Source organism: Saccopteryx leptura, chromosome 5, assembly GCF_036850995.1.
Source record: "Saccopteryx leptura isolate mSacLep1 chromosome 5, mSacLep1_pri_phased_curated, whole genome shotgun sequence".
NCBI lineage: Eukaryota > Metazoa > Chordata > Mammalia > Chiroptera > Emballonuridae > Saccopteryx > Saccopteryx leptura.
In genome coordinates this window covers 92,813,891-92,926,232 of record NC_089507.1, presented here as the reverse complement: position 1 = coordinate 92,926,232, position 112,342 = coordinate 92,813,891, and the positions used below count along the sequence as shown (strand labels likewise).

Below are 112,342 nucleotides of genomic sequence, written 5' to 3'. Positions count from 1 at the left end.
GTTTTGTGGTTAGGACAGCAGCTTCACTGTCAGTCGAACATTATAATTTCCTTTACCTCCTTCCCACAGGCCTCGGCATCACCACGTCTCTACCTTCAAGAGCTAATGACTATAGAAACGCTCCTCTGTGCAATTTATGAACACTGCCTGGCCTTGCAGGCAAAGAGGATACAATTCTGGTTACCTAAGAGAAATAAGCTAGTGTGGTTAAAAAGCTCTAAAAATGTTTTCTTTCCTTGAGTGTGATGAAAGGGTTTAGTTGAATAAAATCCTCTTGTATGACCTTGGTACCTAAAAATGTGAGCACCAGAATCCATCAAATCTGAGGTTGTGGAAGCAATGGGGGCACAACTAAATCCTTGATGAAATGGTTGTCTCAGAGTAAGACAGTCCTGTAATAACATTAACATAACATGCAATGTGTACAGATTTCTTTAACTTTGGTTTCAATCTATTTGTTGTTGTTTTGGGTTTTTTTTTTTTGTGAAGAGACAGAGTCAGAGAGAGGGACAGATAGGGACACACAGACAGGAAGGGAGAGAGATGAGAAGCCTCAATTCTTCATTGCGGCACCTTAGTTGTTCACTGCTTTCTCATATGTGCCTTGACTGGGGGGCTACAGCAGACTGAGTGACCCCTTGCTCAAGCCAGTGACCTTGGGCTCAAGCTGGCAAGTCTTACTCAAACCAGATGAGCCCGCGCTCAAGCTGGCGACCTCAGGGTCTTGAACCTGGGTCCTCCACATCCCAGTTTGATGCTCTATCCACTGCGCCAATGCCTGGTCAGGCTGGTTTCAATCTATTTGAAGACTTCTAACTTGGAACATTAATAGAAAGATCATATGCTGTTTTTTACATAACTAATCTATAAAGTTTTAACATAAATGACGTGCCATTTGGAGAAATACATTTTATATCTTAAAAAGGTCAGGGTGATAGCCTGACCTGTGGTGGCGCAGTGGATCAAGTATCGACCTAGAATGCTGAGGTTGCTGGTTCAAAACCCTGGGCTTGCCCGGTCAAGGCACATATGGGAGTTGATGCTTCCTGCTCTTCCCCCCTTCTCTCTTCTCTAAAATGAATAAACAAATAAAAATAATTTAAAAGTAAAAAAGGTCAGGGTATCCTGCTTGTTCTCACTGAGCTGTTGCTAAGTACTCAGAAGTCAGTTTGTCATAGAGTACAATGTGACGTACACATAGCTCCTTTGAAGAATAAGAATTAAACTTATTTTACTTTGTAAAGTAGGAAGAAATCAAAGGAAACTATCTTTACTAAGAATTTGTTTTTTCACGACACATTTTCGGAAGCCTTATAAACATTCTTTGATAATTGTCTAGCTTAGGGTTCAGCCAATTTTTTCTGTATAGCCAGAGTACCTATTTCCTCATGTGTAAGACACCCCTTAATTTTGGGGCTCGAGTTTGAAAAAGAAAATGTATTGCATAAAGTTATTGAACTCGCCTGACCTGTGGTGGCGCAGTGGATAAAGCGTCGACCTGGAAATGCTGAGGTCGCCGGTTCAAAACCCTGCACTTGTCTGGTCAAGGCACATATGGGAGTTGATGCTTCCTGCTCCTCCCCCCTTCTCTCTCTCTCTCTCTCTCTCTCTCTCTCATTCTCCTATCTAAAATGAATAAGTTAAAAAAATTTTTAAAAAGTTATTGAACTCAAGTTTTATTCATCATAAAATTCATACTCCTCGTCACTGTCAAAACTCTGATCCATTAGCTTGTCCTCATCTGTGTCTGATGACGAATCACTGTCTTCAACGAGTGCAAAAACAAGCGTAAAAAGCGGGAAATGCCAAGTAAAAAAATCTACAACCACTGTATAAGATGCACCCAGTTTTTAGACCTCAACTTTTTTGAAAAAGGGTGTGTCTTACACATGGGAAAATACGGTAGATATGTTAGGCTTGGCAGGCTACACACACCGTCTCTGTTGCAACTAATCAGCTCTGTTGCTATAGTGTGAAAACAGCCATAGTCGATACATAAGCAACCATGGTTGTGTTTCAATAAAACTACAAAAATAGGCACAGGTAATAGTTTGCTGGCTCCTGCTCTAGTTCACCCATTTTCTCAGATTTTCCTTTAGACTGTATGAATTCAGAGGCCATCCTTTCCAGGTTCTAGACTCTCCCCAGCACTATGCCTGAAAATGCCACAGGCCTTGTCCCTGTCCTTCTTGGGTACTTAGTACAGGCCAGGTAGTATTCTTGGCACTGGGACAGGTGCATCAGTAAACAAAGCAAACAATCCCTGTTCTCCTGGAACTTATTCAGGTGTGACATTTGTAGAATATCAGCCTTGGGTTTGGCATATTCAAGGTACTTGAATCTCACTGTATTCTCATTCAAGTCAATGGTACTGTAATTATTTTGATGAAAGATCGGGTTAATTACCAACTATCTCCAGCTAGTAAGTGGCAGAACCTGGCTGACCCCACAGCCCACATGCTTTCTATTTACTTTGATGTTTTCTATGTTAAATCCAGAATCCCACCTCCACTTTCTGACCCATCCTCCCAGTTCAACCTTGTTTTTCTTTTTTTCTTCTGTTCCAAGTGAGAGGAAGGGAGATAAAGAGACAGACTCCTGCATGCGCCCTGACCGGGATCCATCCGGGAACCTCCCGCTGGGCCAATGCTCTGCCATCTGGGGCCATGCTCACAACCAAGCTAACTCGTAGCTCCTGAGGCAGAGGCTCCTCAGAGCCGTCCTCGGCACCCAGGGCCAGTGCGCTCGAACCAATCAAGCCATGGCTGCAGTAGTGGAAAAGAGAGAGCAAGAAGAGGGAGAAGTGGAGAAGCAGATCGCCACCTCTCCTGTGTGCCTTGACCAGGAATCCAACCCAGGACATCCACACGCTGGGCCGATGCTCTACCACTAAGCTAACCAGCTAGGGCTCAACCTTGTTTCAAAAAATCAACTTCTTTTCATTGTACGTACTCAGTTCTGGTTGGAAATGTAGCCCACCAAAACATAGCCACGACCCGCTTCTGGACTGCTCCCACCACTTGTGATACTTTCCCTGACAGTGCAGCCCTCCTTCTTTCCAAAGTCCACCCAGAAGACAAGGCCCACCTTTTCCAACTGGTTTCTCTTCACTTGCATTACGTGATGGTGGTCTTGTCTCTTCCTAGGAATGGAGTTCCCTAAAGGCAGCGCATGATCGAAGGGCTTGCTGCAATATTGTGATTGTAAAATATCTGGTCTTCATTGTCACAGCTCTCAGAACCTTTGGAATTTCTTCAGTGTAGAAAAGGTGATAGTAAATCGCAAAATCTATGATAAAGGTATTTTGTTATGTTAATGAGATGACTTTGGACCCCACCCAAGTGTGGGGTTAGTTGCCAGAATCTTCATAAAAACCCAGAAGACCGACTAGTTGGCCTTCTTTTTTAATATATTTTTTTATTGATTGATTTTTAGATAAAGAAGAGGAAGAGAGTTGCTTCCCATATGTGCCTTGACCAGGCAAGCCCAGGGTTTCAAACCCATGACCTCATCATTCCAGGCCAACACTTTACCCACTGCGCCACCACAAGTGAAGCTAGTTGGCCTTTTGGGGGGAGAGCTTCCACATTGGAGAACCTGAAAGATTCCATGTACCACTGTCATCAGAAAGGGACCCGGCCCAGAGTAGATCTGCCTCAGGCCAGCCCGTAGTGTGTAGGTTCTTGACTACCTACAGGAAAGACTTTGACAGGGGGAACTCTAGAGTTAAAATTTTAGATTAATGGTGGCTTTGGTTATGGTCAGTGGGTTTAATGGTTAATGCAGGTAGAGGCTTTGTTCCAGGAGCTGGGGTGCCTGAGTGGGCCTGCATGACTTAAGGAGGTCTGCAAGTAGTCCACTTCTGTGCCCCAGGAAACTGCAAGCAAAACCTTTGTTCTCCAAGGACAGAAGCCTGTAGACTACGATTTAATTAACTTTGACTATGATCAAATTAACTCTCCCTTGAAATTCCAAAATTCCCTTACCTACCCTTTTCTTCCCCTTATAAAGAGGTTGGCTCCCTATAGGGGGTTGAGATGGCTTGGGAACATAACCCCCATCTCCTCAGATTGCTGGTTGAATCAATTGCCTATAAAAGATTCAATCCCTGTCTCTACTTATTTGGCTGAAATGGTGACTGGCAGCACAAACCTCAATATTTCCAGTTTCATTTCCACAACATGAGTCCAGGTGATTTTGAGAGTATGTTTATTAAAGGTGAGGACAGTGAAACTAAGGAAGGGCTTAGGGTAGAAGTAGGAACAGGAGAGCCTAGGCGTGCTCTGCTTTGGCTCCCTAGAAATGCTATAGAAAATAAGTGAGCCAAGGGAGAGCTGCTTGCTGTTAGCTCACTGAAAAGGCAGAGGAGACAGGGTCAGGGAGAAAAAAAAGATGTGGGCGTGTTCCAGAGCTCTGTCTTTGTCTTGAGGATTCTTATCTATTTTCTGAAGGTGGGGAATTTTAGGGACGGTCTTATTGCAGAATCTCAATAGAATATTCATCAGCTTTATGCTGATTTGCCAAAATGAAATTTATTTCCCTGCCTTCATCCATCCTTGGGTCTTGCTGGCACAAACGGCGATAATTGGACTTCTGTTTACCTATCTCCCTGAGTACCGTGATTTAAGCTGTTTACCCTCTCTGGTTGGGGAGAAGTGTAAACCATTTACACTTAAGGAAGATAGGATTTTGCGATTTACTATATAGCTATTAACTGCTTGGCAAATTAACTGTTTCCCTATTTCATTTGTCTTGGCTCACTAGCCTGTCTCACCACCATGCTGTCTCCCAATGTCCATGAGGCTAGATCTCCTTGGTTGGAACTTCAACCTATGTATCTCTTCATCTGGCTGTTGATTTAATATCCTTCTGAATAAATTGGCAAATTAGTGAGTAACCAAGTTTTCCTGAGGTCTGTGAGCTGCTCTAGCAAATCAGTCCAACTGGAGGAGGGGTTTGCCAGAACTTCTGACTCCTAGCTGGTTGGTCAGAAGCACAGGTTGCAACTGGCATCGGAAGTGGAGGGCAGTCCTGTGGGACTCGGCCCTTTTTCACTGTGGAGTCACATTCTATTAATATCTCCAGGTAGAGAGTCTCAGGATCGGTTGGGCCTGACCAGTGGGGGCACGTTGGAAGGGTCGACTGAGAATGCTGAGGTCACCAGTTCATAACCTTCTGTTCTCTGGCTCTGAGCACAGGCTTGTCAGCACAGGGTTGCTGGCTTGAGCACGGGATCATACCAAAGGTTGCTGACATGAAAAGCCCAAGGTCACTGGCTTGAGCAAGGGGACACTGGCACGGCCCCGGTCAAGGCATCAACAAGAAGCTTAATGTACAACTAACGTGAAAGCAATTACAAGTTGATGCTTCTCACCCTCTCTCGCCTTCCCTCTTTCTCAATAAGTAAGCAAATTAATTTTAAAAATTGAGTTGAATTCTCTGATACCCGCCTGGAGTTTGAGAATTGTTGATGTGGGGAAACGCAGTTACGCACGCGCACGCGCGCGCGCGCGCGCGCGCGCACACACACACACACACACACACACACACACACACATGAATTGGGCTTTGGGAATCCTTTGTAACCGGGAAAACACCAATGTTCATGCTGCCTGTCACCGTGAGACCAATACAATTCAGAGACAAGGGCTGAATTGAATATATGTCTTTAATCAGATTGCCAGCAAATCTGAGAAGGCAGAAGGCTTCAGACCCAAAATACGACTAAACATCTCTTTCTAAGCTGGGGCTTTTATAGTGATTTCAGGGTGGTTAGTAACAGTTAAAACCATAGACATAGTAATAATTAAAATCATAAACATATGTAATTAGCCAAGTAAGAATGGAGGCAGTGAACTTTCTCAGGATTGGCTTCAAACTTTGACATAATGTCCCTTATATTGTCTGGTCAGGGTGTTCCATCCCAGGATCTCTTGATTGCTATCAGGACATCTTGTCTACTCCTAGATCTCAGGAGTGATTACTCATGCCATCTTCTCTGCAAAACAGTTTCTTAGCCAATATCCTCAGAGAAAGGCAAAAGCAAATTATATAAGATACACGTCTTCTGTTAACTCTTTTCTTAGTCTAGTCCCTTTCATTTTCAGATCTCATAATACTTAACCTGGTGATATTCATTATAAAAACATATCAGTGCATACATATTCTTAGCTTAGTAATAGAACACTAATATATTGCTAATTCAGAATCTCCGTGTTTCAGAGATACTTATACAAACAGCAAGTGATCACTGTGTTGTTGTAGTTAAGGTATAGGAAGTCTGAATCTGATTTGATTCAAAGATATACCCCGAAAACATTGGGGGCCTTTTGTTGGTTTTATGCAAATCTCTGATATCAGGATGTCATCAATATCCTTGTCAAACACTCAAACAGTGAAATCCTGGATAATAAATACCATTAATTGTAAATTTACAAAGATTTATGACCTCCTATGTGTTGATGCTTAAATCATTAAGCTACATATATACACTTGGGCAAATTAACGTCTCTAAACCTGTTTCCTTATTACTAAATTTGGATTTAAAAAGAGCTACCTCATAGGACTATAGGGTTATAGATAACATATAGAAAGCACCTAGTACAGTATTTGACAACATATAATAAATAGAGTATGTATCACTATAAATATTAGTTAAGATAAAACATTTCAAATGATATTTCATAATTTTAGCTATATTTAATGATAAAGATCTTCCAACTACTATATATTTTAGAAAGAAATGAAAATACAGTATAGAATGGTTATTAGACTTATTGTTATCACTTCATAAGGTATATAAATATTGAATAACTATGCTATACACTAGAAAATAGTATAAGATTGTATGTCAACTCTAATAAAAGTAAATTTTTAAGCCCTGGCTGGATAGCTCAGTTGGTTAGCATCGTTCTGAAGCACAAAGGTTATTGGTTCGAGCCCTGATCAGGGCACATACAGGAAGAGATGTTCCTGTCTTTTTCCTGCTCCCTTCCTTCCCCTCTCTAAAATCAAGAAAATAGACATTTTACCCTGGCTGGATAGCTCGGTTGGTTAAGAGCATCTTCCCAAAGCACAGAGGTTGCCGGTTCGATATCTAATCAGGGCACATACAGGAATAGATCGCTGTTCCTGTCTTTGTCTCACTCTCCCTGCCTCTCTCACTAAAATCATTTAAAATAATAATAATAGGCCCTGGCCGGTTGGCTCAGTGGTAGAGCGTCGGCCTGGCGTGCAGAAGTCCCGGGTTTGATTCCCGGCCAGGGCACACAGGAGAAACACCCATCTGCTTCTCCACCCCTCCCTCTCTCCTTCCTCTCTGTCTCTCTCTTCCCCTCCTGCAGCCGAGGCTCCATTGAAGCAAAGATGGCCCGGGCGCTGGGGATGGCTCCTTGGCCTCTGCCCCAGGCGCTAAAGTGGCTCTGGTCGCGGCAGAGCGACGCCCCGGAGGGGCAGAGCATCGCCCCCTGGTGGGCAGAGCGTCGCCCCCTGGTGGGCGTGCCGGGTGGATCCCGGTCGGGCGCATGCGGGAGTCTGTCTGACTGTCTCTCCCCGTTTCTAGCTTCAGAAAAATACAAAAAAAAAAAGTCATTAAAATAATAAAAGAAACATTAAAAAAAATACATGACAAGATAATTCTAAATGAAGCCTAAGAATGAAAGTGAATGCCAAGCACAGTGACCATTTCCCCTCTGCACAGGCAATGGACACAGGGCAGGCTGACAAGGTTCTTAGCATAAGTGCCATGCTGCACAGCAGCCACTTGGATTTTGATGGATGCATCCAAGCTCCTTCCAGATTTAAACCTCAAAAAGTAGTGAAAATCCACAAACCAAAAAGAACTCCCAAGAATACCTGTGTTTTGCAAGCAGTTTTTTATTAACAAAAGATATTGAAATAGTCAAATTCAAATGAGCTATGGGATTCAAAAATTTCCAGTTTCTAAGACGCAAAATCAATACATAATGAAAAAATTCAATGACATTTAAAAATGTAAGATTAATTCTTTTCATCGAGTTCCTCTACTTGTGCTGGCAAATAGAGAGAGCGGCGTAACTGGTTCAAGGATTCCTTAGCCTGTCAAGGAGAAAAAAAAGTCCCTGATCAGAAAGCACAGGAAATGTATCAGCATGACTGATTGCAGGAGAGGAAATATCTCCTTAGGTCAATACATGCACTAAACTACTAGTGATAAATCCCTGCAATATTTCAATTCATCTGGCTTCTTTCTGAAAAGGTGGGTTTAAGGTTTCTAATATATCCATATAGTTCCTATTCTGTTTGTTTCCCCCTTCATAATGGCTTTTCCAGTTTGTATTAAAAACAAAAACAAAAAAATCCCACTCTGTGATCTGTCAGTTTTCCTATTTTTTTCAACTCTACTACCTTAAAAACATATATACTTCACAGAGAGCTACTTTAAGTCTTAAATGCCCAGTGCTATAAACCATTCCTTAGCATCCTTGGATTGGATCATTCAAATAGAAGAGTATCCACTATATTTTTTAAAGAAGCATTATTAGGCCCTGGCCAGTTGGCTCAGTTGGTAGAGCATTGGCCTGGTGTGTGGATGTCCTGGATTCAATTCCTGGTCAGGGCACACAGGAGAAGCACCCTTCTGCTTCTCCACCCCATCCCCTCTCATTTTTTTTCTGTCTCTCTCTCTTCCCCTCCTGCAGCCATGACTCAATTGGAGCAAGTTGACTCCGTTCGCTGAGGAGGGTTCCATGGCCTCTGCCTCAGGCACTAAGAAGAGCTCGGTTGCTGGGTTACAAAGCAGTGCCCCACATGGGCAGAGCATCACCCACTAGTGGGCTTGCTGGGTGGATCCCAGCCCCAGCACATGCAAGAGTCTGTCTCTGCCCCCTCTCCTCCCACTGAATTTAAAAAAAAAAAAAAAGCACTAGTATATTTCTTCTAAGTAGTGATTATATTAAGTAAATTAAAATTTTTAAGTCTCTTTAACTCCAATTTTTAGATTACAAATTTCATCTTAGTAATATCCTTTTAATTAAGGAATGGGTGGTTGAGAAGGTACCAGTATCAAAGGATATGATGATCACTGGCTATTAAGTGAATATACATTGAGTAATGGAAGATATTTTTACCAGAACTTTTTTTCTCATACAATTACTAAGAAAATTTAAAATCAAGTTATGTGTTGAGAAGTCACTATCTGAACAAGCTGATGAGCCCACTGGGAGGCCAGAGACAAACGCTGCCTGAGAAAGAGGCACCGGAGACAAACTTTTCACTCCAGACCCTGATTTCCCCACTTTCTGTGTATAACCAAGCAAGTGACATTAAATGCCTCCATTTTCTCATCTTACAGATGGAAAAGATTAGAGGAGGAATAATATATTGATTCTTCTATATTTAAGGAGAAGAAACTTGCAAATGCCTTTAGAGAGCTTGAAATTCTTCATCACTGCAGATCTTCCTATAATTCTTTATGTTCTTAAATAGGTTACAAATCTGCAAGTAAGCTGGTATTGGATTGTTTTCTTTAAAAACACATACTCACCTAGAGATAAATTTGTACTGAAAACTATTATTATACGATCTCAAAGTCATTTAAGACATTTTCACATACACATTTAAAGCTATTGCCGTGTCACTTGGGTGGTGAACACACAATACAGTGCACAGATAATGTGCTGTAGAACTGTGCACCCAAAACCTGTATATTTTGCTAACCAGTGTCACTCCAATAAATTCAATAAAAAGGAAATAAATAAAGTTATCATATAAAATACAGAAGATGATAAAACTGTAGGCCATGGAATTAGTATTAGACAAGTCAACTATTTCACTGAACCACCATACATGGACAATTTAACCTGTGAGGATAAGCCACCAACTGTATATCCTTAATACTAAGTTCTGGCTCCCAAACAAGACCAGCTATAAGATACTGTATTTGCAATAAAGTACCTTCGCAAGATCTTCTTTTAACTTGTTGTATTGCACCACATCAAAATGCTGTTGGTTTGATTTCTTATGAAAAAAGTGAAGAAATTGCCTACTCTTAATAGCTGAGTAAGTATAATCCTAAAAAAAAAGAGAGACGGAGAACATGAGAACATGTTTTAAATGAACATAATGGCTCCACTAAAAAGATACTTGCCTTAGCAACACCAAAGCAAAGGCAGATGAGTAAAATATTTGCAGTCGCTACCACAGCAAACATAAGGCAGCACAAGCAAAACATTTCATCTATTTTAAGATCAGCTGCTCTTTTCAAAAGCAAGCAAGCTGGGAAGAGAAATCACACATATGGGGATAGAAGGGAGAAAAAGGAAATGGAAATTTTTGGCAAAATAATCATGAGATAAAGCTAAAGGTACTGGGTGTTTTGCAATAGAAATTCAATTTTATTTATAAGTGAGGGAACAAAGAACATAAATTTGATATGTTTATTTTAATGGAAGAATTTGTGAGTTGTAATATTTATTTCTCTATAAAAGTTACATCCAGTGTCTCTGAGTTATGTATAAATCTCCATCCTCATGAAAACCCACAATAATATTTATTAGCTTATAAAAACCCAGATAGCAGTAATTCAGTAAATAAAAAGGCTTTACTGCTCATTACTTGACCTGGATAAGGAATTATTTGCAGAAGATGTTCTAACTTACTATTTTCCTAACAAATTACTCACCTGTCGAGTGACTATAAAGTATGCAAAAAAGACCATGGAATTTGCAAATGTGATGAAGTATGTAACTGGTTCCATGATATCCCAGGAGTACACCCACCAAGTGAGCCACGCCAACGCCCCGCCCTGCATGGACAGCAGTGCTAATCCAGTCCACAGGAGTCCACTGCTCTTGGCTTCTGAGCGAGCTTCAATTCTAGCTTTCATCTGAGAAAAAAAAGACTGTTAGTTCAGTTTACAAAAAATAAAGGAACAAAAACAATGCACATCCACATTACGTTAAATGGTCTGATTTATGAAAAAGCACAGTTATAAAACATATACATTAATGAGTGATCACCTATTTCCAAATCAGTTCATTAATAAATCATTTTTTAAATTATAAAGGAAGTATCTGCTCATGAAAAACAATTTTAATAGAATAGACCACCGCAATGCAGCAAATATTGCAATAAAGCGAGTCTCATGAACATTTTTGGTCATCCAGTGCATATAGAAGTTACGTTTACAACATACTGTAGTCTATTAAGTGTGCAATAGCATTATGTCACAAAAAAGCAACATACACACCTTAATTTAAAAATACTTTGTTGCTAAAAACACTAACCACCATCTGAGCCTTCAGCAAATCGTTATCTTTTTGCTGATAGGAGAGGGTCTTACCTTCAATTTGTAAAACATACAATATTTATGAAGCACAATGAAATGAAGAGAAATAAAATGAGGGATGCCTGTATACTGTTAGCAAAAAATGGTGAGAATAGTGCGGAACAGCCTAGGTCCTTTTCTGAAAAAGGGAAACATTAGTAATAGATCTGTACATAAAATCTGATATGGCTCACGGGTGTGGGGATATGGTCTGGAAGGACAGGGTGAGAAAAACTTTCCATTGGTCCACTTTGGTTTTTTTTTTTTTTTTAATCTTAATGTAAGTAAATATACCACCAATTTTTTAAGGAAAAAATAACCCTAACCCTAACCCTGGCCCTGGCCGGGTAGCTCAGTTGGTTAGAGTGTGATCCCGATACGTCAAGGTTCAGGGTTCAATCCCCAGTCAGGGCACTACAAGAATCAATCAATGAATACATAAATAAATAAAAACTAATCGATGTTTTTCTCCATTCCTCTCTCTAAAATCAACAAATTAAAAAAAATTTGTGACCCTGGAGCTCAGTGGGTAGAGCATCATCTCTGTGCACCGAGGTCCCAGGAACCACCCCTGGCGGGGCACACAGGAGAGACCACCAGTGAGTGCACAACTAAGGGGAACAAGGAGTTGATGCTTCTCCCCCCAACACCATCACTTTCTTCTTTCTGTATCACTCTCAAATCAATGAAAAAATTAAATAATTTTTTTAAGAAAAAAGAAAATGTAGGTACATAACCCAACAAATAATATAAAAATCCCTTTCTCTGTTATTCCCTAAATATCCTAAGAGTTTACTCATTATTAAAAGTTTGTTTTATCTCCAGAAACTTTCTATTCATATACAAAGTTACGCATACATCTACCCATATTTAAAAACCACAGGTTTAAAAAAAATGCAGTTTTTCTCCCCTCAAAACAGACTCACTCTACCACCTCCTCCCCTCCAAAATTCTTTTTTCTCTGCCACCGATTAACCTCAGATGTTAGGGAAGCCATCGCTAACTTTCCAGCTGCAATTCTGTTACGCAGAGCTGGGGCCGTGGGCCTAGTCTCTAAAACAGAAACTGTGGTAATAGAGCAGCTAATGCATCCCAGCTCAATTATACTCATTTACAGAGGTATCACGGCCCATCTGTGGAGAGGAAGCAGAGCACAGAGTTTAAGATGTTAGCTCTAGAACCAGACCACTAGAGTTCAAGCTCTGGCTCTACCACATACTAGCTATGTCTTTTGCTGTCACGGTTTCCCTATATGAAGAATGAGAAAGATAATAGTACCAAACTCATGTCTCACTGTGAGAATAAAGGAGAAAGTGAGTATACGTAAAGCATTCAGAAAAATGCTCACAGGGACAGCACTCAATAAAATCTGGGTATTATGTTCAGATTCAACTGTGATGCTTCCTAACCTCTTCGAGTGGCTGCAGCTGTCCCTTCAAGTTGTCAATTTTCTCCAGTAAGTGGTGCTCTCTCTTTTTCTGAAATTCTTCTAAATGCAAGGCTGTAAACAGTCTGTGAACCAAAGACTTCATGTTTTCCATCTCAGTGGTGTGCTCATTACTCAGTTTTTCTGAAAAAAAAGGACACAAGGGAAACACAAGGTAGTCACCACATTTTTTCCTCCAGAGTCTAAGTCCGAGGAACCAAACCTGCTTTCCCGTGGCTGACCCTGTTAGCCCTCCCTACCCTAGGAGACATTCGGTATAGGCCTTTCTTCTAGTCTCAGGTAATCCATTACTCCTCATATAAAGTTAATCTGGAATGATAAATTACCAAACAGTAGGTTTAAAAGTATTATGTTTTTGTTTTTCCCTTTTCTTTGTAACATGACTTCGGCTATTTCTTTAAGGAAGACAAAGAAGAATATCCCCCTACCAGAACCCAGGTGAATACCTCACCTTAGTTTATGGGTTCATAACATATAACAATACTTGAGTTCAACCCAAGATCCTTCCCTCCCTCACCCTCCAAACATCTATCCAAAAATTATTTTAGGATCCACAGAGGAGGGAAGCTGGTGTACAAACATGTAAACAAAAGTGTAATACACATTTGAAAAACAATTCAAGTGTAAGTTCTTCACCACAAGGTAGAGAACTGAAAGGAGGTTCAGGATGTCAAGAAACGGAGTCACCATTTCTGAGTCTTTAACATAATTTTGTTGTTGTTGTTGTTTTGTGTGTGTGACAGAGACAGAGAGAGGGGGGCAGATAGGGATAGACAGACAGGAAGGGAGAGAGATGAGAAGCACCAGTTCTTCATTGTGGCACCTTAGTTGTTCATTGATTGCTTTCTCATATGTGCCTTGACCGGGGGGCTAGAGCAGAGCGAGTGATCCCTTGTTCAAGCCAGCGACCTTTGCTCTCAAGCCAGAGACCATGGGGTCATATCTATGATCCCATGCTCAAGCCAGCAACCCCACGCTCAAGCTGGTGAGCCCACACTCAAGCCAGATGAGCCTGCGCTCAAGCCAGCGACCTTGGAGTTTTGAACCTGGGTCCTCTGGGTCCCAGTCCAATGTTCCATCTACTGCACCATATGGATTTCTCTCATCCATTCACCTCCATAGGTCTATGAATTCACATAAAACTGGGCTGTCTTGATACCTTTTCGAGGGTTGTCACTGTTCCCCACGCACGGGAGAGAACTTGAGAGAAGGGGGCAAGGTGAGAGGAAGGGAGGATGGGCCCTTCCCGCCTAGCAGCAGCAAGCAGCTGCCGACAGAAAGATTCATGGTCCTGGAGTATTATTAGCTCAGTGATTTTCAAAGTTTTGCCCGTAGTCCTGAAGTTTTTTCTTTTCCATGTCCATCCACTTCTTCAAGACTTTGTTGTGGTCTTTAATCCCTTCCACATTCCAAGTTAAAGCAGTCTCAAAGAGGTGAAAACCAGAAGTTCCCTTCTAGGCTTTTGAGATTTGTAGAACAGTCAAAGTCTTTTTGTTTTCATGAACTATATATTGGTATTTAAAGGGTCTCCATACAGAAGAAAGGTACGGATGGGGCACAATTTTTCTAAAGCTGTGGAGTGTATCAGTGATAAAGCCAGACCCTAGTTAAAATGGTAAAGAAAGAGTTCAGTCAGTAACTATTGCCAATAGGGAAAGGGATCCACCGTGCATTGAACTCAACTTTTGTCCGAAGGTGGCTGGGCATTGTAAGGGAGAGAGGGGAACAGCAGGGGCTTAAGCAGAGGCAGAGAAGTGGAAACTTGCAAATAGTGAGAATAGGGGTTTGTTAATGAGACTGGGCCATTTGGGTTTATTAACTGGCCAGTTCTGGAAGAGAATCAAACAAAAAGCAATGGTGCAAGTCAGAGCCAGGGGCCCACCAGGCTGAAAGTGAAGGCGAGAGTTACTTCCTTGAATGTCTGCATTTCTGCCTCTTAGGTTCCTAAGGAGACAGCTGTGGGTGGTAGAAGATTTACACTCCACAGGAGTAGAGAAAGGGTTTATAATTGCAAGCTTTCTAAAGTAACTAACTGCTCTGAAAGGGGGTTCAGACCTCTCTGAGCATCACCAGGTTTTAAATGAACAAATAGTGAATTCCCCCCGCAGTGTTGAGCTTTCTCAGGAAAGCATCTTAAGAAGGCTGGAGCCATCATTTTAGGGAAATGGCCCTGAGCTGTTAGAAACTATGCTGCTGTTTATTCAAGTCTTTTAGTGAGTATGGGTGTATGCAGTGGTGGGATTCAAGTAATTTAACAACCGGTTCTCTGCCCTAATAACCGTTTTAAATATAAAAAAACAAACAAACGATATACTGAAAGGTAGTTTATTATTTAATACTTAAATAAGAACAATAAAAGAGGCACACAAAACTAGATTATAAGAAAGAGTTAAAAAAAAAACTTTTTTGTGACAGAGAGAGATAGAGGGACAGATAAGGACAGACAGACAGGAAGGGAGAGAGATGAGAAGCATCAATTCTTCATTGTGGCACCTTAGTTGTTCATTGATTGCTTTCTCATGTGTGCCTTGACCATGAGGCTACAGCAGAGTGAGTGACCCCTTGCTCAAGCCAGCGACCTCGGGCTCAATTTGGTGAGCCTTGCTCAAACCAGATGAGCCCGCACTCAAGCCAGGGATCTCAGGGTCTCAAACCTGGGTCCTCCATGTCCCAGTCCAACACTCTATCCACTGCGCCACCGCCTGGTCAGGCAGAATTTTTAAATATTAATGAAAAAATATTAAATAATACCTGACAAAAACAATAAAACTGTTATTTAAAATATTTCCAAATATCTTTTGGCTTGTCACCCCCTTATTGTTTGGCACTTTTTCTCTTTACATTATATGTTTGTATACTGAAGTAACAAACAAGAGGGAATTGAAATGTAGTATTTCATCAACAGTATAATGAGTTTTATAAAATGAATAAATAAACATTAAAGCATAATGCTGTCAGGTTGTTTTCACAGATGGACGGAATAAACATTACTATAGGTGCTTAGAATACACTGTTACAGAGATGAATGTTAAAAAAGGGTAAGAAATGTAAGTTTGTAATTTTCAAATTGGGTGGCTGCCCAGGCGCCCATCTTAGAGAGAACCCTGATTGCAAGTGCCATTTTAACAACTGTTTCACCAAACTCAACAAAAAATTAGGTATTGGTTCTGCTAAATGGAGCGAACTGGCTGAATCCCGTGTGTGTGTGTGTGTGTGTGTGTGTGTGTGTGTGTGTGTGTGTGTGTGTAAAAATCAGTGTGCTGCCTGGCTGGTGGTGGCACAGTGAATAGAGTGTCCACCTGGGATGCTGAGGTCCCAGGTTCAGAACTCTGAGGTCGCCAGCTTGCGCATAGGATCATAGACATAACTTGATGGTCACTGGCTTCAGCCCAGAGGTCACTGGCTTGAGCAAGGGGTCACTGGCTCTGCTGGAGCCCCCCAGTCAAGGCACATATGAGAAGCAACTGATGAACAACAAAAGTGCCACAACCAGAAGTTGATGTTTCTCCTCTCTCTCCCTTCCTAGCTCTCTCTCTCGAAAAAAAATCAATTGTGCTGAAAGTTCACAGTTTTTATAGGCCAAGGTGAGGCCTAGTAAAGAAAAAGGCTCAGACAGCCTGACTAAATTTTGGTCAAGGAGATAGTCAAGTGACACAAAATGTTTATCTAAGTTCAGAGACAAGTACCTTTGGTTATAGTCTTTCAGAAATGTGGGCATTGCAGAATTTATATGTTGAATTACCAATTTAAACATTTGTCTCTGATATCTCCTAACAAAACCAAAAATGAGAGAGAATTATTTTATTTTCAGAAGCTGTTTATGCCTTTTACATGTGTTTTTAACGTAGAGTTCATTTTCATATCCTAAATTTTCAAATCCAAATTTGACAATGCTTTAGAAAAAGAAATAGATTATAAATATAAATACATTTTTTAAAATTGCAAATTCACCATTTTATAAATTTCATTTTCCATTACCCCAATACAATGCTTCTGCCATTTTCTCATGCCTACTATGCCCCTACTAATTTAATATACATTGTGAGGCGAGGCTGGACAAGTCTGAGTCAGTGTTTAGTGAAGCACCTCATAACCCTGAGACCTGGCTCACTGTGAGACCTGGGTTCACTGAGCCTCATGTCTGCAGGGTAGGCCAAACTCCTATCCAGATATACATAAAGCCTCACACTAAAGATTTACCTGCTTCAGTTTCTATTACCCAATATATCATTTCCAGCTTTCAAAAAAAAGTTACAAGGCAAGGTAAAAGGCAAGAAAAATAGACTGAAGAAACAAAGCAAGAATCAGAACCAGAATCCAATATGGCAGAGATTTTGGAATTGTCAGACCAGGAAATTAAGACAAATGTGACTGTGGTAAAAGGCTGTGATGAAAAAAGTGGACACCATGTAAGAACAGATGAGTAATTTAAACAGAAATGTGGAAATGCTAATCAAAAATAAAACAACTGCCAGAAACCAAAAGCACCATAACAGAAATTAGGAATGCCTTAGATGGGCTCAACAGTAAACTAGACAATGGAGAGGAAATTGCGAGCTTAAGGATGTCTATAAAAACTTCCCAAACAGAAAGGCAATGAAAAGAAAAATGAAGAAGAAGGAACAGAATATACAAGAAGTGTGATACAATTACAAAATGTAATTATAACATGCATATCAGAAATACCAGATGGAGAACAGAGAAAGGAACAGAAAACCAACAATATGAAATAACTATTATTAACATGAGGACCCTACTTAAAAAAGTAGGCAACATGCAAGAACAGATGAGTTATATAAACAGAGGGATGGAAATTCTAAGAATCCAATAAAATACTAGAAATCAAAAAATCTATCAGAAATGAAGAATGCCCCTGATGGTCTCATTAGTAGACAGGACATGGCCAAGGAAAGAATTTCTAAGCTTAGGGATGTCAATAGAAATTTCCCAAACTGAAGAACAAGAGGGGGTAAAAACACTGAACAAAACAGGGCAGGATATCAAAGAACTCTGGTATACTACAAAAGGTGTAACACACCTGAAATAGGACTACAAGAAGAAGGAAGGAGGGAAGAAAGGGAAGAAAAGGAGGAAGGATGGGTAGAGGGAGGGAGGAAGAAAGGAGGTATCTGAAGCAATAATGACTGAGAATTTCCCCAGATTAACGTCAGACACCAAACCATAAATAGATTCAGGAAGTTCAGAAAATATAAAAATTATAAATGGCCCCAGCCTCCTAAACCATATGTATTCAAACTGAAGAAAATCAAAGATAAAGAAAGTATCTTGAAAGAAAGCAAAGGAAAAAACAGCCTACCTACAGGAGAACAAACATAAAAGTTACGTCTGCAGAGGGAAAGGGGTGTGGGGGGAAGGTACAAAAGGGTACGTGTGGATAAAAAAAATAAATAATAAAAGCAGAAAAATGATACATCTGACTCCTTCTAAGAGTGGTAGAATGTCAGCCCGACATATGGAAGTCCTGGGTTCGATTCCTGGCCAGGGCACACAGGAGAAGCACCCATCTCCTTCTCCACTCTTCCTCCTCTCCTTTCTCTCTTTCTTCCCCTCCTGCAGCCAAAGCTCCATTGGAGCAAAGTTGGCCCGGGCGCTGAGGACGGCTCCATGCCCTCCACCTCAGACACTAGAATGGCTCCAGTTGCAGTGGAGCAATGGCCCAAATGGGCAGAGCATCGCCCCCTGGTGGGCATCCCAGGTGGATTCTGGTCAGATGCAGGCAGGAGTCTGGCTGCCGTCCCCTGCTTCTCACTTCAGAAAAATAAAAAAAAAAATCAAATAAAAATAAACAACAAAAACAAAAACCCTTAGTGAGGTGAAGTAAGAAAATAATAAAGATTAGAACAGAAATTAGTGAAACAGAGTCTTAAGATCAATGAAAACAAGAGCTGGTTTTTTGAAAAATAATCATGGTTGATAAACCTTAAATCTTAACCAAAATCATCAAAAGAGAGAGAGAGAGAAAGACCCAAATAAATAAAATCAGAAATAAAAAGTGACAACTGACACTACAAGGAAATATAAGAAAATACTATGAACAATAAATAATATGCCAACAGATTGAACAACCTATAAGAAATGAATCAATTCCTAGAAACATATAATCTTCTGAAAAGAACAATAACTACTAAGAAAATCAAGTCAGTAATAAAAAAAAAAACCTCCCAACAAACAGAAGTCCTGCACTAGATGGCTTCACAGGTTAATTTTTCCAAATATTCAAAGAAGAATTAATGTCTTTCTTCTCAAAATATTCCAAAAAATTCAAGAGAAGGGAAGGCTCTCCAGCTCATTTTGTGAGGGAGACCATTATTCCAATTCCAATTCCAAAATCAGACAAAGATATTACAAAAAACAAAATTATAGATAGGTCAACATCTCTGATGAACTTAAATCCAAAAATCCTCCACAAAATACAGGCAAACCAAATTTAGCAATATATTAAAATGATCATATGCCATGATCACTGGGATTTATTCCAGGGATGCAAGGTTGGTACAATATATGCAAATCAAATAACATGATACACCACATAAACAAAATGAAGTATAAAAATTACATGATCATATTTGACAAAATCCAGCATCCATTTATGATTTTTAAAAAAACACCTCTCAACAAAGTGGGAACAGAAAGAACATACCTCAACATGATAAAGGCCATATATGACAAACCCACAATTAACATCATACTCAACAGTGAAATGCTAAAAACATTTTCCTTTGGATTAGGAACAAGATGAGGATGTCCACTGTCACCACTTTTATTCAACATAGTATTGAAAGTCTTACCCAAAATGTCCTGGCTGGGTAGCTCAGTTGGTTAGAGCATCATCTTGACCTGCCAGCACTATAAATTTGAACCCTGGTCAGGGCACATGTAAGACACAACCAGTGAATGCATAAATAAGTGAAGCAACAAATCGGAATTTCTCACACACCCCCTAAAATCTATTTTTAAAAAACATCCTAGCTACAGCAATCAGACAAAAAATAAACAAATAAACTAAAAAATAAAAGGCATCCAAATTGGAAGTAAAACTGCCACTATGTGCAGATGACATGATACAGTATATAGAGAACCCTAGAGATCACTCTCTCTCTCTCTCTCACACACACACACACACACACACACAACTATCTGAAGTGATAAAAGAATTCAAAAAAAGTAACAGGATACAGAATTAATATTCAGAAATCAGTTGCATTTTTATAAATCAATGATAAGCAATCATAAAGAGAAATTACAAAAACAACTCCAATCATAATTGAATCAAAATAAAATAAAATAACTAGAAATAAAATCAACCAAGGAGGTCAAAGACTTGTATTTGGAAAATTGTAAAACACTAAAGAAAGAAGTTCAAGAAGATATATAAACAAATGAAACCATATACCATGCTCACAGATGGAAAGAATATCATTAAAATGTCCACATTGCCCAAAGCAATCCATAGCTTCAGTGCAATTCACTTCAAAATATCAATGACATTCTTCAAGAAATACAACAAATAATCCTAAAATTTATATGGAACCACAAAAGACTCCAAATAGCCCAAACAATTTTGAGAAAGAAGATCAAAGTTGGAAGTATCACGATACATGATATCACACTCTACTACAAGCCTATAGTAATCAAAACAGCACGGTACTGGCATAAAAACAGACCCACAGATCATTGGGACAGAATACAGAGTCCAGAAATAATCCACATTACGTTGCCAGTTATACCCAATAGAGTAAAGTCTTTTTAATAAATAGCACTGGAAAAACGGGACAAACACATACAAAAAAAATGAATCTGGATTAACTTTCTTTCACTATATATAAGAATAAACTCAAAATGAAGACTTAAAGTAAGATCTGACACCATAAAACTCCAAGAAGAAAACATAGGCAGTAAACTCCTTGACACTGCTCTTAGTAATAGTTTTTTTCATATATCTCCGTGCACAAGAAAAACAATAGGAAAAAAAATAAACCAATTTCACTACATCAAAAAAGTTTTTTTTACAGTGAAGAAAACCATCAGTAAAATAAAAAGACAACCTATTGAGTAGAAGAAGTTATATGTTAATGATAAAAGTGATAAAAAATTAATATCCAAAATTTACAAGGAACTCATCCTTAGCACAAAAAATAAACTATCCGATTTAAAAATGGTCAGAAGACTTGAAGAGACATTTATCCAACGAGGCATACAGATGGCCAATAGATATATCAAAAAATGCTCAATGTCACTAATAACACTGGGAAGCAAAATTTTTGTTGCATCCACAAAAACACTTGTTCTTACCTAATTCGAGTGTGTTGATCTCAAAATTGACATTAGTTTTTCTCTGTAAACTACAGTTTTTTTGCAATTCAAGATTTTAGGTTTTCATCTTATTGTAAAATTTTCAACATTTAGTTTAACATAATGAAGTAGAATGTCTTCTTGGACATCATTTTTGTGAAAATATAATTATTTCTATAATGCAGTAAATACACTAATACACTAAAAGATGTGGTTGCATCAGAATTTGTCTACAATTTTGAAATAAAACATATTAAAACACTTATTTTAATCATAAAATTTACACAAAACTTATTTAAATTTGCATTTGTAGCTCTTGTGTTTGTGTACTTGTTGAGGACAATCTTGTTTGATGCTCCAGCAGGAGTCTGCTCATCACTAATAGCTCCAAGATTTTCGGGAAACTTATCAAGGTGACTGTTCAGGAAGTGAATCTTAACACTCATGTTATATCCAATGTCGTGGAAAGCCAACAGCATCCTTTGAACCAGAAGTTAATAGTTTTCTGCTTTGCCAGGGAAGTTCTTTGTAATTGCCACAAAAGACTGCCATGCTGCCTTCTCCTCCTTATTCATCTTCCTGGCAAATTCTTCGTTACCTATGAGGGTTCGAATTTGAGGTCCATCGAATACACCTGCTTTTATCTTCTCAAAAGACAAGGCAGGAAAAGCAGAAATAATATGTTGAAAGCATTCACTTTCTCTGTTCAAAGCCTGAGCAAACTGCTTCATTTAGCCAAGTTGGATGTGAAGTGGGGGGAAAATGATGCTGTCTCGATTTACAGGTTCATTCACAATATTTTGCATCCCTACTTCCAGAGCTTCATGTTTCGGCTACTCCTTCTGTGCCCAGTGTTTCTCCTGAGCTCGGCTGTCCCACAAACACAGAAAGCAAGGATACTTCGTGAAACTTCTCTGTTGTCCTAGCAGGAAATTTACCATTTTAAGATCCACACAAATAATCCAGTTATGCTCCTCATACTTCAGAAAGTCGAGGACAGTTTTTATGTCATTCTTAGTCATTCAATTCGGGTTGGCTAAACTGCTGAGGGGTTAATGACTGCTTGGCATCAGAAGAAGACCCTTCAGATTCTACAACCATTTCCTCATGCACCTTATCAAAATACACTTGATCACCATGTTCACTTTCTTCATTCTTAGAAGAAATAAAATCATTGAAAACTGGAACTGGGAGTGTCTCAGAGTGTGGGATAGGTCGTATTGCTGAAGGAATATTAGGATATGCGATCCTATGCTGTTTTTTCTTGCCGATGCCTTTTGTATGGATTAGACAGAAATAACGGTCACTGCTGTGGTCCTTAGGTTCACGCCAAACCATGGGAATACCAAGAGGCATTCCTTTGCGTTTTCCTTTTGTCCTGTCATGAAGCATTTCCTCACAATTATGACACACAATATGAGGAGCCCAATTCCTGTCTTGATTGCCAAGGGGAACTTGAAAATAGGCAATATATGCATGTGTCACAAATAATGAAATATTGCACCTTTGACGTTGAAGTGTGTAACAGCCTCATATATAACAGAAGGTGTCAGGACTATTCTTAAATTTACACCTACTCGAAGAAGCCATGATTCAATCTTAAAACAAAATAAGAGGGTATTTTTATCAGATGATAATTTTTTACATTTAAAAACAATTACAATTATGTAAAAGTGATGTTTGTAAAACATTAATTGCCTTGTGCTTATGTTCAATCCAAGAGTTGTTGCCCTTTAACTCCAATTTAAAAACCAATGCATGCCATTAACTGTAACAAAAAGAAATTTAAATTGCATAAGAACTAGAGCATGCACCAAAAAAACAGATTTCAGATTTGGAATCAGCAATGCAGAAATATATAGAAACAGTTCTAAAACCTCATGCAACAGGAAATGAAAATAAATTTGTTCCCCAGTGTAAACAGAGAGATGCAAATTAAAACCACAATGAGATATCACCTCACACCTGTCAGAATGGCTATCATCAATAAACGAACATAGAATAAGTGTTGGTGAAAATGTGGAGAAAGGGAACCCTCATGCACTGATGGCAAGATTGCAAATTGGTGTAGCCACTATGGAAAACAATATGAAAGTTCCTTAAAAAGTTAAAAATAGAATTACCTTATGACCCACCAATTATATTTCTGGGCATTTACCTGAAGAAATTCAAAGAGTTATTTGAATAAGTCATTAAAGCCTTATTTACAATATTCAGGATATGGAAGCAACCGAAGTGTCCACTGATAGACTAATGAATAAGGAAGATGTGGTATATATACACAATGGAATATTACTCGGCCATAAAAAAATGGCATCTTGCCATTTGCTACAACATGGATGGACCTAGAAGGTATCATTATACTAAAGGAAATAAGTCAGATAAAGACAATTACCATATGATTCATTTATATGTGAAATCTAAAAAACAAAATAAAGAAAACAGAAACAAACTCATAGACACAAGGAACATTTTGATTGTTGCCAGATGGGAGAGGGATTGGGAGATGGTTAAAAAGGGGAAGGGATTAAGATGTAAAAATTGCCACTTAGAAAATATCATGGCAATGTAAAGAACAGTACAGAAAATACCGATAATAATATTGCCTAATGTCAGATGAGTAGTACTAGACTTATGGGGTTGATTGCTTCTTAAGTTATATAATGTCTAAACACTATGTTGTATACCAGAAACTAATACAATATTGAATATCAACTGTATTTGAAAAACAGAAATAGTATGTTTACTGATAAAAGGAAAAAATAAAATTGTTTTTGTTTGCAAATGATTATCTACGCAGAAAATCTTAGCCCTGACTGGGTAGCTCAGTTGGTTAGAGCATTGTCCCAGTACACCAAGGCTGCAGTTTGATCCCCAGTCAGGGCACATACAAGAAACAACAAATGAATGTATAAATAAGTGGAACAACAAATCAATGTTTCTCTCTCCCTCCCTTCTTCTTTCTCTCTGTAAAATCAACATATAAAAAAAGTTTTTCCTGAGCTGTGGTGGTGCAGTGGATAAAGAGTCTGCCTGGGCCCTGGCCAATTGGCTCAGTGGTAGAGCGTTGGCCTGGCGTGCGGAAGTCCTGGGTTCAATTCCCGGCCAGGGCACACAGGAGAGGCGCCCATCTGCTTCTCCACCCCTCCCCCTCTCCTTCCTCTCTGTCTCTCTCTTCCCCACCCGCAGCCGAGGCTCCATTGGAGCAAAAGATGGCCTGGGTGCTGGGGATGGTTCCTTGGCCTCTGCCCCAGGCGCTAGGGTGGCTCTGGTCGCGACAGAGCGACGCCCTGGATGGGCAGAGCATTGCCCCCTGGTGGGCATGCTGGGTAGATCCCGGTCGGGTGCATGCGGGAGTCTGTCTGACTGCCTCCCCGTTTCCAGCTTCAGAAAAATACAAAAAAAAAAAAAGAGTCTGCCTGGAATGCTGAGGTCACCAGTTCAAAACCATGGGACTGCCCATCCAAGGCACATATGAGAAGCAACTACTATGAGTTGATGCTTTCTGTTCCTCTCCCCTTCCCCTTCTCTCTCTCTCTCTCTCTCTCTCTCTCTTTCTCTTCCTCTCTGTGTTTCTCAAAGCAATAAAAATAAAATCTTTTTTTAAAAAAGTTTCAAAAACACACACAAAAAATCTTAAAAAAAAAAAAAAAAGAAAAGAAAATCTAAAAGAATCAACAACAAAGAGAAACCTTCCTGGAACTGATAAGCAATTATAACAAGGTTGCAGGATACAAGCTTAATATATAAAAGTCAATCAGTTTATTATATATCAGCAATGAGCAAGCGGAATTGAAATTAAAAACACATTACCATTTACATTTTCACCTAAAAATTGAAAACACTGAGGTATAAATCTAACAAAATATGTACCAGAACTGTATAAGGAAAACTACAAAAATCTGATAAAAGATATTAAAGAACTAAAAAATGAAGAGGTATTTCATTTTCATGGAAAGACTCAATATTGTCAAGAAATCAGGTTTTTTTAAAGGAATCAGTTTTTCCCAAATTTATCTATAGATTGAACACAATCCCAATCAATATCCTAGCAACTTATTTTGTATGTGTCAACAAACTTATTGTAAAGTTTACATAAACAGTCAAAAGACCTAGTATAGCCAACTCAGTCAAGTCGGAAGATTGACACTACACAATTTTAAGGCTGACCAGAGTTACAGTAGTCAAGACAATGTGGTATTGTTGAATAAAAAATAGACAAATATATCAAAGGAAAGAATAGAGAACCCAGAAATAGGCCTACATAAATATAATCAACTAATCTTTGACAAAGGAGCAAAAGCAATATGGAACAAAAACAGTCTTTTTTTTATTTTTATTTTTGTGAAAGAGACAGAAAGACATAGAGAAAGGGACACATAGGGTCAGAAAGACAGGAAGGGAGAGAAATGAGAAGCATCGATTCTTTGTTGTGGCACCTTAGTTGTTCATTGATTGCTTTTTCATATGTGCCTTGACCAGGAGGCTCCAGCAGAGCAAGTGACCCCTTGCTCAAGCCAGTGACCTTGTGCTCAAGCTGGTGAGCCTTGCTCAAACCAGATGAGGCCACACTCAAGCCGGCGACCTCAGGTTTTTTGTTTTTGTTTTTTTTTTGTTTGTTTATTTGGGTTTTTTTTTGTATTTTTCTGAAGCTGGAAACAGGGAGAGACAGACAGACTCCCGCATGTGCCCGACCGGGATCCACCTGGCACGCCCGCCAGGGGGCGACGCTGACAGACAGACTCCCGCATGTGCCCGACCGGAATCCACCTGGCACGCCCACCAGGGGGCGACGCTCTGCCTACCAGGGGGTGATGCTCTGCCCCTCCGGGGCGTCGCTCTGTTGCGACCAGAGCCACTCTAGCGCCTGGGGCAGAGGCCAAGGAGCCATCCCCAGCGCCCGGGCAATCTTTGCTCCAATGGAGCCTCGCTGCGGGAGGGGAAGAGAGAGACAGAGAGGAAGGAGAGGGGGAGAGGTGGAGAAGCAGATGGGCGCTTCTCCTGTGTGCCCCGGCCAGGAATCGAACCCGGGACTTCTGCACGCCAGGCTGATGCTCTACCACTGAGCCAACCAGCCAGGGCCAACCTCAGGTTTCTGAACCTGGGTCCTCTGTGTCCCAGCCTGACGCTCTATCCACTGCGCCATCACCTGGGCAGGCCAAAACAGTCTTTTCAACAAATGATGTTGGAAGAATTGTACCTCCACATGCAAAAAAATAAATCTAGACTCAGACCTTACACACTTCACAAAAATTAATTCAAAATAAATCATAGCCTTAAATGTAAAATATAAAACTATAAAACTCCTAGAAGAGGCCCTGGCTGGTTGGCTCAGTGGTGGAGCATCGGCCTGGCGTGCGGGAGTCCCGGGTTTGATTCCCGGCCAGGGCACACAGGAGAAGCGCCCATCTGCTTCTCCACCCCTCCCCCTCTCCTCCCTCTCTGTCTCTCTCTTCCCCTCCCGCAGCAGAGGCTCCATTGGAGCAAAGTTGGCCTGGGCTGGCCCAGGCGCTGAGGATGGCTCTGTGGCCTCTGCCTTGGGCGCTGGGGTGGCTCTGGTTGCAGCGGGGCAACGCCCCGGATGGGCAGGGCATCACCCCCTGGTGGGCGTGCCGGGTGGATCCCGGTTGGGCACATCCAGGAGTCTGTCTGACTGCCTCCCCATTTCTGGCTTAAAAGCAAGAAATAAAAAAAAATAAAAATAAAAAAAAACCCCTCCTAGAACAGTGGTTCTCAACTTTTCTAATGCCATGACCCCGCAATATAGTTCCTCATGTTGCGGTGACCCCAAACCAAAAAATAATTTTGGTGGCTACTTCATAACTGTAATTTTGCTACAGTTATGATTCGGAATGTAAATACCTGATATGCATTATGTATTTTCCAATGGCTTTAGGCGACCCCGCTGGGGACGCAACCCACAGGTTGAGAACTGCTGTCCTAGAAGATAACATAGGAGAAGACCTAGATGACTTTTTAGATATAACAGCAAAGGCACAAGCCACTAAAATAATAATTGAAAAGCTAGACTTCGTTACAATTAAAAACCTGTGCTCTGAAAGACAATGTGAAGAGAAGGAGAAGACAAGCCACACATTGCGAGAACATATTTACAAAAGAGAGATCTGATAATGAATTGTTATCCAAACTACACATAGAACTCTTAAACCAACAACAAGATAATGGACAACCTATTTAAAAAATGGGCCGAGGACTTGAACAGACACCTCATCATAGATACACAGATGGCAAGTAAGTGACATGATGTGAAATCATGTCAATAGGCAACTGCAAATTAAAGCAACAATGAAATAGGACTGCACTACTTATTAGAATGGCCAACATCCAAAATACTGGCCACACTAAATGCTGATGAAAATGTGGAGCAACATAATTCTCATTTGCTGTTTAGGGGAATGTAAAATGGTACAGTCATTTCAGAAGACAGTGTTTCAGTTTCTCCCAAAATTAAACAGTCTTACCATATGCATATGATGCAGCAATCATGCGCCTTGGTATTTACCCAAATGAACGAAAAACTTATGCCCACACAAAAACCTACACACAGATGCTATTGCCAGTATATTCATAATTGTCAAAACTTGGAAACATCCAAGATGTCCTTCAGTAGGTGAATGGATAAACAAACTGATACATTCAGACAATGGACTATTATTTATTATTATTCAACACTAAATAGACATAAACTTTCAAACCATGAAAATACACAGAGAAAACTTATGCATAGTACCATTTAGGAAGGCCAATCTAAAAAGGCTACATATTGTATGGTTCCAACTGAATAACATTCTGAAAAGGGCAAAACTATGGAGACAGTAAAAAGATAAATGGTTGCCATGGGTTAGGGGGGAGGAAGGGATGAATAGGCAGAGCACAGGGGAGTGTTTGGGCAGTGAAACTACTCTGTATGGTACTACAATAGTGGATATATGTCATTACACATTTGTCAAAATCCATTAAATGTACAACCTCAAAAGTGAGCCCTATTATCAACTATGCCAGGGGTCAGGAACCTTTTTGGCTGAGAGAGCCATGAATGCCACATATTTTAAAATGTAATTCCGTGAGAGCCATACAGCTACCCATGTATGTTACGCAGTTTCCAGTAAAAATTTGGTGTTGTCCCGGAGGACAGCTGTGACAGGATCCAGCCACCCGCAACCATGAACATAAGCGGTAGGAAATGAATGGATTGTAATACATGGGAATGTTTTATATTTTTAACGCTATTATTTTTTTTATTAAAGATTTGTCTGCGAGGTAGCTGCAGCCAACAAAAGAGCCACATCTGGCTCGCGAGCCATAGGTTCCCGACCCCTGAACTATGGAATGTGGGTGATGATGAGTCAAGGTAGCTTCGTGGACTGTAACAAATGTAGCACTGTGGTGCTTGATAGTAGGGAAGGCTGTGGGGAAGTGGGCACAGTGTATATGAAAACTCTGTACTATCTGCTCAATCTTGCTATGAACCTAAAACTGCTCTAAAAAATAAAGTCTCTTTTTAAAATAGAGTTAAGAGCTGTACAACAATAGATACTTGATTTCATGATTTTCAGGCCTACATCTTAACCCAATAATGTCAGATTAAGCATTCAAGTTCCTACAGTGGAAGTCTTAAAAGTATAAAAAAGTATATGAGACTAAAAGTCCTGCTAGGCAACATATACTGATCATCTATACCCCTGCTAGAAAAGTTTAAACATGGTTCTCCAAAGCCTTCTTGTCATTTAATTATTTTAAAAGATTCATAAAGTAAGCTTGCTCCCTGTAAAAGTGCCATAGCCTAAGAGAAATGTTAAAATAATTTTATAGCTGTGTTTCTTACCTTTCTTGGGGCACTTTACATGATATGTTATTTTATTAATGACAAGTTTAAAATCATTCATTAGCAAAATTCCCATCAAGGTTGAATTTGCAATCTCACTGCCATCTGAAAGAGAAAACATAATGTAAAAATGTGTCCTTTTAGAATAGTAAGGATCTTTCCCCAACATCTAAAGAAATACTTACTAACCCAGCTCTTTACAATACTGTAGCGGACATCTGCCTTCTCGGGGGCTACCTATACCCAACACTGTTCCCACGGGAGGAATCCTTCCTTATTGCTCTACTGTCCATTCCACTGGACCAAGCAGGGCAGGCAGGTGCTTCCTCTCCCACCCTGTCAGCTGGGCTGGGATCCAGACCCATGTCCCTGGTGATACTGTATCTGCAGAAGACAGTCATGCAGATTCAGGGGAGGTGGGAACTGTTCACAGCAAGGCCAGAGCAGTTGAGGTGGCAGTTTGTGGGGAAAACAGCTGTGTTAGGCTTGCTCGCTGGTTTACCGGCTACAAGCACTTTGCATAATTAGTGTGTGTGTCTCTATGAAAAGCTATAGGTGCCTTCCCTCGGGGGCAATTCTCCTAGATCACTCTCCTGCCCCTGTGAAGTGCAGTTCCCTGATTCCCTCAGCCACCACCACCACTGTGAGGGGCGGTTTTCCTGATCCTTTGCCCTCCACTGCGAGAAGCAGGTTTTCATTTGTTTCTTCGCTTGCCCATCTCTGTGAACCTAAAATAAAACAGGTATCGCCCGAGGCTTTCCAGCTCCGCAGTTCCTCTACTGTCTCCCCAAATCCAGTGCAAACCTGCCTGGCCTCAACCACCAGCACTACAGAGCTGTGAGGTGGCAGAGCTCATGAGGCTGTCCCTGAGCTCACCTGGTCTCCGCTATGGCCTCCCTTGGTTGCTGCCCTTTTCCAAGCTTGACTTTCTGGCAATCCTAATCTCAGAATCCGCTGATGCATTCACCAGTTCGTTTCTGCTGCTACAGCCAAACCCAACTGCATGTGCAGGCACATAGGTAAGTACCATTTTAAAAAGCCTGCCTTTCTCTTATTTTTAATTACTACAGGGTGACTGATCTGTGTTAGTTAAACCTTGGTAGGCAAACAGTCCCACAAACCACCACACACAGGGCTCCCTCCCTTCCCAGCCTGGGAAAGATGAAAAGAGGCAAAACTACATAAGGTAGGGGTGGCAGGGGTAGTAATAAACATAATTAAACCAGAGAGGTAAACCTGCATTTCTGTGGTTTGTTTTGTGGAGGTGGAGAGAGGTAGGAGAGAGTCTAACAGTAACTACAAACATCCTAGGAACATTTCAGGGGAAAAAAACCTCTTGAAAAATTTAACCCTCAGTGTGCTTTGCATAGCATAGCTTCTCATATAGCATAGTTTGTGTTACCATGCTCTTGAACTAAACTTAATGTAACCCAGGCTGAAGAATGCAAACTCATCGAACAGTAAGTAAAAAGCTGGTGCTGTGTAGGAGTTTCTCTTTCTATCACTACATCTTCAGAACAGTGCACTTATAATTATGTGATATAAAGTCCAGGATGAGCATTTTCTTCCAGCCTTGCATTTGCTTGGCTACATCCAACTGGAGCTACTCAGCTATTACTGTGTGTGATAGCAGTAACACTGCTAGTAAAATCAGGAAGACCTCAGTTGCTGGCCTCCCGTCTGGTTCTCTGAAGTTCTTTTGTTCCAGTGGCAGCAAGTCAAGTCTACACCTGAGTCTGTTCCTAGAATTTGGCTGGCTGGGTTCCTGTTCATCAGGTGGGGTGAGATCATTTTCTGAAGGACTGCCAAATTAGTCAACGCACACCATGGGCAAAACTGTGACAAGCTAAGAACACTCTTCTCATGCCCAAATTAAATGCAGGCAAATCTTTAAAAAGATAACCAATATGCCAATTGTTTTATCTAACTTTGCAAATTTATTTTTTAAAATTTCATTTAAAAATTTATACTTAAATGATATCAAACCAACTTCTTAAAATAGTACTATAAAAAGATCACCTTCATATGATATCTCAGTTGAAGTATGGCATTTTCCCATTATACTAATAGAGGAACAGCTAAAGACTGGACGCGGACACTTCGATGAAGCTAATGATGTATTGAATTTTTTCACCTATTCCTGAGCAAGTATTGATTTAAACCCCAATAAAGTGTTTTGAATCAGCCCAAAAGCCCCCTTTCTCTAAGATTTCTAGTCTTTTTCTTTGCGCTTTATGTTTCAAAGCTATTCAAATTATTTTTTAAAATAAGCAGGGTAATAGAAAAGAGAAATAAATTCATAATTATAAAAAAAATAAATAAGCAGGGTACTCACTGATCATTGCTTTAAGCTCACTGATTTCATTTCTTTAACAAGCACTACTTGAGTGCGCACTAGCTAGCAGGCAGGTACTGTGCCAGGCCTGCATCTGCCTGTGTAGGGAGGGAGGCCCTGGCCCTGTGGGGAAGGCCCATGTGTGTTCGTTGCTCCTGTTACTGGGGGAATGTCTGTCTGGCTCAGGGATGGAGAATTAGGCCATTGTAGCCATTAGACTAAAACTCGATTCTCTGATTCTGGTTTCACCAGGAAAAAAGCTCCCCTTCCAGTTAAACTCAAGGTCCTCGCAATACCCTACAGCAGGGGTCCCCAAACTACGGCCCGGCCCGCGGGCCACATGCAGCCCCCTGAGGCCATTTATCCAGCCCCCACCACACTTCCAGAAGGGGCACCTCTTTCTTTTTTTTTTTTTTTGTATTTTTCTGAAGCTGGAAACGGGGAGAGACAGTCAGACAGACTCCCGCATGCGCCCAACTGGATCCACCTGGCACGCCCACCAGGGGCGACGCTCTGCCCACCAGGGGGCGATGCTCTGCCCCTCCGGGGTGTCGCTCTGCTGCGACCAGAGCCACTCTAGCGCCTGGGGCAGAGGCCAAGGAGCCATCCCCAGCGCCTGGGCCATCTTTGCTCCAATGGAGCCTTGGCTGCGGGAGGGGAAGAGAGAGACAGATAGGAAGGAGGGGGGGTGGAGAAGCAAATGGGCACTTCTCCTGTGTGCCCTGGCTGGGAATCGAACCCGGGTCCCCCGCACGCCAGGCCGACGCTCTACTGCTGAGCCAACCGGCCAGGGCCAGGGGCACCTCTTTCATTGGTGGTCAGTGAGAGGAGCACATTGACCATCTCATTAGCCAGAAGCAGGCCCGTAGTTCCCATTGAAATACTGGTCAGTTTGTTGATTTAAATTTACTTGTTCTTTATTTTAAATATTGTATTTGTTCCCGTTTTGTTTTTTTACTTTAAAATAAGGTATGTGCAGTGTGCATAGGGATTTGTTCATAGTTTTTTTTATAGTCCGGCCCTCCAACGGTCTGAGGGACAGTGAACTGGCCCCCTGTGTAAAAAGTTTGGGGACCCCTGCCCTACAGCAAGGCTCTCCCACCCTGCCCTCCTTTCCTACCGCTGGCCAGCTCCCTCCTTTGCAGCCACAGAGGAACTGGCTCCCACCTCAGGGCCTCTGCCTGGAGAGCGCTTCTCCCATCTACAGAGCTCTCTCAGCTCTTGCAGGTCCTCTTCGAACGGGACCTTCGCAAGCTTCCCCACAACACACCCGCTCCCCGCCACCCCACTCTGCTTTATTTTTCTGCACAACACTTACTATCTAATATTTTATTTATTTTCTTTCTTGACCTCATTTCTTTCTCAATTTAAAATGTAAGCCCCACAAGAGCAGGAGTTTGTCTTTTGCTCTACCTCTGGCATCTAGAGCAGTGTCTGGTATGTTTGGTGTAAAATAACTATTTGTTGAGTAAATAAATTCTTTAATTTCCATTCTTCCAATCTCTATATCTATCATTCATTAATTCTGAACTTGGATAGGGAAAAAGAATGTTTATTTCCTTTTCAAAAGTGCAACAGTATTCGACTTTTAAATAAGCTGATTCTAATCATGTTAATACATTAAAATAACAATGCAAATCTATTCATTTATCTATATGGATGGCAAGGTCTAAGGCCATGTCAGACTACAAGAACATAAAAGCTGTATTTTAAATTTAAAATGTCTAAATGATTTACCCACTTCTAGTATTAAAAAATATGTATATTTTGCCTGGGGACCAACTATCAAAAAACAGACTAGACTGAAATTTCTTTATAACAAAGATAAATGAACTATTTGTATATTTTAATTGTTCCCTGGATATTTTAATTATTTAACCTACATTTTGCTTTTTAATTACTCAAATTTTGCTGAAAATTACACACTGATGACTGTGTCATCAAATATTTCTCAGGGCTAACTATATAAAATAAGTAACTGAAACTTGCACAAAATTTATTCCATTAATTTTATTCAACAATTTTTAATATTACTGATTATATAAATGAAGGTCTCAGTGAAGACCAACCATTTATTTTATAAGGAATTAAAGAATCAGCTTCTTTCGTAAAGAAGCAAAATGAAGATTCAGAAAAAGAGTAAAAGATAAAATTGAAAAATAATATATAGAGATATATATACCTGCTGTGAAAATGGCTGCCTTCTTGACACCTCTGTCTTCATTTTGTAGGTCCTGAAGAAATGAACCAACTGTTGATAACATCGGCTTGACTACAAATTGACAGCGCTCTTTTCTGGATGGTAAAGTAAGTGTTATCAAAGGGAGGCCGTGTCTATAATTAATTGTTATTTCTGTTGGGGGAAAAAAGACAAAATAGAAATAGATAAGAAGTTTACTTTTTATAAAAATAACTTTAAAATACAAACATTCTAAAAGGAATGCTTAAACATGTAATTCATAAGCCTCTGAATTCCTGTGATCATTTGCATGGTTCCTACAGTGCTTGTACCATCCTAGAGTTTACAGATTTCCCTACCATTTCATGGCATTTTATCATAGCACATATCACACTTTATTATCATCATCTTAGAGTCTTCCTAGGTAAAGAGTGAAGATTTTTGAGGGCAGAAACTGCTTCTCATTCATCTATAATGGTTCTGATGGCTGGAGTAGGCGTTTGCTGAAAGACATAACGACATTAGGGGAACAGAAAAGACAGGAAGTAAACGGAGCCAGGTGTAGGAGGGCATGGGGTGCTAAGAAAGCTTACCATCAGGTGGCACCACTGTACTGTAAAGAGGTGACTGACAGGATTTCAGATTTCCACACAGCTTCACACGCAAAACCTGTAGGAAAGACTTTCTTTTAGAAAAAGTGGAAAAGTTGAAATAAGTATCTTTACCAGAAGACTCCTTTTAACCTGATATGTCAAGCATAATGAAAATCCCAGCTTCCCACACATCCCCGGCACACCCCTGGAGCTCTGAACCCTGCCCGGCTGCCCGCTGCCTGCGCCACAGGAAGGGGCAGCAGTGACACCGGGACAAGGTCTCACATGGGGTGTGACAACTCCTGAAAATTCTGTGAGAATTTTCAAATTTGGTTCTTATATTTAGGAAAGCATCTAAAATAAATAGTTACAAGTATATTCTAGGTATTTGCTTCTCAAAGTATGCCCCTGCGCCAGAAGCATCAGCAGGCCCTAGGCTAGCTGATTAGAAATGAAGATCAAAGATCAGTCCAGACCTGGCCAGATAGCTCATTTGGTTAATTGGTCGGCAAACTCAGTCAACAGAGCCAAATGTCAACAGTACAATAATTGAAATTTCTTTTGAGAGCCAAATGTTTTAAACTTAAACTATATAGGTAGGTACATTGTTATTAACTTAATTAGGGTACTCCTAAGCTGGCCTTTGCTAAACACTCAAGGGGCCAAAGAGCCGCATGAGGCTTGCGAGCCACAGTTTGCCAAGGGGTTAGACCAGGAGTCCCCAAACTACGACCCGCGGGCCGCATGTAGCCCCCTGAAGCCATTTATCCGGCCCCCGCTGTACTTCCAGAAGGGGCACCTCTTTCATTGGTGGTCAGCAAAGGAATCTTTGTCCTTATGGTGGGACTAGTGTAAGGTGGAGTAGAATAATTTCAGACAGGGTTATTTTTCAGAATTCCAAGAACAGCTTGATTTTATAACAGAAAGGAAATTGAGGAGCAGAGTTCATGTCAATATGATCAAGACCCTGTTTTCAAACTAGTATTCTGAGGGAAACTACCTTAAGAATTGCAAAGTAGGTAGGTACACCTACTGATCAAATCTGGAAAATTAAGTACGCTCTGTTTCTTTGCTGGAAAAAAAAAAAAAAAAAAAAAAAAAAAAGGTAATTATCTAACCTTTTTGCTCCAAACTGACTTTTTTAAAAAATCAGGTGCCTAGGCCCTGGCCGGTTGGCTCAGTGGTAGAGCGTCGGCCTGGTGTGCGGGGGACCCGGGTTCGATTCCCGGCCAGGGCACACAGGAGAAGCACCCATTTGCTTCTCCACCCCCCCCTTCCTCTCTGTCTCTCTCTTCCCCTCCCGCAGCGAGGCTCCATTGGAGCAAAGATGGCCCGGGCGCTGGGGATGGCTCCTTGGCCTCTGCCCCAGGTGCTAGAGTCCCTCTGGTCGCGGCAGAGCGACGCCCCGGAGGGGCAGAGCATCGCCCCCTGGTGGGCAGAGCATCGTCCCTGGTGGGCGTGCCGGGTGGATCCCGGTCAGGCACATGCGGGAGTCTGTCTGACTGTCTCTCCCCGTTTCCAGCTTCAGAAAAGTAAAAAAAAATAATAATAAAAATGAAAAAATAAATAAAAATCAGGTGCCTATACTTGTATATAAGGATTTCTGACATCAAAAATTAACCAATCAGATGCAATCTTATTAGGCGATATGACCAGTAATAATCTATATATTTATGGCTCAAGACCGGGCATTCATACCAATGGCTATTGTGTTGCCTGTTGTCCTTTTTTTTTATTTGACAATCTAAGGGAAAAGAGGTCAGGAACCCTGACTAAATAGTTAGGTATTGCATGTTTTAAAAATTCTTGGGCACATTAATTGAAAATTGCTGCCCTGGAGAAATAAAGACATACTCACAAAACCTGTACAATTATTTTATTTCCTTCCACTAGAACAGTGGTTCTCAAAGTGGATGCCAGGGCACAGTGTTGTGCCCTAGAAGATTTCCAGGTGTGCCCTATGGTATTCCAGAGAAATATGTGCCTGTTGGGGACCAAAAAACCAACAGGGTTTTTGGAGTTTAGATTTTTGGGGGATAGATGTGGGAAATTGGCTATAAGCTGACAGTCTGCCCAAACCCCCACCTCACTTGCCTGATTAGGTTGCAAAGGCTGTTAAGCTGTGGTGCTGGATTGTTTACACTACCCCCCATGTTCCCCAGAAAGACTGGAGGCAAGTTTCTTCTATCCTTCGTTTGGTGTAAAGTTAAGATTATGTTTATGGTGGGAGTTTTCTGCACTTGGTAAAATTCTTGGGTTTTCTTAGAAACATGATCAAAGATCTCACTAATTTGCTAATGGCCCACTTTGCTGTAAAAATAAAGCAAGATGTGGTTTTTGGGCGTGCTTTGTTCTTGCCAGCAGCAATTACAGGGCCCTCTTGACCCCATATTTTCTTAATTCCTCATCGTTCCCACTCGAGATCTGGAATTACTAGCTGCACTGGTTCGCAGCATGTGCCCAGATATAAAAATAAATATAGTTATTCTATTATACCATTTCATTATGAAAATAATGCTCTTTTTGTTAACACATCATTATTATATTTATTATTAACATCATTATATTATTTTTAGATAAACACACCCAAATAAAATGGATAGATTTCTCAAAAAGAAGTGTGATATTGAAGAATCCGATTCTGGAGGTGAGCAAAAGTTAAGTGTAATAAAATAGGACTTGAAGGCTGACAGGCAGAATTTAATTTATAGCATTTTCCATCACTTAACACTGAACAATACGATTGGATTAGAAATCCATTCATGGAAGCTTCAAGTGATTTTGGTTTAATATTAACAGAAGAAAAACTGGCAGCTATGTCCAACTGATCGTGGATTGATGATTAAACATAAGGAATTGTCTCTTAAAGCCTTTTGAGTTTCTATAAAAGAATTTGTGGCAATATCTAAAAAAGCTTTGAACATTTTACTATAATTTTCAACATCCTATTTAGGTAAATTAGGATTTTCTACCCTCAACACAATTATGAATAAAAAGAGGAATTCTTCAATGTATTGATGAGGAAATGAGATTTTGCCTTTCAGATATATGCCCAACATTAAAGAATCATTACGGACACATCAGGCTCATGTTTCTCATAAACACAAGAATGAAAAAACTTAACACATTCATGCCAGGACCTGCTGAATTTACTAAATCTTACTAAGAATGTATCTATATTTATAAAAAGATAACTTTGTCACTTTTTTATTTTTTAACCCCTTTTTTATGAATTTTAAAAAGCATAACTCAAAAAATGTAACATAAAAAAGTTTTTTAATGTCAGAATAAATTTAATTTTGTCGTATTTATTTTGTTTAATTACCATAAAAGCATGCTTGGACTTTATATTTTTTCTTTAATACTTGACTTATTATAACATATTTCTCAGAAATTTGTATATAGTGCGCCTACAGTTATTTGTACGATTTTAAATGCACCCCGACTTCAACAAGTTTGAGAACCGCTGCACTAGAGTCATAATCTCTGGGTGAAGGGAGGGACCAGGTCTGGTTCACTGCTGCTGTATCTGCAGCACCTGAAATAGTACCTGACACATAATACAGGGGCTCAAAATGTGTATGTTAATTTAGTGTATGAATATTTTCAAGGTGCTAAGGGAAAATAACTATCAACCTGTAATACTAGGCTCAGAAAAACTACTTTAGGTTGAAAGAAATGAAGAGACTTTCAGATACGCAGGGTTATAGCTCCCTTGCTACCTACCATTGTTGAAGAACTTTCAGAAAGAAGGGAACTAAACCCAAATGGAAGCAGAATGCAAGAGAACACTGTTATAGACTGAACTCTGTCCCCCCTCCCAGGTTCTATGTTGAAGTTCTAACTCCCAGTACCTCAGAACCTGACTGTATTTTAAAGAGGTAATTAAATTAAAATGAGTGGACCCTATTCTGCGTGATGATCTTATAAAAAGAAGAGGTCTGGACACAGATATGTGCACACAGAGAAAGGAGACCATGTGAGAACATGAGGAGATGACCCTCAACAAGCCGAGGAGGGAGGCCTGAGAAGAAACTATCGCTGCTGACACTTCTCCTCAGACTTCTGGCTTCCAGAACGTGAGAAAATAAATGTGTTTAAGCCACCCGGCCTCAGGTACTTTGTTAATGGGAGCCCTAGGAAACTAACACAAACACCAATGCTGGAAGATATGCTGGTAAGTCAACTACTTACTGTTAAAAGATTTTTAAAGCAGTTTGTCTGTTAAAATGAACAGAAAAGTGCTAAATAATATTTGGTATGTTATGTTCAGTGGAAAGAAAAAGATAATGAAAATCTTGAGACTTTGTTAGAAGAGCTACAATTAAATATATGTTTATGTTAAACACTTAAAGTAAACCACTCAGTCTGTAGTTTCTAAAGTGGTAGAAAAGAAGAAAGAATAAAACAGATTATTTCATGGAAAGTAGAAAAAAGCAGCAAAAATCCCTGTAGAAACTAGAAAAAAAAATTTTAATGAGGAAAAGAAATATAGTAAGAGTCCTGTGGAAACCTGGACAATAGAGGAAACAAGCACTCGCAGTCCCACCAACCTGATCACTAATGTTTGATTAAAAACGTGTCATATTTTAAATTATTTAAATAGTTCTGTAACCACTAATACTATGGGTGTATCAGAATTAACTATTTACCTATTGTTGGACAGTTCCATTTTATACATTACTTCTACATTTTTTCCCTGATCTGAAAGGAATACATGATCATTTTATAAAGTCCATAAATCACATACTCTCAAAATATTAATAGAAAATAAGTCATAAATACAGCCATCATCTAAAATTATTACAGTTAATAGGTTATTCTATATGTGTTCAATTTTTTACCATTATAATTCAACTGATTCTAAACATCTTTGCACATAAATCTTTTGTTTACATTTTTTCCTTTAGGGTGGACTGCAGAATGATTGGATTGTAAAGTAGTAATAATTTTAGGATCCTGAAAATGTCTTTTCAAATTTCTTTGGGGAATATTTTCTTTGCTTCATGTTGCTTTGTTCATTACAACTCCAGATTGGTAGTAGTCTAAACCCAAACAAGCAGATCTTCATACGGTTCAGAACCAAACAATAAGATAGATCTGGGCATACTGAAGCAACAAGCTTCCTCCTGCAGGGTCACCCCTGTACTGGTTCAACACCTTTTGAATTGAGCTCTTTCTTGTCCCTTCATAGACCTGAGCCTCTCTTATTTCTTATCTTGATGAAGTAGTGCACCAGTAGTTAAAACTGAACTGTCTCTGAGGCCTACTGATTCTAATTCATACAGATTCACACAGAGCTCTCAAATCCAACCTCTCCTTTCTAGCTCCATCTTTACTGCCGTAGCTCAAATCCTTATCATCTCACCTAGATCACTGTAACAGCTTCCTAACTGGCTTCTCCCACCAATTCATTCCAGATTAAAATCAATTCCAGTCTTCTCCTTCTTCTCCTTCTCCTTCTCTCCCTCTCCCCTTCTTCTTCAAGTGAGAGGAGGGGAGATAGAGAGACAGACTCCCACATGTGCCCTCATCGGGATCCTCCCAGCAACCCCATATAGGGCTGATGCTGGAGTATCAACATATTTTTAGCTCCTGAGGCTGACTTACTCACAACAGAGCTATCCTCAATGCCAGGGCCAACGCTTGAACCAATCAAGCCACTGGCTGTGGAAGGGAAAGAGAGAGAAGGGGAGAGGGAGGAGGAGAGAAGCAGATGGTTGCTTCTCATGTGTGCCCTACCAGAGATCGAACCCAGATGTCTGCAGGCCAGGCTGACACTCTATCCACTGAGCCAACCAGCCAGGGCCTATTCCAATCTTCTAAAACCACATAAAGCAAACTATTTCATATTTAAAGACCTCTATTGACCCTGGCTGGTTGGCTCAGTGGTAGAGCATCAGCCTGGTGTGCAGGAGTCCTGGGTTCGATTCCCGGCCAGAGCACACAAGAGAAGCACTCATCTGCTTCTCCACCCCTCCCCCTCTCCTTCCTCTCTTTCTCTCTCTTCCCCTCCCACAGCCAGGGCTCCATTGGAGCAGAGTTGGCCCGGGCACTGGGGATGGCTCTATGGCTTCTGCCTCAGGCGCTAGAATGGCTCTGGTTGCAACAGAGCAACGCCGCAGATGGGTAGAGCATCGCCCCCTGGTGGGCATGCCAGGTGGACCCCAGTCGGGCGCATGCGGAGTCTGTCTGACTGCCTCCCCATTTCCAACTTCAGAAAAATACACACAAAAAAAGACCTCTATTTGTGCTCTCTTGCAAAGAGAACCAATTACAAATAAAACTTTCCATGAGTTAATTCCTATTTCTCCAGCCTCACTTATCATCCCTTGCACCAACTACCTGGCAATTGTGTATTCCAGAGGTGTGAAACACACGCAGTTTCTTGAATATGAAACATTGTTGCATGCTTCCTTGCCTTTGTACTTATTCCCATACTTGCTTGGAAAGCCCTGCCCAATGTACCTATGTTGCACAATCAACTCTTAACTCTCTCATCTTCCCACCATAAAACCCATAGAACTATGTACTAGTTCCCTTTTGATGAACTCTTCTGATTTCTAGATTTTATTTTAAATCTGCCTAACAAAGCCCTGGCCAGGTGGCTCAATGGATAGAGTGTTGTCCTGCTGTGCCAAGGTCACAAGTTCCATCCCCAGTCAGGATACATACAAGAAGCAACTAATGACTACACAACTAAATGGAATGAGTTGATGTTTCTCTCTCTTTCTCCTCTTTCTGAAATCAACAGAAAAAGTGAAGAAAAAAAAATCTGCCTAACAAAATTACATTTTGCAGCGCATACTAGGCAGTTATCTTAACTAATACTTTGGTCTCTCTCAGGTGCTGCTACATGAATCATCATTGTTAAAATAAGTCCTTTTGATGTAGGCAGTCCTATAAGAGTAGTTAATCCACAACATAATCAAAACAGAACAGCAACAGAAGTAATGCATACAGCATCTGGCTAGAAACTGACAAGAACTTCCATGTTGAGTGTAGTTTCTCAACTATCTTCCTCTCAGCCAGGTGACATTTATATTCCTTCTAAGCACTCAGCATTTAAGCCAGTCATTTACCTCATTCTCTGGAAATTGACCTCAGCAGGAGCTCTGAAATTATATTCTTTTTTTTTAGCGAAAGGAGAGGAGGCAGAGAGACAGACGCCAGCATGTGCCCGGACCAAAATCTAATCCCAGCAAGCCCAATAGAGGGCGATGCTCTGCCCATCTGGGATCATTGCTCTGTTGCAACAAGAAGCCATTTTTTTTTTAGTGCCTGAGGTGAGGCCATGGAGCTATCCTCAGCACCAGAGGCCAATTCGCTCGAGCCAATCAGGCCATGGCTGTGGGAGAAAAATGGGGGTGGGGGGGTGGAGCAGATGGTCGCTTTTCCTGAGTGCCCTGACCAGGAATCAAACTCAGGACTTCTACATACAAGCCAACACTCTACCACTGAGCCAACCATCCAGGGCCTGAAATTATATTCTTGTAAATATTTCTTTCATCTTTTCTTTCCTTTACTTCATTTCAAAAAGGAAATGCTTTTGTGAGCAAATAACAAAGGGTCACAATCCAGAGGTAGATATGAGACTAATTTGCTTATCCACTCTAGGTTGTTACAAAACATATTGAATATTAGAGCATATTGCCTCAAAAATGCGTGATTTATAATTAATAAATGGAAACTCAGAAGAGCTCATCAAAAAAGAGCTACTAGAAAGCAGTTTGAGATTCTTTTATTAACAGAGAAACAAAATAAATTATAAAAGCTTGGAGCTCAGTGTGAAGCTCTTAAAAAAATCATGACACACCACAGGGTTGAAAACTAATGAACCCAAGAACAAGCTTCAAAGCAAAAATATTATCTAACCAAGAGGTTTCCTTGCTTAGTTTACACATTCCATAGAAAAACTCCACATTAGATGGTATAAAGAACAGTGTTTAAAATGATTGAGTTTTTATTCATTTTTTTAATGCTTATAGTTTACCCATTTTCTCCTTCAAATTGTCTGCATTCTCATTCCTTCCGTGTTAAATTTTTTTCACTACAGCTTGGAATAATGCTTTCAATTATAACCTATGTGTGGCTAGTAAAATCTCAATCTATGTTAATAAATTCAACAATGTCTGCTCTTTTCATTGTTGAGTTTAATCTGTTTATTTCAGATAAATTTTGATATATATCATCTTATTTTGTGCTTTCCATTTATCTTGATTTTCCTTTTTCTCGTTTTTTTGTTTTCTGATAATTTAATTTTTTTAATATTCTTTTACCCAATAATTTGGAAGTATATATTTATTTGTTTCTCTATCCTTTTAATGTTTGCCTTGTATATTCTGAGACATTCTTACTTGGCTTAGAATGTAAGTTAATTTCTCTACCCTACTACTAAATAATGATAAGAATCTTAGATTGTATCAATCACAATTGAGGAATTATTTCTACCTTATTTTTAGAACCCCCCCAAATTGTCATCATTACTACTGTTTTATAGTTACTGTTTCTTAGATTCATCTGTAAGATTTCCAACTATTTTGTTCTCCATTTCTCCTTACATCCTACTTCTTATGTGCTCAATTTTATTCATCCAAGAAGAACTCTTGATAAGACTCTTTAAGTCTCTTAGACTTTATTGTATTGAAATGATAGTTTACTGGACATAGAATTCCAGTTCTATTGAATTGCTATTTCTATTCAGAATCCTGCAGATTACTCGTGCAACAGTCATTCAGAGGAGAAAAAAGTTCACTGACTATGTCAGAGGCCACTGTGCTGGGCCTGGAGGACAGGAAGAAGTGAAAAGGAAAAAACACACGGGGGCAGGTGTCTGGGCGGAGGATCAGCAGAGTCAAGAGATGGGAGGCACAGGAGGGGTTATAGGACAGAGCTGATGGGTCTCATGGGGGGAAAGTTGAAATAAAGTAGTTAAGAAAATAACTGAGCCTGACCAGGCGGTGGCGCAGTGGATGGAGCGTTGGACTGGGATGCGGAAGGACCCAGGTTCGAGACCCCCAAGGTTGCCAGCTTGAGCGCGGGCCCATCTGGTTTGAGCAAAAGCTCACCAGCTTGGACCCAGGGTTGCTGGCTCGAGCGGGGGGTTACTCGGTCTGCTGGAGGCCCGCGGTCAGGGCACATATGGGAGGGCAATCGATGAACGGCTAAGGTGGCGCAAGGAGAGACTAATGATTGATGCTTCTCATCTTTCCGTTCCTGTCTGTCCCTGTCTATCCCTCCCTCTGACTCTCTGTCTCTGTGAAGAAAAAAAATAAATAAATAACTGAGTTTAATTTAGATCTATCACAGGTCAAAACAGCATAGTTTTTAATAATAGAAACTTAGTATTTTCAGTATAGTAAAAGCTCATTACTTAAATTTCTTTCATTTTGAATTTAGCAAGACTCAGTTAAAGTAATTTAATTGCAATACAATATTTACGGGCTTGTAAAGGAAAGAATGGCAAGCACACAACAATAAGAATTATCTCGGAAACTAATGGACTGAGGAGCACGATCACAGTGAAGCAGGAAAATGTTGTGGGGCATCAGCTCGCTGCGGCTCTTGTCCTGCTGGTTCTCTCGTCACTGACTATCCAGCTACATCATTCAGGGCAAGTCTCATAACTCATCCACTGTCTGTTCAAGGGTCTAATTAAGAAGTTGAATGAGGTAAGTGGCTTCAAATACTTTTTAAAATGTGAAACCCTTGAATGTCCAAGTGTATTCCTCCAGGAGAAAGGTATAAAGACACACGAGAAGCTGCTCTAAAGGCCAGGCCTCTAGTGCCCACCCTCCAGCTCTCCTTACCCACTCCCACCTCCCCTCTCTGTGGTCTGTTCAATAGTTTCTAGGGCTCTCCTAATGCCAGTTATAAACCCCTGGACTACACATTTCCAAAAACCTGCTAAGTTTAAGAGTGGGGGGTTCCTCTTATTAAATGTAATTATAACTAGTAACTAGTTAGTTGGTAAGGAGAAGAAACATGCTAAGTAATACAAACATATGTTAGACATTTTTATTTTAATACAAAATGAATCCATTTTCATTCATTTGCCATCATTTTGTTTTAATATTAAAGACTTGTTTTTGAGAGTAAATCCATTGATTCTGCAAAAACTTTACCAGACATCACCTGGCACCTTCCGTTTCTGTTTCTTTAATTTCAGGCACTTGAGAAGCAATCTGAGTTCAGAATTTTTCTAGATTTTCATGACTTTTGTCCCTGGATTTGCACTGATGGTTTGCCTACATCTAATTCATCAACAAATTTGAGTAACTCATTTTTCATCTTATCCAAAGTATTTCACTTAATTTTCAAAGAATAACCCATGTTCATATTTCTTTGGTTTATGTACTACTTAAAGTACATAATTACAATAACAAATATACCTAATATAAACCAGCTTGGGAACTAACAGTTGAACCTTGGTAATTCAACTGACGGGAACAGCCTCATGCTTGTATGTTTTACAGATGGTAGGAAGAGGTTTAAGTGGAATTTGGTTAAAAGGAACTTGATAAATGGATGGTAGACAGTGTTTTTACTGTATTTAATTCTAGCTAATTTAAGCATTGTATAACTTTGTTTTTATTTAAGTTTGTTAGTCATACTATACATTATTTCATTAGTCAAACTTCTAAAGTACTGGGTTTTGAAGATTCTCTACGTGTTGACACTTTATTAACTTAACAAGCATCACTGAATACACTTAAAAGCAATTACATGTAAAAAAAAAAAAAAAAGGCTGTGGTAGTCAGCTTCCAAACTAGCCCCCAATAATCCATACCTCCTAATCTTCTCACCTTTGTGTAACACCTCCTACATTGAATTAGGCTGTCCTGTGTGGTCAACATAATAAGGGAGATAGTGTATGACTTGTGAGGCTAGGACATGAAAGGCACTGTAGCTTCTGCTAGGTCTCTCGGATCACTCTCTCTGGGGGAAGCCAGTAGCACATTAAGAGATATTCAAGAAAACCTGCTGAGAGGATCCACAGGAAAAGGAACTGAGGCCACCAGCCAGCAGCCAATCATGTGCAGCTTCTGATGACTGCAGCTCTAGCCAGCACCTGCTAGTTCACAGGAGAGATGGTGCTAGAACTGCTCTGTGAAGCTCTCCTCAATTCCTTCCCCATAGAAACCGTGAACATTAATAAATTATTACTGTTGGTTTAAGCCATTAAGTTTTGGGGTGATCTGTTACGAAACAATTCTGACTTCTTGCTGTTACAGGTTAGGCTTCTCCAGTTTAAAAAAGCAAGAATTTACATGCCTGACCTGTGGTGATGCAGTGAGTTAAGTGTCGACCTGGAATGCTGAGGTCGCCAGTTCGAAACCCTGGGCTTGCCTGGTCAAGACACATATGGGAGTTGATGCTTCCTGCTCCTCCCTCCTTCTCTCTCTCTCGTTCTCTCCCCTCTCTAAAATGAATAAATAAAATCTTTAAAAAAAACCAAGAATTTACTTTATTCAGACTCTAAATCTTAGGGTCAACAAACAAAGACCCATGAGCTAAGAATGTTATTTTACATTTCCTTTTCTTTTTTTTTTTTTTTAGCAAGAGAGAAGGAGAGACAGAGACAGAGACAGGAAGGGAGAGAGATGAGAAGCATTGCAATGCTGGTGTCTGAGGCCAGACAGGTTCACACTGGATTCAGACAGATGGTAGAAAAACTGCGGAGCCAGAAAGGGTTGGGCCATCCCATTTAATAAAGTCTCACAACGGCGGACAAGCACACAGGCAGGGGAAACCGCCTCTCAGGCAAACAGCAAAATGGCCCCTCACAGTGGCAGGTAGGCAATCTGCCATCCACAATTCCCAATCCCCCTCAAGCGCAAGCACCCATACCCTTATATAAGCCATACATAGGTGGCACTGCTAAGCACCCACACACCAATCAGGCAATGTGCTTGCAGCTGGGAACCCCACGAGCAAGCCTAACACAGCTGCTCCACAAGCATCAATTCAGACTTGCAGCACTTTAGTTGTTCATTGGTTGCTTCTCATAGGCACCTTGATTGGAGAGCTACAGCTGAGCCAGTGACGTTGGGCTTAAGCCAATGACCTTGGGCTTCAAGCCAGCGACCTTTGGGCTCAAGCCAGTGATCATGGGGTCATGTTGATGAGCCCACACTCAAGCTAACATCCCTGCACTCAAGCTAGTGAGCCTGAGCACAAGCCAATGAGCCTGTACTTAAGCCAGCGACCTCTGTATCTCGAACCTGGAACCTCAGCATTCCAGGTCGATGCTCTATTCACTGTGTCATCACTAGTCAGGCTATTTTTCTACATTTCTTTTCTTTTTTAGTGTGCACACAGGAGAGACAGAAAAAGAAAGACAGACAGACAGGAAGGGGGCTGTTAAAAGTGTGCTGACCTCTGTTCTAAACAAACTCCAATAATGAAGGTGCTATTTCAAGTTTGTCCTTTGATAATATTTATCTAGACTGAGGGCTTACGAGAGACTTCTCTTCCCAAAGAATGAGATTTAGGTGCCTTTGTAGATGGTGTGGCTATTAGTTAAATGAAAAGCATGCAGCTGCTGGTGGCACAGGAACCGGCAGGAGAGCTGGGCTGCAGAAGTGGCCTGCTGTTATGTCAAGGGTGTGAGAAGCCTGGAGACCAGCTCTCTCAGCAGGAAGTAGGCCGACTAGGACACAGCTGAAGCCACTTTAGAAAAAGCCAGCAGGTGGAGAGAGGAAGGCCTGACAGTGCTGCTTAGGTTGGTGTGTGAGGACCACTGGGCTCTCCCAGGGGAGAAAGGAGAACTAGAAGAAGGAAAGGAAGTACTTCCTGCCACCATCACCTCTCAGGTCCTCTGTGACAAAGCCTAACACTGCATCCGCTGGCAAAAGGAAAATGTTTACAAGGCCCAATTCCAATATCACTGAGGAAAGAAGGGTAGATTAGAAGCTGATATGTAATAAATTAATAAAGGATACTATATTTCCTTTTTCTTATCCATTTTGTCCTGCATTTATTATTATTATTATTATTTTTTTTTACAGTGACAGTGAGAAGGACAGATAGGAACAGACAGACAAGAAGGGAGAGAGATGAGAAACATCAATTCCTCGTTGCGGCCGCTTAGTTGTTCATTGATTGCTTTCTCCTATGTTCCTTGACCACAGGGCTCCAGCAGAGCGAGTGACCCCTTGCTCAAGCCAGCAACCTTGGGCTTTAAGCCAGGTATGTTTTTGAGCTCAAGCCAGAGACCATGGGGGTCATGTCTATGATCCCACACTCAAGCCAGCCACCCTGCACTCACACTGGTGAGCCTGCGCTCAAGCGGGTGACCTCGGGGTTTGGAACCTGGATTCTCTGCATCCCAGTCTAACTCTCTACCCACTGCGCCACTGCCTGATCAGGCTTGACCTGCATTTTTAAAAGGAAAAACATGTAAGCATGTGTTCAGAGTATATGATGATATTCAATACTTATCACTATATTTAGTAAACATGCCACAGACAATCAATTTCATTCTATTATGTAACTTATTTTCTGAGTAAAAATGGACCTATAGTGAGTTGAAGGAGTTTTACATTCCTATCTAGTTACCCAATGTTGGAAAAAAACAAAAAAGAAAGTGTGACAGATGAAAAGCAAATTTTAAGTCCCAAAGTATAAGAGATTGGATAATACACACTACAAATGTGTTACTCATCATCAAAAGCCACAAATCACTTGTCTAACTGTATGTAATGTGGTGGTAAACACTATACCCAACAGAGTTATACAGACTGGTGTGCACTCAGTTACTTAGTAGAAATTATTATTTTTTAATGTTTATTTTATTGACTTGAGAGGGAGAGAGAGGAACATCTATCTGTTCCTCTACGTGCCCTGATGGGATCACACCAGCAACCTCTGCGCTTCGGAACAATGCACCAACCAACTGAGCTATCTGGCCAGGGCTTAGCAGAAAAAATTTAGACAACATGCTTTCTCAGAAAGAATATCCTCTTTGGTAAAATATACCAACTTGGTCTCATCTGTAATGCCACTAACTTCTACCTGGAGATTGAATATTTAAGCTAAAAATATAAAAAAGAGAACTATTATAAATATATAAAGAATTAATAGAAATTCTAGCCTAACCAGGCAGTGGTGCAGTGGATAGAGCATTGGCCTGAGATGCAGAGAACTAAGGTTCGAAACCCCTAAGTCACTGGCTTGAGTGTGGGCTCACCAGCTTGAGCGTGGGGTCACTGGCTTGAGTATAGGATCATAGACATGAACCCATGGTCACTGGCTTGAGAGCAAAGGTCGCTGGCTTGAGCCCAAGGTCACTGGCTTGAGCAAGGGGCACTCAGTCTGCTGTAGCCCCCCGATCAAGGCACATATGAGAAAGCAATCAATGAACAACTAAGGTGACACAACAAAGAATTGATGCTTCTCACCTGTCTCCTTTCCTGTCTGTCTGTCCCTATCTGTTCTTCTGTCTCATTTAAAAAATAAAATTCTATATGCTATGAAATCTGTGAAATGGTGAAGCTTAGTAATTCTTCATATAACAAGTTAGCCCACTGAATAAAAAAGTCTAGGGAAGGCAGTTCATGTAATACAGAAAAAAAGAGGACCACTTATTTTTTTAATAAATACGTTATTGTTTTTAGTTTTTTTAGAAAAAGAGAAAGAAAAGTATCAATTTATTGTTCCACTTAATTGTGCATTTACTGGTTGCTTCTTGTATGTGCCCTGAGGATCAAACCAACAACCTTGGCTTATCAGGACAACGCTCTAACCAACTGACTAGCCAGCCAGGGCAGGAGAGGACTTCTGCAACTGAAAATTATATATACCAACAGAAAATAACCTTTAAAAAGAAAGCTGTTCTTTGAAGAAAGTTTTCAGATTATTCCTTTTTAATATGATAAAAGACAAAAGAAGCCATGTTGCCCAAATAAAATTTCTAGTAAAGAATTGAGGCTGGAGAAAAGTCTAACTTAAACTCTTAAGAGTTCTCAACAGCAGACTGAATTTTAATTTAGGGGACTCAAGAAGGAAACAATTTGTTTCTCTGAGGCCTTACCAAACAGGACCCACAAATAATCCTCCAGCAACAAGTCCCAAACTGCTGCTCCAAGTATTTCACACTGTTGGCTCTTCACTTTTGACCCTGGTTTGCTCTGCCTTGAATGCTCTCTATGCTCTTATCCTATTAACATTCTAGCCATGAAGCCAAACAAGACTACAGCAGTTAGAGACAGACTGCCTGAATTTGAGTCCTGATTCTATCTGCTGGACCCTTGCCTGGGTCCTTTTTTTTTTTTTTTTTTTTCCTGAAGCTGGAAACGGGGAGAGATAGTCAGACAGACTCCCGCATGCACCCTACCGGGATCCACCCCGCACGCCCACCAGGGGCGATGCTCTGCCCACCAGGCAGAGCCACTCTAGCGCCTGGGGCAGAGGCCAAGGAGCCATCCCCAGCACCCGGGCCATCTTTGCTCCAATGGAGCCTTGGCTGCGGGAGGGGAAGAGAGAGACAGAGAGGAAGGAGGGGGGGGGTGGAGAAGCAAATGGGCGCTTCTCCTATGTGCCCTGGCTGGGAATCGAACCCGGGTCCCCCGCGTGCCAGGCCGACGCTCTACCGCTGAGCCAACCGGCCAGGGCATTTGCCTGGGTTCTTAACCCTTCTGAACCTCCCCTTCTTTTTCTCAAGAAAACCATAATTTAGCAGAGGAGCAGAAATCATTTTCTCCTCCACATAACCCCCAACTTACTTTTCCCCATCTCAGTAAATGGTCTAACCCTCCACTCTGCTGCCTGGGTCAAAATCTAGGAGTACTTCTCCATTCCTCTCTTTCTTTTCACACAGAGGTGAGTAAAAAATTTTACAGTTGACCGTATAAAAAATAATACAATAATTAATAAATAATATAAGAATAAACTGTTCGCGCACCACAACTGTAAACCTACTTTTGGCCATCCCTGTATGTACACTCCCTCAGCTATAGCTCTACTTCCAAACAAACTGCAGATTGATCAAACTCTTTCCACTGTCACCATCCTTCTCCAAGCCATCAGTGTCTCTCCCTGGCTGCTCTGAGCGCCTCCTAACGTGTTTCCTGGCTTCCGTGCCTTCTACAATGCATTCTCCATATAACAGCCAAAGTCATCTCCCAAAAGCATAAAGCAAACCTTGTTACTCCCTGTCTGGCCTCTGCCTACCTCTCTGACCTCATCCTCTACTTTTCTTTCCTTCACTCTGTCTTCCGTAGGCACAGGACTGTTCCTGCAGTACATGAATCTCATTCCTGCTCAGGGACTCTGCACATGCTACAGACCTTTCCATGAAGTCTTTGCACCACTAGCTCAGCAAATGTTGCCTCCCCCAGCAGGTCTTCCCCATCACTGTAGCCACTACTGTCCTGCCACATGACTGTCCCAGTCCTCTCTGTTTTAACTTCTGCCTAGTTCTTATCTTAATCTGCAATTAAATCAGTTACTTGTGTACTTTTTATTCTTATAAGAGAAAGTGTATTTAGAAAGTTTCAGAGACAGTAGAAGTGAGCCAGCGGGGCTATGCAGTCTCAGGAAACAAGATACAGAACAGAAGCAGAAGAGGAGCCCCTGGAGGTGAGGAGGGAGAAGGGCAAAGGTAACACACCTGGAGGAAGAAAAGGAGGATGGGAATGGTGTGAGCCGCTCCAGAGAGGGAGCGGGCGCCATGTGGTCACTTCTGTGCTGGCCTCTCACTGCTGAAGTGTCACGAGAGCAGGGATCTTGAATCTGTGTTCCTTGTGCTCACCACTCTATCTCCAGCACCAGGGACGATGCCTGGTACACAGCTGGTAGTCGTGAGTGAGCTGGTATCTGTTGAGTGAGTTAATGACTTTTTTAAAGATTTTATTTATTGATTTTACAGAAAGAGAAGGAGGGGAGTGAGAAGTATCGACTCATAGTTGGTTCACTTAAGTTGTTCATTGATTGCTTGTCGTATGTGTCTTGACCGGGCAAGCCCGGGGCTTCGAACCAGTGACCTCAGAGTTCCAGGTGGACACTTTATCCACTTCACCACCACAGGTCAGGCACGAAAGAATGATATTTATGAAGAACTACCATACAATGTGACAGCTGTTCTAACAAAGTTACCGAGAAATGCTATGGGAGCACAAGGAGAAAGCACCGGGGAGGAAACTGACCAAGACAGATCAACAGGAGAAAAATGTCCATATTTCATTTAATTTTTACATGTATATAGGAGCCTCAAAGAGAATGAAGACCCAAAGCAGTGACCATAGCAGGAAGTTTTTATACCTTTTAGACAAAGAAACAAAAAATTTATGAAGCATTGACAAGACAAAAGTGTTTGGGCTAGAGGTGAAGTAACTAGGAAGAAAGGATTAGTTTAACAAGGTCTGTTTGTACAGAGTTTTTGCCTCCCAATTCCCAGTTTCTGCTGATAAGAATGTCTTCCCTCTTCTGTACAGAGAAGGTACCTTTCACATGAGAGTTTTATGACCCATTTCAGAGAAAAGGGGGAAGGCAGGAAGTCAGCATGACCCTACTGCTTCTGCCATTTAAAATATTTCTTCAGTATAAGAAATTTAATATGCCAAGATGCCATATCTTGGGGGTGGTGTGTCCTAAAACTGTCAGCCAAAGGCTGTTAAAGCCAGTTCAATGCCAAAAGAAGTCCCCAATTTGGAATGCAGTGAAGGGAAAGAGATTTTATTCAGTATAAACAGCTGGATTTTCAAACATGAAGGAGGAAAGGCTGAAGTTCTGAGAGACTGGACTGAAATGAATAACAGCTCAAGCAGCATTGCCAGTTCTAAGGCAAAATGCATGACTTTGCTGAGCTACCAATCACTTCAGGCCTCAATTTATTTATCCCCAAAAGATGAAATGGAGTAAAGTGATTTCTAACATTACTATCATCTTTGAAATTATCTCGTGAGAAATCCCAAATAATTCCTATAATACAAATAGATGCAGAAAACACAAGTGTAAATTTTAAATACGCCTACTAAAAGAGAGGTAGAGTTCCTATAAGATAATTGGGATGGGGGGGTAATAAAGAACAAATTATGTTGAAGGCCTATTTCCAATCAAACTTAGAAGTTACTCTGATTTTGTCTTAAGTAAACTGCAGAATAATCAGACTGCACACGTCAGGCAATTTATAAATCCTTACACATTTGTGGAACCAGGCACATAGTATATATTCAAAAAATATTTTTGAATGAATAAGGGGGTGAATAATACAGGTTTTTGCTCCCAACTTCAAAAACCAAAGTTTTTATAAGTTAAAATAAAAAAAAATCTCAACTTTAAATGTTATATAGAGGAGACACACTTTGGGCAGCTGTCTCGTCTAGAGTGATTTCCCAGTACGTAACTCTCTGGCCTTTTCAGCTGACCAGGGCTGACAGAACTAAGCCAGCCAATCTACTTTTCTTGGTAAGTTGCAAACCTGAACAAGGAGGAAGTGACGGAGGCTGATGAATCATTTTACAGTGGTGCCCTGGAGAGAGAGATTAATTTCACAGTGGTGTTGTTTTGATTCCTGTCCCTCCAGATGACAGGCATTCAGCTATTGGTTCTAGATACTAAAATGTTCTTCCAATAGATTTCTTGTTGTTCACGATGGTCAGAGTTGGATTCCATTGTTTTCAACAAAATGTGTGTTAATTAATACAGAAAAGGAACAGACAATATAAATATATTGTACTGTTTTAACTATAATATTACAGTTGAAATAAGAGCCTAGTGAAACTCCCTATAGCAGTACTTTGCCTGTTTTATGTGACTTCATTCTTAAATGAATCCCAGGAGGTAGGTATTATTCTTCCTATTTCCCTAACGAGGCTCCAGAGTTAAGGAACTTATAGGGTACACGTTCACAAGCAGGTCTGTTTGACTTCAAAGTCACCAGGCCACATTGCCTTAGTATTATTATTTCTATTTTTTAAAACTCCTGGCTTTCAAAAGACTTTTCATAAGTCTGAGTATTCAGAACTATAACTACCTGTGTTGCAGTTGATATATCATTTATGTAAGAGAGCCATAATTTCTGAATATTAAATTTATTAAATCTCTTCTATAAAGCCTTTGTGCTCTTTTTAATAAAAATTATTAGCTATCACAGGGAGAAGAAAATTGTGATGCAAATTTATTCTTATAAATCTTTTGTGCTAGAAAAAATATTTAAATTTTACAAATTTTCTCAAAGAAATTTATAGAAGGAATTTGAAGTGAGTGAGAGCTGTAAAATCAGTCAAGAAGGGAGTGATGTAGGCGATGATCCGGTCCGAGAAGTAAAGTGTGACAAGTCAGTACTGGCACAGTCTCAGACAGCTAAATGTCATTTGGAATGTTACTTCAGAATGCAGGACACAATCCAATAGGAACCCTAATTTAGGACACTCAATAGAAAAATGTTGACCCTGGCTGGTGGCTCAGTGGATAGAATGTCGGCCCAGTGTATAGACATCTCAGGTTCGATCCCCAGTCAGGGCACAGAGGAAAAGCGATCATCTGCTTATCTCCCCTATCCTCTCCCCTTTCTCTCCCTCTTCCTTTCCCACAACCAGTGGCTCAATTGGTTCAAGCGTGGCCCCAGGCACTGAGGGTAGCTCCACTGGAGCCATCAATCTAAGGTGCTAAAAAATAGCTTGGTATTGGAGCATCGGCCCCAAATGGGATTGCCAGGTAAGATCCTAGTTGGGGCACATGTGGAAGTATGCCTCAGTTTTACCCTTCCTCTCATCTTAAAAAAATAAAGGCCCTGACCAGGCGGTGGCACAGTAGATAGAGTGTCGGACTAGGATGTGGAAGGACCCAGGTTCAATACCCCGAGGTTGCCAGCTTGAGCGCAGGCTCATCTGGCTTGAGCAAAAAGCTCACCAGCTTGGACCCAAGGTCACTGGCCCCAGCAAGGAGTTACTTGGTCTGCTGAGGCCCCCGGTCAAGGCACATATGAGAAAGCAATCAATGAACAACTAAGGTATTGCAACGAAAAACTGATAATGGATGCTTCTCATCTCTCTCCATTCCTGTCTGTCTGTCCCTATCTATCCCTCTCTCTGACTCTCTCTCTCTGTCCCTGTAAAAAAAACAAAAACAAAAAACAAAAAAAAATAAAATAAAATAAAGGAAAGGAATAATAAAGAAAAGAAAAAGATTAAAACTCCAATCCTTTCTGAGCTTTAATAATGAGAACTAATGCAATCTGGAAGATTCATGAAGGAAATGACTAGAGCAGAACCTAAACAAAGAGTTTTCTGACTATTACCCAACGGAAAAATCGCACACCATTCAGAATGAGGTGCCTTATCTCATATTGCACCCTCTCTCACCTCTCAGAACCATCTGCTGAGCATTCATTATAGTTGCTATGTAATGTGTCAGATGCTGGAAGCATATTGGTAAACAAGATATAATCCCTATTCTGTGAGACAGATGAGTAAATAAATGCAGTACTGGGTAATAAAGTCTATGATAAAGTAAGTTTAGGGTGCTGTTTAGAGTCCATCCATAGAGACACATACATGACTTAACCTCGAAGTAATGGAAGCACATTTTAATAAAATAAAAGAACTGGTTTTTAAAATTCCTCAGATAATTCTCAATTTTAAGTCAGACTGATATTTCTATTAAAAAAATGAAATATCCTTGAAGTCACACAATTGCTTTTCAAAATCCTCGAATTTCTTTAAGATCTTTACTCCTACTAGGTTTTCTTTAACATTTTAGTTTCCATCCATTCAAAACTCTTTGGCAATAAATAATTTGATTATTTCACATATTTCATTCCAAATCCAGAAACATTTGCTTTTATATTCCCTATTAGTTTTTACTGTTTAATATAAACAAATATGTATTATTACATGTTACCTCTCGGTGTGGGAAAGAAGGGGGAATGTGGAGAATGAATTTTTGTCTCCAGTTCTTTAAAGCTGTTTACAGTAAGCACATATTCCTTTTGTAATGGAGAAACACATATATTTATTAATAATGCCATAAAATTCACACTTTTTTATGTTCATGTTTTCTATGAACAATTTCAGAGGTGCAAGTACACTCAAGTCATTTCACTGTGACTAAGTCTAGTAGTGACCTTATAATTTTGCTACTTGGCATTAAGCAGAAACAAGTACAAAATGATAATGCTCTCTTTATGTACTCTGCCCTTATTACTTTATAGCACTTACTGTAACATCTGAGGGAATAAAATTTGCTTTATTTCTTCTGTGTGCAGCTACTATAGAACATTATGTTCCTTTCTCTTGTAGTATTATAATTCAATACTGTCAATTTAAATTCACGTACTTTTTCTCCTAAGCAATTCAAAGTGTTATAAAGCCATCATTCTATCTACTTTACAACATTTCTGCATGGTATATTAGCCTTGTAGTAGATAAATATCAGGTCGGTAGGCTCAGCGATAGAGTGTCAGCCCTGCATGTGGAGGTCCTAGGTTTGATTCCTGGTCCAGACACACAGGAGAAACTACCATCTGCTTCTTCACTCCTCCCCCTTTCTCTCTCTCTCTCTCTCTCTCTCTCTCTCTCTCTCTCTCTCTCTCTCTTTCTCTCTCTCTCTCTCTTCCTCTCCTACAGCCATGATTCAATTGGAGCAAGTTGGCCCCAAGCGCTGAGGATGGCTCCCTGGCCCCACCTCAGGCACTAAGAAGTGTTCAGTTGCTGAGCAACGAAGCAACACCCCAAAGGGGAAGAGCACTGCCCCCTAGTGGGCTTGCCAGGTGGACTCCAGTCCAGACACATGCAGGAGTCTGTATCTGCCTCTCACTGAATTAAAAAAAATAAAAAGAAAATCTAAAAGTCAGTAAAGAGCCTGGCCTATGGTGGTGCAGTGGATAGAGCGTAAACCTGGAATGCTGAGAATGCTGGTTCAAAACCCTGGGCTTGCCCAGTCAAGGCACATACAGCAAGCAAGCAATGAACAACTAAACCAGGTATCCCCAAACTACGGCCCGCCGGCCGCATGAGGCCCCCTGAGGCCATTTATCTGGCCCCCCGCCGCACTTCCAGAAGGGGCACCTCTTTCATTGGTGGTCAGTGAGAGGAGCACTGTATGTGGCGGCCCTCCAACGGTCTGAGGGACAGTGAACTGGCCCTCTGTGTAAAAAGTTTGGGGACCCTAAGGTAAGTGTCAAGCCCAATGAAAACAATATAAGGCTGGGCTTGATGAAAGGAAGGACAGTAAGATTTAGAACCGTGTTATTTCTACATAGTTGTTATTCTGGACAGTAATAAATGGCCCATCAGTGTATGCTGTACTAGAAGTAAAAGGTATTACATAAAACTTACCTGCACGACTTTCAAGAAGCAAAAGGTACATTAGTTAGAACAATATACATAATAAAAACCTAAAAGTTTGTTCCACCACTATTTTTTTAATTGATTTTAATTTATTGTGTTTACATAGATTCTAGTGTTGCCCCAAATGCATCCCCCCTTCCCTGTGCCCCCCTTTCTATAGTGCCCTCCCCCCTTCCCTTCAGGTTTATCCCATCCTATCATCCCCTTTCCCTCTGTTCTCTTTTCCTCTGGTCCCTTTGATCTCTCCTCTGTCTCAATTCCATTCCTCAGTTCACACTGTTCAGTGGATTCCTCAAATGAGTGAGGTCATATGATATTTTTCTTTTTCTGCCTGGCTTATTTCACTTAACATAATAGTTTCCGTGTCCATCCATGGTGTCGCAAGAGGTAAGATTTCCTTCTTTTTCATAGCCCCATAGTATTCCATAGTATATATGTACCAGAGCTTTTTAATCCACTCGTCCACTGATGGACACTTGGGCTGTTTCCAGATTTTCACTATTGTGAACAATGCTGCCATAAACATGGGGATACATTTCTCCTTCTGAAACAGGTATTCTTGGGGTATATTCCTAAAAGTAGGGTAGCTGGGTCAAAAGGCAGTTTGATTTTTAATTTTTTGAGAAATCTCCATACTGTTTTCCACAGTGGCTGCACCAGTCTGCATTCCCACCAGCAGTGCAGGAGGGTTCCCTTTTCTCCACATCCTCACCAGCACTTACTCTGTGTTGTTTTGTTGATGAGCGCCATTCTGACTGTTGTGAGGTGATATCTCATTGTGGTTTTAATTTGCATTTCTCTAATGATTAGTGATGTTGAGCATTTTTTCATATGCCTATTGGCCATCTGCATGTCCTCTTTGGAGAAGTGTCTATTCATTTCTTTTGCCCATTTTTTTATTGGATTGTTTATCTTCCTGGTGTTGAGTTTTACAAGTTCTTTATAAATTTTGGTTATTAACCCCTTATCAGATGTATAGTCGAATATGTTCTCCCATTGTGTAGTTTGTCTTTTTTTTTTTGTGTGTATTTTTCTGAAGCTGGAAACGGGGAGAGATAGTCAGACAGACTCCCGCATGCGCCCGACCAGGATCCACCCGGCACGCTCACCAGGGGTGACGCTCTGCACACCAGGGGGTGATGCTCTGCCCCTCCGGGGCGACGCTCTGCCGCAACCAGAGCCACTCCAGCGCCTGGGGCAGAGGCCAAGGAGCCATCCCCAGCGCCCGGGCCATCTTTGCTCCAATGGAGCCTTGGCTGCGGGAGGGGAAGAGAGAGACAGAGAGGAAGGAGGGGGCGGTGGAGAAGCAAATGGGCGCTTCTCCTATGTGCCCTGGCCGGGAATCGAACCCGGGTCCCCCGCACGCCAGGCCGACGCTCTACCGCTGAGCCAACCGGCCAGGGCTGTGTAGTTTGTCTTTTTATTGTTCTTATTGTCTTTGGCTATGCAAAAGCTTTTTAGTTTGATATAGTCCCATTTGTTTATCCTGTCTTTTATTTCACTTGCCCGTGGAGATAAATCAGCAAATATATTGCTGCAAGAGATGTTGGAGAGCTTACTGCCTATGTTTTCTTCTAAGATGCTATGGTTTCATGGCTTACATTTAAATTTAAGTCTTTTATCCATTTTGAGTTTATTTTTGCAAATGGTGTAAGTTGGTGGTCTAGTTTCATTTTTTTGCAGGTAACTGTCCAATTTTCCCAACATCATGTGTTAAAGAGGCAGGCTGTCTTTACCCACCACTATTTTTTTTAACAACACAAATTTCACTTAAAAAGTAAGTAATAACACCCCTGGCTGAACAGCTTGGTTGGTTAGAACATTATCTTAATACTGCGTTTGATGGTTCGATCCCCAAGTCAGGCCACATACAGAAACAGACAGATGTTTCTGTCTCTCCCCGCCCTCTTCGTCTCTCTCTAAAATCAATAAATAAAATTTTTTAAAAAATAAGTAATAACATCAAAAATGTTAAGCAGCCTGATCAGGTGGTGTTGCAGTGGATAAAGCGTTGGACTAGGATGCAGAGGACCCAGGTTCAAAACTCCGAGGTCGCTGGCTTGAGCGCAGGCTCATCTGGTTTGAGCAAGGCTCACCAGCTTGAGCCCAAGGTCGCTGGCTTGAGCAAGGGGTCACTCGGTCTGCTGTAGCACCCCAGTCAAGGCACATATGAGAAAGTAATCAATGAACAACTAAGGTGCCATGATGAAGAATTGATGCTTCTCATCTATCTCCCTTTTTGACTGTCTGTCCCTATCTGTCTCTGTTACCAAAAAAAAAAACCCAACAAAACTGTTAAGCAAATTGATATTCAATGTAACCAAAATAAACATCAAATTTATAAACACACACACACACACACACACACACACACACAAATATATGGGCAAGAAATAAATGCAAAATAAAAAGGTGCTTATTTCACTACTAATAAGATCAGTAAAAATAACAGGTACAATTCTCTAGCATGAGGTAGCTACAATTTAAGCAAAGTGGATTGCTGGGAAAATAAATTAATTAGAAAGGCAATGTATATACACACTAAAGGGGGAAAACATATAAAAATATCCATTCATTTATTAATTCCACAAATGTTTGCGGAGTGAAAACTACAAGGCACTATGGATCTAGCATCACTTTACATGTATGCCCTGTGAACTTAAATTGTTGATCTATGCCCTCTCTGTGGTGATCAGTTTCATAAGTTACTGTTCTCCACATGGGAGGTACTTTGTTTCCTTGTCCTAAGTGGACATGATGATACATAAGTGAAGACATCTGTCACACTGATCACCAGAACTAATATGGCTGACAGGTGTCCCTAGTCCTTCCCTTCAGCACTACATATAGAAATGACCCTTCTCAGATGTGCCCCTAGGAAAAAAGGACAGCCTTTCACAAATAAAGGAAGATTATTCTTCTCTGAGGAGTATACTTGTCCTAAAGTCACCTTCTTTAACGTACATCTTTGTTCTAATTTGTTGAGACTTAGCAAATAAGTTATGTCTACAACAATCATATTGTTTAGGATTTTATTCGATGCCAGCATCTTCAGGTTCCTTCTTTTAAGTCGGCCAAATTCTCCATAAGAGGCTCCTCTAAGCTGCTTGAAGGATGTGATCCTGGGGACTGACATCCTGCAATACTGTATGGCTAAAGAAAGAGGTCTGGAGTCTCAATTTCAGTAAGTTAGCTTTCACTCAATCCTCCGGCTTTCCACAGAGTATGCCAGTTCTCCACTGTGCCAGATGTCCCCAAGCCCAAAGAAATACACTCTGGGGTTCCTTCCATTTGGCCAAGAAGGCACGTGCTCAGCTATACCAAGTAGGAGAGTTTGGGGCTTAATAGCTTCTTAAACAGATTTTCAACCAGTTGTTCATATGTACAGCCCATGATTTACCCCATATTTATAGAGATATTTGTCCCATCATATCCTAAGTGTAACAAGTGAACTTGAAGGAACTGCTGAGCTAAAGCGAGCCCTCAAATCCTAAGTTTAAATGGTACAAATTCATTGTCTCTTGGCTTTCCTTATGACTGCCTAACAATCAGCTTTCTGAACTGTCTATTAGTTGGAGTTCAACCAAAGGAGCAAACCACTATGAATGTGTATGTGACAACACAGGAATTTTTACAGGGGTCTGGCTTTGTGCAACTGTAGGAACTAGTTAAGTGGTTTCCATAAGGTTTCTTCATGTCTGATGCTGGAGCTGAAGTCCACGGGGCAGGCAGGTAGGAAAGGAGGACAGATACAAAGAGGGGTAGAAAACAAGCTAAAACCCACAAGCACAAGCTGGAGCCCATGAGGACGGCTGACTGCCAGTTCTGCTGCCTCTGATCTTGATGACACGGGGATTCTGCAGAAGCTGGAGCCCTTCCTCACAGAGCTAAACACACACATCTGGCCCAGGAGCCCAGAGGAAGATGGAGCAGGAGCAGGTCCAGCTACTGCTTCAGGCCAATGAAGTGTCACCAAATCAGCCACAAAATGTGTTCGAGGCAAATAACCTGTCTGTATAGTTTCATATGCCTACATGGAGGCACTGTCCTCAAAAGCCTGGACATGATTCAGAGGACAAAATTCTGGACTTGGAGCTGATGCTGTAATAGGATGAGACTTGGGTGAGGGTGAATGTATTTTTGAATGTTGGAGGAATGTAAATCATTAGGTGGACTGTTGCATGTGATTTTAAATTCGGCCCTCTAATATGAGGGATCCTTGATTGTGGGGGTGGATCCACAAACCTATATGTGATAAATTATACAAAATTGTACAAAACTATCCTGACCAGGTGGTGGTGCAGTGGATAGAGCATTGGACTGGGACGCAGAGGACCCAGGTTCAAAACCCCAAGGTCGCCAGCTTAAGCGCGGGCTCATTCAGCTTGTGTGCGGGGTCACTGGCTTGAGCGTGGGATCTCAGACATGACCCCAGGGTCGCTGGCTTGAACCCAAAGGTTGCTGGCTTGAGCAAGGGGTCACTTGCTCTGCTGTAGCCCCCCACCCCCGGTCAAGGCACATATGAGAAAGCAATCAATGAACAACTAAGGAAACTAAAGAGCTACAACAAAAAATTGATGCTTCCCATCTCTCTCCCTTCCTGTCTATTCCTATCTGTCCCTCTGTCTGTCAAAAAAAATTGTACAAAACTAAACATACATACACACAAATGAGTACAAGTAGAAATCGCAAATATGAATAAGGCTGATGGATTATAACAATGCTACAATAATATCAACATCTAGTTGTATTATTATACCAGTGTTGCAAAATAACACCTTCAGGAGAAAATGGGTAAAGAGTACACCAGATCTCTGTATTATTTCTTACAAACTACCTGTGACTCTAAAATTATCTCAGTATTTCACTTAACCAAAGAAAGAAAAAAAAAATACAAGGTGACCCTCTGTAATCTTCTTTCTGGCATTTTCACCCTCATATAGCCTGTGAGCAGGACCCAGTGACTTGCTTCTAATAAATGAAATATGGTAAAAATAATAGGAGATCACTTCCATGATTAAACTTCAGAAGACTAGGACTTCTGTCTGCTGGATTGGCTCTGCAGCCTCTGGGAAGCCTGCTTTGATGAAGCAAGCTGCCTTGGTGAAGAAAGACCCACGTGGCAAGGCACTGAGGGCAAGCTCAGGCCATTAGCCAGGAGGAAACAAAGCCCAAAGCTCATTTCCCCTGAGCAACTAAATCCTGCTTAAAAACAAATAAACAACAACAACAAAAACACTAAGTGAGCTTGAAAGCCTTGCATAAGCTCCAGCCAACAACCATGCTTTAGGCCTGGAAAAATTCCAAAGCATGCCTGGATTCCTGACCCATGGAAACTGCAGGGTTTTAAGCCACTGAATTTTGGTGACTTTTGTTATGCAACAATACAGGCTTACTACTTGCCCCTGTTTTCTATCTCTTATATTCTGTTGCTGGTATCTCTTTTCCCAATTTCTTTATTCTTGTGGGTGTATATCTCTTTTTATTCCTGTATTCTTGTTTTGTTAGGGTTTCAGAAAGAACACTATTAATAGATGCATTTGTTGAACCTTCCATCCTTTACTGGAAGCCACCCTCAAATCTTGGGTTATAGACTGAATGGTTTATGTTCACTCAAAATCCATACACTGAAGCCCTAACCCCCAAAGTGATGTTACTAGGAGGCAGGGCCTTTTGAAGGTCATGAGGGTGAAGCCCCTATAATGGGATTAGTGCCCTAATAAGAGGAGAGACACCAGAGCGTTCTCTCTCCCTACCATGTGAGGATATAATGAGAAGCATCTACCTGAAAGCCAGGCAGCAGGCTTGCACCAGGAACCAAATCTGCCAGCTCTTTGATTTTGGACTCCCCAGCTTACAGAACCGTAAGAAATAAACATCTGTTTTTTAAACCACCCAGTCAACGGTATTTCGTTATAGCAGCCAGGAAAGACTAATATAGCACAAGACCAACAAAATTAATGAGAAAAAAATTAATGGCAGTCTATTTTAAATGACATTTTATTCTATTCTAAAAATTTCGTGTCATGACTTGAGTCAAGGAGATCAGGAGAAAGTCTGTTACAAAATGCACCCTTTTTCATTTTAATCACTTGAACAATGCAGCATAATCACAGGGCTTTATTTCCTTCTTACAGTTTCAGCAGCAGTGGAATTTAAAATGCCCCAGTTTGCCATCTGCTCCATCTTTACCAGCATGAGCAATACCAATAAAGAGAAATAGCCTTCAAACAGCCCTTTTATAACAGAGAAAAAATATATGTCTAGACTGACTTCTATTTGAATCAGTGAAGTTTGACCCTAATTTTGAGAAATTCTTACTCATGTGATAGGTAAGTAGCTAAATTACCCCTTTTGCTTCTCTAGTAAGTCACTGGTTTTTTTGTTTTTGTTGTTTTGTTTTTTAAAGCGAGAGATAATGTTAAAATGGTGTCAGCATCCTTGTTGGACTGGGAAACTAAAACTTCCCTGGATTTCTCAGTGCTTTGTATAAAAGCCCTACCCTCCTGAAACATGGAAATATATAAAATATAGATAAAAAATAAAGAATGTTTGCTTTTACTTATCCTACCTAGATTCATTTCACTCTTTATACACCCTGAGGATAAGAGCTACAGCCATTTGTCTAGTTTATTGGTCTGATCAGGAAAGGATAATAAAACTTCTCTTACCTTCACAAGAGAACCAATTGTTATTAGCTCAGACTGAACCCCTAGGCTATGAGCCAGCAAGACTGGAGAACTCTCTCCACATATCTATGGCCAGGGGTCCCCAAACTACGGCCTATGGGGCCTCATTCGGCCCCCTGAGGCCATTTATCCGCCCCTACCCTGCACTTCCAGAAGAGGCACCTCTTTCATTGGTGGTCAGTGAAAGGAGCACATTGACCATCTCATTAGCCAAAAGCAGGCCCATAGTTCCCATTGAAATACTGGTCAGTTTGTTGATTTAAATTTACTTGTTCTTTATTTTAAATATTGTATTTGTTCCCGTTTTGTTTTTTTACTTTAAAATAAGATATGTGCAGCCTGACCAGGCGGTGGCGCAGTGGATAGAGCGTCAGACTGGGATGCAGAGGACCCAGGTTCAAGACCCTGAGTTCACCAGTTGAGTGCAGGCTCAACTGGTTTGAGCAATGCTCACCAGTTTGGACCCAAAGTCGCTGGCTTGAGCAAGGGGTTACTCGGTCTGCTGAAGGCCCTTGGTCAAGGCACATATGAGAAAGCAATCAATGAACAACTAAGGTGTCACAATGAAAAACTGATGATTGATGCTTCTCATCTCTCTCCGTTCCTGTCTGTCCTATCTATCCCTCTCTCTGACTCTCTGTCTCTGTAAAAAATAAATAAATAATAAAAAATAAAAATAAGATATGTGCAGTGTTCATAGGGATTTGTTCATAGTTTTTTTTTATAGTCCGGCCCTCCAACGGTCTGAGGGACAGTGAACTGGCCCCTGTGTGAAAAGTCTGGGGACCCCTGCCTATGGCTATCCATCTCCCCAAGTAGTCACAGAAGTCCAAAATTTGAAGACACCTCCTAGGCATACAAACTTGAAGAGACGGATGTTTATCTGGCCCTCATTCCAAAAGGTTTGGGTAAGAATCCAGGATCCTTTCCATCTTATCTCAAAGAACCAAAGGTTTTTCTTCCCTAAGGAGAGGGGAGGCACTGCCTCTCAGCTGATAAAAATGGAGAAAATATATTGTTCTCTGTCTCTTGTCTATGGGATAAAACTTTACACCTGCATGGAGAAATTTCCCAAGCTCTCTTCACTTTGCCTGTGGGTCCAAATATGGGGGAGCAACACTGTAATGATACTCTAGTTGTTGATCAGGTTGTTATCAATAAAGAACTCTTTTTCCTGAACTAGATGCCTCACCCTCCTACAGTTTTTATCTGCACATACAGGCACATCCCACTTTACCTCGCTTCACTTTACTGCACTTCACAGATGTAGCTTTTTGTTTTTTGTTGTTTAATAAATTGCAGGCAAGACCCTCCCTCAGCAAAAACCATGACTCGCTTTATTGTGGAACCAAACCCACAACATCACCAACATATGCCTGTAACACGTAAGTGTACAAGTAGGCTAACATCTCAAACCCTAAATAATTCTTGACAAAATAGAACTGCAAACAAGTTAGAAGGAGAACATCCACTAGGAAGTAAATGAGACCTCAGTATATTTTAGTCTTACAGAAAAAAAACTCCTCAGAGGTGAGAGGTGCATATGGGATCAAGAGATTAAAAGATATAATAAAAACATGCCTCAGCCCTGGCCAGTTGGCTCAGTGGTAGAGCATCGGCCTGGCGTGCGGGAGACTCGGGTTCAATTCCCGGCCAGGGCACACAGGAGAAGCGCCCATCTGCTTCTCCACCCCTCCCCCTCTCCTTCCTCTCTGTCTCTCTCTTCCCCTCCTGCAGCCAAGGCTCCACTGGAGCAAAGTTGGCCAGGGCGCTGAGGATGGCTCCTTGGCCTCTGCCTCAGGTGCTAGAATGGCTCTGGTTGCAACAGAGCAACGCCCCAGATGGGCAGAGCATCGCCCCCTGGTGGGCGTGCCGGGTGGATCCCGTTCGGGCGCATGCGGGAGTCTGTCTGACTGCCTCCCCGTTTCCAGCTTCAGAAAAACACAAAAAGAAAAAAAAAAAAACATGTCTCAAAACTCCCCAAGTTCCCCTAGGAAGGGGCCATGGGCTCTCAAGTCTAGCTCATCCTAGTTAGATGTGTTCTCAAAGCTCAGTTTTGGAATCAGGGTTTGTCTCGGCCCCTGTCAGACCTACTCCTACCACTAGCTGATGGGGACCCAGGGATGTCCAAGGACCAAACACGATATTTCAGCCCCAAAGAGTTGATCACTGTTAAGTCAGTGTGGGCTCCCCCATGCATCGACAGATAATTGTGTAGGACTTATCTCTAAAGTAGCTTTTAATCGATGAGCCCAGCATCTTATTATAATAGCACAGAAACGTAGACATGAAAAGTGTAGGACGCATGGCATCAGGAGGAGGCTGGGGCTCCTCACAGGCACTGAGCACGAGCAAGGAAAGAAGATGCCGCTGGAGGCGCAGAGGCTCAGACTCTAAGTCACTCCTTGCAGCCCTTCGTTTCAGGTGAGGGCACCCGGGCCCCAAAGGGTAAAGGAACTACTACAGTGACACAGGCAAGAACTAGAGCTAGAATCCAGATCTTTTAAATCATGCCTGACTAGGCGGTGGCACAGTGGATAGAGTTCGAAACCCCGAGGTTGCCAGCTTGAGCGCGAGCTTATCCGGCTTGAGCCCAAGGTCACTGGTCACTGGCTTGAGCAAGGGGTCACTCGGTCTGCTGTAGCCCCCCAGTCAAGGCACGTATGAGAAAGCAGTCAATGAACAACTAAGGTGCTGCAATGAAGAACTGATGCTTCTCATCTCTCTCCCTTCCTGTCTGTCCCTATCTGTCCCTCTCTCTGACTCTCTCTGTCTCTGTCAAAAAAAAAAAAGAAATTACAACAAAGTACCTTTGCTATTTAATCACCAATATCTGCATTTCCTACAGTGGAAATAAGTTACTCGTCATAGCCTACATAACACATCCCTAAGTCCTCGTCCATTGTGCATCTCCCAGATACATCCATACCAGAAAAACACTGCCCTGCTATGACATACATTTCCAACTATAAATGTTAACATGGTTTTATAAGAGGGATAAGATTGGCCAGCACAGCTCAGGTCTCCATAGGCCAGCCCAGCCCAGTGAACTGACAAATAAGATTCTGAATCCTCAAAACCACTCCCAAAAATCAACAGCGAAGAGCATGCGAAGGCAGTGCTACCTACCAGGCCCTTCCAGACAGCACCCCTCAGCACTAACAGGGGTCTCCAAACTTTTTACACAGGGAGCCAGTTCACTGTCCCTCAGACCATTGGAGGGCTGCCAAATACAGTGCTCCTCTCACTGACCACCAATGAAAGAGGTGCCCCTTCCAGAAGTGCAGTGGGGGCTGGATAAATGGCCTCAGGGGGCCACATTGCGGCCCGCGGGCCGTAGTTTGGGGATGCCTGGAACCTTAGATACACTAAACACACATGCTTTGGGACTAAAACTATTTGACTTCAGAGAAAAAGAGTAAGGGCTACAAAGTTGTTTCCTCCAGTTCAGGTGCTTAAATAACACCCAGTATTTTCCTATCACATAAGATATAGAGCCAAAGAGGGTGAAGAGGATCAAACAAAACTGGAAGGAGGATGAAGTTTTGAATGAAACTTTGTAAAACAAGTTTCACCGGTTCACCTGATTTGACATTCAACCCCAAGCAAAGCTCAGCACTTAGGTAAAGCTTCAAATTCCACTGTCAGCCATAACACTCAATTCTATTCTTGGCCCACAGCACAACTTAATTAAACATCCATCATTAAGAGTACCTTCTCACTTCTCCACTTTCATACTTTTTCCCCAAATGAAGTGAGAGCTGGTTTCTTGTGGGTTTTTTTTTTTTAATCTATTAAATGTCAAGGACATTCAGTGCATTTTCATCCAAAAGTTATAATTTAAGCATTCTTCAGAGATGATAAATTCCCAGCCTATTTATTCTGACACAACTCCTGGCTGATACAGAAGTGCTGACTGGCTATATTCTGAACAACTGAATATAATTCGTCTACAGAAATACTTCCACAATTATTTCTTTTGATATCAATTCAGAGAACAAAATAAAATCAACCATTTGGCTATGAAAAGAAAACTGCATATACGTATTTTAAAAGTAAAAGAAATTCAATGAGAGAAGTATCAATTTGAAGACAAATCTCCTTTTTAATTTGTCTCTCAGACAAATCTCCTTTTTGATCAGGCCTAACTGACAATATAGAAAATCAGGGACCCAAATCATAATTAAAAGATAATTTGTCCAATTTTCTGGAGATTTAACGCACTCCAGAAGCCCCTCCCACTTCAGCAGCGGTCCTCCCTCCACCACCCCTGCTCTCTGTCCCTGTCCGGACGCCTGGGGTCTGGATCCCCCCCCCCCATCCTTACCTCAGGCTGAGCTGCTCTGTCTTCGGAGGCGTTCTCTTCGGGGACTAGTTAAGGGGCTGTCTTTCCTCCCACTCTTTAATGCCAGTGTCTAGAAACCTGACAATATGCCTTACAGTGCCTCTCACAGTTCTGCTGAGAAGATGAGGAATCTGATGCAAACAGGACACCAGGCAGACTGCAGTGACACTCCTACAGAACGCCCGCAAGATGGACCCCACTGTAACCCTCAGGACAGAACCACACTTTCCAACAACCTGCACAGAATCTATAGAGCAATTTTTAGGCAGGTATTTACAGAGTGCTCAGAACCCACAGGGGCTGGATCTTATGGTCAATATTCTGTTTTAGAAATTCTCATGGATCTGCTGAATTTAGAAGTGGCAGCCTTCTAGGTAGCAGGTGTCATTAAACATAAATAGAAGCAGCAAGGCTCTACCTCTTCCCTCAGGCATTTCCCATCTAGCGAGATTGAGCCACACCTGACCGATAATTTTGTCTGGGAATAAGTTGACAAGTAGTTCTGAAGGGTTGACATTACCCCTGGGACTCACTATACCATTCAAAAGGCAGAGAGGCAGCCAGGGAAATTCACACAGGCTTCACCTCTGCCTCCCTAATTTCGTATCTCTGATACCGTGCCAGGAGTGATTGAACTAAATGATCTAGAAAAAATATTTACTGTATTTTACTAATGAAGATGACTGTGGGGCAGCTGTGTTAGACTTGCTCGTAGGTTTACCAGCTGCAAGCACTTTGCTTGATTAGTGCGTGAGCACGTGGCAGAAGCACGTGTACATAACCTATATAAGGCTATGGGGTGCTTCCCCTGGGCGGTGGTTCTCCCAGATCGCTCTTCCACCACCGTGAGGTGCGGTGCGGTGCGGTTTTCCCTGCTCCCTTCTCCTTACTGCGAATAGCAGATTTTCTTTTGTTTATTAGCTCTTTCCCTTTTGTTGTTTATTTGCTCGACTGTCTTTGCTCAACTCCAATAAACAGGTACAGCCCAACACTTTCTGGCTCCGCAGTTTCTCTACCATCTGCCCAAATCCAGTGTGAACCTGCCTGGCCTCGGCCACCAGCATTACAATGACAAATTAAAGAAAAATTCACAATATCCCTGACCTGATAGCTCAGTTGGTTAGAGCATCGTCCTAAAGCAGCCGTGGCTGCCAGTTTAATCCCCAGTTAGGGCACATACAGGAACAGCTCAATGTTTCTGTCTCTCTCTCTGCCCCCCCCCTCTCCCTTTTCCTCTCTCGCTAAAATCAATAATAATAATAATAAAGAAAAATTTACAATAGCAAAAACTTCTAATTAACTTACTTTATGCCTACATACAAAGTAGGAGATATGTGTATATACTGCATTGACAATCTTAAAATACAGTAATCAAGTTTTCTCAATAGTAGAGCCAGTTTTCAAATGAGTCTTTTCCATCTTTCTGAATAAGAACATTTACTTTGATATTCTAAATAAATTCAAATAAGAATAATCATTTTATACTTTGGGCACTTTACCTGCCTGGCCCATACTAGGTGCTCAATATACATTACCACCTGACTTACTTCTGTCCATCTGCCTGATCATGGAGGAAATCTCATTTTTCTTTCTTAGACCTGGCTTGTATTCAGAGCTGTTTTATCACATCTTAGATAGAAATGTTTCAAACATCTTGCTTTTCCTCTCTCTAGATGACATGGATCCAAAAAAAATAATGACCATTAACCAATTTATCTGGTGGTAGGCTCCCTACATTGTTGTGAGGAAGGAATATTTGGTGGACATGGAAGGGTAGCCAGAAGCCTAATGGATTGTGTCTTGCACACAACGGGAATCATTTGTGGTGTGTGGTTGGTGCCTTGGTGGTGAGATTAGCTTAAAATTCAACATTTATACATTTTTTAAAAAAAGAGCAGTGTTAAAATGCAACTTTAAAAAGTCACTTAAAAAATGTAAAAGGGTATTTCTTAATATAATCTGATTATCAAATGTGAAATTCCAAGAAAGAAAATTATCTGGTCTTGAGCTCGGTTGGTTAGAATACTGTCCCAAAATGTGGCTAGAGGTTGCCGGTTCCATTCCTGGTCAGGGCACATACAGGAACAGATCCACAGTTCTGTCTCTGTCTGTCTGTCTCTCTCTCTTTCTAAGCCCCCCTTCCTCTCTTGCTAAAATCAATCAATAATTTAAAAAAAAAAAAAAAAAAAGAGAAGGCTCATGGGAATTTATAGGAAAATTATGTATTTAAAAAAGAGGCCCTGGGCCCTGGCCGGTTGGCTCAGCGGTAGAGCATTGGCCTGGCGTGCGGGGGACCCGGGTTCGATTCCCGGCCAGGGCACATAGGAGAAGCGCCCATTTGCTTCTCCACCCCCCCTCCTTCCCCTCTGTCTCTCTCTTCCCCTCCTGCAGCCAAGGCTCCATTGAAGCAAAGATGGCCCGGGCGCTGGGGATGGCTCCTTGGCCTCTGCCCCAGGCGCTAGAGTGGCTCTGGTCGCGGCAGAGCGACGCCCCCGGTGGGCGTGCCGGGTGGATCCTGGTCGGGCACATGCGGGAGTCTGACTGTCTCTCCCCGTTTCCAGCTTCAGATAAATACAAAAAAAAAAGAGGCCCTGGCCAGTTAGCTCAGTGGCTAGAGCACTGGCCCAGCATGCAAAAATCCCAGGGTCCATCCCCAATCCGGACACACATGAAAAGTGACCATCTTCTCTCACCCTCCTCCTCCCCTTCCACTCTTTCTTCCCCTCCCACAGCCAGTGATTTGATTGGTTCAAGCATCAGCCCCAGGTGCTGAGGATATCTGGGTTGATTCAATCATTGGCCCAAGATGGGGGTTGCCAGGTGGATCCCAGTCAGGGTACATGAGGGAGTCTGTTTCTTTATCTACTCTCCTTTCACTTATAAAAAGAAAAGGAAGGAAGAAAAAATGAAAGAAAGAGAGAGAAATAGAGGGAAAAGAAAGAAAGAAAGAAAGAGAGAGAGAGAAAGGAAGGAAGGAAAGAGGGAGGTAGGAAGGGAGGAAAGAAGGGAGGGAAGGAGGGAGGGAGGGAAAAGAAAAGAGAGAGAGAGAGAGAAAGAAAGAAAGCACAAATCCAGCAAAAGGAACTACAATTCTGTCCTAATTAAGGACAAATATCCATGAAGAAATGGAGAAGCTTCTGCTGGTGTGGGTGAAAGAGAAAGAGCTGGCAAGAGATACAGTGACGGAGACTGTAATATGCGAAAAGGCATGTATTATTTGTGGCGACTTGAAGAAGAAAGAACCATCAACCTCAAAAGAGGCAGAAGATACGTTTAAGGCAAGTCACGGCTGGTTTGCAAATTTCAAGAAGAGATCGGCATCCACTCAGTGGTGAGGCATGGTGAAGCTGCGAGTGCTGACGTTAAGGCAGCTGAGGAGTACATCTCACGTTTTGCTGCACTTATCGCAAAGGAAGGCTACATCCCCCAACAAGTGTTCAACTGTGATGAAACAGGATTGTTTTGGAAAAAAATGCCCTGGAAGACTTTCGTCACCGCAGAGGAGAAGAAGCTGCTGGGCTGTAAACCCATGAAGGACCACCTGACCCTTGCATTGTGTGCAAATGCTAGCGGTGACTGTAAAGTAAAGCCACTGCTAGTGTATCATTCCAAAAATCCTCAAGCCTTTAAGATCACAAGATTCTTAAAGAAAAACTGTGGGTTATGTGGCGTGCCAATGCTAGGGCATGGGTTACAAGGCAGTTTTTTATTGAATGGGTAAATCTCATCTTTGGTCCTGCAGTGAAGAAATATCTTCAAGAAAATAAACTCCCGATAAAAGCATTACTAATACTTGAAAACGCTTCAGCCCACCCACCTGGTCTTGAAGATGACATTCTTGATGAGTTCAAATTCATGCAAGTCCTCTACCTCTCACCCAACATGACTTCAATCTTGCAACTTATGGATCAGCAAGTCATTTCCAACTTTAAAAAGCTTTACACAAAGCACTTGTTCCGCTGCTGCTTTGAGGTGACTGAGAATACAAATCTAATGCTTCGAGAGTTTTGGAAAGATCACTACAACATCGTGATATGTTTATGCATTATTGACTTGGCATGGCAAGAAGAACCTTGAACTCGGCATGGAAAAAGTTATGGCCTGATGTTGTTCCAGACAGGGACTTGGAAGGATTTGAACCAGAGACTGAGACCAAGGTAAAAGCGTTGGAGGAGACTGTGTCCCTCGGAAAGTCGATGGGTCTGGAGGAAGATGAGGGTGATGTAAACGAGCTGTGGAGGACATAAAGAGGAACTCTCAACTGAGAAGTTGAAGGAGCTACAGATGATGTAACATACGGAGCTTCTGCAAGAAATTAGTAGTGAGGAGGAGGTAGAGTCAGAGGAAGTGATTTCTACAAGTGAAATTAAAGACACTCTGGCCATGTGGGAGAAGCTTTCAAATTTCATTGAAAAGAAACACCCAGAAAAAGTTTCAACTGATCATGCTTCAGCACTTTTTTTTTTAATTTATAAGTAAATTATTTTAATGGGGTGACATCAATAAATCAGGGTACATATATTCAGAGAAAACATATCCAGGTTATCTTGTCATTCAATTCTGTTGCATACCCATCACCCAAAGAGAGATTGTCCTCCGTCACCTTCTATCTAGTTTTCTTTGTACCCCTCCCCTCCCCCTCCCCCTCTCCCTCCTTCCCTCCCCCACCCCCTGTAACCACCACACTCTTGTCCATGTCTCTTAGTCTCGTTTTTATGTCCCACCAATGTATGGAGTCCTGCAGTTCTTGTTTTTTTCTGATTTACTTATTTCACTCCATATAATGTGATCAGGATCCCACCATTTTGTTGTAAGTGATCCGATGTCATCATTTCTTATGGCTGAATAGTATACTATGGTGTATATGTGCCACATATTCTTTATTCAGTCTTCTATTTTTTTTTACATTGATTAAAGCCTTTAAGAAAACTCTTGGCCAATACAGCAAGAATCCATAAAAGAGTAGTGTCCTTAACATGTTCACCAAGTCCAAGTTGGCCACAACACCATGCCAAATCCCTGAAAAATGCAACCCAACCCCAGTTCAGTCTGTTAGGAGCTGTCACAAGGAGCAGGAGTACAGGAAAAGTCACATCCAGGAAAAGTCCGCATGGCACTGGAATTGTTGTCACAATTCTATACTTTGCAGCTCACGTCCAAGTCCTAATGACCGCTGCTTCTAGCTGGTAATGATTCAGGTAGACTGGAAAAGCCATCTGCAGCATGTGTGGATATGGAGCTTCTGTTCTCCTCTGCCTGGAGAGATGAGACCAGGTTGCTTTTCCCTGGAGCTCTGTGACTGTGGCTTGGTAAAAAGAACCTTGGGATACACTAAGCTGGGTGGCAAAGGTAGATTCATAATAGAAGCTGGCAAAAGGGGGAAAGAGAGTTCTAAATTAGGAGTAGGTCCCATCCTGAAATACGAGTGGGGCATTGAGGTAGGAGGAATAAAGGAAACACTATATATTAAACAAAGCAGCAGAAAATAGGACAATTAACACCCACAACAGAGATCTTCGAGGGAAGAATAAAAAACCTGACTATTCAGGCAAGACATAGTTAAGTGGCTCTTGTGCAAATGAGATCATTAAAAAGAAACACCCACCTGACCTGTGGTGGCACAGTGGGATAAAGCATCGACCTGGAACACTGAGGTTGCGGGTTCGAAACCTTGGGCTTGCCTGGTCAAGGCACATATGGGAGTTGATGCTTCCTGCTCCTCCCCCTTCTCTCTCTCTCTCTCTCTCACTCCTCTCTCTCTAAAAAAAAAAATCAATATATAAAAAATTCTTTTAAAAAAAAAGAAAAGAAACACCCAGAAAAAGTTTCAACTGATCGTGCTTCAGCACTTTTTAATGACACTTGTCACATTTCCGTTATATTTTAAAAGGCAGACAAAAGCAAACTTCTTTGGATAGATTTTTATTCAAAAGTCCTGCAAGGGAAAGTGCCGAAAGTGCAGCCAAAAAGGCAAAAACAGGTGATGATTAAATGAAAAATGAGTAATGTTAAGCTTAGGTTAAGTTTAAAGTTAAGAAAGTGCATTTTTTTACAATTAACGTTTTTGTGGTTTCATTTTAAGTAAAGAAAGTGCAGTGTTAGTTTTGTTTAAAGTAAAGAAAATGCAGTTTTAGTTTACAATTAGTATTAAGAAAGTGCAGTTTTTTTTGTTGTTTTTTTTAAGAAAGTGCAGTTTTAGTTGACGTGTCTACAGTGCCTGCATCCCTTCCTCCCTCCCTCCCTCCTCCTCCGCCATTCACCTTCGTTAGCTGCACTCATCTGTCTCCAAGGTAAGAATATATACTAAATAACACTTTTTTTTTTATTTCTTATATTTTGTTATGCATTGGTAAAGTATACATGTGTGCTTCTTAATTAAAAACATGTCTTTTTTCATAATTTAGGATGGTTGAGGATGTTTCACAGGGCTGGAACAGATTAAATCTATTTCAGTTATTTTAAATGGGAGAAATTTGTTTAATATACGAGTTGATTGACTTACGAGCTTGATTACAGAATGGATTAAACTCGTATCTCAAGGTGCCACTGTACCCGGCTAATGTTTCTTTTAATGCTGAAAGCACCAATACTCACTTCAAGGCTAGAACAAGTTGGCTCTGTATATGTGTGCAAATATAAACACATATATCTTCCTTCTGGGGGGGGCATTCCAAAGGAGCAGTCTGGATTATACTTAACAGTATTTCAGAAATCCTATTTCACATCAATCAGTATTCTCCTACATAATTAAGAAAAAATAGGAGTTTTTCCCGAAGATTGGAGCCAGTGGGCAAAGAATCACTAGAGTAGTAAGTAAACCACTATCATTCATTCTTTTGTTGAACAGCAAACTTGGGGAAAGGTACCCAACACCCTTTATTTCCATTTTCAGAGAGTTGAGCATAGCAACTTTGGAACTTTAGGTCCCACTGTGAGCCTTCTTGCCTTTCAAGGGCTTTTGAGATGGAGAGACTGAATGATTATTTGAGGTCAGTTCTGGGCATTCTGAGAAGTGTGTCTCATTCCTTTCTGTGTCTGCTGCTAATTTTAGCATCAGACTGCAAACATGAAAAGCTCACTAGAGCGGGACCAGGTGGTGGCACAGTGGATAGAGCTCCAACCTGGGACACTGAGGACCCAGGTTCAAAACCCCAAGGACACCGGCTTGATTGCAGGCTCATCTGTCTTGAGCATGGGGTCACCAGTTTGAGTGTGGGATCATACACATGACCCCATGGTTGCTGGCGTGAGACCAAGGTCACTGGATTGAGCAAAGGGTAACTGGCTCAACTGGCTCGACCCGGTCAGGACACATATGAGAAAGCAATCAATGAACAACCATAGTGCTGCAACAAGTTGATGCTTCTCATCTCTCTCCCTTCCTGTCTGTCTCTGTCTCTATCTCTCTTGCTCGCTAAAAAAAAAAAAAAAAAAAAAAAAGGAAAGAAAGAAAAGCTCAACAGAAAACATAGAATTGTCAGTTTAGCCGATGGAGTAAAACATATCTGAATTCAGTGACTTAAATGCCAAGCTCACTCTCATTGCAGGCCCCCTGCAACTTCTTGGCTGCCGTCCAAGAAAACAGAATGTGTTACCTGACCATTTACATGACCATAGCAAAACTGAGAAGCACATGTATTGGCTGCAGAATTTCACCCTTACTTTAATGTGTCATTCATTAGCATGAATATATTTAAAGATGACAAATAAATAGTACATTTTTAAAGACGTATTCTTGCCAGTTGAGCCACAATTCCACCCTGACTTACAGTTGAGACATTAAGGTGAAGAGGCCATCACAAAATTGCGATTTGGCTTCTACGAGTGTAAAGGTGAAGATTACTGCTAAACGAAGTAGTTTTTAAAAACCAACTTCTTAACTGACCAAAACACTGAACTTTTTAGATCATTTAAGAGGACTCTTTGTAACTCTATACAAGTTTCTATATTTTAATTCATATTATAGCCATTAACCACTTAGGATTTATCTTCTCATTCAAATCTACAAACTGAAGTATCTTACAAGTTTTTGTTTCTACTGGGATAATTGTTTTAGTACAATAAGAAAAACAAAATTACTACTTACAATATCTGAGAAAAAATACTTCAGAATTTAATTCATTTACAAAGCTTCCAGCATAGGCTTATATGTTATTTTCTATCAAGTTATTAAAAATGATTATTGATTGATTAGAAAGAGGAAGAGAGAGGGGGGGGGAGAGAAAATGAGAGAGAGAGAGAGAGAAGAGAAGTCATTTGTTTTACCACTTAGTTCTGAATTCACTGGTCACTTCCTGCACGTGGCCTGTCCAGGGATCAAACCAGCAACCTTGGCATTTAGGGATGATAATGCTCTAACCAACTAAGGTAACTGGCAGGGCCTATATGTTATTTTTATATGTGCTCATTTCTTAGAAAAAAGTAAGATTATGATCTCTAATTATGCAAAACTTAAAACATAGCTTTATAAATTAGTCATTTAATCACTATTCCTTATTAAAATCTAGAACTACTCTCTTTTCCCATAAACTTTTGCTTAAAGTTATTGTAAAAATAATTTTTAAAAAGTTAATGTGTCCTAGCCCTCCCTGGCTGGTTGCTCAGTGGTAGAGCGTCAGCGTGGTATGTGGAAGCCCCGGGTTCTATTCCCGGTCAGGGCATGCAGGAGAAGAGATAATCTGCTTTCCAACCCTCCACCTCCTCCTTTTCTCTCTCTCTCTCTCTCTCTCTCTCTCTCTCTCTCTCTCTCTCCGCCTTCTGCAGCCATGGCTCTATTGGTTTGAGCACATCAGCCCCAGGAGCTGAGGATGGCTCCATAGAACCTCTGCTCCATGTGCTAAAATTAGCTCGGTTGCAAGCACGGGACCCAGATGGGCACAGCATCAGCCCCAGACGGGGGTTACCAGGTGGATCCTGGCTGGGGCCATGCAAGAGTCTGTCTCTCTAACTCCCCTCCTCTCACATACATACATACATATTATACATACATAAATGTTCATCTGTCTTTACAGGGAGTTGGTTCATTATTTCTTCTCTGATCTGCCATTTTCAGTCAGCCTTTAAATATCATTTTTTATTTTGACCTAATTTGGGAATAAATTTAAAGTTCAATATAATAAATAACTGTCTTCTATGTGGCTGTGGTCAGGAATTTTACACTGACAATGGCTGTCTTTGAGTTAATTTAAAAGTCAGCTCTCCCTCCTCAGATACATTCATAATAAATTTACCTATCCACAATGTCTACAATGTAAATGCCACCTGTTAGATGTAGCACCCTTGAATAAAAACAAAGTTTGCAAAGCTCTAAATAGTGATCCTGCTTTCCTTCAAAAGTAAGGTTTAATCAAAGTCCCAACAACTAAAATATGCTATGGAGGAAAAATAGAAATCAAACAATGCCCTGGCTGGTGGCTCAGTGGATAGAGTGTCAGCCCGGCATATGGGTGTCCCAGGTTCAATTCCCAGTCAAGGCACACAGGAGAAGCTTCTTCCCTCTTCCCTCTCCCCCTTCTCTCCCTCTTCCCCACCTGCAGCCAGTGGCTTGATTGATTTGAGTGTGGCCCCAGGCGCTGAGAATAGCTCGGTTGGTCAGAGTGTGTCAGCCTCAGGCACTAAAAATAGCTCAGTACTCGAGCAACAGTCCTAGACACTATTGCTGGGTGTATCCTGGTCAGGCTGCATGCAGGAGTCTGCCTCACTATCTCCCCTCCTCTCACTTAAGAAAAAGAAAAAGAAGAGAAAAGAAAAGAAAAGAAAAGAAAAGAAAAAAGAAAAGAAAAGAAAAGAAAAGAAAAGAAAAGGAAGAAAGGAAGGGGAAGGGAAGAAGGAAGGAGAAAGAAATCAACCACTTTATGTTTCTAATCCAGAACTATACATTTCAAAGTACAAAAGTGTCACACATAGTCCCTGACTTCAGAGAATGTCTAGTCTAATTGAACTGTCAACCAGTGGTTGTTGGTGTTAATTCAACACCAAGAGGAATACCCAATTTCAGGTAAGGTGAAGAAGGAAACTTTATTCAGTGTAAACAGCTCAACTATGATATAGCATGGCTGTGCAAACTGCACAGCTGTGGAACAGCTCAATAGTGTCACAGCTCAATTAGGACGCCACATAGCTGTGGAACAGAATGACTGGGAGGTGGCTCTGGGGCAAGGGGGCCCTGGGGCAAGGTCCCTCCCAGGTGGAACAGCTCTGCTCCTCAGTTGTCTGCTGTGCTTTGGTCTGGTCTGCTTTGCCCTGGTCTGCTCCACTCTGCTCTAGTGAGACACCTTCAGTGTTTCAGCTCCAGCAAGGGTAACACAGCCTTCAGTGGAAAGAGAAAGTGTACTCTCAAAGCCAGAGAGGAGCTGACTTATATAGACAGAAGTCCCAAACCCAGGTCCCTGACTGGCTCATCCTCATGCAAATGAGGACTCCAAATCCTCACAGTTCGATTGGTCTAAAAGGCACTGTCTGATTGGTTAGAATGGAGCTACTTTGTTGGACTGATAGGGCTAACTATAGCTGTGCAGCTCTAAGGAGATGGGAAAAGCCTCAATCCTATTTGTTGATATAGGATTCCAGGAACTCCTCTAGAAGGGCTGACTCAGATGGCAGAAACACAGTGCAGGCAGGCAGTTCACTTCAGTGCAGGCTTCTCCCTGAACTGAACTGCATTTGTGTGAGAGGCCTGTGTGGAAATGACTGCTAAACTGGGTGTTTGTTTGTTTGTTTGTTTAATTCAAGCCCAGTTACCCACGGGAAGCCCTTAGGACAGCGGTTCTCAACCTGTGGATTGCGACCCCAGCGGGGTCGCCTAAAGCCATTGGAAAATACATAATGCATATCAGGTATTTACATTCCGAATCATAACTGTAGCAAAATTACAGTTATGAAGTAGCCACCAAAATTATTTTTTGGTTTGGGGTCACCACAACATGAGGAACTGGATTGCGGGGTCACGGCATTAGAAAGGTTGAGAACCACTGCCTTAGGAGGTATCTTTTTTTTTTTCAGGGTCCACAAATTAACAAATACAAGGCACAGGGAAAGTCAAGGCTCTCTAAAATACAATCAATGACAATAAAAACAGTGGAATCAAGCGTTCTACCAACAAAAACTAAAATGCGTGAAAGTGAACAGAACTGTTAAGAAATGTTGGAGGCAGGAAACCACCGGGCAGGAGTTGGCTGTGCAAGCAGAAGGAAACTGGGATACGAAAATCGGGGTACCTTCAAACATCAAACTGCTACTTGTCTTGTTCACATTTACCACTCAGAAATTAAGAAAATTTCCTTTTTAGGATTAATCTTGTGTTTTCCCAAGTCTAGTTATTCTTTTTGTGCTCTAAAGAGAGAGAACAAAACTGGAGCAGTGCAGTTTGCTGAAAGTATAGAATTTATCAGCAAAGGACCGGATGTAAGGTAAGTCCTAGCTCCACACTACCTGTGTGAGTAATTTAACCATCCTGGGCCTCAGCGTTCCCATTTATAAGAGTAACACCCAGCCTGACCCGTAGTGGCGCAGTGGATAAAGCATTGACCTGGAAATGCTGAGGTCGCTGGTTCAAAACCCTGGGCTTGCCTGGTCAAGACACATATGGGAGTTGATGCTTCCTGCTCCTCCCCCCTTTCTCTCCCTCTCTCTCTCTCTCTCTCTCTCTCTCTCTCCTCTCTAAAATTAATAAATAAATTAATTTTTAAAAAAAGTAACACCCATTTGGCAAGGCTGTACAGAAATTACATGAGATCACGTGTATACAAAATACTACTTAAACTTTTAGGTTAATAAGTTATTCTCAATGAGTTAGCAAAGTTTCATACATTAACCATCTTGAAATTGAGATTTCAAGAATTATATTACCATGGATTATTTTATGAGTATTTAACCCATTTATACCTCATGTTCCATTACCGGAATGGTAGTGACGTGGGAGTTATTTATAGCCTGCTGCTCAAGGTTATCGCGAGGTCTGATTTTTCACACGTCTGTCTCTTGAGGGTATATGTTATCACGTGGTGCACAGAGTCACTGCTGCAGATATGGGCGCGCTGGGAGTTTATCAAAGGATGATGGGAATTTGTGGAAATTTTTTGAAGAACTGAATTTCAAAAATTTCAGTGTCCAGCATAATTGGGTTAAGAGAATAGCTTTAAAATGTAAGACACTGGACTATTTTCTTTGGGCAGAGGGAGAGAAAAAAAATTGATTCATTGATTTTAAGTAACAAGAGACAGCTATTACTAGTTTAACTATAATTTTGCTGTAAACTTGCTTCAAAATATGCTGACCCATACTGTCTTTTGAAGTTCCTTGCTCAATATTTTTGGATTATCTGAAATTACTGACTGACTTTACAAATGATTAAAGTCTTCTTTAATTAATTAATTAAATTTCCTCCTTTGAAAGCCCACTGCATCTTTTGAAGAAAAAGAAAGCAGTTTATTTGGACACATATTCAGTCATTTACTTGGATTTTTTTTTTAAAGTTCTTAGGAAACTACGCTTTAACATCAGAAACAAGCTTCCACATGAAACTACTATATAGTGTGGCTAGGTCATCTTTGTGGTACACTTTAAAATTTAATCTCGTAGCTCTTACAGAATTCAAGGATCCATTTCAGACTGCGAAACAATCAAGTGTGTTCAAAGCTCATTTTCAACTGAATCAGCAACGATCGAAGCCTGAAAAGACACTGTCTTCTAATTTTCTTTCCAGGGAAAGAGAGGAAACACATCAACAATAAGGCAGTTGAGTTGCTGGGAACACAGGCCTCAGAGGCGACAGGCCGGGTTTGAGCCTCTGTCACTCCATCAGTTGGTTAGTAAGTGGGTAATGTGGGCACCTACCCCCCAGGACTTCAGTGAGGGGGCTGCAAGACAATGGGAAAAAATGTGTGTGTGTGTCTTTGTGTGTGTGTGTGTGTGATTATACACCTGCCTCTGGTTCCTAAAGGACTCTCTAAAACCTTTGTAATACCCTAAGTCTTGTCAGAGCACAAGGGGCATATTTTGTCCTAATGAGGCGACTGGGCGAGCTCCTGGATGGGGGCTGGTCATCAGAAAGACCAAGCCATGATTAGACGCTGGGAATTTTCAGTTCTACCTGCCCCCATCCTCTAGAAAGGGGAGAGGGGACGAAAATGGACTTAATAATGGATCCTATTTACATGAGGAAGCCTCTATAAAATTCCAAAAGGACAGGGTTCAGAGAGCTTCCAGGCTGGTGAACACATCCACATCAGGAAGGTGACACACCCCAATTCCAGGGGGACAGAAACTCCTGCACTTGGGACCCTCCAACACCTCTCCCTGTGTCTCTCTTCATTCAGCTGTTCATCTGCATCCTTTATCATATCCTTTAATAAACTGGTAAATGTAACTAGATGTTTTCCTGAGTTCTGTGAGTTGCTCTAGCAAATGAATCAAACTTGAGGTGGATGTCCTTGAAACCTCTGCGCTCGAGCTGGGTGGTCAGAGGCACAGGTGGTAACCTGGACTTGCAATTGGCATTTGGAGTGTATGTGTGTTGGGGGGGGGGGGAGCCTTGTGGAACTTAGCCCGTAACCTGTGAGATCCGTCACTATCTCTGGGTAGAGAGCAGCAGAACTGAGTTAAACTGGACACCCAACTGGTGTTGGAGACTTAATTGTTGTAGGGAAAACCCCACACACATCTGGTGACTAGAAGTGTCAGACGTATGAGTAGCAGTAAAGGAGACTCACAAAGAAGAAACACACAGCAGGGAAAACTGGGTATTTCCCTCCATGAGTTTTTCATTAATCACACAGCCTGAGATAACTCATGGAAAGAGCTGATGGCGGTGTCCAGCATATGTTGTGGATTAGCTATCATTATGTATATTAAACAAAAGGAGTGTTGACTCCAACAGCTGCTGGTATAAAAAGGAAAACAGTACTTAGAGGTTTAACTCTGAAAACAATAGCTGCCTCATTAAAAATGATTTACCTAAAATCTTCATCTGAACCAGTAAGACTGAGAATTTTGCAATTGTAGTTGGGGTTTCTTTGTTTTGTTTTGCAATTTTGGTTTTAATGAATGTTAAGGTTTAAAGGAACAATAGAAAATTATTACTGAATGACTATCTGGCTAGGTCCTTCAACTCAGGGTCACTACTACCCTCACGGTGGCCTTGGGTCCATTACCCATCCCCACCCCATCCCAGCTCAACCCCGTGTTCCTGCACCATCCTGGGTCCTCTGCACCTGCACCTCCGTGAACACTCCTTTTTACAGGGTGCGGCAAAACTAGGTTTATGGTTGTTCATATGGAAAATACAATAATAAATAAATACTAATACAAGAATAAACTCTGATTCATGTACTCACAACTGTAAACCTATGTTCGCCCCACCCTGCATATAAACTCTCCCTTGATTACCCTTATCTGCTTACACCATCTGTTTCCTGTTTTGACTCTGAATTATGCAATCACTTTACACTCTCACTAGCAGTCCAGAAGAGTTGCCATGTGTGACATGCTTTATGCTTGAGTATTATTTTTGTTTTTCTTTGCAAATTTGATAGGTTAAATAAAATAGGATAGTGATAAAAGAACTGCTGCTTTTGCATTTCTTTGACTATCAATGATACTAAGTTTCATATGTTTATTAGGCATTTTTAATTTCCTTTTCTGAGAATCATGTATGTCCTTTGCTCATTTTTCTACCAAGATCTTAGTGTTTTTCTCATAAGATGGAACAATCTTCCTATATATTGTTATATGGATGAAAGGAACAAACTTCTGCTAGACTTAGCTTAGGCCAGAATGAGAACTACCTTGAAGGACCAGGAGCATCTCTCATAGAGCCTAAACGGAAGGATAAACTAAGCCTCAGGAATGCGCTAGAGTTAAGGAATGGAGTGTCATGTTGAGGTTGGGAAGTCCTCTATCCATATTTCATTTCTCCTTTCTGTGCACGTATCATTCTGTTTTATCACTATAAAATGATTTGCATTGTGGCCCTAGCCAGGTAGGTCAGTTGGTGAGGGTGTTGTCCAGATATTCCAAGGTTGTGGGTTTGATCCCTGGTCAGGACACATACCAGAATAACCACTTAATGAATAATAAGTAAAACAACAAATTGATGTTTGTTTCTTTCTCTCTCTCTCTCCACCCCCCACCCTTGCTCTTCCTCTGTCTCTAAAATCAAATTTTTAAAAAATTTTAATGATTTGCATTGCTTCCTGGTCCACATAGTAGAAAATGATAATTACCAATTACCTCCAAGTGTACAATCCTACTACTCAAAAGAGCAGTCAAAGAGATGGCAGCCCTGGCCGGCTGGCTCAGTGGTAGGCCTGGCATGAGGAAGTCCCGGCTTCGATTCCCACCAGGGCACACAGGAGAAGAGCCCATCTGCTTCTCCACCCCTCCCCTTTTCCTTTCTCTCTGTCTCTCTTTTCCTCTCCCGCAGCCAAGGCACCACTGGAGCAAAGATGGCCCAGGTGCTGAGGATAGCATCATGGCCTCACCTCAGGTGCCAGAATGGCTCCGGCTGCAATGGCGCAACGCCCCAGATGGGCAGAGCATCGCCCCCTAGTGGTCATGCCGGGTGGACCCCAGTGGGGCACATGCGAGAAGTCTCTCCCTGCTTCTCACTTCAGAAAAATACAAAAAAATAAAAAGAGATGGCAATCCTAGACCCAATTCTAATTCCTAGGTCACGTGGCCAGTTGAATGAGACCCATGTCCTACTAAGGCCAATTTTGCTGTAACCATGTCTTTAGGAGTGGATAAATTACCAAAAAATATGGTATATATGTTAGTAATAGTTGTAATGGTCACTGTTGTGCCTATAAAAAGACCTTTTCTAATGTGTAATAGCTTTAAATGAGCAGGATAATTATAAATATTAAAATATTTTATCCTAATGCAGTTCCAAAGGTCCATTAAAGTAATATAATTTCTGTCCAGGAGAGGTTACACTTTGATATTTCCACATTAATTACAAGCATAACAACAACTGTCAATTAAAATGCTGGCATAAACTCAGATTTCACTAATTAAATAGTGGCACAATCCCATTAAACAGAATCAGTGAATTAAATAAAACCACCTTGATTCATTATAAAGTGAATTTCTGTTGATCACCCCTGCTTAAGCTCAAATGAACAGTATGCGTAGCTAAATCAAAGACTGTGTACCTAAGAGAACTCACAGAACATTAAGCGATGAAAGAAACCTTAGGGCCCCTGAGCTGACCTCCCATTTTTGATCTGGACTTGATCCAAATCCCTACATAACCTTCTTAAGCCTACTTTTTGGCTCTTTAGTAATTCATCCCATATCTTCCTCTCTACTCATTCTAACTTCCTCATGCACTTGTCTATCTTCCCCCCAGATCTCTCTGATTTATCTCTTCCCCTTTGGTTTGGATTATCTATTCCTGAAACATTCAAGTGCTGTTTCCCTGATTTCTGGTTTAGACTACAGCACTGTATCAAAATTACCACTCCTCCGTCAGTGCCACAGCCATGGTCTGGCCTCTGTCTCCCATCCCACTGTGGCCTGCCCAGGTCGGCCATGCTTATGAAGCAGCTGCCACTTCCAAGTACTGCATATGTGCTGTCTCATCTCTCCTGTGATGGTTATCAATTTGCTGCCTATACGCTCCGAATTCACCCTTCTTAACTTCTCTGTGAAAATGGATCTGGGCCCTTTAAATATTTTTCCTTTTCTGGTTGGCACTCAAGTTTTGTTAGTAGCAGACAGGGGAGAGACACTGAAAGAGGCGAGTTTTGCTTTCTGTTTCTGGTGCATTCACTGAGCAAGCTCCTGCAGCATGGGAGGTTTCCCCAGTGATTCTCTCGCTTCTGCCTGAGCTCCTCTAGGAACTCAAGATTCCTGTACTTTAAGAAGTAGTCTATCCATTGGTGAATGGTCAGAATATATACAAATAGTTTTTTAAATAGAGCTGAATTCTGCCCAGTCTAGGAGTGATATCCCTGCCCTGAAACAACACAGAATGACAACTGTCTTTCACATAATACCCTCTCAGATAATTGCAAACAAATATTTTGCTTCTTCATTACCTTCTTTTCACCAGATTAAAAGATATCCTGCCACTTTAGTCATCTCCTTTATAAATACTCAACATCCGAATTGCCTTCTGGATTTACCTCCCTCGCCACCAGCTAGGGAGAGTCTTTTCTAAAGTAGTGTCCAGTAACAAAACATAGCAACGCTGATGCATGTGACAATCCTGATACACCATAATGGGACTATTGCTTGCTGTGATCTGGATACTGCACCTCCCTCTGTCCATCAGGAGCCACACTGGTGTCCTGGAAATCCAGTATTCATAGGTAGCTTGTGGATCAACTCAAACTCCTAGATCCTTTGCATACGGCTAACTTGCAAGCTAGGCTTTCCCCGTCCTACTTTTCTCTTCGTTAAGAGAAACTTTGCCTTCTGCTAGCAGTGCTCAATTGATTTTCTTCTGCTACTCTTACAGCAATGGGGACACATACTTATCACAGCCAGCTTAATCTGCTGCAGTATGGAATGAGCCTAAACCTCCAAAAAAAGACAGTTCCACAGGACCTAGCATGTTCTTTTGTGTTTTAACCTTGCCAGGGATAGACACAGTTCATAGTATCATAATACATTCATCAATAATAATATTATATATTTCCTATTGTATATATTTTACATATCATTATATATTTAAAATAGCCTTTTGGCCTGACTAGTGGAGGCACACTGGATAAAGCGTCAACTTGGAATGCTGACATCCCCGGTTCAAAACCCCGAGATCGCCAGCTTGAGCCCAAGGTTGCTGGCTTGAACAAGGGGTCACTGGCTCAGCTAGAGTCCCCCACTTTCCTCACCCCATCAAGGTATGCATGAGATGCAATCCTGGACAACTAAAGCAAAGCAACTACAAGTTGATGCTTCTTATCTCTCTCTTCCCTCTCTCTCTCCCTTCCTCTCTCACTCTCTCTAAAATCAATTTTTAAAACAAGTAAAATAGGCCTTTGGACAATTTTTATTCAAGTCTTATGTATGTTTCATGGGCAATTACATATAGCAGTGGTCCCCAACCTTTTTTGGGCCATGGACCGGTTTAATGTCAGAAAATATTTTCACGGACCGGCCTTTAGGGTGGGACGGATAAATGTATCACGTGACCAAGACAAGCGTCAAGAGTGAGTCTTAGACGGATGTAACAGAGGGAATCTGGTCATTTTTTAAAAATAAAACATCATTCAGACTTAAATATAAATAAAACGGAAATAATGTAAGTTATTTATTCTTTCTCTGTGGACCGGTACCAGTCTGCGGCCCGGGGGTTGGGTACCACTGACATATAGTGTCCAAGTTCAAAGACTGTCTTTATGGCAATCTAGCCATTTCATTACATAAAACAATAATTATGCTGAAGCATATAAAAAGCAATGGAAAGGAAAAAATTTTTTAATTCTTTATTGACTTTATTGCAGTCACATTGGTTAATAAAATTGCACAGGTTTCAAGTGCACAATTCTGCACCATCTATATATTGCATTGTGTATTCACCACCCCAAGTCAAGTTTCTCCCATCACCATCTATCTCCCCTCCACAATCCCCACACTGTTGTCTGTATCTATAAGGTTTTTTGTTGTTGTTTTGCTTAATCCCTTCACCTTTTTCACCCGGACCTCCAACCCCCATTCCCTCTGACAGCTGTCAGTCTGTTCTCTGTATCTGTGGGTTTGTTTCTATTTTGTTTGTTAGCTTATTTTGTTTATTAGATTCTACATATAAGGGAAATCATATGGTACTTGTCTTTCTCTGACAAGAAAATAATTCTATTATCTCAAAGTCAATCAAAGTTATACATTTAAGACTGATCAATAGTGATAATCAAACCTGACAAATTAAAATTTAAAAGCCTGTGTATAAGCCACAGGGATGTGATTAAGTCAATAATATGGTAAGGAGACATTATATAAGGTCATATTATAATAAATGTCTTTCTGAATATTCCCTGAACTACAATGAATTGGCCTCAATACTATATTATATACTAAGGCACATTATTTCCTAAGACACAGCATCTTTCAAGCACCCGAAGTATCAATTTAAGATTTCCTTTCTTAGACCACACAATAGGCTCGCCTACAAAATGCCACTAAATTCATATACAAGATATGCATGATGCTTTTTAAACGTCCACTTGGCTCCTTTATCTATTAATCACTATAATTCCTCTAAGGGACTTCTTTCAATACAATAAAACTGTACTGTCAGCATCTTCTCTCAGTTATACTTCTTTTCCTCCTTATCAGGTGTCATTGCATAATCTTGAAATCTGGCTTCAAATTGCAGCATTAGAATACATTTCTCTCTCCTCCTTAGCTTAAAGAGTACAAGTGAGACTATTCCTTTGCCTATTAAGTTACAGCCCGGAGGGCAGCTTATAATGAATTCAACAAAGTGTCAAAAGTTCCTATTTCAGCTCAACTTTAAAATGCTGCATTTCCACAATTTCCTTTTTTTTTTTTTTTTTTTAATTATTTATTCATTTTTAGAGGGAAGAGAGAGAGGGAGAGGGAGAGAGAGAGGGAGAGAGAGAAACAGAGAGAGAGAAGGGGGAGGAGCTGGAAGCATCAACTCCCATATGTGCCTTGACCAGGCAAGCCTAGGGTTTCAAACCGGCAACCTCAGCATTTCCAGGTCGACGCTTTATCCACTGCGCCACCACAGGTCAGGCTCCACAATTTCCTTTTTAAGTTTTCCGGAAAGAAATGAAGTTTCCTGTTCCCCAATATCCATTGCTGTGGAACACATATAAACGAAGCTCAGTGGAGCCTTGGAAGTTTAGTGCCTGCAAGAAAGCAAAACCGTCCTGTTTCTGGCCCAAGAGACTGACGCAAAAGCAGCTAAATTCCACTATAATCCATTCTTCCCTTTTCTACAGTAATCAAGTTTTAGCTGGAATGTGGCTTCTAGCCAGGACGACATCTCTCAGTCCCCTTGTAGCTAAATGTAGCCATCTGACATATTCAATGAAATATGCAATGCACAAGTTATGTGATACTTTAGGCGTAGCCCATAACACTTTGCAAGCCTAAAAAAATATATTCTATGCTCTTTGATTTCGGAAGCCACATGTTGAAGATGACAGAAGATCCCTGAATGACTGTATGGAACAGAGTTACTACTGACCTGAAAAAGTTCACTTTAGAACCACTTCCTTTTCAAAAAAAATGTTTATTTTATTTTATTTTTTTTTAATTCAGTGAGTGGAGGGAAGGCAGAGAGACATGTGTCCCGACCAGGATCCATTCATCAAGCCCACTAGGGGGTGATGCTCTGCCCATCTGGGGTGTTGCTCTGTTGCTCAGCAACCAAGCTCTTCTTAGTACCTGAGGCAGAGGCCATGTAGCCATCCTCAGCACCCGGGGCCAACTTGTTCCAATCGAGCCCTAGCTGCAGAAGGGAGGGAGGGAGGGAGAGAGAGAGAGAGAGAGAGAGGAAGAGAGAGAGGGGAAGAGAGAGAGAAAAAAAAAAGGAAGAGGGAAAGGGGTAAAGAAGCAGATGGGCACTTCTCCTGTGTGCCCTGACCAGGAATCAAACCCGGGACATCCACAGGCCAGGCAACACTCTACCCCTGAGCCAACTGGCCAGGGCTCAGAACTACTTCCTGAGAGAGAAAAAAATGGCTTTAAAGAGTATGAAAGCTTAATTACTGCTTGATCTTTTGTTTCAGCAACATAGCTTACTGTAACCCAGTGGTTTTCCAACCCTTTTACACTTGGAGAGGCGTGAAAATAGGAGAATTATTTAAGGGAACACTAAGACAGAAATCACCCTGAGCTTAAGTGCATTCAACTAAGATCATTGAGTCTACAATTTTCATACAGTATCAGAATAGTTAACCCTTTCACATACTGGCACAAAATTTCTGGCAGACCAGTCTGTGGACCAGCAGTTGAAAACACTGCAAAATAGAAATAACAGAAAATTAGTTTTTTAAAAATATTGTATGTATTGACTTTATAGAGAGGAGGGAGAGAAGGAGTGGGGAAGAACAGGAAATGCCAACTCATAATAATGCTTCTCTTATGTGCCTTAACCAGGTAAGCCCGGGGTTTCAAACCGGCCACCTCAGCATTCCAGGTCAATGGTTTATCTACTGCACCACCACAGGACAGACCAGAAAAATCACTTTAAAAAAAGAAAGGTTTTGGAAAGGAAAAGGGAGGAAAAAATATACATACTAAGTTCTAATGCTGGGTTCTAATGAAAGTCAAATTGTGCAACAGTTTAAGGATAATTCCAAAGAGAAATAAACCTACTGGAATAAACACCTGTGTGGTGCATGAGCTCTTAAACATTCCTTCCCCAAGTCTTCACCTTTATACCTCCATGTCACTCCTCCCACAGCAATGAGAATTCACCACAGCCTTCTGGTTCTTCCTCTGACTTTGGGTAGCAACTCATTATCTTAGTCCCAGCCTTCCCATTCTCTTCTTCTTTCATACCTGCCAGGTACTGTGGCCTCATGATTAGGTATAATCCAAATCTGCTGATCCTGATACCTCTTCATTTTCTTCCTCTGTGTTTCCACTATACCAGTTCTTGTTGTTCCAGCTGCATGTACAGTAACCATGACTTACTTCCTGAATGGTCCATACTAACACACTTTTCAACCTACTCTACATACACTAGATTGTCAGATCCAGCTTTCAGGACAGAATCTATCACTACTGCCAAAATCTTGTTACAGAGTGTATAGAGTAGGGGTTGGCAAACTACAGCTTATGAGCCAAATCTGCCCTACTGACACTTTTGTAAATCAAGTTTTGGGGAGCAAAGACACGCCCATTCAATTCTGTACTGTCTTTAACTGCTTTAGCACAGCGATGGCAGCAGGTGAATAGGTGTGATAGAGACCACAACCTGCAAAGCCAAACATGTTTCCTCTCTGGACCTTTACGGGAGACATTTACCAGCAACTGACCTAGACCATCATCATCTCTCACAAAGACAATGGCAACTCTCTTCTTATACCCCATTCATTTGGCACCACTATACGCAGCTGTACTGGCAGAATAAGAAACACAATGACATAATATGCCCCAAAATATAAAAGATATGAAAGATCTGCTCTTCAGGAGGTACAAAGTACAGAGAAAGAGAATACTCATAGGGGAGGCAGGCAAGGAAGTCTACCAGTACTACATGAGGAGTAAAATGAATAAACTATAGACGACATAGGAAGGAAGTATGATTTCTATCTAGTAATCAGGAAAGGGTTTATTTATGGAAGTGATTAATTTAAAGCTAGACCTTAGCTGGTCACAGAATTGGTGGGTGACGGGTAGAAAGAGCCCAAGGTACACTGTTATGCTCTATGAAGCATATTACATCCATGTTGTTCTATTTCGTGTGTGTGGTTTCTGTAGTATTGCTTTCCAAGAGCCTCCAATAGCATCCACTTCGTGATGTCTCTGCTCTTCTGCTTTACCCTCTCCATTCAGAGACTTCTGGTTGGGCTGGTCCTCCACTTGACAAAATAAGGAATAAGCCAAGTTGCTTTAAAAAAGAGACCCAAAGCCTGACCTGAGGTGGCACAGTGGATAAAGCATTGACCTGGGATGCTGACATCGCTGGTTCAAAACCTGAGCTTGCCCAGTCAAGGCAATGAAGCAACTAAGAATTAATGCTTCCCACTCCTTCCCCTGCCTTTCCCTCTCTCTCTCTACTCTTTCTAAAACAGTGAATAAATAAAAATTTAAACAAACAAACAAAAGAAACCTAGAGGGGCCTAGCCAGATGGCTCAATTGTTTAGAGCAGGGGTCCCCAAACTACGGCCCCCTGAGGCCATTTATCCGGCCCCCACCGCACTTCTGGAAGGGGCACCTCTTTCATTGGTGGTCAGTGAGAGGAGCATAGTTCCCATTGAAATACGGGTCAGTTTGTTGATTTAAATTTACTTGTTCTTTATTTTAAATATTGTATTTGTTCCCGTTTTGTTTTTTTACTTTAAAATAAGATAAGTGCATTGTGCACAGGGATTTGTTCATAGTTTTTTTTATAGTCGGCCCTCCAATGGTCTGAGGGACAGTGAACTGGCCCCCTGTGTAAAAAGTTTGGGGACCCCTGGTTTAGAATATCATCCCAACATTCTGAGGTTGCAAGTTTGATCCCTGGTCGGGGCACATACAGGAATCAATTAGTGATGGCATGAATAAGTGAAACAACAAATCAATGTTTTTTTCTCTCTCTCTCTCCTTTCCTCTCTAAAAATAAATAAATAAATAAAAGTTTAAAAAGAAATCTAAAAGCACATGGGACTTGAATAAGAGATGTGTTTGCTTTTCTAAAAGGTAGACAGTTAAGGGCTAATCAGATGACAGTAAGGTTATCTAGTTGTTCTACCAGAGGGTTGTATGCCCCGGTGAGGTCCAGCTGGCTCACCCCTTCCACAAATGCATTCCAGCCCATGGGAGGGAGACAAGGGTTGAGGGATAACTCAGGTCTCTAGTTAAGGACGTAAAGTAGAAGCTGCACTTCCATATCATATAGAATATCTAGAACTTGGTCACATGCTGGCTGCAAAGAAGACTGAAGAATTTAGCATTTAGGAATGGTCCAATACACTAGAGCCAGAGTGGCAATATTAGTTATGCCTGAGAAAGTAAGGCTAGGAAGTAACAGGATTTCATGTATCATTCCACATAATCCATCCCCAATCTAATTTGTTAATGTAATGTTTCCCAAATTGTATTCTGTGGACCACTATTTTGAAAGAACTTATTAGGAATACTGTAGAATGAAAGAGGTCTGTGATCAACCTCTTTCCCACTCTCAGATTGTCCCAGTGCCCATTAGCAAAGTAAAAGTCCCAAAAGTTTATAGTAAAAAAAAACCCATTTAATGTGGCATGTCTTAGCTAAGAATTCTCCAAACTGATAAGAACAGAGAATTAGTTTTTTCTAGAAACATTGTGTTGGGAAAACAGCTGTGTTAGGCTTGTTCACTGGCTTCCTGGCTGCAAGCTCTTTGCACAATTAGTGCCTGAGCACGTGACAGAAAACCACGTGTGTGTCTCTATGAAAAGCTATGGGTGCTTTTGCTTGGGGGAGATTCTCCCAGATCGCTCTCCCACCACCACGAGATGTGGTTCTCTGATTCCCTCAGCCGCCACCATGAGGGGCGGTTTTCTTGATCCCTTGCCCTCCACAGCAAAAAGCGGTTTTCCTTTGTTTTATTCACTGGCCTATCTCTGCAAGCCTCCAATAAACGGGGTGGCCTGACGCTTTTCAGCTCTGCAGTTCCTCTACCGCCTGCCCGAATTCGTGTGAACCTGCCTGGCCTCAACTACAAAGTGCATTCCACATACTTTGCAGGATAGCAGTTTGTGACAGAGTTTAGTTCAGTAAATATATGTAATGCCGGTGACAGAGGCCAGGCAGGTTCACACTAGATGCAGGCAGGCTGTAGAGGAACTGTGGGGTCAGAAAGCGTTGAGCCATTCCTGTTTGTCGCACAATGGCAGGCAAGCAGACAGGCAAGGGGAAAACCGCTTCTCACAGTGGCAAGCAAGCGATTCACAAAGTGGCCCCTTCACCATGGCGGGCAAGCAATCCGTGCCTCATGATGGCAGGGCAGCCATCCAACCTGAGGGAAAGTACCTGTATGTAGTCTTATATAGCTCACACATGTGGCTCTGCCACAGTCTCATGCACTAATCATGCAAAGTGCAAGCGAGTGAGCCTAACACAGCTGTGTTCCCCACAACATAACTCCTGTGAGATTTTAAGATGATGTCTATCTGAAACTCTAATTCAGGTCAGATTAAGGAGCACATTTCACAGGGAATACTTCCTGCAATCTGATCAGACTGTAAACACCTCTTCTCTTTGTGCTTATGCCCATTTTTCCCACTCAAATATGTCCTTAGCCTGTTCTCAGAGCTTAGTTGAAATCTCACCTCTTCTCAACTCTTATAACATTCTTTCTCTGAATTCTTTTAGTATTTATTGTCTCTGGTATTTATTTTGACCCTCATGAGGCAACAGGCGGCAAGCTTTCAGATTTAGCATGAATCACCAAAACGCCTCCACTGAGATCTCAAGGCTTAGATAAAAGGCAAAGCCCCAGCTCCAGGCCCAGAAAAGCTTCAAAGCCAGACACCACTGAGATCAGGACCAGATGCACTGACTAATGACCCTGTCCTGGCAGCGACCAATCGGTAGAGTCCACGACCTGAAAGGCCACACCTGGAAAGCTGACGAATATTCTATTGAAACCCTCGCCTAAGATCCCCACCTTCAGAGACCTCAGGACGGAGGACCTGGGAAAGCTCTCTCTATGGAGCCTGCCGGGACTTCTCCCATCCCCCACCCCAGGGACACAGTCCTTGCCTTTCTCTTTCCTAAGCTCCAAAGGCCCTTCTTTTGCCTCTGTAACTTGTTTCCTGAGCCCATTTCTTCTATGGCGCACTTCTACCTCTGTGACTTTCTAAATAAACTTTCTCTCATAAAAGAAAAAAAAGGCAAAACCCACTCTTGGGACAAGGAAAATATGGGCAATTAAAAATTCAGAGACTAGGACTTAGCTGTGAAAGATCAAAGGCATGAGAAGTGGCATCTACATGCCAAAGTAGGCCAACCTGATCCGGATGGGAGAGAGAACTCCAACACTTCGTTAAAATGTTCGTAGGAATCAAGCCAGAACCAGGTCTTGGAGTTGGTGAGGGTGGCAGCAGCACAAGTAGTAGCAAAGTCTCAGGTAACAGCTGGAACGTCCATTACCATCCTCTTAGCCATTTTGCTACAAAAGTCCTGAAATATTGGCACAATGGCCACAGTCCCTGCATGAACGTTCTAGATTTATAAAAAGTCCCTATTCACACTCAAAAACCTTAGATTTTAGGTTGTAGAAATAAATCAAATGAATGATGACAACCTCTATGCAAGGTTACCTATCCAGTATGTGAACATTCAACAGTATTCAACAAATTTTGCTGTACACCTTTCTTAGGGGCCTCCCTTATCCTGCTCCCAAGCACTGCAGGACCAACGGGAGATCATTCTCCTGATGGCCACCCCATAACCCAAAGGAGAGTGTGCTCCACTTCTGAATGGTAACAGAGGTATTATTACAGGAAAAGACCTACATGTTCCCTAATCAAAATTTATATTCCTTTTGGGGGCTTTATTTTCCAAAAGTTTAATTTATACTTTTCCCAGAAGTAGTTATCTTATAAGCATTTTTATAATTGATTTTAAAATAAATGCTCTAAATTATTTAAGTTTTAATGATTAAACTTTTAGTACTAACACAGATCATTTTTGGCAATCACAAAACAGCACTTCACAAATCCAAAACCAATATGCTTTAATACTCTCAGAATCCCGTTTAGAGAAGCCCTTATCTGTGGAGACAAGTGCTGCCTTTCCATGTAATCATCTAAATCAACACCACAATTTATTATTTTTTAACTTTATTGAATGTATTGGGGATGACACTTGTTTGCAAAGCCATACAGGTTTCAGGCGCACGACTCAACAAACTACCAGATGCCCACTGCGCCGCGCACCCTCTGGCCCTGGCAACGTCTCCTTCTATCCCCAAGTCCCTGACCTCTGCCATCTCCACCGAGGCCCCACCCCCCTTTAAAACAAGCAAGAAAATACTCATTCAATAGGCTGTCCTTACAGAATTAGTTTCATTAAATTACATTAATTATGTCTTTTAAATATTCTGATGTGGAAATAAAGCAATTAACCAAAATTTCATTTAAGACTACTTCTTTCTTTAATAAAAAATACAATACATATGAAGACTATTTTGGTTAACTTTCTAAAAATCTCCAATTACCCAAGGTTCATATCATAAAAAGTAGATAAAAATGCTTCAGGTGATGCCCTGACTAGATTAAGTAGAGAATAGAAAATTAAAAGGGTAAGACCTGAAGAGAACACACCATTAAGGAAGTCTATTTAATATTAGGTTCTTCTTCATTAATTCATGCATTCCTCTCCCCAACAAGCCTTTATTATTCACCTACTGTGGCAGGACAGAGGCCATCAGAGAAGAGAAATAGTTCTGACCACACAGTGCTGGGAGAATGCAGGTGGGAAAATGACAGAAGCACAGCTAACCGGAACGCATGGTAGAATGAGGTCAGCCTTGTGAGCGCTGTGGGAGTGAAAGAGGATGTGTCATTCTGCGACTCTGCTTTGGGAATGGGGCGGTGGGGTGGTAGCATGAGGGTGAGGGGGTATTGGACTCACCCTTGGAGCAAGAATAGAATTCAAGAGGGTGATGGAAGGGAGACAATGCTACCCAGTACACCATGAACATTAAGAGGAAGGGTGAAACCTGACCTGTGGTAGCGCAGCGGATAAAGCGGTCGACCTGGAACGCTGAGGTCGCTGGTTCAAAACCCTGGGCTTGCCTGGTCAAGGCACATATGGGAGTTGATGCTTCCTGCTCCTCCCACCCCCTCTCTTTTTCTCCTCTCTCTAAAATGAATAATTTTTTAAAAAAATCTTTAAAAAATAAAAATAAAAAAGAGGAAGGGGTGAAAATACATGACCAACCACAAGAAGAGGTATAAGTCTAGCATGACTGACCGGGGGCAGCATAAGGCCTGGAACAGAAAGTGTGACTGGAGGATGACGCCAGAACATGATTTCTGAATCAACTGTGACTTGTTTTCAAGCCTAATTACTTTGGTTTCACTAATAACAAACCCATAACAGGGTATTTACCAAGTCAAAAGAAGTCATACTGCCTGACCTGTGGTGGCGCAGTGGATAAAGCATCGATCTGGAAATGCTGAGGTAGCTGGTTCGAGACCCTGGGCTTGCCTGGTCAAGGCACATATGGGAGTTGATGCTTCCAGCTCCTCCCCCCTTCTCTCTCTCTCCTCTCGAAAAATGAATAAATAAAATAAAAAAGAAGCCATACTTTGTTCTGAAAAGTAAAAATTGCTATATTATACATTATCTGAAACATTCCCAAAACAGAGTTGCAGATATGAGTTATCAGACTATAAAATGTTACAGTAAGTATCTTCTACTGAGAGCTTAGTCAGCCAATGCTATGTTGATGTTTGTGAAACATTTTCTAAAACTAATTTTTTCCAGGGATATGGTCACATTACCATCAGTCTCTCTAATAAAAATGCATGCTTATATTGTAGCTGCATTACTGGCACAAAAAGAAGTTATTTATCAATACCTTTTAAACTCCCTTGTTTAAATATTCTACTCAGCCTATGAGGGAAACGCTATACCAAAAACAAATAAAATGTCTAGTAAAAAGGACAGCCAAACATGAATGCAAACACACACACAGAGTCAGAAAAACAAAAGGGCATTTATTATTTACTGTTATGCCTAAGAGTTGGCAAATAAGCTAATTTATCTTTACTTCCCAGAACTGTGATTTGAGCATGACCAATGGTAGTTCAGTGGATAGAGCACCAACCTGAGATGCTGAAATCCCAGGTTGGAAACCCCAAGGTCACTGGCTTGAGCATGGGCTCACCAGCTTAAGTGTGGGGTTACTAGCTTGAAGCCCAAGGTCGCTGGCTTGAGGCTGGGGTCATAGGTTCAGCTGGTGCCCCCCCCCCGTCAAGGCACATATGAAAAGCAACCAATGAACAATGGAAGCGCCACAACTATGAGTTGATGATTCTCATCTCCCTTCCTATCTGTCTCTTTGTAAAAAATAAATAAATAAATAAATAAATAAATAAATATCCTACCACAACTAAACAGTTGAGAGTTCTCAGTAGAGTTGAAAAAATATAATAGGATTACCACCTGTGTCCACAGCAGTTGAACAAACTAAACCACCTACTCGATCTTAATACTATAAAACCCTCAGGTATAACTCACATTGTGGGCTGACCCTTATCAATCTTGAAGACTCTCCTCCCTAATGTTTGACATAATATAGCTTTGCACACCTGTCAAGTTTCTTGATATGAGGCTTAATGTCACTTTTTGTTTCTGCTCATAGGCTACAGATATGTCCACTCTAGTTCCATCTCTTGCCTTTCTTTTCACTATTCCCTATTTCTTGCCCTCAAATCTATTCAGAGAAATTCTCTTCAGTAGACTTTGTTGATAGTACAGATTTTGTACGTGATTTTTCACCAATACTGTAAACTCTAGGCAGAAATCTAATTATCCTCCAAAGAGCTGCCAAACAAAAGCTTAGACTGCAATGCTTTCTGTGCCCTTTGTGATGGACCTATAACTCAGGTAAAAATATTTTAAAATCAAATAACACCATTTATGAGTTAATAAAATAGAAAACTCTCAGAATAAAGATTTACAAGTCTTGATTGTTGTCCCAAACTATATTTTAACTCAGGTGGGGACAGCAGAGGTAGCAAAGTAATAGGAAGATTTAAGGAAGGTAAGGGTAGGAGGAAGAAAAAAGGAAATGTGAGAGGAGAGTGAACAGTTCAGTACCACCACATTTCTTTAAGAGAGGCAGTGCCAAAATTCAGTTCTTACAGCAATTCAATTCGATGCAATCAATACTGGGCACTTTCTATGGGTGAAACACCAAGGAAACTGCTTGAACAAGAGATTGGTTTGCCACACTTTGATACAGAACTACTTAGCATATATTTGTTCAAACACTAAAGAGCTGATTTTAAAAATTTCTTACAATCTTAGTTATATATCACTTTCCCCCATTAAAGCATGGCCACAGAAAAATCAAATAACACAATATGGAGGCAAATTTGTGTTATTGTCTAATAACACAAATGGAGGGAAAAATGAAGGTAGAGTAGATGAAAACTAGGAGTATAGCAAATACATAAAATGCATATCATAAGGTCTTTCACATTTTTAGAAGGTAGGTCTAAAATTTGACCCCTAATCTTCCTGGCAGCAAGCTCACAGAGAAAACACCACTGCTTATACAATTTGCTGTCTGGACAACAAACCCCGACTTTGCTCGGGAGAAACTCAATTCTAATACTAGACAGCAATTTGTCCCATGAGTCCTTTTAAAGGGCACCTTTTAATTGACTACATTTCATAGGGCTGTTTCTTAGAAGAGATCCCAATGTGGAAAATTCAGTGAAAACATTTGGGTAGGGGGTCCCATACTATGCAGTCTTAATACACAGTGCAGAGAACAGAGAACTGCTAAGTTTTTATATTCTTCTTTTTTTTTTTTGTATTTTTCTTAAGCTAGAAACGGGGAGAAACAGTCAGACAGACTCCCGCATGCGCCCGACCAGGATCCACCCGGCATGCCCACCAGGGGGCGACGCTATGCCCACCAGGGGGCGATGCTCTCCCCTCCGGGGCGTCGCTCTGTTGCGACCAGAGCTACTCTAGCGCCTGGGGCAGAGGCCAAGGAGCCATCCCCAGCGCCCGGGCCATCTTTGCTCCAATGGAGCCTCTGCTGCGGGAGGGGAAGAGAGAGACAGAGAGGAAGGAGAGGGGGAGGGGTGGAGAAGCAGATGGGCGCCTCTCCTGTGTGCCCTGGCCAGGAATCGAACCCAGGACTTCTGCACGCCAGGCCGACGCTCTACCACTGAGCCAACCGGCCAAGGCCTAAGTTTTTAAACCCAGGAAAATACTGTGGTAAATTAAACAGAATCTAAAGAGAAGATACTTTCAGAATGTCTAAGATCATTATGATCCACTGGTTTATAGCCTGTAGGTTAGCTCAAGATGTCTAATATAAAATGGTTTTAGAGTTCTAATGCTATATATACCCTTGAATAAGTAGCATTTCACAGATGAAAACACCAATAATGACAGAATGAAGTATTAGAGCAAGACTTAATCTATTCTATTATGACATGTTGTCCCCCAGCAAATAAATGTCAATTTGTTTTGAAAAGGAAAAGTTATAACACTAGGTGAAACTGCCACTCGACTGACTGCCTAAGATCATAAAAGGATTTTTCAATCACTAAAAGAACCACTCTGACACTGACAATATTGCATTCAATGGCATACTGGTAAAATAACAAAACAGCAATTTTAGACATGGAAAGGACTTTTGAGACCAATTAGACAAGTCCCTTTGTTTTTTCTTTAAGTTAGTTTTTATTGTTCAATTACAGTTGACATAAATATATTAGTTTCAGGTGTACACCCAGTGATTAAACATTATATAACATATTAAGTGATCACCCTGATAAATCTCATCCCCATCTGACACTATAGTTATTAGAATATTGACTCCATTCCCCATGCTATACTTCACATGCCCATAATTATTCTGATACTACCAACTTGTACTTCTTAACTCCTTCACCTTTCTCACCCAACCCTCTTCCATCTGGCAACTGTCAAAATGTTCTCTGTTATCTGTAAGTCTTTCTGTTCTGCTTGTTTATTTATTTTGTTTTTTAGATTCAATTGTTGTTAGATATGTTTATTGCCATTTTATTGTTCATTTTTTAATATTTTTATCTTTTCTTCTTCTTATAGAAGACTTTAACATTTCATGTAATACTAGTTTGGTGGGGGTGAAATCCTTCAACTTTTTCCTGTCTGGGAAGCTCTTTTCTGTCCTTCGATTATAAATTACAGCTTTGCTGGGTAATCTCGGTTATAGATTCTTGCTTTTCATCATTCTGAATATTTCTTGCCAGTCCTCTCTGGCCTGCAAAGTTTCTGTTGAGATTTCTTATGGAAGCTCCCTTGTAGGTGACTAACTGCTTTTCTCCTGCTTCTAAGATTCTCATTGTTTTTAACCTTTTGCTTTTAAATTATGTTGTCTTGGTGTGAGCTTCTTTGCATTCATCTTATTTGGGGCTCTTCACGCTTCCTAGACTTCTAGGTCTATTTATTTCCTTCACCAGGTTAGGAAAGTTTTCCATCATTATGTTTTTAAATAGTCTTTTAAATTCCGGCTCTCTCTTCTTCCGGCACCCCCATGATACAAATGTCGGTAAAGCCTGAAGTTGTCCCAGAGGCTCCTTATGCTATCCTTTTTTGGATTCTTTTTCCTCTTTGCTGTTTCGATTGGCTGTTTTTTGCTTCCTCATATTCCAAATCACTGTTCTGATTCTCACCTTTATCTACTTTACTGTGATTCCCTGTAAATTCATTTTAGTTAGTGTATCCCTCCATTTCTCACTGGTCCTTTCTTATGAGTTTCATGTCCTTTTTTATGCTTTTGCAGTTCTAAGTTCATCTACTCTTCCTCTAAGTTCATTGTGCATCCTTACAACCATTGTTTTGAATTCTGCATCTAATGGAATGTTTGTATCTATTTTGTTTAGTTCTTTTTCTGGAGCTTTGTTCTGTTCTTTCATTGTAGGACATGTTTCTTTGTCTCATTTCAGCAGCCTGCCTGTGTTTCTACAGAGCCTCAACGCTTCCTGGGATTGGTAGAGTGGCCTTACGTAGTAGATGTTTGTGGGATCCACTGGCAGTCTTTCTGATCATCTGAGCTGAGTACTCCAGGTGTGTCCCTTATATGGGTTGTATGTGCCCTCCTGTTGTAGTTGAGCCTTGATTGGTGTTGGCATGTCAATGGGAGGGATTTACCCCCAGGCCAAAAGGCTGCAAAGACTGGCTGCGACCACCGACCACAGTGCAGGACCCACTGTGCAGAGGCCCACCTCACAGAGCAGGACTTACTTCAGCACGGCTCTGGGAACTGCTGAGTCTGGCCCTTGAGTGTGTTGCTTGTGGAGGCGGTTGTGTGATGCTTTGACGTGGTCTGAAGCTATGCACTAGGTACACTGGTGCTGGGGTCTCCCAAGAGGTGCAGGCCAATGCCAGCCACCGCCAGTGTTCTGCCTGGGTCCAGCCAGCATGTGCAACAAAGCAACCTGCAGATGGCCACTACTTGTGCTGGGCTCAGAGATGTCCAGGAGAGGCAAAGCTGCAAACCAAGGCCATCTGCCCCTACTGCCAGGCCTGGCGCCACTTAGTGAGCGGTATGGGGCATGCTGAGACCAGATACTATTTGTTTGAGAGATTTTAGGAAAGTCCTAAACACAACTAAACTACAGAACAACCATCATTCAGAACTGCTTTAAATCTACAGCTAAGGATATAAGAAGCCACACTGAGACTGGTAGGAGGCATGGAGACGCAGAACAGGCTGGTTTCACATCCACGTGTGGTGGATAAAAATCAGAAGGGATATCTCAGTTGTGGAGACCCCCTCGCCCCCGACAGGGGGTAGTGAGGGGTTCCAGCCCTACAATAGGCACTCCCAGCCATGAGCCAAGACAGGCCATTCATATGGAAAAGCTACTGGAAACAGCCTGGGTGGGCCTGCAAGTTGGTAGGGCAATCATTAGGGCAGAATGAACAGTGATAGCCAAGTTGATGGAGACTCAGATATGGCACTTCTCTGACAGCCCTGGGGGGAAAAGTCTCAGAAAGGGAACAATGGCCTCTGCCAGCACTTCCGTCTGGGAGAAAGCTGCCCCACCAGCTCTCATTCTGATGCCTGACACTTCAGTTTCTCCTCATATGTCCATGGTGCCTTTGGAGCTGCTGCTCCTGTGCTTCTCAGAGGGAGTAAGTCCATGCACAGGCCCTTTAAGACAAGCTGCCTGGGACTCCAGCAGCCCTTCATCTCAGCCACAATTCCCACTAGTTTTTACAGCCAGAAGTTATGGGGACTTCTATTTCCAGAACTGGAACTTTAGGCTGGAGGTCCTGTTACAGGGCTAGAACTCCTCACTCCTCCTGGGGGGAACTGCCATAGCTGAGATATCCCTTCTGATTTTTATCCACCAAATGTGGATGTGGGACCAGCCTGTTCCACATCTCCACCCTCCTACCAGTCTCAATGTGGCTTCTTTTTTATATCCTTAGTTGTAGTACTTCTGTTCAGCCAGATTTCAGACAGTTCTGAATGATGGTTGTTCTATAGTTCAGTTGTGTTTTTGATCAAGTCCCTTTGTTTTCAAAACAGGCCCAAACTGACTGAATGACATGGTTAAGTTCACAGAGCTAAGTGGAGGCAGGACCAATTCTGCATTCAGATTTCCCAATTCGTCTAACACCAATTAACTTGGCTGCTCATTTCTATTCTATAATGTAAACACTTTCAGTTTATATGGCTTTTAGATCAACTAATATTAGCCTCAGGTTTTCTACCTCAGTTTCATAGGTACCCCATTCAACAAATATTTATCTGCCAAGATACAAAATGATTTTCTAGCTTAGAGTTTGCTGTAAAACAGCACTAATACTGTTAAATCCCACCTACAATAAATAGTAAAACCTAAAACAAAACAAAAAACCCAGTACTAAGTGCTGGGAGAATGCTAATGTTTAATATTTAATAGACAAACCTGTCTGGAATTACTTTGAGAGTACAGCATCGATGTCTTTTCTGTAGTGTAAGTACAACCACCAACATATAACCATTCACTCTCCACAGGAAAGAGACTACAATGTGCCAATTACAAATACTAGAGAGAATGATAGGAAAGTGTCAAACAAGAATGACATGTCTATGAAATTCAAAAGATGAAAAGAATTTCTAAATTAGCATTTTGGTAGTAGAGTTAAAACTGGTACATGCTTTGTTTCTAGAAGTTTAAAAAGGCATAATCAATATTTAAACTTCTCTGTAAAGTATACTTGATTTTCCTAAGTTTTAAACACAGCTTATATAGGGATTCAACTGCTATACTTGGGATTTGAAATCATATCAGGCAATTTTTCTTTTTTTTTTTCTTTTTACAGAGACAGAGAGAGAGTCAGAGAGAGGGACAAACAAGCAGGAAAGGAGAGAGATGAGAAGCATCAATTCTTCGTTGCAGCTCCTTAGTTGTTCATTGATTGCTTTCTCCTATGTGCTTTGACTGGGGGCTACAGCAGACTGAGTGACCCCTTGCTCAAGCCAGCGACCTTGGGCTTCAAGCCAGTGACCTTTGGGCTCAAACTAGCAACCATAGGGTCATGTCTATGATCCTACACACAAGCTATTGACCCCCGCACTCAAGCTGATGAGCTTGTGCTCAAGCCGGTGACCTCTGGGTTTCAAACCTAGGTCCTCTGCATCCCAGTTCGACACTCTATCCACTGCACCACCGCCTGATCAGGCACAAGGCAGTTTTTCAAGCTAAGCGGCAAAAAATTGAAATTAAGAAAAGTGCAATTAGGCCAGGGCTTTCTGTTTAGGAGCTAATTCACCAGCACCATAATCACTCAGAGCTGAATCTTAGAGTACGGAAAGGACAGCAGGAGCCACAGATCTCCCTGACAAGCACTGCAGCCAGAGTGCTGAGAGCAGAGATGCTGTCACCAAAACAGGACCACGGACACCGGGCCAGCCTTGGTCAAAGGCAATACAACATGTTCCTGCTCTCTTATGCTTCAGATGAAATGTGTTCCTTACAAGAAATTCTGTTAACACTAACATACCAATTTCAACAAACTATTTTTTTTCCCACAAAACACTGGTAGACCTACCATATGAAGGATGAAAATTGTAAAAGTTACTAAATTACTAAAAGGCACACTCATAATTTCAGAAAAAGCTAAATTTACTTGGGAATACTCACCTGAGACACTATTAATGACAAATCATTACAAGCTGTCAGATTACATCATTAGTCTTTTTTTACCCCTGTTGTTTTCATAGGCTCAAATGAATGTTTGGGAGTCTGAATGTTTATGGCAAAAATGTATAGAAATAATACTTGTCTTTAGCCACAAGGCTTTTCTTATCATCAAAAGGGGCAATCACAAAACAGTGAGACTTTAGAATGAAAAATGTCCCTACAGCCAGTGAATTTTACTTGCAGGAAATGTTTTAGTAGTCCCAGCTAAAACTCAAGCCAGGATATTTGTCAGTTTCTTCACTTTCTACAATTTAAAAGAAGCATATAAAAAAGCAAATTCACAGGCTTGTCTTTAGTCCTTTGGGGTCTTTTCTTACACAAATAAAATGATGGAAGTATTTCAACTTCTCAAGTTCAGCAAAATAACTTAAAAGTATGAACAGTTAAGACTTAAAAATCTGTTAACTAGAAACAGCCAAATAGAAGGCTTTTCAAGATGATTACCTAAGGGCAAATACTAATCACTGTCCCCCTATGATTAGGCCTAATAAACCCCACTGTGTGATGTTTCTACTTTTAAAAGAGAATCTATGTTCCTGCTGGGGCACGCAGTGGCACTACCCTCAACAGAGCATCGTGTGGGATGGGGGTGGAGGTGGGGGTAGGGGTGGGGGTGGGGGCTTGGAGTTGATCATTTGAGAAAGAGGGCAACCAGTCTTGGATGCTATAAAAATTCTACTCAAAATGTTAGATTTAATAAAAAACTGAAATATTCATTTATGTTTCAATGGTGTATGAGGAAGGGTGTTCCTTGTATTGGGGGGGGGTGTTTGTTTTGTTTTTTACTGTTCAGTATACCTACTTTTTACTGTAAAGTGTTATAAAAGTAAAATTTACAAAGTGGAAAAAGCCTCTCTCTCCAACTACAGTACTGTATTAAATCTACCATTTTTCATTTTAAGGAGTTAGCCCCTTTTCCTAGGTATTACTAACAACACCTTTCCTCTTTCTCTTTCAAACATTCAGGGAAGGCATTTTAAAAATGCATTTAAATATTTTCTGCATCAATCCAAACGGAGGCCCTGAAATACTTGCAGAACAGAACAATAAAATAAACAGGAAGTGAAAGTGACAAGATAATGGCATTGCTTACTTTCTGCATTTCTTTCAAACTGCACAGCTAAAAGATAAAAAATATTTTTCTCTTTAACAGCCGAAACTAATCTAATAAGGGGAGGGAGGGTGTGGGGGTGGGGAGGACCAAAACTCTCTACCGACGCCCTCCCGAACCGCACACAGGTTCTTTTTAAAAGGCTGTCTACTCAGCAGGCTGAGGTCGGGCTCCATCACAGCCCTAGTCACACGCAGCTCCGTCCCCGCTTCCTGTGTCCTTTTCAGTGCGCATCACTTTCCTCCCTCCTCCCAGCAACAGTCCCCACAGTCCACGGTGACTGTGTCAGGCCAACTGTTACTCACAGCACACGCTCGTGATTCACCCGGCTGGGCTCTCGCAACAAAACGCGAGTTAGTCTTCCCTGTTCAGGGGAGGGAGGGCTCGCGGCTCGCAGGATGGAAATGTCACTTTCCCCCGCCAGTCCCCACTCGGGGGGTCTGCCCGCTGGGCTCCGCCGTTCCATCAGCCCCCCGGGCACCGACCACCGAGCCGGGACACGGCTCTGGAAACTTACTCTGGCCCACGGTCGCGACGTGGACAAACCGCGTCCCGGGCGATCTGGCGGTCTCCCGGCCGCAGCCCAGGGGTCCCGGCACCCCAATCAGGCCGGGGTGCTGCGCTGGTCCGCGCCCCTCCCGCCCCTGGCATTTCCTGCCGTCGGCCCCGGGCGCGCCCCGGCCCCGCTGTCGGGTCCTCCCGCGCGTGGAAATGAAGTGAACTTCCCGGCCGCTCGGCTTCCAGCCCACAGAAGCGCCCCCCAGAAACTTTTCCCGCCGGCGCTCGAGGCCCCCGCCCCGGAGCCGCGGTCTTACCTGGGGCGTCGGCGGCCGGAGCCGCCGCGACCAGGAAGCCCTCAGGAGCATCATCCCGCCCGCGGGGCGCCCTGCGGGTCCTCGGCTCGTCGGCGCGGGGGCTGCAGCGCACTCGCGTGGGCGCCCCGCCTCCCGGCCCGGCGCAGGCTGGGAGGGCTGCGGGAGGGTGTGCCCGCTTCCACTTCTCGTCTGGGCTCCCTCCCCGGCGCCAGGCTGTTTTCTCTCCTCCGACCAAAAAATAAAAAACACAGTAGGGTGTGGGGAGATGAAGCAGGTTCCGAGGCCAGCGCGCCGCCGGCGCTGTCCCTTCCTCCCGGGGACTCCCCCGGAGTGAGCGACAGCCGGCAACCCGCACCTGGCGACCTGGATGTCGGAGCCCGCAGTCAGTTCCCCGCGCTGGGCGCTCTAAGAGCGGCCTTCCCGTCGCAGCCGTGGGGGGAGCGGAAAGCGGCGTCAGGGGTCTCTGGTAGTTTGGCCTCGGGACAGGGCGGGCCAGCCCAGGTCAACCTCTGCCTGAGGTCTGTCCCTCACCAGATGGTGGCCCACCTGGAGCTCTTTCAGACAGTCCCACAGCTGAAGGGGCTTCTGTTTGGAGGCACGGTTTTAATTGAAAGGGCTAAGGAACTGGAACTTAGAGGTCTTCCCAACAACGGGGAAATCTAATGCTTTGTCTTGGAGATTTGTTGTTTGTAAAAGCAAAGAAAATAAACAAAAATAAATAAAACATTTAAGAGCAAGCTATCACATAGCTTACTTAAAGTAAGTTCTTAGATAAAACACACGACGCCCAGTTACATTTTACTTTCAGATCAACAACTAATAATTTTTCTTTACTGTAAGTATATCCCAATTAGTGTATGTATGGTTAACACTTACTTTTTTTAGGGGGGCGTTAAACTGGAAATTGATGTTTTCACAGTTTTGGAAGCTAGAAGTCCAAGATCAACAATAGGTGTTAGCAGATCTGGATCCTCCTAAGGCCTCTCCCTGACTTGCATCTTCTTGCTGTGTCTTCACATGGTCTTACCCATGCGTGTGCACCCACCCATCCCTGGTGTTTCTTTGTGTGTCCAAATTTTCTCTTCTTTTAAAGCACAAGTCAGGCCCCACCCTAACACCCTCATTTTGATTTTTTTTTATTCTCAAAGCATTCTTTTTTATTATTATTCATTTTAATTTATTGTGTTAACATGGATTCAAATGTACCACTCAATATAAATAACACCCTCACCCCCAGCCACATGCCCTCCATTACACTCCATTTTTCCCCCTCTCCCTAACTCCCTCCCCGCTTCCCTCTGTCCTGTTATCTGTATCTATGTGTTATGTATTATATATATAATATAACTAATCCCTTCACCTTCTCTGATCAAGTCCCCTTATTCCCCTTCCATTTGACAACTGTCCCTCTGCTCCCTGTGACCCCCACTTCTGCCTCTATTCCAATTTTCAGTTCACCTTGTTCATTAGATTCCACATATAAGTGAGATCATATGATATTTGTCTTTCTCTGCCTGACTTATTTCACTTAGCATAATAGTTTTCAGGTCCATCCATGCCATTGCAAAGGGTAAGATTTCCTTCTGTTTCAGAGCCGCATAGTATTCCATTATGTATATGTACCACAGCTTTTTTGTGTGTATTTTTCTGAAGTTGGAAACGGGGAGGAAGTCTGACAGACTCCCGCATGCGCCCGACCGGGATCCACCCGGCATTCCCACCAGGGGGCGATGCTCTGCCCATCTGGGGCATCGCTCTGTTGCAACCAGAGCCATTCTAGTGCCTGAGGCAGAGGCCATAGAGCCATCCTCAGCGCCTGGGCCAACTTTGCTCCAATGGAGCCTTGGCTGCGGGAGGGGAAGAGAGAGACAGAGAGGAAGAAGAGGGGCAGGGGTAGAGAAGCAGATGGGCGCTTCTCCTGTGTGCTCTGGCCGGAAATCGAACCCGGGATTCCTGCACACCAGGCCGATGCTCTACCACTGAGCCAACCGGCCAGGGCATATACCACAGCTTTTTAATTCACTCATCCACTGACGGACGCTTGGGCTGTTTCCAGATCTTGGCTATTATAAATAATGCTACAATAAACATGAGGGTGAATATCTTCTTTTGAATCAGTGTTTTGGTATTTTTAGGATATACTCCTAAAAGTAGAATAGCTGGGTCAAAAGGCAGTTTCATTTTTAATTTTTTGAGGAAATGCTCAATTTTTTGAGCCACTGTTTTCCATAGTGGCTGCACAAATTTGCATTCCCACCAGCAATGCAAGAGGGTTCCCCTTTTCTCCACAACCTCGTCAGCACTTATTGTGTGTTGATTTATTAATGAGAGCCATTCTGACAGGTGTGAGGTGGTATCTCATTGTGGTTTTAATTTGCATTTCTCTGATGATTAATGATGTTGAACATTTTTTCATATGCCTATTGGCCATCTGTATGTCCTCTTTGGAGAAGTGTCTATTCAGTTCTTTTGCCCATTTTTTGATTGGGTTGTTTACTTTCCTGGTGTTGAGTTTTCCAAGTTCTTTATCAATTTTGGTTATTAACTCCTTATCAGACATATTGTCAAATATGTTCTCCCATTGTGTGGTTTGTCTTTTTATTTTGTTAATGGTGTCTTTTGCTGTGCAAAAGCTTTCTTGTTTGATATAGTCCCACTTGTTTATTTTGTCCTTTATTTCACTTGCCCATGGAGGTATACTGGCAAAAATATTGCTGCGAGAGATGCCAGTGAGCTTACTGCCTATGTTTTCTTTCGAGATGTTTATGGTTTCACGACTTACATTTAAGTCTTTTTTTCATTTTGATTTTATTTTTGTGAATGGTGTAAGTTGGTGGTCTAGTTTCATTTTTTTTTGCAGGTACCTGTCCAATTATCCCAACAACATTTATTTATTTATCTTTTATTTATTTATTTATTCATTTCAGAGGAGAGAGGGAGAGATTGAGAGAGAGAGAGAGAGAGAGAGAGATTGAGAGAGAGAGAAGGTGGGGAGGAGCAGGAAGCTTCAACTCCCATATGTGCCTTGACCAGGCAAGCCCAGGGTTTTGAACCGGCAACTTCAGCATTCCAGGTCAATGCTTTATCCACTGCGCCACCACAGGTCAGGCCCAACAACATTTATTAAAGAGACTATCTTTATTGTATGCTCTCACCTCCTTTGTCAAATATCAATTGACCGTAAAGGCGTGGGTTTATTTCTGTGTTCTCAGCTTTGTTCCATTGATCTGTTTGCCTGTTCTTATGCCAGTACCAAGCTGGTTTGATTACAGTTGCCTTGTAGTATAACTTGACATCAGGTAGTATGATACCTCCCACTTTATTCTTCATTTTCAAGATTGCTGAGGCTATTCAGGTTCTTTTTAGGTTCCATATAAATTTTTGGAATATTTGTTCTATACTTTTGAAGTATGCCATTGGTTTTTAATAGGAATTGCATTGAATTTATAGATTGCTTTGGGTAGTATAGACATTTTAATGATGTTTATTCTTCCTATCTATGAACACAGTATGTGCTTCCACATATTTGTACTTCCTTGATTTTTTTTTCAATGTCTTATAGTTTTCCGCGTACAGTATAAGTCTTTTACCTCCTTGGTTAAATTTACTCCTAAGTACTTTATGGTTATTTTTTGCAATAGTGAAGGGGGTTGTTTCCTTAATTTCTGTTTCAGACAGTTTATTGTTGGTGTATAAAAATGTCACTAATTTCTGGGCCCTGGCCAGTTGGCTCAGCGATAGAACGTTGGCCTGGTGTGTGGATGTTCTGGGTTTGATTCCTGGTCAGGGCACACAGGAGAAGCGCCCATCTGCTTCTCCACTCTTCCCCCTCTCTTTTCTTTCTATCTTTCTTCCCTTTCTGCAGCCAAGGCTCCATAGGAGCAGAGTTGGCCTCAGGCTCTAGAATGGCTCCAGCTGCAAGGGAGCATCGCCCCCTGTTGGGCAGAGCATCACCCCCTAGTGGGCATGCCGGTGGATCCCAGTCAGGTGCATGCAGGAATCGGTCTGACTGCTTACTCACTTCTAACTTCAGAAAAATACAAAAAATAAAAATAAATTAAAATACCACTGATTTCTGAATATTAATTTTATATCCTGCCACCTTGCTGAATTCATTTATCAAGTCTAGTAGTTTTTTGACTGAGACTTTAGGGTTTTCTATGTACAGTATCATGTCATCAGCAAATAATGATAGTTTAACTTTTTCTTTTCCATTTTGGATGCCTTTTGTTTCTTCTTGTCTGATTGCTGTGGCTAGGAATCCCAGAACTATGTTGAATAAGAGTGGTGAAAGGGGGCACCCCTGCCTTGTTCCTGATCTTAAGGGGATTGCTTTTAATTTTTGTCCATTGAGTATGATGTTGGCTGTGGGTTTGTCATAGATGGCCTTTATTATGTTGAGGTATGTTCCCTGTATTCCCACTTTGCTGAGAGTTTTGACCATAAATGGGTGCTGGATTTTATCGAATGCTTTTTCTGCATCTGTTGATACGATCATGTGATTTTTATGCTTTCCTTTGTTTATGTGATGAATCACATTGATTGAATTCAGTGTGAACCTGCCTGACCGCAGCCACCAGCATTACATCTGGCACAGTGGGCAGGGTTCAGAGCATATAGTATGGAGCCACCAACACCCTTCAAGGGTTGGGTAGAGGACTGGTCATTGTTCTCCCGCATATGGTTGCCTGTGGCTGTCCTTTGGAGGCAGAGAGCTGGGTGTTCTGTGAGAGGAAACCGAGAGCTCCGTGTGAGAGGTGGCCTGAAGTCGAAAGCTCCGGAGTGCGCTGCAGAGCAAGCTGCAACAATGGCATGAGCTGGAACAGTCACTGGAGAAAGACCTGCAAATCCAAGAATTGCAAGTCAGACTGCAGGCCGAGAACCAGTGACAGCGTGAGCTGGAGCCAGCACTGGAGAGGGAGGCTGACTAGGTTTGAGAGTTGCATTGTGAGGTGCAGGCTAAACACCAATGGCACCTGGAACTGAAGGAATTGTAGGTTTGTGAGTTGCAGTTTGCACTGGAAGCTGAACGTTGGCAGCAACAGCTGTTGAAGAAATAACTGTGGGTTCAGGAGCTCGAAAGTTAGGTGCAAGAGCTTGAGAGTCAGCTTCAGGCCGAGAGCCAGCAGCCCCAGGAGCTGAAGTGGGTGCAAAAGGTGGAGCTGCATTCCTGCCAGTGGAGTGGCTCTGAGTCAGCGGGAGCAGGCATTTCCGACTCTTCCTCTTCTGAGGGGGAGGGTTGGGCCACAACTGCTATCCCCAGACTCAGAGCCCAGCTGGTGGTTGCCAAGAAGGTAAAATCCCAGCAGCCAAAAGTCCCTCAGAGGCAACCACAGCCTCCTCGCCAGGTAGTGGAGCCCTCTGTGGTCTGGCTCTACACCCAGGCAGAGCTGATAGAGTTGGGGGTGCAATTCAGGCAGAAACTCATGGAGCTGCTGGCAGCCTGGCTACTGAGGTTGTGGGACATAGGGGTGGGTGATATCATGCTCTCTGGAACAGAGATGGAGAAATTGGCTGCCATTACCACACACTCCTCCTTGAGGCAGCGTCTTCAGAACTGCCATGACAACCCAGGACACCATACCCTATTAGAATAGGTGATGGCTGCCATTCATAAGGTCTGGCAGAATGCTGGGGGCTTGCCGGGGGCAGTGAGTAGGTGGTATTGCTATGGTAAGTTAGTAAAGGTCCTTCAGGAACTAGGTATGAAGAATGCTGCTTTCAATCCTGGATCCCATGGGCCAGACGAGGAAGTGTTTACTGCCGGGATGCAGAATCTTATCCTCTGCAATGCCCCATCAGCCCTTTTTGGGTCACTAGTGGCTATCCTGGGCCCCTATTGGGACAGCCTATCAACGCAGTTACACAGACGGTAGCAGATTTAGGGGAGCTGGAGGCAGCACAGAATCACAAAGCAGTGAGGGCTGCTGCCCGTGCTGCCCCTCTGACTAGCAAGAGGAATGGCCAGGTTTGATGAAAGTTACCCAAACACAAATATAGGTAGATTTGATTGCAGCTGGGGCAGATAGGGAGAAATTGGATGGCAAGCCTAATAAGGTTCTTTTGGAACTTTGGCAGCAGCTTAAACCAGGGCAGAGACTCTAGCCACTGAGAGAACAGCCTAGCAGCAACCAATAAAATGGTGTGCAGGGAGCACAGTTACAAGATTATATGATGGAGACCACTGAAGGAAAGGAGGACCCCGAAGACCCATTGTACCAGTTTGAATAGGGGGACCCATATAACAGGGACAGCGGGGACCGGAGGCCATTTATGGAACTGGCTATCCACTGGTCCCCTTCTAATGTACAATGGGTATTGGCCTTGGTGGATACAGGTGCAGAATGTTCCCTTCTTTATGGGAACCCAGAACAGTTTGCAGGGACCCCAGTGGTCATTGATGGGTATGGGGGCCAAACTGTTCAAGTGAAGCCAATAACTATTCTGTTGGGGGTAGGAAGACTGCCTCCTAAGTCATGTTAGGTATATGTACCCCCTATTCTGAATATATTTTGGGGGTAGATGTCTTACAAGGACTGTGGTTGGAAACTACAGCCAGGAAGTTCCGCCTGTGAGTCTGAGTTGTGAAGGCTGTGTTACGGGAACATGCAGCACATTCCCCCTTGCAATTACCTGTTCCTCAGCATGTGACTAGCACGAAGCAGTACCGCCTGCCAGGCGGCTATGAAGAAATCACTGGGACAGTCCTCAAACTAAAAAAGGTGGGGATCATCCCTCTGGCACACAGCCCTTACAATTCCCCGGTGTGGCCTATGCGCAAACTAGAGGGAACCTGGAGAATGACAGTGGATTAGAGGCAACTTAATAAAGTTGTTCCCCCTTTGAATGCAGCTGTACCTGAATAGCTAACCTGATGGATTGGTTAAGTCATGAGTTGGGGACATACCACTTTGTGGCAGATTTGGCTAATACCTTTTTCTCTATTGATATAGCTGCAGAGAGTCAAGGCCAGTTTGTCTTCACTTGGGAAGGGTGGCAATGGACCTCTACAGTATTACCCCAGGGCTAAATGCCCCATCTTGTGCCATGGGCTGGTGGCTGCTGACCTGGCTAAATGGAAACAACCAGAGGCAGTTGGTATGACGTTATGCTAACTAGTGACTCTCTTCCAGAATTGGAGCAAGCAGTCCCTACCCTGCTATCCCATATGAAAGTGTGTGGCTTTGTGGTCAATAAGGGAAAATTGCAAGGACCTGGATTATCTGTTAAGTCCTGGGAGTTGTCTGGTTGGGTAAAACAAAGGTTATCCCTGATATAGTTATAGATAAGATCCAAGCATACCCTGTGCCCACTACGGTAAAGCAGTTACAGGAATTCCTAGGTCTGTTGGGGTATTGACAATCATTCATACCCCATTTAGCTCAGTTACTGCATCCCTTATATCACCTTATTCAGAAAGGGGTTTGCTGGGATTGGACTGAGCAGGCACAAGGTTCATTTGCAGCAGCTAAGAGAGCTGTCAAGGTGGCACAGGCCTTGAATGTGTTTGATCCGCCCTGTGAGCTTGATG

The 112,342-nt window shown here is 41.8% G+C and overlaps 1 protein-coding gene across 1 annotated transcript; it reads right to left on the bottom strand.

Annotated features, from left to right (window-relative positions):
• Nucleotides 1-7,859: 7,859 nt before the first annotated feature.
• MCUB (mitochondrial calcium uniporter dominant negative subunit beta) lies at nucleotides 7,860-105,188 on the bottom strand. Its single transcript, XM_066384807.1, has 8 exons — nucleotides 104,812-105,188; nucleotides 34,019-34,094; nucleotides 33,429-33,599; nucleotides 28,912-29,016; nucleotides 12,715-12,875; nucleotides 10,661-10,864; nucleotides 9,934-10,050; nucleotides 7,860-8,076 (listed from the first exon to the last, which is right to left on the bottom strand). The coding sequence occupies exons 1-8, from the start codon at nucleotides 104,863-104,865 to the stop codon at nucleotides 7,999-8,001; spliced, it is 966 nt and encodes a 321-aa protein (XP_066240904.1). The 5' UTR covers nucleotides 104,866-105,188; the 3' UTR covers nucleotides 7,860-7,998.
• Nucleotides 105,189-112,342: the final 7,154 nt, after the last annotated feature.

Excerpts from the sequence above, each read along its gene's own strand:
- MCUB (XM_066384807.1), bottom strand. The coding sequence starts at position 104,865 with ATGATGCTCCTGAGGGCTTCCTGGTCGCGGCGGCTCCGGCCGCCGACG. Across the intron at positions 33,600-34,018 it reads TACAGTGGTGCCACCTGATG|AAATAACAATTAATTATAGA; the intron begins GTAAGCTTTCTT and ends TTCCCCCAACAG. Across the intron at positions 12,876-28,911 it reads TGTAAAGTGCCCCAAGAAAG|AAAAACTGAGTAATGAGCAC; the intron begins GTAAGAAACACA and ends CTTTTTTTTCAG.